At 38.3% G+C, this 144,179-nt stretch overlaps 3 protein-coding genes across 6 annotated transcripts in view; 1 reads left to right on the forward strand and 2 right to left on the reverse strand.

Annotated features, from left to right (window-relative positions):
• Positions 1–5,624: 5,624 nt before the first annotated feature.
• LOC127627142 (lysosomal acid lipase/cholesteryl ester hydrolase-like) lies at positions 5,625–22,829 on the reverse strand. 2 transcript variants are annotated; one of them, XM_052103392.1, is made up of 10 exons: positions 22,719–22,829; positions 21,898–22,012; positions 17,435–17,552; positions 12,798–12,996; positions 9,545–9,654; positions 9,132–9,268; positions 8,877–9,023; positions 7,686–7,757; positions 6,638–6,706; positions 5,625–6,416 (listed from the first exon to the last, which is right to left on the reverse strand). In XM_052103392.1, the coding sequence occupies exons 1-10, from the start codon at positions 22,763–22,765 to the stop codon at positions 6,183–6,185; spliced, it is 1,248 nt and encodes a 415-aa protein (XP_051959352.1). In that variant the 5' UTR covers positions 22,766–22,829; the 3' UTR covers positions 5,625–6,182. The 2 variants fall into 2 exon arrangements, with proteins under 2 accessions (XP_051959352.1, XP_051959353.1); XM_052103393.1 differs by lacking the exon at positions 22,719–22,829 and adding an exon at positions 22,546–22,567.
• A 1,486-nt stretch (positions 22,830–24,315) lies between these two features.
• Positions 24,316–98,540, forward strand: LOC127627077 (renalase-like). Of its 2 annotated transcripts, none has more exons than XM_052103300.1 (7): positions 24,316–24,504; positions 25,230–25,335; positions 25,499–25,644; positions 29,552–29,713; positions 78,186–78,359; positions 89,250–89,425; positions 98,023–98,540. In XM_052103300.1, exons 1-7 carry the CDS (start codon positions 24,387–24,389, stop codon positions 98,173–98,175), a joined length of 1,035 nt encoding a protein of 344 aa, XP_051959260.1. In that variant the 5' UTR covers positions 24,316–24,386; the 3' UTR covers positions 98,176–98,540. The 2 variants fall into 2 exon arrangements, with proteins under 2 accessions (XP_051959260.1, XP_051959261.1); XM_052103301.1 differs by having other exon boundaries at positions 29,555–29,713.
• A 36,963-nt stretch (positions 98,541–135,503) lies between these two features.
• The window catches only part of LOC127627210 (phosphatidylinositol 3,4,5-trisphosphate 3-phosphatase and dual-specificity protein phosphatase PTEN), a 33,776-nt gene continuing 25,100 nt past the window's right edge, over positions 135,504–144,179 (reverse strand). Inside the window, exons 7-10 of one of the 2 annotated variants that reach the window (XM_052103500.1) lie at positions 142,158–142,226; positions 141,616–141,782; positions 140,842–141,063; positions 135,504–139,142 (exon numbers count right to left, since the gene is read on the reverse strand). In XM_052103500.1, coding sequence (XP_051959460.1) covers positions 138,966–139,142; positions 140,842–141,063; positions 141,616–141,782; positions 142,158–142,226 — 635 coding nt within the window. In that variant the 3' untranslated portion in view covers positions 135,504–138,965. The remainder of the gene's footprint in view (positions 139,143–140,841; positions 141,064–141,615; positions 141,783–142,157; positions 142,227–144,179) is intronic. The other variant, XM_052103501.1, reaches the window with a different exon arrangement.

Raw genomic sequence — 144,179 nt, forward strand, 5'->3', positions numbered from 1 at the left:
GAATACATTTTATTGACTGATGAAAAAAAGTATAGTCCCTACCAGATGGGTTCAAAAGTCTCCAAATATCTGTAAGACCAAGATTTTTACACATCCTGTTAAGCATCAATGTTGCTCAAGGGGGCTTGCACACTTTTGCTTCACTATGATTAAGGACTGAGTCCATCAAAAGATTGAAGTCTCCTCCCAATATTATATCATGAGAGGTGCCAGCAGCTTGCAACATCCCTTCAAGATATATAAAAAGTCCTAATCATCAGCGTTAGGTGCGTAAATATTAGCCAAAATCAAACTTTGCCTCCGATTTTCTGCTAAAACAATAATTACTATTCCTAATTTATCATTAATCTGTTTGAGATATTTGAATTGTAGATGTTTTATGTAATGATGTAATGACTCCCCTGCTTGTATTTGAGCCAGCACTAAAGAAAACATGCCCACCCCATATGTTCCCACATTTTTCAGCTTCCTGTGGGGAAAGGTGCGTTTCTTGAAGAAACACAATATCATATTTCTTATGTAAGAACCTTCCTTCTTTTTATGGGTTGACCCAACCTGTTCACATTCCACGTGGAGAGAGACAATCCACTCAAATTAACATTTTACATTTTTACATATACTTTTCTCTTCTTCTATTCTTATCCGTAATGGCATTTCCCCCGTTTCAACTTGTATAGCAACTACTAGAGATGTTTTAAATACTCCACTGCATATTCTTAGTCCTTGTGCCTGCTCCACATCCAGCTTATTAAGGTGAATTTCTGTCACTGACATATAAAATACACCCATAATCTAATGTAGCTCTAATAAGGGCCTGGTATATATATTCAACAATGATGCTTTGGTTGCTCCCCAGTCTTGTTCTGACAGGCACCTTAATAGAATGTTGACCTTTTTACACTTGTCCTTTACTTTATAAATGTGGTGCCTCCAAATCAGCTTTTCATCTAACAATTCTGATCACATTAACAATGTGTTCAAGTGTTTGCCCATTTAATTTCAAGGATACTGCCTTATGGCGTCTAGAAAAATATGTCACTTGTGTCTTTGCTATATAACTTAAAAGCCCATTTATTTCCACCATCTCAGCATGCATGTTCTTCTCTATATGTCTCTATATATTTTAGATTCCGCCCCCTTGTCCATAAAGCCCCGTCATCTGCATACAGCAATTTCCCTATACCTTTATCAGCTTAATCACAAATATAATTAATCATGATGTTAAATAACACCGGACTGCAAACACTGCCCTGTGGGGTTCTATTTTCTACTTGATGTACTTTTGAGTATTCTACACCCCCTATAATTTGAATTCACTAAAACATTTGAGTAAACTGGTGTAAACTAGAAATTAAGCAATGGCATCACACCTGAACAGGCGTGATGACGCCATTGCGTCTGCGTCATGACACCCTAATTTGAAACGTTGCGCCATTTATGTTAGTTTTATATTCTTTGTGTCCAGATTAAGGATTTCAATAATCATTTTGTTTCACTTTAGGAGGAGAGGAAGCCAAATGGTGATATTGTACTCAGAGGTGAGTGATGTGGGCTTTTTCTCTGCCTTCTTTTGCAACTTTGAACTTTATTCTGTTATTTCTGCATTTTGAAGTCAATTGGCTGCATGTGACGATGCCAAACTGTCTCTTCTCGGACAACCGGTTTAAGACCCAGTTCTCTTTTTCAAGGCACTTCATTACACAAGTCCACAGAAGGACACTAATGAAGAGAATCATGTATACTGCTGTGTTGTTTGGCACTAGTGTTGGCATGCTTACAGTATCACACAGTTTGTATAATTCGAGCTGCTTTCACGTTAGAATACCACACAAACCAAAATATACATGAAGATATCATTTAATTATTTGGGAATATATTATAATGCATTCCATATATATTTATGCATTTATACACAAACAAACACAGTCCAATGTTTTCCAATCCGAACCTTCGAGACTCAGCATCAGGGATATAAACAACCCCTTATATAATTGTTTTTATCTTTTCATTGGCTACACAACCCATCAGTCAATGTTGAGGGAGGACTCATTTGATTTGTAAGACCCTCCCAAATATCACGTTTGGGTGTTTTGCTACTGAAACACTACGGCAGTCACTTATTTCCAGGGGTTTCAGTACAGCGTAAAAATGTGACGTGGTAGTATAGGCGTTCTCCTAATTCAAAATTTGCATCAACAAAAACATTTACCGATTTCCCTATTTTGTCTTAGATTCTCCATGGCTGTTCCATCAGTTTGCTGTCGCTGTTATGAAAAGCCCGCGGAAAGAAGGCACTATAATGCGCATTTGTTTTATGTCATGGCCACGCCCCTTGTGCGTCGCTGTACTGAAACCCCTGTACTTTAGTGAATGCCGAAACACTACACCGAGTGCAAGATTGCGCAGAGAATGGACATGAATGATAACGTGTGTTGAATATGTAAAACCTGAACAAAGAGAGATCGATCAATATTTCTTCATATTTATAAATTTTTGGACTAAAATAGCTAATGAATTTTATTTATTGGACTCTTGTAATGTAAAGTGTACCAAAGTTTGGAGGACTGTTTTCATCTGTGTTTGGCTGGAAGACAATAAATGTAAGAACTTCCGGTTTCAATTTCTGTGTTTTGATTTTTACTCTTGACACATTTAATAAAATATTATTGTTACATCTTTGCGATCATTAAAATCGCTTTAAAATATCAAATCTTGAGACCCAGATCTTTCAAATGATATATTGGATGTAAATATTAGCGTGCAATTTCACAGTTAAACATAAATTAAATGTAAATAAATATGCAAGTGGGTCGTTTTTGACTCACCTGTTGTTAAGAGGTTTAGGATATAAATGAAATAAGTGTTGTGAGATATCTCACTGGTCTCTGTGACAGCTCTAGACTCTGTAAACTGCAACAAAAATGTGTCTGCGGTCCATGGACATTCATTTAGCGAATTTTCACATTGTAATTGCGAATTATTGAGGCTTACTGCCATTTTTAAGCCATGATGTTCATAACATTTGTCTGTTGAGGGTGCTATTTTGCTGCTGTTGTTTTAAACAACTGTTTCTTTATGATGCCGGTCTCAATAAAGCAAATTTGTGCAGGGATTTGGAAAGAGGGGGCATGGCTAATTCAACATCTCAGTCTTGTGGAAGTAGAATGGCTGAAATCACTTACAGCACCTTTAATCGTATTACATTAAACCATTCTGCATTTTCTTTCTCAAAAGGAGGAGAAACAAAGAACAAATTTGAAATTGATGGAGCTTGTGTTGGCCAGTTAGGTAGACATAAAGCTGTAGACTATGTAAGTAGAAAAGTAGAATGTTTCAATATTTTATTTTTATTTTTTTTGAGAAGTTGGGGTATTTAGTTTATTTTGTAATCTATGTATCTTTGCATCATTTTAGAAAGGGAACACAGGACTTCACTATGCTTGCCAAAGAAAAAGTCAAAGGATCATTCCATTGTTATTGAAGAAAAATGCAGATGTTTCAGTACAGAACAAAGTTAATTTTAACTTCATGTGATCATTGTACAATTATGATTTTTTTTCTCCATCAAATGATACAGAGAGATTAGTAACCTTATCTCTTATTTGTTGTTTTCAAATTTTGTTAACTAGGAGATCATACAATCGCCGCAATGCATAGAATCCAGTAGCTTATTGCTTTTATAAAATGGCAGTAATATTGATTATAATATAAGACACCAATGTTCATTGAACATGTTAATTTCTCACAATAAATCATTCTTCTGCTAATATACTGTTGTTTAATGATTTGTGTAAAAAAAAAAATCATTTGTTGGGTTGAGAATCACAACTTCAACAAAAATGAACATAATGGAGATCTAATGTTGTTTTGAATAGCACCAAAAAAAAAGTTTCTCCTATTTGCAATCCATGTCAACTGAAAATCTGGTAAGTGCTTGGGCAAATTGCTGTGGTTGAGAGACTCACTGGATTTGAAACTGGTGATAAGTTGATTTGTATTAAAGGGGTCATGACATGGTTTTTTTTATTGTATTATTATGTTCCCTTAGGTGCAATTATAGTATTAATATATTTTTTTTTTAGAAAAACTTTTCAAATCTAGTGATTTATGACCTTTTCCCACCCTGTTTCTCATCCTCTGATTCAAACAGTCTGTTTTGGGGGCGTTTTCCATTTAAGACTTCAGTGTTAACGCCCACTGTTATGATTGGCTAACGTCAGTGCCTATGTATCAATTATTGACGCCCCCAGCCAGAACAATATGCAAGTAAACTAAGTAAAAACACTGTGATTATTCATAATGAATGAAATTGCGCTTTAAAAAGTAGTTTAAAGTTTAAAATAGATTACTTACAGTTTGCGTCGTCGTTGTTCCCAGAATAGTCGGCACGGACTTATCTTTGAGCAACAGTTTTCTGGCAAAGCCAGCATCATATTGAGATTTGTTCTCAAAACAGTCATCCTTAAAATGTACAGAACAAACGCTTAAGTTAACACTGCCGTGACTGGGACGTCCGCAAAAAATAAACTGCATCCATTTTTCCCTGACGTCTGGATCTTTCGGCAGCTTATTCAGAGGTTTTGTTTGACCACAGCCAGGAACAGCACATCTGTGTGGCATCGTAATTTTCCTGTGCACAAGTAGTCTCTGTCAGAGCTCGCTGTCCATCGACTGAACACTTGTGAGGCGCACGGCGATACGAAATGAGCGTAGTTGTCTTGCGCTTATAGCGTAGTTATCTTGTGCTGGAGGCGGTCATATGCAAACGCTGTTACGTCACTTCTAACCGACACATCACTTCTAACCATGAATCCAGAACGAGCTGTATTTTGAGCTTGATTAAATAAATGATTCGTTTAGAATGGGGAGGACGTCTTAAAATATTAAACTTGCAGGACGTTTTAATGATACAAAGACCTCTTATATACCAAAAGATCAAGGCAAATTTGGTTTCTCATGTCATGACCCCTTTAATGTAAATCCAATATTGTACATGTGCTTTTTTTTCCAAGTATACTTTAAAACAAAGTTGTGAATATATATATATATATATATATATATATATATATATATATATATATATATATATATATATATAAGTTCATGATACTTGTTTATGTTAGTTCTGATTTATATTTTCAGTTACAGAAGCATGAAACACCACTAGATATTGCTAAGAGACTACAATTCCACAAAATTGCTGCAATGTTAACAAAATCAAGTGGAAAGTATTAATGGAGGACAAAAGGGGACAAATACTTGTTGCAAAAGTGGGATCCTTTCCAATTAACCTGCCGATATTTAGATTGGGTTTGCACCAACTATCACAAAAACATTTGCACTTTATCACTTCCTTAAAAAAAACAGGATTGCATTTCTCATATTAAAGATATTGCCGATGTTACTATATTGATTTATGTATTCTTTATTAAGGGATTTATTGTGATTCAATGTTTTTGAGAAATAAGTAAATGTTGTTTCTTACGTTTATACATTTGACATTCTCTTTTTGTTTTTTACATATTCACAAATTCATATGATTTGACTCATGCCATGTGTTTGTCACAAATAAAATATCTAAAAAAGGAGGACCCCTGTATTCAGAAAAAATAAAACTATAAAAGTTACTTTCTGTATGCATCTGTTTCATCAATATTTATTGAGTTTCAAGTCATGGTTTACATTACAAACGAGTTCAAATAATTCAAATCTAAGGCATACTTTGGTCAGTGTAATTAACAAGCCTTCTAGGCAAGTCAGTAAAATCAGAGATTAACATAAAACATCCTTTAAAACTTATGATTCATTACGTGACAAGACCATGATGAGACAGGTCATGACATGTTACAGTACAGCAAGATAAACTAGTAGTGGTTAGTAAAAGATTGAACAAGTGACCTGATCATGAGTGTAACAGTTTCTAGGTGACAGCTCAGATTGGTCTCTTATGACATTTGGAAAATTACCAGGGTTACCAGCACCTTAAACATAACTTCATTTGTTTACAGCATGAACAAACAATGATACACTTGTTTTCATGGTTAAAGGTAAAAATCATTACATTCAGGAATGCATATTTCCAATGGTAGAAAACAAGTTTTAGCTCAGAGGACATGCACAAACAAAAAGACATACCAGAATTAATGCTAAAAACTTAAAACCTTACGATGAAAATGTCCTCTTCACACATATTGCCTCATCAATTCAATCATTTTGTTGTACATCTCCTGTGGGGCGTCTAAGCCCCAGATGAAATCCAGGTGCTCCCAGTGGTCGATGTTGCGGTGGTACACCAATTTAGGGATCTGTGTGAGCAGCAGAGCCACATCCTGAGGATCAGCCAGCGTATCCTGCCCACCAGACCACAGAGCTGTGGGTACAAGCATGTCCCGTATGTTGTACAGAGGAGGGCTCGTCTGAAGGGGGCGAAGCAAGAAGACACTTACTTGACGCCTTTACTAGGTATTGTTTTACTAATTACTGACTCTTGTTCTGAACAACAGAGCAACTGAGAGTCATTTCTCCTCACAAGCATCTAAAGTATTTCAAAAATGACCCGGCCATGGTAACAGATATATTAAATGTATAGTTATAGTTAATAAAATAGCTAATAGGAAAATAGCCTCCTCAACATTACCTGATTATAATGTGCCATATTTCCAGCTTTTCCATAATCATATGCCATCAGCTTCCCGTATTTTACAGCCTGGAAAAATAATACAAAATCTGTTCAAGGTCATTCCATTTGAAAAGCAGTATGATATTTGAGCCATAATTATCAAAGCACAGTCTATATGTGTAGTGTATAAGACCTACAGAGTAAGGTGTGGTTTACATCTAAGTATATTGGTTTAGGGAGCTGCTGCTACGGTATGTAGTATTACTAAATAATTTGATCTATTGCAATATCTAGAACAGCAGATGTGTTTAAGCTGGTGTGTTGTCCATTAATTTTAAGCTTCGCAACAAGCAGTATTGAGAATATAGGTAAGCTGCGATGGGAATACATAACTTATAACAAAAAAAATTATTATACAACAATATGTTCCAGTCCTCAAATCTGATTAGACAAGTAGCGTTCAAAGAGTGCTGATATTTCTTGAAACAGCACTAGGACGCTTCACTGTTTGTATCAGTCCGCTTGCCTGTGTTGCTTGGCGATATGCAAAGGTTAATCGTCCTTTGACTTCATTTGGAATGATTTTCATTAACGTAGCAAAAACAACAGGCCATATTGTATCTAAAATATAAAAATGTACGTTACTCAAGATTAACTAGCAACTTTCATAGTCTTATTTGCTTGAGTTAAAAAGAAAAAGCTGTCAGGGTAAAAAAGGATGGGAGAAAAAAATAAAACGAATGCATGAGTGCTTCAGAGAACACATGCTGGGCAATGTGGTCTAACAGGCCCAGGCAAATATCAAACATATATGAATGCACCTGTGAGCCTTACCCAGAATCCACTCTTGTGACACCACAGTGCCTCTCTGCTCTGTTACTTGACACTGATATCTTACACTAAGACAGATGAAAGGAACTGTCACAACCTCTTGATGTTTGTACTTTTAGAAGCATCCCTCATTTTGAGTTTGTCTAATAAAGAAATCATGTGGAAACCTTTGATTTCAAATATATCACAGATGGAAAGGAAGACACAGGAACATGTGACAGAGAGATTATATTACCTGAGCCCACTGAACCATGTTCTGCACTGAGGTTCCTGCTGGGCAGTGTGTCGTGTACACAGGTGTTCTGGTCTGAAAGACAGAGACAAACTCATGAATGAACATTCCCAAATCTATTGACATAAAAAAGCATGTTTTAACTAGAAAAGTTCATCCAGACAAACTTTCTAAGTTCCCTTGACAAATACTTCTCTGAACATTGAAAAAGGCCTTGAAGTCTGAGTCTTTTGTATGTTTTAAAGAGATACTTTGGCAGTTTGAAGGGTATATAGGCCTTGTGTAGATTAATTATTGAGGGCAGTTCGACGAGAGATTTGAAGGTTGAAAGATATGGTGTTGCTAGGCTCACCCTCATGCCATCCCAGATGAGATGGGCATGACTTTCTTTTTTCTACTGAACACAAAAGATTTTTAGAAGAATATTTCAGCTCTGTAGGTCCATACAATGCAAGTGACTGGTGATAAGAACTTTGAAGGTCTAAATAGCACATAAAGGCAGTATAAAAGCAATCCATAAGACTCCCATGGTTAAACCTGTCTTCAGAAGTGATATGATTAGTTTGGGTGAGAAACAGATCAATATTTAAGTACTTTTGTACTATACATGTACTATATATACATATACTTTAATTCACTTTTACATTCTTCTTATGTTTTTGGTGACTTTTTGTGCATATCGCCACCTACTGGGCAGGGAGGAAATATTTGGACTTAAATATTTATGTTTCTGACCCGAATCTATCGTATCACTTCTGAAGATATTGATTTAACCACCAGGATTCTTATGGATTACTTTTATGCTGCCTTTATGTGCTTTTTGGACATTCACATTTCTAGCTACAATTCACCTGCATTGTATGGACCTACAGAGCTGAAATATTCTTCTAAAAATCTGTTATGCAGAAGAAAGAAAGTCATACACATCTGGGATGTCATGAGGGTGAGTAAATGATGAGGAAACTTTCATTTTTGGGTGAACTATCCCTTTAACAATACTTGAAGTCCACCACTTCTTTTAAAACTTAGCCTAATACAGGATTCTCTTGAAGTACTTGTGGAAAATAATTTGAACTATCTTTGATTTACAGGGTGCATCTTTATAACCAAAACATGCTCTAATAAATATGTTTGACATAATTTACTTTAGCTTTAAGTGGCAATTAAAAGAGCACGAAACAGCTAATGTTATACCATGTTCAAGTTCTTCTCATCAAAACCGCAGAGGAGAAAGAAGACATTTCCACACAGCACACTCAAAGGCTTCCTGCTGCAGAACTCGGTAGCAAAAAACTTGATCAGGTCATTTTGAGGGAAGAAGTCTTTTCGTCCAAAGAGATCCTGCAAATTACACAGGCATAGTTAATATGCTGATGTGAACTGAAAAATCACCCTGCCTGTAGTGCTTCAAACCACAAAGAGTTACAGTGTTTTAAAGAAACTACTCACCCAAATGAGAAACTCTGGAATAACAGATAATTTGGTCATGGGGCTTTTTGTCAATGCCACAGTGGCAACAGGAGCCAGGGCAAAGAACATCTTGATTTTGCTGGCCAGCTCTGGCATTGAGGAGAAAGCCATGAAGGCTTAGAAATGAGAGAGGAAAGGTAAGTTACACATCATTACAAAAAGAGGAAATAAACAATTACATGTTCTTGTTAGAGTATCATGCATCTGTGACATGCTTCCACATAATAACAGATTCAGCATTTGCCAACAGTAAACACAAGAGGATGCCATAACATGCACAATATATCCCTGAGCATATTTTGTAGACCGGTGATTTGATGAATAGCAGCTCTGGATAACATTTCCAGAAAAAAGAAAAGTTAATCAATCTGAAATGAGAGAATGCGTGATACCTATAGTTGTTCCCTGGGAATGCCCCACATAAAATATTTGCTCTTGGCCAGTGGTCTTTGTAATGAAGTTTATCACTGCAGGAAGATCCTTCTTAGCCATTTCATCATGACTGCCTCACACACACATACACACAAAAACAAACAGAAAGAGAAATACAATTTTTGAAGTCTGGGCTCTGGTTGATACATTAATAATCCAACTGAGAATTACAGGAACAAGTACAGGATTAATGTATAGTAAGACAGTGATTATTGTAAAATAAACTTCAACAGGGTGATCTTGTATTTTGAGGTAAGGATCAGCTAACTGAACATCATCCCGCTTATTGCACAGCTACTTGCTGTAACTTGCTATACAAATAAATAGACATGAAATGTATTGATCTGAGTTTAAACTGTTTTATTATGTGAGAAGAAAGAGACCACAGAAGCCTACGAGAATCGTGAACATTTAAAAAAAAGGTCTATTTTAACTGTATGACAAATTTTCATCAAACTGAAATGAGTCATCTTTACCAAAATTGACATGCATTATGAATTAAACATCATTTTAAGTACTTAATTAGTATTTAAAATGATTTCTTTTGAATTTGTTAATTCAAAAGAAAAGGGGGGCAAGGAGGCTCAAGTGTTTGGTATCATTTTAAATAAAACTTTATAGATATAGATTATGATTAGAATCTCTTTTAAACTTAAGGAACCGCTAAAAACAAAAAAGAAAACTTTCTTTTTTTTCTGATTTGACAATCATCCAGGGTGTAAATGTGGTAGCTCTGAAAAACGGCTTTTGTTTTGTTCCCAATTATGTCACCTGTAACTGAGTTAGATTTTGTGTTGATATGACAAAACAATCAAAGTTATAGCATTACAAACAGAATTTATTATAGCGCCCAAAGTGTCTAGAACTCTCTCCAAACAAATAAAACATAATAATTGTACATGAGAACTAATTATACATGCAAATACAACAATGACTAAAGGTAAGCTCTCTCTCCAAAGAATGCAGGCATGAGTAATGAGATCTCATTCTGTTCCATTCTGTGTCTTTTGAGCCATCACTGAGTCTGTGTCATGTACTTGGCGCCATCTCCTTGTGACAATATGTAATTAGAGTGAATGATCCTCTCTGCCCATATTTGGATGACTTCCACCTCTGGTTGCAGTGGTCAGAATCATAATAGGATTGGTTTAGCGTTCCATGATGCTGGACAATGTACTACATCATAAGTTATCTGATCCAAGAAAGCTAGCATGTTTTTAGCCTAATAGCACATTATGTGCTATGTGCACATTGTGCTTCGTGTGGATTATCTAATGATCTATGCATCTGATTATGTTGTGTGTTGACTTGTTTTAAAGATAATCACCTCTAAGTAATGGTATGGTAATGATTTGTGTAATGGTTTACAAGTAACATGTATGTCAACAAATAGACTGGATGTATTCTACTCTTTCAGAGCTTTCCAACGACATATGACACATTGCTACTTGATAAGTTTGTTGTTTTAACCGATAAAAATAATATGTGTAGTGCAAAATAATTAATAAATTATCAAAACGAAACACTTCTGATTTGCACATTATGTTTTGGTCATAATGCCTACATGTTCATAATGCCTAAGCTTTAAAATTATACGTACTTTACGTTGGTCAAGACTGTAGCCATTAATGTTTGATAATAATTATTTTCTCTGTGACCTATCCAAGCTTAAAGGGTTAATTTATATTTTTTAATTAGAATTTAAACTAAATACTTCACATTTATGTTTGACTTATGATAATGTATATTATTTAAAGATGAATTAATTCAGTTTGATGGAAATTGTTCACACAATTGAAATGCATTAATCTTAGAAATAGACTGAAATGTATTTTTAAGTATTACTAGCACAGTTTCCAATGGCTGCCATGTTCAAAAGTTAATTATGTATACAGTCATTATTATACAGTGTTGGGTTACTGTAATTAAATTACCTTTACCTAGAAAAAGTAAGGCATTACTCTTCATTTTTTAGTAATTTAATTACAGTTACTTATGATACTTTATATACTTTCATTACACACTGTATAGACAATTCTATATAAAAAAATATTGAACTTCAAATCGAAATTAAACGTCTAATGATAACATTTGTTTTCTAATTCAACATGGCCCCTTTAAATGCATTGGCAACATGCCTGCGCGAGTGAGCTTGCACCACTATGTTGAGAAATCACTCAAGTGAAATATGTTGGAAGATATGAGGCGCTGTTTTACTAAATGGAAATATCCCCATTACTACGGGTTTATGACAAATGTAGATAAGAAGACAAATGCAGATCCGAAGACCAAGTACCTACTGAAGCACTTGACATGGCAACATAGATATACACTTTTTAGAGATTGCAGGAGCTGTTCACACCGAACGTGTTTTTGCGCAAGTCTGTTCTGTGTTTTAATTGTTTTCTGATGTAATCATGTGCTAGTTGGACGTCTTTAACTGCTGAGGCGCATCTTGTTGATTCATTCAAGTCTTGTGCAGTACTGATGGATTTTAGACACTCAATTTAAAATGAGCTTCAATAATTAAAAAATTCACCTCGAGACAGCTGCATTCTGCTTCATTCGTTGCGCTGATTCAATGATTAAAGATTCGATGGTCTGAAGAGGTTCAGGTGTCAAAGAGGACTCAATGTGACTGTTGCACCGTTACACATGATTCCAAATGATAAAGTTTCAGTCCAAGTTTCAGCATGTGATAAACGGTAAGCCGATATTTTTCCCCTTCTGCTCTGGCTTGCTAAGGGGCCACTGTGCCTTGTTAAACTGTTTACTGTTACTATACTGTAACGAATGTTGCCTACGATGCTTACCTGAAATAAAACCATTTGCAACAAATGTACTTGCTTGGAGAAGAAATTATTAAGAGAGTGATCGATTTTGAGTAACAGATTTTATTAGCCATTTAGGAACTGTTTAATTCAAGAATAATTTATTTGATGTTATAGGATTTATTTGAAAGAATTCAAATAATAATTTGATTTCTTTCCATTTATTGTCCATCTGATCAAAGTTAATATGGGTTTTATAAAAAAGTAATTAGTAATAAGTAATTAATTACTTTTTGGAGTAACTTACCCAATACTGTTATTATACATATTTAAACATGGCTCAGTACCACGATTCCAATGCTTCAAAACAGATTAAAATGTAATGACTGAATACAAAGTACCATTAAATATCACATGCACTTGCATAAATCTTTTTTAATACCTGAACTTCCAGTATTCTTTCTCTTTTGGGTCAAGGCTGACATGTTTCCTGGACCATGTGTTCCCACGACTGTTGCCAATCCACACATCAAATCCAGCTTCGGCTAGGATGAAGCCCAGGCTTGTGTTGGGAAGGTTTGTCACCCAGTTACTTCCAGCAGCAAGGAGACCATGTTGGAGGAACACAACAGGTTTGGGTTCTGTGATAAACATGAATCAAGCGAACAGATTAATGGATTACTGAAATTATAAAGGATTTAAGATTTGATGTGAATTTAATGATGCAATTTTATTGTCTTCCTTTTCTTAATGCTGATAAGTTTAAAAGTTTGGCCAGCAGAGGGAGCATGTGCATTAGCTTTAGACTCATCATGCCATCTCTTTATTTTTTTGGGACCTTTATCACAAATATCTGTCAGAAACTGGATGTGAGCTGGTCCTCTTAGTAGCACAAAAAGACCTTTGGCTGAGAGTATTGTTTTACTTCATACCAGCCATTCCTTCTACCCTGCAACTCACACAGCAAGATTTTGGCAAAGGCAATGAGACATTTTATCCTGCAGTCACATTTTACATAACTGCAGGATAATCCCCATGAGAAAGTTGTGCAATAAGTCATGATAGGGTTTATGGGAAATAAAGGATTGAAATCACTGCATTACACCTACTATATTAAAGGGATGAACATTGTGTGCAGTGAATGAGCAGATTTAATGCATTGCAAAGAATTTTTTTTGCCTTGTTATATTAACATGTACTTTCACAGGTGTGACTCAACATCCTCTGTGGCCAACTGTCTTTGTGAAAGCTCACTTGGTGCTAAAAAAATATGGATGTTTCTTTGAGTCATGCAGCATAGTGTCCCGGGTGACTTGAAGAAATGGGACAGCAGGAAATGAAATGCATCTCTCGTGTGCCACCTCAGAGCTCCGGAACACATCATGAGGAATACACCAAACGTCAAACCACTCAGCACCAGCCATTCACTGAAACCAAACAGCTTGATGGCTCTTAACTTATTTATCACATATCAGAATTCCTTATAAACCTATACCAGCTCCCAGCTGCACAAACAAACACATGCAGCCTTATAATCTTCTTGTAAATGGGGCAGCTGTGGCTCAGGTGGTAGAGCGGGTTGGCCACTAATCGCAGGGTTTGATGGTTCGATTCCCAGCCCCCATGACTCTACATGCCGAAGTGTCCTTGGGCAAGACACTGAACCCCAAGTTGCTTCCAATGGCAGGCTAGCGCATGCATGGCACGGTGAATGAGTCGCAGTGTAAAGTGCTTTGAAAACTGCTAAGGTTTAAAAAAGTGCTATGTAAGTGCAGACCATTTACCATAAATGTTGACTACAAAATACCCTGGCTTCCTGATTAAAATACAAATCTGTTATATACAGATGCAAGGGAATGTATGGCAGAAGAGGTATAATATGTTGGATAAATAAACAGACTAAGCTGTGTAAGTTTTAACTGTTCATAAGGTGAATGGCCTAAGAGAAAAAAACTGCTCCTCTGCCTGATTGTTCTGGTGCTCTGTAGCACCGTCCAGAAGGTAACTGTTCAAAAAGGAAGTGTGCTGGCTGAGTGGGTTCCAGAGTGATTTTTCCAGCCCTTTTTCTCACTATGGATGTGAACTCTGAACTGTCATTTGCAGTCTTCTGATGTCCAATTTCGTAGCTGAACCAAACCAGACAGTTATTGAAGTGCAGAGGACAGACTCAATGACTGCTGAGTAGAACTGTTTCAGCAGCACCTGTAGAAGGTTGAACTTCCTCAGCTGGTGAAGGAAGTACAACCTCTGCTGGGCCTTTTTCACAATGGAGTCACTGTGTGTCTCCCACTTCAGGTCCGGTGACATGGTAGTGCCCAGGAACCTGAATGACTCCACTGCTGCAGCAGTGCTCTTCAGGATGGTGAGCGGGGTCAATGTTGGGATGTTCTGAATGTCAACTCAAGAACAGCCAACAATGCCCTTAATCTAATACAATGAGTAAAATGCAAAAATGCACGAGTCCAAAGTTTCTCAAAGGCCCTTAATCCTCCAGCAGAGGGATTTGTGTCAGGGAAATGTATTCTCATTTAAAATAACATGAGACATTGTGTTAGCACATTGAGGGAGAGTGAAAGCTGATGTATGGCTGTTGAATTGGTTTTCCGCTCCAGTTGCGTCCCTGGTGGGATTAGTGTGAGAGCATGAGCTTTAGAGATCTCTTTGCTCATTAATGAAACATGGGAAGCACTAAATTTCAAAACGACTGATTCCAGAAGCACTATTATAACAGGACTGAAAACATAAAACCAAAATATTCAAGATTGGAGTGGGAAAATTTTTTTACATTTTGAGAACAGGCAATTGAAAACCCCATATTGATCGGCCCCTATTCTAAATATTGGGGGGCATGTGTCTATGTTGGTTCAGCCTTGATTTAACCACACTAAAACAATAAGTAGGTCTGTCATGATTATACTTTTTTTTTTATTGTGATTATTAGATTGATTATGTGATCTAATTTACATGTGTAATAAATGTGTAATAAATTGGACAAATATATTACTATTGCAATATATTCATATTTTTGATAACAACAATTATAACAATAATACTTTTTTCTAATATATGCTCAATAAGCACTTTTTTAGCAACACCTGTACACCTACTTATTAATGTGATTATCTTATCATCTCATTGTGTGGCAGCAGTGCAATGGATAAAATCGGGTCAGGAGCTTCAGTTAATGTTCACATCAACCATCAGAATGAGGAAAAATGTGATCTCAGTTATTTCGCCTGTGGGATGATTGTTGGTGCCAAAAGGTCTGGTTTGACTATTTTTGTAACTGCTGATCTCCTGGGATTTTCACACACAACAGTTTCTAGTGTTTACTCTATGTGAAAATGGTGAAGAAGAAAAAAACCATCCAGTGAGCGGCAGTTCTGTGAATGGAAGTGCCTTGTTGATGAGACAGGTTAACGGAGAATGGCCAGACTGGTTTGAGCTGACAGAAAGGCTATGGTAACTCAAGATAACCACTCTGTACAATTCTAGTGAGCAGAATAGCATCTCAGAATGCACAACATGTCGATCCTTGAGGCGGATGGGCTACAACAGCAGAAGACAACATTGGGAACTTTATTAGGACCATAGTGTTCTTAATAAATTGCTTAAAGAGTTTTAGACAAACGAAGATTTTTAGAAGAATATTTCAGCTCTGTAGGTCCATACAATACATGTGAATGGTGGCCAGACCTTTCAAACTCCAAAAATCACATAAAGGCTGCATAAAAATAATCCATACGACTACAGTGGTTTAATCCATGTCTTTAGAAGTGATATGATAGATGTGTTTCTCACCCAAACCGACTGCATCGCTTTGGAAGACATTTATTAAACCACTGGAGTCATATGGATTACTTTTATGCTGCCTTTATGTGATTTTTTTAGAGTATCAAAGTTCTGGCCACCATTCACTTGCATTGTATGGACCTACAGGGCTGAGATATTCTTCTAAAAATCTTTGATTGTGTTCTGCAGAAGAGTCATACACATCTGGGGTAACATGAAGGTGAGTAAATGATGAGCGAAGTTTCATTTTTGGGTGAACCATTACTTAAAATATTTTATGTTTTTAAGTTGTTAATCTTAAGGTATATGTGTAATAAGTGTAAATCAACTGACATGAACAAAAGGGACAATTAATTGGTTAATCACAATTATTTGTATGACAATTAACCAACAGCCAAAATTGCATATTCTTGACAGCCCTATTAACATGCATCCAGTTACATTCTAACTGAAGTATCATTACACAAGTTCCTTTGCTTCTAAACTGACCTTGTCATATCTGAGGACAGAGCAGGTGATATAGCAATATGCCTGTTTGTAATTAGCTAAAAGCCATTGATTTATTTCATATCTATATGTTGCAATCTATTTTTCAACATTGCTAAAACAGTATCTTCCCCATGTGCAGGAAAAGATAAAAACAACAAACTAATCAACTGAAGAAACAGGATCCTCTAATAAACCCCCATCCTCACAAGAGGTCATGAGATCAGGTTATTCATGAAAAGAAAATCATGTGTGGGTTGCTTTTTTCAACAGCTGTTATAAGAGAGTGTTAAGGAGATCCTCCTCTGTACAATCCAGAATGACTCATCTACAACCACTTCTTTCCCCTTATTTTGTACATGACTATTTAAAAACATGGCATGCTAAAGGGAAGCAGAATGTTAGAATGTCCTCAGTCACCATTCACTTTCATTAGACCTTTGTTCCATACAATGAAAGTGAATGGTGACTGAGGCAAACGTTCTGCCTAACATCTCCTTTTGTGTTCCACATAAGAAATAAAGTCAGATTTGGAAAAAAATTAGGGTGAGAAAATGATGATAGGGGTGAACTACCAATTTAACATTAAGATGTAAAAGTCTCAACCAGAGTGTTTTTTTATGTATTGGGTGCAGAGTTTGATTTAGTGACTGTCAGAGATTCATATTGTTAAAGAGATTTCTGTGTCAGATGGCCACGAAAGTGTAGACAGCAAGCTCCCATCTTTAATAATTTATAAAAAAGCAAGTCAGACAGCAGCATGAATAGGCTCATTCAAATCCGTCTTACTCAAAGTCTTACCTCGCCAGGCCTTGCTTTTGACCCCATTTGGGATTCTGTTGACACTCAGGATATAGCCATCCTCAGTGACAACTTCAAATTCTTCAGCTGGGTATCCCCAGTGTCTTATGATCTCACTCTACAAGAAACAAACACAAAGGTGAACATGGGTAAAGTTCAAGGCAAGGCATAGCTAGACAAGCATTGAGAAGTCAATGCAAACAAACCTCCTTGTTAAGGAAAAGTTTTTATATAGAACAGCAAACACATTCAGTGAGTCATATTTTTTTTTTAATGCATTAGGCTTTTATAGGTTGGAGACCCAAATAATTTAGCAAAAGCACTGTTCTGTGCTGATAAAAACGTATTTCAAAAAATATACATTTTTGAACAAGAAATATAAGCATTTTTAAGAACAACTACATTTATTTTATTCTAACCTCTACATAACACAATTACTTGTCAACATAAAAGTATTGCTTGTCAGTATTTTTTAAATGTAATGAAAAATGAAAATAGAAAGCAGTTAAGTAATTTGTCTTTTTAAGGACACAATTATTTCAGTGTGTAGAGTCACACCGCTCCTCCTCCTCCTCCAGATATGAGATAAATTACAGGCCTAATCAGAGACTTCAAAGAAGTTGTGTGAGCTTGTTAGTTCCAGGCCTGCCATCCAATCTCCCCACGCATAATTAAAAGCAGTGCAATTTCGCACTCCCCCCAGGACTTCTGTCTTCTCATTCTACTTCAGGCCAAACTCACTGCTGGCTCAACACACATTATGGGGCGGGTAAGCAATAGGGGATGCACTTCTCTCTTTCTTTCACTGAAATGGGGTATTGGTCCTGTCTTCATGAAGAAATAGCTTGTGCTGAACTGAAGAAATGTTTCAAGCACTTCTGCAACAAGAGGAAATAACTAAACAACACATTTCTGATTAAATGCAGAATGTCACAAACTACAAAAAAAGTTATTGTAACGCGCACACAAAAAGAGACAGTCACAATGTTGAGTGAAAACTGCTTTATAAAACAATAAAGCAGGCAATAGTACAAAAAGGGGCAAGTCCAGTGAAGAATGGTCAAGGGGGAGCGTAAGGTCAAAAGCCGGGGATTCAAAGATATAAAGGGGGCAAATCCGGGAGAGTAGTCGAGGGGAACGAGGGTCAATGTCGGGGTAAACAGGATGAAACAAACACGTAGCAAGAGGGGACTAGAGGGAGCAAAAGACAGGGGAACAAGAGGAGCTGGCAAGCTAAGAGGTAACAAGTAGGAAGGTCAAAACTAGACGAGACTAGCGGGGGCAAAACTAGATGAGACTAGCGGGGGCCAAAACACGGGAATCTAAACATACAATAACCAACACCCGTGAAACGGAAGTGCTGGGTATTTATAGGGGAAGGTGCAGGTGTGAACAATGAAGGTGACGAGACGAGTGCAGGTGAAACTAATGTGTGGGGATAGGAAGCGCGTGAGTGCAGGTGGTCATAATGTTCAGGCTGATGCACGTGAGAAGCGAGCATGAGTCAGAGGGGAGATAGTTTGAGCAAGAGATCGTAATGGCAAAACCGGGCGTGGAAGCCCGAGGGAGGAAACAGAGCGTACAAGCTCAAGGGGGCGGAGCGAGGAAGCGGGAAGCGAGCACGCTCGCGGAGTGCATGTGTGCGTGCTCGTGGACGCGGAGATGGGGCAGAGGAGCGGGGTTCGTGACAGTTATAGAGACTCAACCAATAGCATGTGCTTAAGATGGGACTATCTGATTGTCCAAGCAATGGAAGATGGGAGTGTTTGGATGCCTGTTTAAACAGTCAATGTTTCCATTTGTTGCTGCTAATGATGCAAAATTTAAAGGTGAAGTTTGTCATTACCAACATGATCACACAAATCGACATGCTCTTTCCGAAAGTTCATGTACCCTAAAATCGACCCCAAATCACTGAATTACTGGCAAGCACCATCAGACATTTTTGCTTCAATTCAAACGTGATTACCTTTCCCTGTGTTACTACTAATAGCATGCACAATCTCCCAGACACGGGTTCTGGTCCCATTGAAACCAGGAAATAATCACATGCACATAAACACCAGTGAGATACATTTTGGAGATTTTTTTATCTAAAATGATATTTTTACTCCATTGTCGGTTATGTTTAAAGTTGGGGTTTGGGTTAGGTGTAGAATTTAAAAATATACATTCACGTTGACTGTATTATGTCATTTACACTTCAAAATACAACTCACTTTTGGCACCAATCTGTGGACATTTTACCTCAACAACACTTCCAACTTCGGCCAGTGGTGACAGTGGTGTCAAATTTCGGTAAGCACAGACCGATTCCAGCAGCAGAACTTTCAACCTCCTCCAGAGATTATTTAGCAGAGATGGGTCACTTCTATTAAAATGAATGGAAGAAATTGGAATGCCCCATGGTCAACGGATGTACTGTAGACAGAAAGTCCCGCCTAAAAGAGCCAATTATCGCTTGTCAATCAACACGAGAGTGTATGCGCATTAGCTATACAAGCAGGACAATTTAGTTTTTTAGCGTAATCTGAGGTAAAAAAAGAACAATTGATAATACCAGCATTGTCTGATTTTAATGCTGATTTGAAATATGTTCTTTGATCATAATTTTGACCAACCGTTTTGGAGATTTTGTACTGTTGGACCCCATTCAAGTAGAAATTAGCTGCACTTTCATGACTGGAAATAGCTTCCCGAGAGCGTTTCAGAGATGGCCGCCAGTGGACTAACTTGCTAGAAAACATTTCCACATCTCACTTGGCTCGACCAAATAGGTATTCCTGCCCTAACCTCATGGCATTGGTTAAGGCAATGTTGTTCATCCCAGTAAGGTTGCTCAAACAAACAGATTGTAGTTCTGTTTGGTGCTGCTAGTGGTGCAAAAATGACACACTTCACTTTTAAGTATAGCCAAAGTGCCATTTTTTAAGGTTACATGGTCTACATGTGAAATTGAGTATGATAAGGTAAATGTGAAAGTACAAGAAACAGTCTATACAACTCAGTGTTGCAATACTATTAAATCTTCTTGTATGGCAACTAACAAATTACTTTCTTATCTACGTTTCTTCAAACAAATTTCTAACCTGTGAAAATCATCAAACAACAATTATGAGATATCATTGTGTGACGAGGAGGGTGTACGGCCAAGAGATAAAGGGGAGCCGGAGATGCCAGTTAGAGAGAGAGAGAGAGAGAGAGAGAGAGAGCACACACACACACACACACACACACACACGGCCGCTGTGTGTGTGCTCGCGCGTGTCTGTGTTTTATGTTATATTTCAGTTCTTTTATGTCATTAAAGTTATGTTGACTGTTCTGCCAGTTCCCGTCTCCTTCCTGCATATCTAATCCCACCTGAAAGTGGATAAATGTCACTCAGAATTCAATTCACTTTAGTCTGTGTTACATAAAGCCTCAAATCTCATTTATAAAAAAATATTGCCGTAATGCAAAATAGTTTCTCACCTAAAAAAAAGATTTCTTTGAACAACAAAGAGTTCAAATGAACTGTAACAAGTGATACAAGTGCTTATGACAATGTGTTCTGTATTCAGCAACCTTGAGCTACATGGAATCATGGGATACGAAGAGGACAAGGTTCAAAATGTGGTGTATTTTAAAAAGGGGAAGCTTGTGAATCCACCTTTTCTAGACCACATGTTAAAATGAGGAATTGGAAATAATATTACAGAGCATGCGCAAAGTTCACTACACACGTAACATGAGGTTCAAGACTTGAGCTGACAAATATTTTGTTCAGCCAGGAGTAGTTTACATGTAGTATATATGAAGTAATATATAAATATAACAAATTATTAATTATTATTACTTAAACAAAGCTGTTAAAATGATGAGAGCTGAAGAGTTTTGTATTTTTTTCATTCAAGAGCAGTTTGATTGGGATGCAAATAAAAAAATGAACAAAATGTCTATACAAAATACACACACGTCCTTCCCACAAAAGAAAGTAGGTTAAACTTTTGTATAAAAATATAATGTATTTTATATAAAAATATAATGTCTTCATTTTTAAAAAGGTGGTTTAAGCAATGTTTAAAAACTTTGTTCCTCTTTTTTAACTTTACAACCCTACATTTTCACAAAGCACTGATCTGATTTGAATGACTTCATGTGATAGAAAAAGGACAAAGTTCAAATGCGGTTTATTATAGAGAGGATCAACTTATAAATTACCCTCTCAAGAGCACATGTTAAAATGAGGATCTCTGGAGAAATATTTTCATGCTGTTATGGACCACAAAAGAAGACACTTTACACTGATAAAACCTAAAATATAAAAAGAAAACTTTTATTAACTAATATGAATTCTAGAAAGTGGCCCAATTTACCTCAATTCACTATACTCATGATGTTTTAGCACTCATGTACAACTTGCTGTACAGTAAAGAAACCTCCCTTGCTGTAACATGTAATTACATGTTATATTTACTCACAATGTTCATATTGACTTCCGGGTCCAGTTCTGTGTCCTCCTCAACAGACAGTGTGCATTGAGTCAGTCCAGATGTAAAAAGTGCCAAAGACAATATGACCCACACCATCTTCTCTCTGTGAAGCATTCACAAATAGTGAATTAACATTTATGGTCTTGATCTAACACACGGTTCTAACCAATATCAAGATGCTATGCTTATCCCACCTTCAGCAGACATTCATAAATAGTTTGGTACTGCTCTACAAGTATTTTGTGACTCAAAGGCAATATTTACAACATAAATACACAAGTAGGTCAATGCAAATCCTACAGGTTGTTCAGCCAAAACAATGCAGCCAAAATTAGCAGTTGGCAAACAAGAGAAGTTTGATTTGGTAAACAAATGTACACATGATCAATATTAACACTACCCTTGCCACCGAAGACGTATGATTTTAAATAAAATGGCATATGTCTTCACTTTAGGCATACACATTAAAAAGTCGATTAAGTAAGTTTGTTTCACTCTTCAACCACGCTTTTTACAAGGAGAAAGGTATTGTTTACGTAGCTAATCTGTTGGTTTTCATGACAGTGCTTCTAAAATAATTCCTATTTGTTGTGCACCAGGCTGAGATGATAACAGTCTATTGCGAACAACACGTACAAAACACTGTAATTTTACGTAGATTGCTGATTAATCGAAGTTACTATTCTTCGCGTTTCATTGTAGTACATAAATGCGTTAAGTTGATGCGTGCACGATACATCTTTTTAAAATAGATTGTATTGTCCTAAACTGTTTATAACGAAGAAACATGCGCTGTTTGCGTAACTCACCCAACGTCAGTAGGCTCCATAGCAGCGAGTGAACTGAAATCAGGCATGAGGCGTCAGTGTGACAATACTGATGCTGCTGAAAATGCTTAGACATCAGCTGACCATACCATCGTGAACTGATTATTGCTGTTTTTTTTTAAGACATTAAATCAATCAGACTTTAACAATAACACGTCTCCCTGTACAAGATTATTGTATTGTTGGCTGGCTGCTTTCTTGAACCTTATTTAAGTAGCTACTGCTCAATTATTAGTGTCAATCTTTCGACTGACCTTGTTAACTATTTAATCTAATAATTACATTGCTTAAACGTTTATTATTATTATTATTTTTATATAAAATAAGAATATATGATGAACTGTCATTACAGTTGTCATATGAGTCAAGGACACTTTGTGCCCTTCTATCAAGTGTGCCTACAATGTAAGCGTAGCAATCCATGATGCATTTTTTGAATGTACGTCTATGGAGGTAATGCTTCAGTCTGCTTAATAAATTGCTTTTGAGAGGAAACAGCTCATCACTTAATTAATTGATAATCTATCCGCTAATCTTCAACATGTTTTGCACAAAACTGTCCTTTTGGAATGAAATAGGTGTGGAGTTTACTACGATAAAATTGCTGTTTTATAAGAGAAAACGTTGACATTTTTGCGACAGCTAGGTGTCAGTTTAAGGCTCTACCCATTCATTTGTATGATATCCGCAAACGATGACTTACTGTCGTAACCGTTGACCGTTACGCTCCATACTTTAGAAGATCTCTGAGACGCTTTGTTAAGATTGAAAGGTTAAAGAGCGAAAACAAATTGCTGTTGATCTAATTAATAAATTAAGCAAAAACATATATACTGAGTGCACACTCTCTCTTTAATGTTGCTGTAAAACTGACACATGATTTTTATTGTTATTTTTTTGAAGTTGATAACACTTTCACAACCCATGTATACTGGTTAAAGGAATATTTTGGGTTCAGGTCAATCGACAGCATTTGTTGCATAATGTTGATTACCACAAAAAAAATTTTTTGGACTCGCCCCTCCTTTTCTTTGAAAAAAAGCAAAAATCTGGGTTAAGTGAGGTACTTAAAATGGAGTCAATATTTGGAGGGTTTAAAGCCAGAAATGTGAAGATAACAATTTTTTAAAAGTGCTTACATTACTTCTTATATTAAAATGCTATATAGTTGTTTGAATCGTTGTTTTTACTGTCGTTTTAGGGTTTGAAGACATAACATTGTCATTGCATCAAAGTTGTAAAACTGGCTATAACTTTTGACAGAAAATGTTAGCAAGTGATTTATTTACACTAAAATCGTGTTAACACACATATTATTTACGTCTTGTGGCTATATTTTTGAAATAGTTAGCATTTTAACGTTTACAGATTGGCCCCCATTCACTTCCATTTTAAGTGCCTCAGATTTTTATTTAATTTTTTTATTTTTTTGGTAATCAGTATTATGTCTCAAATTTGGTCGCTTGTGTTTAACTTGTGTTGATCCCGGAATATTCCCTTAACCAAGAGAATATTTTGGTTGGCCAACAAAAAAGCTTTAGCGTTTCATAATTCTTAAAGGGACCGAGCGACTTTTAACCATGTGAGATCTTCCAGCAAGCAAGATAAACTTGCTATTGTTCTGCAGCTGTTTGTTTGACTTTTCTAACCATGTCTCGAGTTTTAATTGTTGGCGCTGGACTTACAGGCAGCATATGTGCTTGTCTGCTGCGGAGGGAGCTACCAAACAAAGTTAATATAGTCGTCTGGGATAAATCTCGGGGTTCAGGTTAGCATCTGTTTGAATGACACACAGAATGTTTATTGCACTAATATAAAAAACTTTATTGAGTGGTGGATGGCTCATGCGTTAGCACTGAATTAGTGGTATTGGCAGCAAATGATCATGCATTAAGTTTGACAAGTCAAAATGTTTCTAAAAACTGGTGACCTGCTGCTCTTTATGGACGGAGGTCAGTCAGCTGGAAAGCATACAGTATGTATGTATGTATGTATGTATGTATGTATGTTGACTTCAGCTGTGACTTTAGATTCGTCCAAACTTATTATCGACTAGACTGAGCCAGACAGAGTATTCTATTATTCAATGGACTTTTATAACTGGATGATCCACCTAGAGACAACTCTTGAACTTTTGTCCTGTGATTTACAGGACACGCCCACCTCAAATATAATCAAGTTATACAGTGTTTAGGATGTGGATGATAAGATCAATAGGCAACATAATATATTATATTATATTACACTACTGTATACATTGCATTTTACATTAGTTGTTAAAGTAAATGTATTAGTAATGTTATGGTAATATGCTGGCAAAATGCATGCTTTAAAGTACAAATATCCTTGCATCTGTGGTGAATGTGTTTTCATTAAGATGTTTTATTTATCTCTAAAGATTCATCAAATTCACATTGATTGGACCTACTGATATTTTGAAGAGATGATGATGTTTTGTTCTAAACAGAGAATGCTTTAATGTTGATATTGTAGGGGGAAGAATGTCCACAAGCAGAAGTCCAAATAATCCGTCATGCACGCTTGATCTTGGTGCTCAGTACATAAGTGCCACACCGTACTACTCTCGTATTCACAGCAGGTAGGTTTAATTTCTGAATTATGTTTGATTGGTATGCTGTGGTATTATTTTGCTGAGGTTAAAAGGGAAACTGGTTTCTTTCGTTGTGAGAAGATGAAGTGCAACAGAGTATTCTTGTCACAAAGCACCTTTGCCATTCTCATGATTTACTTGTATTTTCTAGTTTTTATGAAGAGCTCTTAGCACATGGCATTTTAAAACCTCTCATTGCACCTGTGGAAGGCATGATGTTTAAGGAAGAGGAGACTGTAAACTATGTGACTCCCAGCGGAGTCTCCTCCATCGTCAAACACTACCTGAAAGAGTCAGGTAGGTCATTACACATTCAGCTGCTTTCTTAACAATAAGTGATTTCTTCTTGTTTTGCTTTAGTTTTTAATTGTGTTTATATATAGGCTGCTTTCCTGTTTCATTTATAGTTTTGAGTCGGACAAAACAAACATTACATTTCTCTTTTAAAGATGAAGTGTGTCACTTCTATGCCACTAGTGTCACCTAATGGAATTACTAAATAAATTCAAAGTTTTCAAACAGGTTTCCTCAACACAAAAACATAGTCCTGCCCCAAACTCATGCCATTGATTTATCTGATGTTGCTGTGAGTTTTGTTGGGATACTTAGACAAACAGACAAATGTGTTGATAATGCCACATAGTGTTTACACTGTTAAAGGGATACCCAAACATGTAAATTCTCTCATCATTTACTCACCCTCATGCCATCCCAGATGTGTATGACTTTCTTTCATCTGCTGAACACAAACAAAGCTTTTTAGAAGAATATTTCAGCTCTGTAGGTCCTTACAATGCAAGTGAATGGTGACCAGAACTTTCAAGTTCCAAAAATCACATAAAGGCAGCATAAAAGTAATCCATGTGACTCCAGTGATTTAATATATGTCTTTTGATGCGATGCAATCTTTGGGTGAGAAACAGATCAATGTTTAATTCCTTTTTTACTATAAATCTCCACTTTCACATTCTAAAAGTGCCTACTTTTATGCTGCCTTGGACTGGCATGAAAACAATCGTAGGCATAGAGCAAAGCAAGAATAGAACCAACATTACTATTGATGGCTTTAAGTCAAATAGAGAATTTGCCAACGCTCCTAATAAATTCTACCTGAGATTTGATCAGTTTGACTTTAGGGATGAAGTTGAGGGACTTAGATGACTTAAAGAACCACCACTTCGTCCTGGAGCAGAGAGAAGTTGAAAAGTCCTACCTTTCTCTAAAGATATATAAGAGCCCTGGTCCCGACAATATCAGTGGCAAATTACTGAAATCTTGTTCAAGGCAATTATGTTCTATCTTCTATGATATTTTTAATATGTCTCTAAACCTACAACATGTACCTAACCTGTGAAAGCAGGCTGTCATTACCCTGGTTCCTTAAGGCAGTAGTCCTAAAGCTTTTAATGACCTCAGATCGGTCACCCTCACTTCTCTTGTAATGAAAAGCTTGTGAAGACAGCTTGCAAGGGAAACTGAGTATGCGCTCGACCCTATGCAATTTGCCTATAGGGCACACAGAGGAGTTGTGGATGCTACAATCACTCTACTTAACCTTTTGTTTAAACATCTAGAGGGGAATAAAACACATGATAGATTGTTATTTATTGACTTTTCCTCAGCCTTTAACACCATACAACCCCACATTTTAGCCATGAGGCTGACCGAGCATTTTTAGTTGAGTCACAATCTTGTGGGTTGGTTATTGGATTTTCTGACAAGCAGAACACAAAGAGAGAAAGTAAATGGCATTTTATTAGATTCATCATGTTCAACTACTGGCTCACCCCAGGGCTGTGTTCTCTCACTCTTACTTTATATTCTGTACACAAACATGTGCCAAAGCAAGCATGACAATAGGACCATATTGAAATTTGCAGATGATACACTCATTGTGAGTCTGCTTCACGACAATGAGTCCAGCCATGGCCCAGTCATTGATGAGTTTGTCACTTGGTGTGACGAATATTTCTTGGATCTAAACATCACCAAAACAAAGGATATGATCATAGATTTTAGAACTCATGCTTCAATCTATGATACTACGATCATTAAAGACCAGGCTGTTGACTGTGTAGAAAGCTACAAGTATTTTGGGACAGTCATAAACTCCAAATTGACCTTTGAGAAGAATTGTAAGGCAGTATGTAAAAAGGGGACATCAGCATCTGTTTTGTCTCAGAAACAGTCCCGATTTCACATTGATAAAACCACGATGACCCTCTTTTATCTGGCTTTTATTGAATCAATCTTGTCCTTGTGTCATGGTTTGGTAACCTGTCTCTGGAAAACAAAAATTATCTGAACCATATTGTCAAGTGGGCTAGTAAGCTATCATCTATCAGTTCTTTACTCTACACAGCTGCATTGTAAGACAAGCTCTGTATTTAAAGACAGTTCCCATCCTTTACATAGGGAATTCCAGCTCCTTCACTCCTGCTGTCGGTTTGTGGCCCCTAGGTGGAGAACAAAACAATACTTTTGTACGTGCAGCCACTGCACTATTAAACAAAACTAGTATGAGATGATGCACTTCGCCATGCATGGCACCGTAAGCTTTTGAGGGGGTGGGTGAGTGTGTGTGTGTAGAAGTATTTTGTCATGACCTTCTTAGGAGTCCTTTTATTTTAATACCCTTTTGATACTGTAATGATTCTTGTTTTAAAGTATGTTTTGATGTCTTATGAATTTGTATCGCTGTGATGTCTTAACTATGGATTGCCGAATCTTCTATCTGCACAAAAAATTTACCCTTGGTACTAATAAAGAGACCTTGATATTCTTACAAAAATCTTTGTTTGTGCTCGGCAGAAGAAAGTCATACACATCTTGGATTGCATTTGGGAAGTAAATGATGAGAGAATTTAATTTTTTGGGTGGACTGTCCTTTTAAATGAAATCAATATCCGAATGGCTTGCCTACATTTGTCTCTAAACTAAGAGAGGAGAAAGTATTTTAACATTGAAAAAAAATGACACACTTCACCTTTACTTTAAAATGCTGGCAAATATTGGAATGCAAAAGTCTACATTTTTATATTTAAATTGTAAAAACAGCATTAGATGTAATCTAAAAGTACTTTTTTTGGCTTTTTGCATTGGTCAGTTTTACACAGAATGGCTTTTATGTATTTAATCACAGTCAGAGAAGCAAGGCAGTTTTCATAACCAATTTTATAGTTGTTCATAAAGCAGCTGTTTTTCCATCAGCTGTTTAATGACAGAAATGTGCTGCCAGATAATTATTTTTGGGTCAGCGAGACCAGAGTCATCCAGCTGTTGCTTCTTCCAAATGTTACCTTTTTAGAAATATGTCAAATTTCTTAGAGAGGGAGAGTGCAGAAGAGTTTGACTAGACTATGCAATCTGATTTAGGCACTTTGTCAATAATCTGGCCCTTTAGTTGTTATTTTGCATGTGCTGGAACAAAGAATAAAATGGCAACTGTCAGATGGAAGTGCATTAATATGTAGTTACATTAGGGAAACTTCACAAATGCTATTCAAAGATCAGCAACACTTTACGCATGGGATTTTAATGGAAAGTTAATTGTGCTTATTTGCACTCTATTTATCTCAGCCCATTGCCCTGACCTGATTTCAGATTTTGATTTGTTTAACATTTCTTCAACATCACTTTAAAGGAATAGTTCACCAAAAAATAAAAATCATCCTTTAAGTACCCTCGTTTTATTCCAAACCCATACTGTATTGTTTGGTAGAATGACAGTCTCTGTCACCATTTACTTTCATTTAATCTTTGTTTCATATGATGAAAGTGAATGGAAATTGAGTGTAATTTTGCCTAGCATCTCTTTTTGTGTTCCACTTAAGAAATAGAGGCATACGGGTTTGGAACAATATGAGGGGGAGTAAATGATGACAGAGTTTTCATTTTGGGTGAACTATCCATTCAGCCTGTTTTTTTAAAAACGATGTGCAATTATTTTATATATAATTGTGGAAGTTTCTGTGCAAGTTTCTTTCCACTGTATCTTTGTATCTAAGCTAAGGGATCACATAGAACTATTTGCATGTGCCAATAAACAAAATTTTGACTGATTTTTTTAATGGCATAAAATCCAAACTTTTTCTTCTGTTTGACCTTTTTGGGAATGTCTCCTTTCCTGATTCTCCATTTCTTCTTCTCTCGTTTTTCTATTTGCTATGTGCAACATTGCCAACTGTGCTCCTCCACACTCAAGCAGGAGCAGAGGTGCTCTACGACCATCACGTCACTCACATTTACCAGAAAGATGCTGGCTGGGAAGTGTGTCGCAAAGGCGGAACGCCAGAGCATTTTGACATAGTGGTTTTGACCATGCCAGTACCCCAAATACTTCAGCTCCAAGGAGACGTGGGATCTTGTGAGTACATTACAACACCACCACAAAAACACACACTTCTAAAGCTGAAAATAAAATCTGATTTTATTCTCCTGTCTCCCATTGTGGCTGATGTGTTTAAATTGAGGAAAGTTCATTTTACCTCCCAACATGTTTGTTTTCGTAAATAACATACTTAAAATGATAGTTTACCCAAAAAGGAAAAATCTGTAATTATTTATGTTGTTCTAAAATTGTAGGACTATCTCTGTGTAATACAAAAGGAGAACATTTTGAATATACTGGTCGCTATGTTCTATGTGATAATAATTAATGTGCACAGGTGCTTCAAGCTTCAAAACAATGCAGAAAGCAACATAAAATTATCATAAAAGTAGCCTTTATGTGAGAAATGGGCCAGAATTTAAGATGTAGTGATGGTTAAGTCATTGGCATGACATTAGGGTGAGTGAATTACAGAATTAAAAATGTTCTGTGACCTATTGCTTTGGCTCACTTATATTTAAAATAAAAAATAGTCAGACTGCATTAGTCTCAGATGCACAGGTCCACCTCTCCGTTTCAGGCCAGTATCTAAGGTTAGCTAGTAGAGAGAGGAATTGACCTTGGCTGATGTTCTTTAGAGACCCCATATCTTCATCTTAAACTACTCCCCAGCTGTCTCACTGGAGTTGGGTCCAAATTTATATTATCAGTATGCTTTTTTTTTTAAATGGTACAGCATGAGTACTTAAGTGTACGAATGGAAATGTAAGAGTCAGGTCTGGGTCTTCTGGGTGTTGGAGATTCTGAGTAACTGTGAATAATGCAGGGTGCGAGGAGAAAGTCACAGCCTCAGAAAAAGAGCTGCATCGCATATTAAAGGATGAATGAAAAATGGAATGAGACAGCTGAAAATGGAAAAGAGGAGTTGCTATTTGAAAAAAATAAGGCAGTCTAAATATTTGTGGTGTCACGCACAGAGCTGTAGAAGTAGGGCAGAGCTTGATGGTTCTCTACACTGTTTATATGCTATGAAGTGGCTGCACTGGAGCAGCTGAAAAATAAATCTGAAGTGGTCTGGATGGAAATGGAGGCCATGTGATTAATGTCACAGGACTTTTAAAAGCTGAATGCATTTAGAAGAGGAGCAAAACCATAAGGGGCCACTTCCTTTTATTGCATGCTTAACCCTATAAGCTCTGAGGGTGTTTTTAAAGATTTCCTACCAACAAAATTTACCCCCCCCCCCAAAAAAAAGAAAAGAAGTCAAAAATAAAAAAATATCTTTTTTTTTTCTGATTTTACATTATATACAGTACTGTGCAAAAGTCATAGGCACTTAAGATGTTTCAAAAAAACATTTATCTCAAGATGTTTATTTATATATTCAGCTTTAGTGTGTCAATAGGAAATGTAAATGTTAGACTGGACTTTTTGACATTTTGAAAACTATTTATGGCATTATTTTTGAAGACATCCTCACTATGCAACATTTTTCACAAGTGCCTAAAACGTTTGCACAGCACTGTGTATCTTGGTGTAAACAAGGTAGCTCCGAAAAACTGTTTTTGTTTTGTTCCCAATCATGTCAACTCTAACTAAGTAAATGTTTGTGTTGATATGGACAAAGCAATCAAAAGTTAAAGCATTACAAAATAATTTATCCTAGTGTACAAAGCATTTCAACTGTCCAATAGATTCTCCAAACAAATAAAACATAATAATTGTACATAAGAACTAATAACACATGCAAACACAACAATGACTAAATAGCATGCAGACATGATTTTAATAATGAGACCGAATGAGTTTCATCATTGAGTCTATGTCATATACTTGGTGCAATCTCCTGGTGGCCATATGTAACCGTCACCAATCACATGTCTCTCTGCCCAAATAGGGATGACTTTTTGTATAGATCTGGACCCAATCCGATTGGTTTAGTGTTCCGTGATGCTACATAATTTCCGATGACGTCATTTGATCCAGAAAGCTAACAGGTTTTCAGACAGATTGCAAGATACCAGATAGTCCAATGCTGTGTGCTTCTTGTGCACATTGTGCTACTTGTCAATTATCTAATGATGTTTACATCCAATTACCTTGTGTGTGGGCTTGTTTTTCAAAGATATTCACCTCGAATAACACCTTGGGGGTGGCTGTGGCTCAGTTGGTAGAGCTGGTTGGCCACTAATCGCAGGGTTGGTTGTTCGAATCCCGGCCCACACGACTCCACATGCCGAAGTGTCCTTGGGCAAGACACTGAACCCCAAGTTGCTCCCAATGGCATGCTAGCTCCTTGCATGGCAGCTCTGCCACCATTGGTGTATGAATGTGTGTGTGAATGGGTGAATGAGTCACAGGGTAAAGCGCTTTGAATACCGTTAAGGTTAAAAAGGCGCTATATAAGTGCAGACCATTTACCTCCTTTAAGTTATGGTATGTGATATTGTATGTTTTGTTTATTTTTCGTAAAGTTATAAGCGTTATATATACTTTGCTATTACTCACTATATTTTTGTCTGTGAGTAAAACAAATAGGCTAGTTGAATTCTACTCTTTGAGAGCCTTCCAACGACATATGACACATTTTTGATTAGGTTGCAATAATATGTACAGTGCAGAATTTTTAATAAATTATCCCCTGGCGACCGACCTCACCCTCTGGGCCACGAAGGTCACAGCGCAAGCACTCGGACAGGGGATGGCCACCTTGTGGTCCAGGAAAACCATCTTTGACTGAATCTGGTAAAGATGTGGGACACCAACAAGGCTCACTTTCTCAGTGCACCCGTCTCCCAGATCGGCCTATTCGGTGACACTATAGAGGTGCCTCAGTCTGGCAGGTGGTGACGAGTCTAGAGGTCGTTGCTACAGAACCTCCTCCTCAGTCGTCTACCCGCCCCAGGCAGGGTAAGCGGAGCAAGGTAAGTGCTTCGAGCCTCTCCTCAGCACAACCACTTCGGGACAAAGCAACGCTCCCCGACGTGACGTCGCCTGCTCCCCCAGCCTTCGAGGCCCCACCTTCAGGTACATCACACGTGATCCTCCCCTTAGTGCGCCCCCATGGAGCTTGGACGCGTGGCTAACGCGTGTCATCCTGAGACCCCAACCGGGCTACGTGCCCAAGGTTCCTACGACCTGGGAGGAGGCAGACCCAGCCTTAGCGTTGCTGTGTCCTGTGCGTGCTTTGCGCAACTATTTGGATCGCATGCAGAGCTTTAGACACTCTGAGCAGCTCTTTGTCTGCTTTGGTGGACAGCGGAAAGGGAACGCTGTCTCCAAACAGAGGCTTGCCCACTGGATCGTGGATGCTATTGCGTTGGCCTACCAGACCCAGTCTGTGCCCGCCCCCTTTGGGTTCGAGAACACTCTACTATGAGTGTGGCATCCTCGTGAGCACTACAGTGAGTGTGGCATCTTCGTGAGCACTGGCCAATGGCACCAAGTCTAGCAGATATCTGTAGAGCGGCGGGCTGGCAAGACCCAATACCTTCGAGATTTTACAATCTCCGGGTTGAGTCTGTCTCGTCCCGTGTTTTGACAGGTCCGAACACATAGAATTCAGTAATACGTTGATAACAGCTGGCCGGGTGTATCATTTGTGCATGGTGCCTTTCCCCTCCCCTGAGGTAAAGATGCACGCTCTACTCCCCCAGTCGAGACCCTGGGTGTCCTTCCTCCCTAACCCTCTGGCTCCGAACTCCGCGGAGGAAGTTTGCAGCCAGACCCACCGCAAGCACCAACTTTCCTGCGCTGGAATATGTGCTCCACGGGTTCTGATTATTCCAATATCCCCTGTGATGTAGTGTCTGCGGTACGGTCACGACCCGCATCTCCATTGGGCAGAGCTCCCTCTGCCCCCCCAGTCGCTGTGTTTGTAGAGCTCCTCCCCTTCGTGGCAGGACCTACCACCGTGTCAATTCCATGTGTGGCTGTTAAGACCAAGTGACTTATTTGGGCAGGATGTGGTCTCCATAGGGCCTTTTCCCCCTGAAAGAATAAGATTGGAAAAGAATGACTTCCCCGATGCATGTTATAGCGTTCGATGGCCCCAGCCGCATCTAACACTCTATGGAGAGAAAACACAGAGAGAGACAAAAGACCGCTGCTGGCGCGGCTTACTGCCAGGCTAGTTACGTCGCTTCCCTCCCTCAGGGATATGAGGAACTATATGACGTCTCTTTGGGCGTTGGGGAAGGTTACGTGCAGTCCGATGCACCTGCTATTTTTGCACGCAACAGCTTGCTTGCACCTGCAACAGCCATCCACATAACAAGTTCAGTGTTGTGGCGTTTTTAAATAGGGACCCCTAGTGTCATTACATCTACAAAACTTCGAGTGAGTCACAGAAGGGGAATGTCTCGGTGACCTGATGGAGGGAACGAGACATTGTGTCCCTCTTGCCAGAACACTGTACTAAGCTGCTGAAAGGGCCGGGACCTTACTCTCGGCTCCTCAGCTCAAAACCTGTCTGAATAGACGCACGCTTCCATTCTTTTATACACGTATGTCATGGGGAGGGGCATGCAAATTCTGTTCGCCAATTCTCATTGGCCTTTTCTCAAAGATAAGAGGTAACCAAGGCTTCTCTGCATTTTTCGAGGTCGGAAAACACTGCATCTTTTTTGTTATTCTGACCAGTTGTTATTTTCTGCAAATAAATGCACTAAATGACAATATTTGTATTTGGGAGAAATGTTGTCAGTACTTTATAGACATTTATTTTACTCACACACATACCTATAAATAGTAAATCCAGAGAAACTGCTAATTTTGCAGTGGTCTCTTAATTTTTTCCAGAGCAAAAGTGGAGATGAGCATTTGTTCCACAGAGATTAAGTTGATTTATTGTCTGGCAAGCTCCAGTCAATTTAGGTTCTCATTTCCAACTGGTTCTCTGACGAGTAATAGTTATTTTAAAGCCACTTCAACAAGACATTGCTTTTTGGACTCTTTGAAGTGTTATGCTAGTTTGTATCAAGTCTGGTTTTACTTTGAGAAAATCCATGTGTTCAGAGAAACACTGCTCCTGGGAGACACATTAGAGCCATTTCTTTAAATTCCATAAACCCTTTAGATCTTTAGGTCTATTTTTTTCATTTGTAAATTTTTTCTTTTTTCTTTTTTGTGTACAGCTTTGTTTTCATGGAACATATGACCATATGCAGTTTTTATGACCTAACTGAATCTTGTTTGCAATGCTTCTGCGTTAAATAATTTCAAACAATCTAGCAGAGGTCCAGCTGTTTTTATGGTTCTCTTGATAATTTATACATGTAGAGATGATGAATATTTTTTTAGGAATATAACTGAGCTTATTCATTCCAGGATTGTCCAGGGAAATTTGTTTAAAATGTTCACATTACTTAGTGCTTTAACCACATACCAGGCTAACATTATAGTGAATTCAGTGTGCAAATTATGGTACTATTCTTAAAAATCATGTTGTACTAACACATAGTTTTGATAAAATTTGTGTTGGATTTTTTTGTCCGTATAGTGCATGGGCAGGCCACAGATTTCGTTTGTTATGATTACATTTGTAGTATTATGTAGTAAATGTATGATTACATTTGTAGTGGCAGCTGCTGGACAGTTGGTGGCAGCAGGCAGGTATGATCCACTACCACTTGCAGAGATGCAATCTGGAAATAATTTTCACAGATTCCAACTGCACACTGAAAAAATAATGCATCACACTTGCTGCTTCATTGCAGCGTACCATTCAACAGAAGTCTATGTCATTCCAAACCTGTATGACTTTTCTTTCTCCTTGGAACACAAAAAGAGTTATGGTGCATTCAGATCAGAGGCGTCAAATCGACCGGAAGTCATACATTTTCTATGACAGCCAACGTCTCTCGGCGGCGAGAAGAGGCGCGGCAAGTCTTTGGCGGTGTGGGCGTCAGAGGAAATTTCAAGTGCAGCCAACATTATGGTATTGGAATATAGAAGTGCTTCGCTCTAGAGAGCACAACAGTGTAAGCTTTGGTTCCCACCAAATATTAGTTCAGAAGACAAAATGGAGGAGAAACTGATTATTGCCATGGCGGGTTTTCCCGTAATATTTGATCTGTCCCTGTTTGCTTACAGGGATATAACTCAAATTAAAAAACGATGAGTGGACAAATGTGTCTGAAATTGTTGGTGTGCCAGGTGAGTTGATGAAGTGGATATTATGGTTTATATAATATTATATAATAATATATAAAAATATGTCATGAGGATATTCGCTACTTGTGATTTGTTGTCAAAAAGATACCGGTCGACATGTCTGGATGTTTTGTAGCCCCTTTAAATATAGTTCACAAAACCAAGCATTCTCAACGAACGTTGCCGCCTATTTCAAATACGTCAGAGCATCCATGAATTTTCGATACCGTTGTTGGCAGGGCAGCCAGAGCAAATTGTTACGCTCTCGCCGCCTCTGGTCTGAACGCATGGTTAGGCAGATTGTGAAGTCTCACTCACTATTCAATTTCATTGCATGGAGAAAAGTTGCAGTGTAAGTGAATGGTGACTGAGGCTATCAGTCTGTAACATTTTATGTGTGTAAAAACAAACAAAAGCAGATTTTACCCTAAGTTAGGAGAATTGTATTTTTTCATGTTTCACTCCAAACTGCCAAATGTCACACAATTTAGTTGATCCATATCATCACAAGAAAGTAGAACCTCAGAACTGACCAGAATCTGCAGTGATCAGACCATTTGAAATTGAACATTGACTGTCAATGAAATAAATTTACAGTACTATACTGTTTTGTACTGTTTTCTATAGACCTACAGTATACAGCATTCTTAACACAACATACAGACATATAAAGATGTTTTTCAAGCTCTTATTTCAAGATGATCTTCCAGACATCCAATTTCCACATTATGTGGCACAAACAACCAGATTAGGGGTGTGGTCCTGGTCAAGACAATCTCCTGAACTCCAAACTGAATGTCAGAATGGGAAAGAAAGGTGATTTAAGACATTTTGAGCGTGGCATGGTTGTTGGTGCCAGACGGGCCGGTCTGAGTATTTCACAATCTGCTCAGTTACTGGGATTTTCATGCACAACCATTTCTAGGGTTTACAAAGAATGGTGTGAAAAGGGAAAAACATCCAGTATGCGGCAGTCCTGTGGGCGAAAATGCCTTGTTGATGCTAGAGGTCAGAGGAGAATGGGCCGACTGATTCAAGCTGATAGAAGAGCAACTTTGCCTGAAATAACCACTCGTTACAACCGAGGTATGCAGCAAAGCATTTGTGAAGCCACAACACGCACAACCTTGAGGCGGATGGGCTACAACAGCAGAAGACCCCACCGGGTACCACTCATCTCCACTACAAATAGGAAAAAGAGGCTACAATTTGCAAGAGCTCACCAAAATTGCACAGTTGAAGACTGGAAAAATGTTGCGTGGTCTGATGAGTCTCGATTTCTGTTGAGACATTCAGATGGTAGAGTCAGAATTTGGCGTAAACAGAATGAGAACATGGATCCATCATGCCTTGTTACCACTGTGCAGGCTAGTGGTGGTGGTGTAATGGTGTGGGGGATGTTTTCTTGGCACACTTTAGGCCCCTTAGTGCCAATTGGCATCGTTTAAATGCCACGGCCTACCTGAGCATTGTTTCTGACCATGTCCATCCCTTTATGGCCACCATGTACCCACCCTCTGATGGCTACTTCCAGCAGGATAATGCACCATGTCACAAAGCTCGAATCATTTCAAATTGGTTTCTTGAACATGACAATGAGTTCACTGTACTAAAATGGCCCCCACAGTCACCAGATCTCAACCCAATAGAGCATCTTTGGGATGTGGTGGAACGGGAGCTTCGTGCCCTGGATGTGCATCCCACAAATCTCCATCAACTGCAAGATGCTATCCTATCAATATGGGCCAACATTTCTAAAGAATGCTTTCAGCACCTTGTTGAATCAATGCCACGTAGAATTAAGGCAGTTCTGAAGGCGAAAGGGGGTCAAACACAGTATTAGTATGGTGTTCCTAATAATCCTTTAGGTGAGTGTATAATGTGTGTATGTATATGTAGATGTGTATATATCTCTCCAAGCCATACAACTTTTACGCTGACAGTCATAAGCTCCGCCCAGCATTAAGTCGGCCATTTTGGATTGTTTGAAAAATGCATGCTTCTCCTAGGGGATTCATGTTACAGGTACCAAATGTGGATGACATCATGCCAAGACATTGACAATGCTAAATTATGAACAGATTTTTGATATATCGAACAGTGTTGCCATGGCGATAACAAATGGGAAACAGGAAGTGTCTCATAACTTCTGTGTGCATCGTGTGATTTACATCAAAATTGAGCCATATGTTTTGCCTTGCAGACTGAACACATTGATGTTTATATTGTGGGTCACGTTCGTAGTGCCACCAACTGGTGGGAGGAAGTGTGGAACTTTAACAGACTTTGAAATATCCCTCTTACATTTACCTGAATTCCTTAAAAAAATTATAATGTCAAGACAGTGCAGGTTTAAAATTCTGAAGGGATTCTTGATATCTTAAATAGTGTTGCCATGGTAATGCATTAAATGCTATTCCTTTTCATGTATATTCACATGTTTTTGAGGTACTTGGCATACTTAAATTTACATTATATTTTGCACACACATCAGAGTTGTTGGCCATTAGTCTTGGGCGTGGCCTGGGAGCTCTTTAGCGCCACCTTTTGACAAAAGTGGTGGGGTCAGTTTCTTCTACGGTCACAAAACTTTCTACATGTATAGTTCTCGTCAAGCCGGACAACTTTCAAAATTCTAGTCATTAGCTCTGCCCAACAGGAAGTCAGCCATTTTGGATTGAATGTGCATTTTTTTTTTTATTGCATGCCCTGAACTTTTGAATAATCCTCCTAGAGGATTCAAGTGATTGTCACCAAATTTAGGAAATATTATGCCAAGACATTGAAGATGCTCAAAAACGTTGTTGCCAAAATGAGGGAATAAATTTAGGGCAAAATGTGAAACAGGAAGTTCCTTATATCTTCTGTGTGCATTGTATGATTTTTATGAAAATTCAGCTGTATGTTTGGTAATGGGGGCTGATTACATTTATGTGGCTATTATGGTCACGGTCATGACACCACCAACTGGCAGCAGGGAGTAAGGCAATTTGAACAGACTCTGAAATAGCCCTCTTGTGTTTAAATGAATTGCTTCAAAATTATTTAGAAAAATGCCAAGACACTGCTGGTATAAAATTGTAAAGGGATATTTGATATCACAAATGGTGTTGAACTTATTAATGGCAACACATGAACTGTTATTATTCCTTTCTTCCTATATTTGGGTGTAAACTTAAACAGTAGTAACTCATGAATGCTAGGGAATACAGACCTAAACCTGGTCTCTTTTTAAAGAAGACAGTTGACTGTTCATTGTGCAAGTTAAAGCAGTTTTTAAAGTTAAATAAAATATTTATAAAAGTTTAAGTTTATTGTGATGAAAATGTACTGCACAATCGTTTTATTTTTATATAAATAATATATACAAAAGATATCAACAGAAAATTGGGTTCAGCCATATGCTCGAGGCAACATTTCAATAAATGTCTGAATTAAACACACTGGACACTTTTGTCCATACCGAATGCAAATGTGAGAACAGGTGTAACTTCTCTGATTAGTTTGATAGGCTTTGCAATGGCAAAATAGGGTCAAGGACTTCCCATTCAATACAAAACCAGGGAGGGGCTCTCTCAGGTGGAAGCAACCAATGAGCCGAATGTCTGAGACTGAATGCATAATAATAAAACAAAATCTTGTGTAGCCCTTGCCTACCTTTTGTCAATTTGCCTATGTAACTTATTTAAATGTAATATGGGACACTTACCATTCCAAATGAAGGACTTCACTATGCTAACAAATAGCTAGAAATAAGAGAGGGGACAACTACATGGAGAGATTGTAGTTGAATTTTAGAATACAATAAAATTAACCTTCCCAATAATAGATAAATGTAATGTTGTCCACCTGCCCACATCGCTCAAACCTTTTATTAAGGGGTCAAAATTAACTGTAACTAAATCAGACAAATATGCTGTGAATAAAATACCCAAATACTTAATGCAATGTTTGGGCCACTGGAAGGCACCCGGCTGAAAAGCCGTTACTGGGCAGTACACTGTCAGAGACAAAGCTTCGAATTTAGACCAATTGAGTCTCTACCTTAGAATTTATAAAAGGAATTAATTCTGTGGAGGAAAGGCATAGATCCAGTGGGGTCAGAGACGAATAATAAAATATAATCTGCGTAAAGCAAAAGCTTATGCACCATACCTCCCGCCACCACCCCTGGAAAATCATCTTCCTTTCTTATCGTGGCTGATAATGGTTCCAGGGCAAGACAGAACTATAACAGGGAAAGATTTTTTACATCATGCTGATAATTGCAGGGGTTGATTCTTTTAAGCACTGCATTGATCAAAATGAACAGCATGTAAGATGGCCTGGAACATATAGTTCTTTATGCCAATTACATCAGCTCATATTTTTATTAGTGGTAGTAATATTATTTCAGTATAGGACTGAACCATGCAAACAGCAATATTTATTTTAACCTGAATGCAGTGACAGTCATGTCCTTACAGCCTTACCCTTCCATTCAATGGACTTTGGCTTTCCTATTGGCTTTCCTTGTGCAGGGGAAATGAGGAGGAAATATGAGTGTGTATCATTTGCAAAAGATGAATGAGCTCCATGCGTGCTGCTGGGCTGTGGCATGTCTGATGTGGATCAAAGCACTCTCTGGACTGATTTGTTCCCTCTAATAGATTACTGAACATTTAGGGTTAGCAGTTTGACTGGGGTTACATAAGTTTAGGGCAGAGGTGTCCTTTCACATGAACAAGCCTTGCCAACTCTGGTGCCAAAACCTTCATTAATTTCCTTGCAGCCAATTGCCAACAGATTCTGCTTGGTTCTTGGACAGAAATTCTCCTCAATGTTTGGATGTTTTACATTTATTTATTGCACTACTTTCCTCCTTTATTCATTAATTTAGTTCTGTCTGTTGTCACTGACACGCTTCACCAGCTGCCAGAAATGAACAGACAGAGTGGAATGCATCTTTTGCGAGCACTGGCACAGTCGGTATTGGAGAGACATAAGATGTTCAAGTGTTCTCAAGCTTCTGATTTTCCTTTTGTAGTAACTCCACAATCACAAGAGAGCAATGCAAAGAATAATTTTGCTAGTCAAAATGTCTAAACCTCCTTTAAAACAAGATACTATAGCACTTTACAATAAGGTTTCACTGGTTAACATTAGTTAACATGTACTAACAATGAACAATCATTTACAGCATTTATTAATCTTAATGTTAATTTCAACACACATTAATACATTTTTAAAATCAAAAGTTGTATTAGTTAGCATTAGTTAATACACTATGAACTAACATGAACTAAAAATTGATGATTGTATTTATATGAAATAACATTAACAAATGTTCATAAATGCTGTAAAAAATATATATTTTTATTTTGTTTGTTCATGATAATTAATGCATTAACTAATGTTAACAAATGGAACCTATTGTAAAGTGTTAACCAATATACATTTGAAGCGAAATTGCATGAGATAATACATTTTCAGAGATTGTGTGAATAAATCTTATGCTTTTGGCAAAAAAAAAAAAAATTCTTGTTTCAAGCATAAATCTGACAAAAATGTTGTGTGTTGAAGTATTATTGGACTATGTATTAGTGATACATAAATGTTTGTCATTATTCATTAACCCCTCACGTCATTCCAAACCCATATAATCTTTCTTTCATTCAAGGAACACAAAAGGAAAATTGTTTAAATATCATCATGTCTTTTTGCCATATAATGAAAGTGAATTGTGACTCTAAATGCCAGTTTATACTTCTGCATCAAACCTACTGCATTTGCTCAGCGTAGTGGCCAATGCTTTGGTTTGCATTTATAGTCCTACATTGTTGTGTCTGCATCGTTTTGTGAGTACACAGCCAAAATGCTTTTGTATTGAGACAAAAATGCCTTAATTTAAAAAATAACTGTACATTTTATAAATAAATGAGGGCAATGCAATGGTAAATGTGTATTCAAATTATATATTCAATTATTAAAACATTAAAAACAAGTTAATGTTGTATTTATAGTGAGGGGAAAAAAGTATTTGATCCCCTGCTGATTTTGTAAGTTTGCTCACTGACAAAGAAATGATCAGTCTATAATTTTAATGGTTGGTTAATTTGAACAGTGAGAGACAGAATAACAACAAAAACAATCCAGAAAAACGCATGTCAAAATGTTATAAATTGAATTGCATTTTAATGAGTGAAATAAGTATTCGACCCCCTCTCAATCAGTGATTTCTAGCTCCCAGGTGTCTTTTTTATACAGGTAACGAGCTGAGATTAGGAGCACACTCTTAAAGGGATTACTCCTAATCTCAGTTTGTTACCTGTATAAAAGACACTTGTTCACAGAAGCAATCAATCAATCAGATTCCAAATTCTCCACCATGGCTAAGACCAAAGAGCTGTCCAAGGATGTCAGGGACAAGATTGTGGATCTACACAAGGCTGGAACGGGCTACAAGACCATCGCCAAACAGCTTGGTGAGAAGGTTACAACAGTTGGTGCAATTATTCGCAAATGGAAGAAACACAAAAGAACTGTCAATCTCCCTCGGTCTGGGGCTCCATGCAAGATCTCACAATGTGGAGTTGCAGTGATCATGAGAACAGTGAGGAATCAGCCCAGAACTACACGGGAGGATCTTGTCAATTTTCTCAAGGCAGCTGGGACTATAGTCACCAAGAAAACAATTGATAACACACTACGCCGTGAAGGACCGAAAACCTGCAGCGCCCGCAAGGTCCCCCTGCTCAAGACAGCACATGTACAGGCCCGTCTGAAGTTTGCCAATGAACATCTGAATGATTCAGAGGAGAACTGGGTGAAAGTGTTGTCAACTCAACTCGCTGCGTTTGGAGGAGGAGGAGTGCTGCCTATGACCCCAAGAACACCATCTCCACTGTCAAACATGGAGATGGAAACATTATGCTTTGGGGGTGTTTTTCTGCTAAGGGGACAGGACAACTTCACCGCATCAAAGGGACGATGGACGGGGCTATATACCGTCAAATCTTGGGTGAGAACCTCCTTCCCTCAGTCAGGGCATTGAAAATGGGTTGTGGATGGGTAATCCAGCATGACAATGACCCAAAACAAATGGCCAAGGCAACAAAGGAGTGGCTCAAGAGGAAGCACATTAAGGTCCTGGAGTGGCCTAGCCAGTCTCCAGACCTTAATCCCATTGAAAATCTGTGGAGGGAGCTGAAGGTTCGAGTTGCCAAACGTCAGCCTCGAAACCTTAATGACTTGGACAAGATCAGCAAAGACGAGTGGTCAAAATCCATCATGAGTTGTGTGCAAACCTGGTGGCCAACTACAAGAAACGTCTGACCTCTGTGATTGCCAACAAGGGTTTTGCCACCAAGCACTAAGTCATGTTTTGCAGAGGGGTCGAATACTTATTTCCCTCATTAAAATGCAATTCAGTGTATACAATTTTTAACATGCATTTTTTTATTCTGTCTCTCACTGTTCAAATTAACCTACCATTCACATTTATAGACTGATAATTTCTTTGTCAGTGGGCAAACGTAAAAAATCAGCAGGGGATCAAATACATTTTTCCCTCACTGTAGGTACATATTATAATTTTTCTTATACATGTTGCCTGCCATGCAGGGAGACAATAAATCAGGCCTAGACTGTATGCTTGCTTTTGACTCTTACTATACATACTTTTCATACTTTGACACTCTGTGCTGAAAAAAATGAATCGAATGAATCAATAACTGCTTGCTTGATCAACACACAATGGGTGTCGTTTTAAGGCTGAAACACTTTACTATGCATTTAGGCAAATTAACCAACTTTTAACAGGTGCTTCTTAAATCTGCTGACAAATTAGAAGTGTTCCGTTTTATAACTTATGAAATATATTTTTATAACTTATAGAATATGACAAATGTTGTTTCACTCATATACCTGATATATAGAAAGTAAAAGACCATAGAAAAAAAGCATGTTTATTAGGTGTAAACAGATCTGTCTTTTGTCACATTTTCACTTGACTTGTTCATATAAAAACAGCAGATGCTCAAAAAAATTTAATGGGTCCAAACACAATGTGACACGATCACTGATCAGTGGATATAGATGCATAGATAAAATAATCTTGGAGAAAATGCTACCACAGATAAATTCTTGTCATGCAGCATGAGGGTGGTCTCTGGTAACACAGCGGACCAATCACAGCTGTTGTCGTCTTGACCTTCAGTTAAATGTGTGAAAAGGTGCACGTCTACGGTGTAGGTTTGACGCAGAAGTGTCAATCAGCCTTAAATACTTGGGAAATAGAGTCGTTACTTTTACGTTTTCTTTTTTTCTTCTTTTTTTTTTTTTCACCATTCACATTTTTTCATTTCCTAATTTTTATTTATTTATTTTTTGTCAGGGACAATAAACATTAATCAAACATCTCACTTATGTAAATGTGTCAGATTTAGCCAATGGCTAATTTTCATCTGCTGTCCCTGGGCAGGTGATGTCAAAGGACAAAATTACACTCAGAACACATGCAGTAATTTTAATATAAGCCATGTGCAAAAAGCCATGTGAAGATTTAAAGAAACATGTTTCCTTTTGTGTTCCATGGGAGAAAGACAGTCAGATGGGTTTGGATATGACATTAATGCATGTAAATAATGACAACTTGCATTTTTGGGAGAACTGTTCTTTTAAAACCTTAATCAATTTAGCTTCTTAAGTACTTTCTATAAAATTAGTTTGCTATAGTTAACACGAATGAACAATGAACAACAATTTTACAGCATTTATTAATCTTGGTTAATATTAATTTCAACATATGCAAATCTATTTTTTTTTAATTAATAGTTGTATACATTAATATTAATGCATTATGAACTAACAGTGAACAATTTTATTTTTATAAACGAACATTTTTCAACTGCTGTAAAAATTTATTGTTTATTGTTTGTTCATAAAAACGAATGTAACTTTACTGTAAAGTGTTACTTGTATATTGTTTTAAGCACGTTAAGATGCTTTTAATGAAAAATAAGGCAAAAGAAACCGATATATACAGAATTGCTTTGCACATGCAGGCATGCACACACAAGGGGACTACCTTTTTTTTTATCCTCCAACATCTTGAAAAACACTGTGTATACTGAGCGCAAGCCAGGAGTGCAGCACTGGCTCTTTCTGTGCATCATAGGATGTGATCTGTAACAGGTGTTCTCTAACAATGCAGTGAGAGGCTGAAAAAGTTCATTTCAAAATTTGAATCTGATCAAAATTCACTTCCACTTTGACAAGCTTGCCTAACCTCCTGACGAACCATTTCTGCTTTTTGTGGTTAAAGACAGAGAAGACCCAAAAGAGGAAGCTGACTCGATGCCAATGAAAACTGTTTAGATTTTCTATGCTGAATAAGTATTCTTGCATAAAACAAGAATCGTTATTTCCCAAACTATATTATTTTTCATGATGTACTTCTATGTGCTCAGTCCCTGCTGTGATAGTGGAAATTCAATATTAATTTTTAGATATTTTTTTTTCCCCTGGCTTCAATGAAATCTAAATTCTTTTAAGACAATTATTTCTCATGTTTCAGCATTTGGATATTTTGGTTGTTTCCTCTTGATCCCAGGCACTCTAGTTTTACAGTCTCAGAAAATAAAAAGAATGAGCTTCAAATCTAGGAAGTTCAAAATGTACTCTCTCCTTCTAAGCACAAGATGACCACGTCTAATCTCTTTATATGAGACTAAAGCCTCCAACAAATCATAACCCCTGATTCACACAGCTGCACTTTATGGGCTACTTACAGAAGCATTTATGCATATCTCCAGCTGCAGCTTGATAGTTGAGTATGAAAAAGGAATATTTCTGTCATTGTAAACGGCATCTGCATATAATAGTTTGAGCCATAGACTCAGTTGCCAGTTCCACTACTCTCAATGAGTGATGTTGTGCCCGCACCCTTTCCTATTGTAAAGTCTCTGCTTTTACTTCCTGTCCATCAGGGTGCACTAAACTTAGTGAGCCTTTGTGCCCATAAGTGATTACATCATTGTGCTGAAATGGGGCATTTTTGCTGCTAACCTCCATGTGGCCACCAGTTACACTCGTGTGGATCTTTTCCATGACCCCGATCATCTGATGGCCTTGAAACTTTGCTGATGTTGAAAAACATGATTAATTTCTAATTAAATTAAAGCTCTTTTTTTGACAGACTCGCTCTCTCGTGTGGTAATCAGTCCCTGGCTGTGTTATTTGATTTGGGGTCTGGCTGCATATGATGGGTTGCATGCTGATTATTTCCTTTTTTTTCTTTGTTGCCTTTTAAGAGCAGTTGATGATAAAAGGTATGACACGATGCATCATTAAACTTAAAACGGAGCTCCTTTTGTTCCCCAACACCAAACATAAATATCCTAGCTTATCATTTTGCTAGCAATTACCTCGAGCTGCATCCCGTGCCCGGAATACAATAAAAGTATTGAGTTACATCATCCTGCTCTCGGTTAGAGATTCTCTTTTTGTCTCCCATCGAGTGGCTGTCTGGGTTTGCTGCTTTCAAGTCTGGTGTGATGTAATCCCTCATTCTGAGTCCTGACAGAAACGCATGCTTATTTCCCCTGCACTGTCTGGGTGCTGTGTGCTAAATGGATACTTAGTCCTCTCTCTCCACGGCTATCTCAAAAGCACTCAGGAGACCAAACAATGGGAGGATATATATTTTTTTTTTAATCTCGTCACTCTCTCTCTTTATAATTGGGTTGTTTAACCCTGTGAAATTAGTGCTTAGTTTGTTGTTGACACATGGTGCAGTACCTTTGTTCTCCTAGAGAGGGTTGCACCAGCTGTGCGTAAGGTCTCATGTAAGTTAGGATGTAAAGTTCATACTAAGGGCTTAGTAACTACTAGTTTTAGTTTTGTAAGTCAGTCACCTGTTCTTAAGGCAAGATCGCATAATATGACGTTTACCTCTATTATCCAATAAGCAGCCTTCAAATTTGTACACAGAAGTATTAAAAAGCTGTGAGTTTTATCTAGTTACAGTTGATGTTCAAACCTTGTTTACTCACGTAACTCTTAGCTGTAATAAATTAAATCCCCATTAAAATACAATACGTAATAAAAGTAGATTTGATATTTGCCCTGTGTTAATAACAATATATAGGAACTTTATCTAAAATAAATGAGGGGTGATAAATACTAATACAACTGGGAAAAAATAGACATTTATTCATTTTAATATCCTATATATATTTTGAATGTGTTGAAAATTTACACCGAGTGACTCATCCTGAAAACTGCACCGTTAGATCGGTTTCATGCTGAAGTGCCACTTAATACGTTTTTTTCCTGTCTCGAAAATGTAAATGAGTGTAAATGTCAACATCATACTGTATGTGAAAGGACTGAAGCTTGTCATGCAAAACATGAGCTCATTGATGTCATAAAATATCAGCCTGCTTTTTATTCCATCCATTACTCCTGGTCGGAGGCTTCTGTAAATATTTAGTTTATATGTAGGGTTACGTTATTTTATGTTTGGGGTTCCAGAGGCCTCAATGCAGCATGTTCGCATCCAGGATTTGATCTGAGGGTATGCACAGAAATCGTACTAAAGTATAGTTACCCTTATTTGTAGGGGGGTCCGGGGGTATGCTCCCCCAGGAGATTTGTTTTCTTTTATTATTTTTGCAAAAACAACACCAAAGGGTTCAATTCTGGTGACTTTGAGAGAAGCATTTATTCATTTTCTCAAGTATGTGTAGCACTGGCTAAAACTGACAGAAACTGCACAAAAGCAAGATGCAGCGCAATGACGAGCAGAACGCAGGTGTCTCGAGACATGTTTTTAACAGTTGAAGTTATTTGTAACTTGACACGGCGTCTTAACATGCAGAGATGCCAAAACGTATTAAAAGTGACGTAGTGGTCAAAAACATCGATCTAGCTTATGTTTATGGGAATAAAAATGGTTGAAAAACAGCAAGAGTGGATGCAAAAACTTGTTCTCATGACACAGCACTAGCTTAAGTTTCTCAAATTTATCTCTCAAAAAGTCAGCATTTTGTTTTTAGTTAATTGTAGGTAAATATCCACTTTATCCAGAGCGGTTTGTTCTGTGTTCGTAAATATAACAATACTGTTTTACTTTGTGAGAAACTGCTCCAAATGTACAAATTGACTTAGGCTGTTTTAAAAGCCCGTTTGGCCAATACACTGAAAAGAATTGACACAAAAGAATGATTCATTCACGAACCGTGCATGATGGCTGAAATATTCTCAGAAATAATGCTTCTGCAGGCCAGTTGGAGCTCTCATGGCACACACGGTGCCTACAGCCATACAGCTGCAGGTGCCACTGCAAAGCAGTATGTGTAAAAGTAATTATAGAGATAATTTATAGGGGTGTACCGATTCGCGATTTGGTTCACGATACTGAATTCACGGTTCGGTTAGTTTAACGATACTTTAAGCCTGAATCAAGTTACAAAAAGGTACGATTGAAAGTATAAAAAAAATATATTATTACTTTTTAGACATGCAATGCAGTTAATTTCCTTAAAAATGTATCTGCCCAGAACATGGTAATGGTGACACCAAATGGAAAGCCATGATTACTTTAATCAATGAGTGAAAGTGTCAAATAAAAGGATGTTACTGAGATTAAGTAGTAATCGACTGGTCATGTGATTCTAACATGGCAGCCCCCATGTGTGGATCCTCTCAATGTAGAATAAAACAGCTTTTTATAAGATTACTGACATGACTGAAGTCTTTATTTTAATGTGATTGGTCATGATTTTCTACATATATTGCAAAATTACAATTCATGTCTTTAGGAGTTAAACTTTTTTAATGTGGAAAAAATTATTGAGTACACATTTAAACCTCTGTAAACTTAATTTATTTGCAGTGTCAGAGCAGATCATTCTTGCACTTCAAATGGACATTCGATCCCTCAGTGCAGAAAAGGCACTGCTAGTTTCAGTTTCAGTTTTTGCAGTTTCAGCCAAACTCATTGTGGCTACTAGTGTGCAGTCGTATTTTATAGCTCCTTGTGTGCAATGAAACGATTTCCATTTGTATGCCTGTGTTACGTAGGTGTAGGACGACGCACATATTGGATAGAACAGATGCTAAAATAAAAATTTAAAAGTTTCATCTCCACAATACACCAGTTATTTTCCCTTCAAATAATTTTTATGTTTTCTGACCTAATCAAAAACCAGTAAACGGATATAATTTAAGCTTTACCCCTCTGTTTGACCACAAGCATGCAAATTTTTATTCAGTATAGTAATATTGCTTCTGTTTGTTGTCAGTTTGACCCCAGCAAAAACTATCCTGATCTCATGAAAATTATGTGTTTATGAACTGATAATCTGCTGTTTAACTCTTGAATAAAAGTCTTTAACGTTGTAGCGCCTCTGGTGTTTTTTACTAGGAAACTGCCACGATATGTACAGTAACCCACGTTAAAACCATTTAGCAAAAATATATGTATAGCCAGGGGTTCAATTTTGAGTTTTGAGGTCTCTATAACATGCCTCGCTTACAGTACATTTGTTTCAGTGTTTGGCTAGATTGTATCATCTCGATAAAAAAAGCTACTGAAATTAGAATTGCACCCAGAGAAGAAGATACCAAAGCAAAGCATGTGAGAAATTCAAGCCTCAGTGTTGTGAGTTAAAACCTCGACCGCCTCAAGAAAGCTTGCTAGGAGTTCAAAGGCTCGAGATAATCTCACCCCTGCTGTGCCAAGAGCGTATGCCATTTTTGGGTAGTGCCATGATCTGTATTTGGATTAGAACAGAAGATGAATGAGCTGTAAATTGCCCTCTAAATTAAGAGGAATTTGTGATTCATGTCTCTGACTTGGAGAGAAAGAGGCTCTTTTGACAAGGCCAGGAAAGGCTTGGGCGAAGTCGTGCTCCTAGTAGTAGTTCCCTTGCTGAGCCATCTCAAAACTGAAATGATCTTTTATGAGTAATAGCGGCTCTCGCACATTTGCGTGTAAGTTCGCTGCTTCATCTGTTTCGTCATGCACTCCTTTTTTTTTTTACTTCAGCCACACTGCATGAAAAATAAGAAACGTCTGCCTCAAACTATGATCTTATAAAACACAGAGCCTGTCCTGTGAGATACAAATGTTTTTTCTCTGAAATACAGGAACAATGAGTGTTTTTCACTAATTTAGTAATACATTTGAGGAAGCACATATTACCACACACTGGCCCAACCTCTAAAATTATTTTTATATATTTCATAAAGAAATATATTTATATTTTTAATTGAAAGTTTACACAAAAAAATACTATATGTTATTAGGTGTTTATGCAATAATAAATTATAGGCTATAATGTAACTCCATATCAGTTCTATGAATTTACACACACTTTTGCTGGATAAACTGGAATGCAGTGATTTGTTTACTTTACTTTCGAGCCCTTTCTAAGAGATGCGTCCAAAATTATGATAAATCATTATTGCTATTTTGACAAAACCTCATCTGTGTTAGCCAGCTAGATAACTTTACCTTGGCGACTGTTACATATCAATGGAATGAGGAAGCGGGAGACGGCAATTCCAACCCAGGAATGTCAGTTTTTATTAATGCACAAAAAATAAAACACTTAAAACGCATAAAGCGTAACGGAGAAGCTTCAATCTATCATGGAGTGGCAGCGGCCAACACACATGCAGCTTCAGGTGACTGTCTCGCTCTCTCTTCCCTCACATTCTGAGGACTGGCACTTTTTATTTCCCACATCTCTCACTGTAAACATAGAAACAAGCAATTACCAGCAATTCATCTCAGCTGAGAACACTTACCGCTTACTCTCTTTCCAGACGAATGCTCGATCATGCCTTTGCCTCCACATATCCCCAACCCTCCAGACTGCCAACTCCCCCTCCACCACCAGTACAGCACCCAGCACCCTGTCTGATGCATCCGTCTGCAATATTAAAGGGAGAGAGAAGTCAGGGGAATGCAGAAGCGACCTGCCACAAAGTGCAGCTTTTACCTGCGTGAATGCTTGTTGGCATGGCTCCGTCCACTGGACTGGACTGGGTCTGAAGCTCCCATTCTAGTGAGATCAGTCGGTGGGCTGGTGAAATCCGAATAAGATATTACAGATACCGTACCTCCACCCGCCCAGTTGCGTACTACTTCGGTTTTACAGTGAGCTCCGTTAGTCGCAGCTCCCTTAGAACAGCCAAGAGGCATTTTCCGCTGTCAATCATTACTGTAAATAATGATGTCATCAAATAGGCAGCGGCATACGCAGCATGCGGTCTGAGGACCCTGTCCATAAGACGCTGGAACGTAGCCAGTGCCCCAAACAAACCGAAAGGAAGAGTCACAAATTGGTATAAACCAAACGGTGTGGAGAAGGCAATTTTTTTCACTGGACATCACCGTTAAGAAAATCTGCCAATAACCCTTTGTTAAATCCAGTGTTGAATAAAAGCAAGCCCCGCTCAAACAATCGAGCAGTTAATACAAGGCATCAGATACACATCAAATGTCCACACCACGTTGACTTACCTAAAATCCACACAGAACCAGACCGAGCCATCACTCTTAGGCACCAGAACAACTGGGCTTGCTCAATCACTGCTTGCTCAATCCTTCTATTACCCCATTTCGAGCATGGCCTTTAATTCTTTCCGTACTACCTGTTTCTTGTGTTCGGGTAGGCGGTAGGGACGACTACGTACAACTACCCCGGGGGTTGTCTCGATATGCTGTTTATGAGATTAACCAGGGAGAGGCGAGAACACATCCGAAAAATCCTTTTGCAACCTCTGTATGTTGTGACAGCGAGAGTTGGTCTCCACAAGGGACCGGACTGTACTCATTGGCTTTTAGATTCACTTCCAGTCCGAGCTCCTCCCTCTCTGGAACTACCTTCACCAAGGATATGGGAACCGCCTCTCTCCATCCTTTTAGGAGGTTGAGGTGGTAAATATGATGTGCCCCGCCCCTGTCTGTATGCACTACCTTGTAGTCGACTTCCCCAACTCGCCATGTGACCTCAAAGGGCCATTGCCACTTCGAGTAATTTCGAGGTCGATGTGGGCAGCAATATAAGTACTTTATCTCCCTTACAGCTGACAGGATTGAAGTTCTTGCACCTGTAGCAAATTCTCCTGTGATAGTCCCCCAGTGTGTGGAGTTTTGCTCTTAGGTCAAGAATGTATTGAATTAAATTTTTGCTATATGAAGGTCCCTCCTTCATGACAACTAACACACCACGGGGCTTATGCCCATATAACAATTAAAATGAGGAAAACCATGTGGAGGCTTGTGGGACCTATCACACTGCAAATAACAGGGGTTTGAGCCACTTATCCCAGTTCTGAGCATCTTTGTGCTTGAACTTAAAATCATAATCTTTAAGGTCTGATTAAATCGTTCGACCAAGCTATCCATTTGTGGATGTTACATGCTTGTCCGAATCAATTTAATGCTCAATAATTTGTACAGCTTGCATAGTGTATGTTACATAAAAGCTGTGTAGCGTACTGAAGACTCCCTCCAGTTGCAACAACTCCATGGCAGTGTATCCTTCTTCCTCATTTCCCATGTTTCGGCACCAGTGTAACAGATCAATGTAATGAGGAAGTGTGAGATGGCGATTCCAACTCAGGAAAGTCACATTATATTAATGCACAAAAAATAAAACATGTTTGCCTAAGGCGTAATTGAGAAGCTTCAATCTATTGTGGCATGGCAGCGGCCAACACCCAGATTTAGTTGACTGTCTCACTCTCTTCCCTCACACTCTGAGAACCGGACCTTTTTTTATTTCCCCCATCTCTCACTGTGATCACAGAAACAAGCAATTACCAGCAGAACCCTTACTGTACCATCCAAGGCGAACGCTCAACCATGCCTTCACCTCCACAGTGACATATTTAACCCTTATGTTGTGTTCCGGTAATTTTGACCTGGACGACTTTTTCTTTTTCTTAAGAATATTTTTTAATCCTTAATCCTATTGGAATCAAATTCCTTGACTTAGTTCACATAATTCACAAAATTGCTCATTGCATTCTACAAATTGAGACCTTCCCAACAATGTATAGCACATGGCTATCTCATCTTTTTTTATGGTTTACCAACTCTGAATATCTTTGGGATAACAAATTGCAAATGATGAGAACTAAACAGTTCTTATTTCTCAGCAAATTAAAAAGCATTATTTAAGAATTGGTAGGATCAGCTTCATGCATTGTAAATTCCAGTTTCTTAGCTTTAAAATGACACCTATTTTGTACAGATCATGGAAGTGTTTAATAATATATTATGTGATTTATTATTTATTTAAAAAAATTCCGCAGGGAATGCCCCTCACTAGCCCGGTATGAGATCAGTTCAGTTAATCCTTCTATAAACAAAAATATATATTTTTTTAATTAAGTAAATAAATAAATAATAATAAAAGAATACAAAACCTGCCATATTTACTAAAAAAAGAAGTTGCTAAAAAGATCTATGGTAAGATCTTGTTATAATAAACATGTGTAAATATTTGTATGAACATAAAAAGATTCTATAAGACTGAACAAGTTTCACAGACATGTGACTAACAAAAATGGAATAATGTGTCCCTGAACAAAGGGGGGTCAGCGTCACCCTGTGACTGGCGACCGTACCCGTGGGGGAATGCCTGGCGGAGGTGGTCCCATTGAGGTCCCCAAATCACCCCCAGTGCTAGCCACGCTGGCCTCATACACGTAGGTAGAAGGACCGAGGCGTGGAGCCGCTACCGCAACGTTGCCATGGTCATGTTCTTGCAGTGAGAACATGACCCATCCACGAACGATGTCTCCGCGTGGGCAGCGCCCAGACACGAAAGACAGTGATCATGGCCATAAGAAGGCGAGAGATAACGACCGCAACCAGGAATAACACACAAACAGAAAGGCATCTTTAAAAAGACGTTTCCGTGTATGCCGTTCTTTTGGAATATACTCTTTCAAGATTATACTCTTTTAGAATATACTCTCTTAGGGTTCTGTCAAAGTGCCCAGGGGCGATCTCTGCTGTGCACCAGTGCAGAGGGGGGAGAAGCCGCTGAAATGCGCTGTCAGATCCAGCAGAGGTGAATGGAAAGCCGTGGAAATTCAGCTCAGTGAACATCGACCGCTCGGCTCCAAAGAGAAAATCTGAATGAGGGGTTTGCACGCCAGCTCCTATGTGTGGGGGAGTGGCATTTAAATACCACACGCCAGTTGCCATTGACCATTTAGCAAAGATCAGAGGATCACATCGACACAGTGTCGAGTAAGTGACAGATAGGGAACATTGTTTAAACCCTTTACAATAAAGATATTAGTGGGCCGGTCATATTTGGCCGAGAACACAAAATGTGTTTGCACAAAACTAACACAGCACAAGGGTTAAATCAGCAATAATGTTTAATAAACCACAAAGTTAATGTTTTCAAGGCATAAAAACACATACTGTATACATTTTTAACCAAAGTAAGATGTAGTGACAGTTCTGTCAACTGTTCCAAAACTCTCTCATACTGGCCCTGGGACATCATTATTGCCAAATCCTGCTGTGGATTGGTAAATTAATCATCAAATATGTTATAGATGTAATCATGAATCCAGATAGTTTGATAAAAGTTGCATTACATCAAGAATGCTGAGTAATTGCACTCCTCATGTAATTTACTATAATTTATATAACAAAATGTATTGCATTGCCACACTAAAGCCGCTTTTATTTGCTCTCTGAATGAGTCTGGAGATAGAAATGGGACATATTGATTTCCTATACCACATCCCTGCAATACCAGTTAGCCCACACATTATACAAGAATATAATGAAAGGTTTTCACATTGCCCATTAGTCAAAAACAGAGCTTTATGCCCTAACATACTGTAGGTTTGGATGTACAACTCATTGTGTTGGGGCAAAATATTCTGTAAAAGAAATAGGCCACCTTTGACTCACTGCTTAAAATAACCTCTGTGGCTTGACGTCATTGCTGAAGCCCTCAGGTGGCTGCCCTAAATGTCTGTGTTTTGTCCCAAATTACACTCATGCTATCTGTGAAACAAACCGTGCAGTCGTGCTGACAGTGACTTTGTTTATCCACCAGATATTTTAGCTGACATCAGAGCAACTTCCTCTTCGTTTACCTAGCTACACAAAAGTGTTCATTATAGCCCTATTTGCAGAGAAACCGAAAAATGTCCCTTTAGTGAAGATATGAATATACATCCCTGAAAACTCCGGGTATAAAGAGCTGAGAAGGTTTCATTTATAGCATTGGCCAAAGCATGTGGTTTATATATGATCTGTAGTTGGCCCACAGAATTCTCTGTGTTCTGGACCAGTGATTTAAAAGAAAATGTGGATCCATGTTATAGTGTAGCCCCATTATCACTAATATTTAAGCTTTTTTAATACATTGAGAAAATTCTCAAGAGCATTTTGTTTTAGAGAAATTATGGCGTGCATTTCACCCGCTCTTTGCGCATTTAATTTCACAGGCTAAGTGCAGTTTCTGGTACTATGTGGTGTGTGTGTGCATGGCTTAACGCTTGTCTGAGACAACCACAAACAAAATTCAGACAACTGAAACATTGAATGAGGTCAACCTGGTACCATAGGAACATGTTGCTAGACCTAGATTTTTTCAAAATGATTTTTACATGGCTCATTGTACATTTTACATTTTAAAACATTGTTTATGTGTAATAAAAATAAACTCTGAATTCATATGTTCACATGTATGTCTGTTTGCATTTCTGTGACAGCTGAAGGGTGTGCCACAATGAACAAGGAGAAAATAGACATTTATTTTGTTGAGCGGAAAAACCAAAACAATGTTTGTGTGAAAGTGTTTTAGAAAGTAACTTAATAGTAAAAGTAATTAGTAATGTGATTTCTTTTCAATGAAGTAATCGGTAAAGTAATCTGATTATAATTTGAGAGAATTAGTTAGTAATTTGTAGTAGATTGCGGTTTTTTTTTCGTAACTTGCACAACACTGCATCTAAAAACACTTTTACTATAGTGCTGTTGGTGATACTTTTTAATGTTTGCATTACATATCAACTTATCAACTACACTGACAAGCTTCTTTTAGTGCAATCAATTTGCACTGTAGCTCAACTGATAAAGCATTTCAATTGCTATTGCAAAGGACTGGGGAGTAATTCCTGAAGTGCACAAGTCAACATGTGTGCCGAAATTCTTATGAAGCAACACAAAAGTACATGGTTGCTTTAGCAATTGCATTTTTCATCTTACATTTTATTGTTTTGACACCAAGTTTAGGTTGAAGGATTAAGGTTTAACAAAAATGTTGCCACCGTGCAGGGCCGCCGCCATCAGGATTTATGGACAGGGGGACAACATTTTCCAAATCGGGACAGACTTTGACTGTGCGGAGTGCTTGTACGCTGCTTGTACATGCTCATTGCCAACCTGAATATGAAAAGCGAATATTGACAAATCTAAAATGTCAATAAAATAATTGTATCCAATGGCTGTGAAGAAAGCAGGGAAGGCTGACATCAAGGGGCTGTGTTTGATGTCAATCAAACTGCACACATGTGGGTCAAGTGCAGGTGGACCCGTCATCGTCTTTGCTGCCTACATAGCGCCGGGGAAAATTGAGATGTTTATTTTTTAATTTAGATAGACGTCATATAAAAATGTTAGACTTGTCAGCATTGGTAACGTGTCCCATATTAACATAGCTACTCTTTGTGTGTGTGTGTGTTTGTTTGTGTGTGTGTGGAGCGCAGCTCCGAAACAGAATAGAGAGGCTGCAGCAGCGTTATTATAAATTACACCAAAAGTTTAAAAAGAACCGTAATGTTGGAGCTTATCAATACTACGTTCATTAATAATTTAGCACCAGGGCCCGTTTAATATCAGGTTTTGGTACCCATCCCTACTTATAAGGTAATTTATATCTATTATGTTGATATCTGGTTAAGTGAACGTGCTAGCCTTATTTCAAGGTTAAGCTAGCTAGCTGCAGTTTTATTTGCTAGTCTACACTAGCTCCTCGCTTTTGCCACGTTCAACTTCGCCTGTCATACCTTGTGCTTGGTAAGAAATTTGGCCTCTCTGCTTTAACTCTCATTACCTCTCTGCTTCTTTCGTTCACTTTTGCTCTGTTTGCTCTTTTCTTTTTTGTACCCCTGATTTTAGCCTTTGAGGCATTTTGACTCTCTAGTCAGTCCCTCTTTGAACAATGTACATAGTTTGTTCCGCTCATCTGATTGGCCTGGTGTTTTGACTGAACCATTTTCACAATAACAGTGGGGTAATGTGGAATCGGATGATAAATTGAAATGTGTTTTAATGATAAAAATGTATGTATTTATCATGTAAATACATATGCATTCTATTTTCGGTGATATAAGTCAGTAAGTAATTGTTGTGCTTGATCCCATTAAGGGTCAACTATAGACCTTTGCATCGGCTCCCTTGGGCCCGGGGTCATCTGTACCCTTTGACCCCCCCCCTGATGGCGGGCCTGCCACAGTGACGTATTTTTCATGAGATCAGCCTCAATGAGGTTGTCCGATCGCAACGCAGCATACATGTTTTTATGCTGTAATTACAGTAAACAATGTAACGCTTAAATGCTGATTGTTGATTCTTCAAATAAGCATTTTAAATAAAAAATTGCTGCTCTTCGTGCTTTTTCTGTCATGAGTAAACAGCAGAGAGTACTGAAAGAATCGCTCATTTGCAAATTTAAACACTAACTTTCTCCGTGCAGCTTTCTATGCTAAACTTCTCTCACCTCTGCCCTCTCCCACCACTGCTGCAGTCCTGAGAAAAAAAGTCTCCTCACCTGCAATAAGCCAGAATCAAAGAGGATTGGTTAATTTTAATAGTGCACATTACAGGCAAAGTTATCAAATTGCAAAAATTAAATGTGCCACTTCCTAATTCCTAATACAGCTCTGCTGACATACGCTCCAAAATTTCAACTCAACACTTTGTCCCTCATTATAGAATTCACACTCCCTTAAACGAGCAAACTGAGGTCAATCACATTTTCGTAGTTATGTAATTGTTGCATGCATAATGTCTTACCTTAATTCTTTAATAATTTTAATTTGTAGCTGATTATTTATTCAGTTTATTCTAGCCAATATATGTACACAGGATTAGTTTTACTTTTCCAATAGACAAGTACCTGGAAAAGGTTTGATGTCGAGCCCCGATTTGTAATTGTATACTTTTGTTGACAATTTTGCCAGACCTATGAAATGATTGAGCATGTGTTAAAGGTTTTGGCACATTTAAAAGCAGAATTACCATCAGTTGAGACTGGGTTTTTCGTTAAGGGTAAAGCTTGAAGGGCAAAGCATAAAAAGCATTGAAGTGAATCCAGCCTGCATGGAAGCTCTAACAAACTATTTGTGAGTCACCTTTAATGAAGTCACATGGCAAATAAGAGTGGTGATTTATTGCCGTTTGGATTCATCAGTTGCCTGGTAAATGTTTTCAGACAACTTGGAGGCATCTATAATGCTGCTGGCGTTCACTGCTTTAATTGCATACATGAGATAAAGTGCTTTCACGTCCAGGTGGTTTGGCAGTGGTGGATTCGGCTTGCTTTGGCAGAGTGCGCACAAATCTCATCGGCTATATGGGAGCATTTTATTTTTCCAAGTGACTTGAATATAACCTGGCTCTCGGTGAGCAGTTGGAAAAGCAATTCAGGTTTCTTCCCTCCCAACATGTTGTATATCACCACCATCACATGTCATCTCAGCAAATGCTTGTTGAAACAGGGTTCATTAGGAGCAATGGCTAATGATGGACCTTGTGCTCCTGTGCAAAGCCCCTTAAAAGATGAATGGTGTTGGGCCCCCTCCCAACTCACTACAACACTTCATCCGGACTAATAAATACTTATTATTGTTGGACACAGTTCACCAACAAGTGCATTAAAGGTTAGCTTAACAACACTTGACTCCCTTTTTTTGTGTGGGGTTTTTTTTTTTTTTTTGGTAGCTTTCCAGAACCTTTCAGGCAAATATTAAATCAACCTTTAAAGGGCTAAGAGATCATAAATTGGGAAATGTTTCAGCTCTCTATATAGTCTTCCAGTATGCTACACTGCTGTGCGGAGTCCCAAAGGGTAACAGCGAAGGCCAGACCTTCCAGGGAACAATGATGAATGCATGGGAGTTGGTGTGCTAGCAACAAACAATCAAACAATGCCAACCCCAAAAAGTTATCCACCCACATTCAAAAATAAACTTGTTTTGAATTCATGCACATGTTAGTTATGGTTTTTCATTCAGTTTTTCAACTGTATTCAAATCAGCCCAGTAGGCCTTCTAACATATACTACTATATGATAAATTAATCATTTAAGGTTCCATTCATTAACATTAATGCATTAGGCATCATGTGACAATGAACAATATATTTTTCACAGCATATATTAATCTTTGTTAATGTTAGGCTTACTGTGCTTCCTGCTTTGCTAATGTTCAGATGTGTCTGCTTACTGCTACATGCTTCGCTCCCTTGCTTTTGCATTTTAATCTCTTAATTTTCATATCAGAATTTCACCACAGTGCTCAAAACTACCTAATTTGGCACCCACACTACAACCAGAGACATTTGGGACTGAAATATTACTACAAAAAGGGGATTTCCGGCAGTTTACATTCTTGAAAAAGGACAAGCTGCCTTCACACAGACAGACGAGAAAGAAAATGCCTCCTTTCAGATCAAACTCCACTTGCTGCACAAACTGCCATAGACTTCTACAAAAAAAATCACAGTTCTTGAAACAAAACTACTTGCAGTACTGCCACCCTTGAAGGAATACACAGGAGTCACCGTGGACCCCCTCAGCCTACAGCCAGTGAGTTCTGTGAATCAAACGTTCCTCGACAGGCTATAATGATCTTGGAAAACCCAATAGAACAGGTGGCAAAAGTGACTGATGAAAGTGAGAGCAAAAATGAATGGCATAAATGGGGAGCTAGACCCAAAGGTACTCGACATATCAGACAATCACAAGCAACGCATATTGCAATATTGGCATCTTCCACTCCAGTTATGACTCTACTAACCAATACTGGTATTCTTCCACCTCCAATACATCTTGAAAATAGATTTGAACCATTAATGAATGTGGAGGAAGAAAGCCCAAACGTGATCAGGCATAGATCTCATCAGCCAGCAGCTAACATTGCAGCTGGCAGGTGCTCAAGTTCGAGCAGGCAGCGGCATTTGGCTGAGATCACAGCCGAGTCCAATACTGATAGAGGACTCATTACCAGAAACATTGTTAGTTGGGCTACTATAACTTATTGCCTTCCTCGAGCAATGATTTCTGAGGTAAATAATAAACTTTAGGACATTCTGATGAACTAGAAGACTGTGAATCATGTTATTATACATGTGAGGTAAAATTATATTCAGAAAGAGCAGTCAGAACACCTTAAGAGGTATTTCGTCTTTGAACCACTTGGGAGATTGAAAGTTTAGTCGTTCATCAAATATGTTTTCTCGTTTGCCAAGTCTAAACACTTGGCTGCACAAAACCTGCAACATGAGAGGACTGAACTGCATTGCTAACTTAATTATTTTCAGGAGGCAAATAGAACTGTTTAAATCAGATGACCTCCACCCAAACAAACTTGGTGCAAAAATCATGCGCAAATCCACACAACCTGGATGGCACACAAACACAACTGCAGTGTCAGGATGACCATAGGATCGCACTTCAGCACCTGGATGGACATTTGATCAACAAATCCCTCAATAACACAGTGAAGACACAACATCCACTGCTCAGGGACAAAATCCAGGCTGAGCCCCACACACAGAGCATACTACAGTCAGACTGTGATGACTTAGAACTGCTCCATGATACAGGACCCAAGGATGATTTCCTGGAAGAAAGCCAAAGGAGCTAAGATAACATACATCAGATAACACAGTCAGTCACCACACACTTTCTCCCGCTCATCAACATCCCAACTTCTGACCTTCTCAGAGAAAAGGGAGGAACTAATGTATGCTGGAAAAAACCTCTCCCACTCCATTGCTGCGAGCCCCCAGATACCAACCAAAAAAACGGCAGGCCTCTCTATCACCAAAGTCTGCAGGCCCATATCACCCTTGCTCTGAGAGAGCTTTCCAGCAACTGCCACAACGCAAGGGTACACATTGTCCCCCGTCTCTCGGTGAACAACAAACAACTGATAACAACTCTCAGTGATATGTGTTGGGTCCCCGCTATGGTAGCAGCAACACTCACAAATGTTTACAGAACAAGCGGGACCAGCTGTGCCAGTAGCTTTTTCAATATCTGTTATGTTGTAATAGGAAGTCTAAGGCCTTCTCAAGATGTATGGAAAACCGATCTAATCTGTTGCTTATTAGATGTCAATACGATATTGCTGTGAGGCCAAAAACAGATACTGTCAAGTTAGCACTTTTAAACAGTAAAGAACAAGTCATTTTTAGTCAGTGAACTCATCACCACAAACAACCTGGACTTAATGTTTCTAAATCAGACTTGGTTAGATAACAGCTGCAGTGCAACAGTCCTCAAAGAATCAGCCCCTCCAAATGTTACTTTTATGAGTGTCTGTGGAGCTGTTAGGAGAGGTGGAAGATTAGCTGCATTGTCTTTCAATGCAAGCAAGTGTCACTTAGTGATTACTTGACCTTTTCCTTTTCTAAGTATTGTACTAAAAGGTGCTCCAAGCCTTCTATTTATAATTATTTATAGGCCTCCAAAATACTCTCCTGGCTTTGCTGATGATTTTAAAGACCTGTTATCAACAACTTCCTATGAATTTGACTGTTTTGTTATTGCTGGGGATTTCAACACTCATATAGATAATCCTGAACACAACCGTGCAAAAGAATGCATAACAGTTTTTAACGCTTTTGATCTGACTCTGCATGTAGATGGACCACACACAATCGCAGACACGCTCTTGATCTGCTCATTAGTCCACTATTTTATGTATGTCTTGCTATCTGACAATTTCTGTATTTTCTTTAAAATATTGATTTTCCTGTCACTGAAATTAGATCTGTCAAAAAGTGGTACATACATGAGAACATTAGTGTGCAATTTATCAAGGCTATATTTTTTAAACCGGGTATGTCTGCAGACTGTGTTGATGTTCTTCTCAATAACTTTAACTCAAAAGTTAAAAATGCTGTTGATGGCATTGCTCCTGTAAAGGTCAGGATGATCACAGGTAGGCATAAAGCTTTCAATTTGGAACAAGGCACATTAGACACACAGCTAGGCAGACTTTCTTCTCAAACATTATTAACCGCAATATAAACGACACCCGCACTCTTTTTGCTACTGTAGAGGGACTAACAAACCCCTAACACAGGTTACCTGTGAAATGCTCTCTGACAGAAAATGCAATTTTTTTCATGGAGAAGATCAATGATTTCATGTTGCACAACACCCACCACAAAAACTTCAGACATTAGTTACTATATATGATTTTGAGGCAATTGATGGCAAAACCCTGGAAGAAATAGTACAGCATCTAAAAACGTCTTGATACACTCTAAAAATGTGTTTAACTGTCTGGAAAAAGATCAGTTAGAAATAGTAAATCTGTCACTCCTATCAGGCATGCTTCCAAAGTCCCTGAAAACTGCAGTTGTCAAGCCCCTTCTTAAACAGAGCAATCTGGATAACTCTCTATTAAACAACTACAGACCCATCTCAAATCTTCCTTTCATTGGCAAAATCATTGAAAAGGTTGTTTTCAATAAGCAGAACAAATTTGTAATCTCAAAATAGATGACACTCATAAAGATCCTTAATGATGTTCAGTTAAATACTGATTCAGGCAAATATCAGTGCTGGTATTATTAGTGCTGCTTTTGACACTGTTGATCACAACATTCTCCTAGACAGATTGGAAAACTGGGTAGTGCTCTATGGGACCGTCTTCTGCTGGTTCAGGTCTTATCTAGAAAGGAGGGATTTCTATGTGAACAAGTTGAATACATACCTTGAATCCAAGGGTCTAAAGACAAAAAAATCAAGCAAGGAATCTTGGTGTCATATTGGAGTCACATGAAAGCAATAACGAAATCAGCCTACTATCATCCAGTCAAGACTTGAAGAAACTTGGGAGTCACGTGATGCCATGCGAGGAGCGGAAGTGTGAACGGAGAGCTCTGCGCACTTTGCTAGTTTTAATCATATTTGTATCATAAACCGTTGAGATTCGTTACACCCTGATTCTTAACTATTCGAAGAAGACAATATGTCATTCAATAAAGATCTCGTATAATATGAGGCGAGGAGTAAAGGAAAGCTCTCTTGGAAGAACCACAGCATGTTCTTGCTCCCAGACATTGCGAATATGACAAGAGAGAAACGTAAACCATTCAGGGAATGCAAGAATCTCTTACATCAATGGAAGGTTGCTTTTGCTCTGAAGTTTCCGGCCAAACTGAGAATAGATACTAAGGATGGCCGTAAAATATTTCCATGCCCATAGCAAGCATTGGCCTACATAAAGTCGATGGAGTGAGGAAGCCACTTGGTGATTTTCATGTTGCCGCCTAGTGGACCTGTCTCACTGAACATGCACTCGACTTTCCGAGGAAACTGAGTGCCTTTTTCGTTTTGTGCTGGTTCCACCTAGCGGCTGGAGTTTGTTTAGTGTAGAATAATTTCTTCGGGACAGCTTGTGGATGAATCTGCTAGTTTTGGGTGCTTATTCCTCATGTTGGCTGGAGTTGGTTTTGTGCAATATTTCTTGCAGGAGATTGGAGTGAGTTTGACTACCTGAAGAACTTCGTATTTGTTTTTTTTTGTGTGTTTTTTTTTTTTTGCTGGTTCCGCTAGTGGCTGGAGCTTGTTTTGTGGAGGCACACAACTTTGAGACAATTAAGTAGATTAATCTACATGTTTTTTGTGTTTATTCCACTTATGGGCTGGAGTTTGTTTATAGATTATCTTCTCTTGTGTAATTCTGTTTTACACATTTTTGTGAAGAAGCACCAGACTTGAGCAATTCAATGGCAAAGTTGTTGCGGGGGCTCTAGTAAGCGTACATGGACTCTTTGAGTTTAGTGGGATGGACGGCGGTTGGCACTGACGTGCATGGGGAAAATGCGCACTTTTCTTTTTTCAGTTTTTTTCCCGTTCTGCGGAAAGTTTGGGGGATATTTGTTGCACTAATGTGGAATTTGGTCTTTTATAATTACATTTTTTACACAATCTATTTTCTCTAATATGTCAATGTCAAATGTTAAAATGAGTGGATTGCCTCTCCACTTGGAATGTGAATTGGTTTGGGCATTCGATTAAAAAGTGGGAAGGTTATTTCTTTTCTTAAACTTTATAATCTTTCTTAAGTGTCTCTTTAAGAAATCTTTCCCCACAGGAATCTGAAATGTTTGGGAAGATATGGGGTGGACATTTTTTCTTTAGTGCTGGCTTAAATAAGAGGAGGGGAGCAACTGAATTGGGCCAGTTGCTAGGGAGGGTAGAGTCACATGGGGTAACTTCCTCTTGGTTGCTATAATGTTGTTCGCTCTCAGAGGGGCGCATGGTGAGTTTTGCGTGGATGCCGTGATCAATCAAATTGATCTTGTTTTAAGGATTTTCTATATTTTTAAAGGAAAACAATAAAAAAATAATTGTAAAAATTATGACTTAAAATATAAACTTAACTTCTCCGAATAGTTTGATAGAAAGGCGCATTACCGCGGAGACATAGCATGTGTGGAGGCTCATGCTATTCTCTGCAGCATCCACGCCCAACTCGCCACATGCCCCACCGAGAATGAACCACATTATAGTGACCACGAGGAGGTTACCGCATGTGTACACTTACTAGAAACTGGGCCATTTTGCACTGTACAGTGTTTCCCCTATATGCATTCAGCAGCGGCGCACCACTAATTTATGAGCGCCACTGCTGAGATTTCACATGATTCATTAACATTCTTTACGCAATAACTCTTGCTTGGTCCAATCCGCTGTGCGCTTTTTACACTGCACGCTGTTGAATGGGGCTGGTACTATGAAATGAAAGGGATCCAACCACACAAATACAAGCACGTAATCACATTGACGTAACTGTATAGCAGTCCAACGTGAGCGTGTCCTGCAATGGAGAAGCAGGATACCCGCAGGGTCTGAATATCAGCACGGGATTGCATGTATTGCACACAAATTGTATAATTCCTGCATGTTCCACATTCAGAATGCCGCAAACTTTAATTCACTTTAACATGTAGCTGTGAATTGGTAAACCAAGCCATACAGATAAACAAATCAAGAATTTTGTGTTTGTATCAAACTATAATTTCAGAATCCGTGTGAGTAAATCAGCATCCCTCTCTCGTGCACCACCAATTGCTTGAGTTTCGTGTAAGAGTGAGCACAGAGAGAGTCACAAATAAGTTTATCTCATATTTACTGAACTTTATATTCGACGTGCAAATGGCATTATACCACGTCACTATAAGCGAGCTATGTGAGAATTATCCTGTTTATAATCAACAAAGCAAAGCTGTCGACATTGCAAACATGCAACGTCATGGTGCCTTTCATATTGCCGCGTTTTCATATCGCTCACTCATATCATATTACAGAACTTTTGACAAGAAATGCAGACACAGCAAATATGCTTTGTGTAAACAGCTAACAGAACTACTCTTGAGTGAAGAGAACCTACTGCAGGGAGACGAGAAACAATTAAACACCTGTTACATCTGTCATCTTGATCTATCTGAAGCTCCATCTGACCTGTAGAGGTATTTTCTCTGCCATGAGAATCAGTCGATTTTAAATAGTATGTAAATATATGCATAAATAATAATAATATACTAATATAAACACTATAATATTAATAATATACATAATATGAACAAACATTTTAATGTAACTTGTGAGAATTAACTTGTACTCTTAAAGTGATAGTAATTCTGTCATCTCTTGCTAATTTTTATGATTTTCTTTCTACAGTGAATCTAAAAAGGAGATGTTAGGGAGAATGTATGGGAGGAAAATATAGTGACAGTGCATGGTGACTGCAACTAAAATTCTTCCTAACATCTCCTTTTGTGTTCCATAGAAGAGAGAAATTCTTACAAGCTTGGGGGTGAGTAATGACAGAAATGTAATTATTGGGTGAACTGCCCATCAACTAACTGTTAAAGGTATCTGCCAAGAACAAAACCATAAATTTAAGTCGGCACATGATTGCATCACATCTTGTTGAGAAACAACTGAAGCAGAGGACCATAATTAGGCTATATACTTTAAAAATCATTCTATCTGAATAAAACGAAGTAAGAATTGTAACACAAGGTGAAAATGAATAACCCATCTACAATGATTATAAGGTTGTTTTATGCTATTTCTCCACTGACTTGTGTAAATACGGGTCTGGCGTTACACCCTCATGGATGCACATACAACAGCACCGCTGCTGAAAACATTCCTAGAGGGAAAAACTGCTGTACATATTATTGTAATCTGTAAAAATATAAAACTGATCAAATAGCAATGTGTCATACGTTGTTCAAAAGCTCTCAAAAAGTAGAACCTATTTGTTTTACTCACAAAAATATAGCGATTAATAGTTAAGTATATGTCTTTGACATACGTGATGCATGTAAACAGGTATTACTTATAAGCCGCGTTTTCGCTTAATGAAAAATGTACGGAACTTAAAATATCACATACCGTTACTTGGAGGAGTTGATTATCTTTAAAACTATACATACGAACATAATGTGCTATCTGGCTAAAAGCACATTAGCTTTCCTGGATCAGATAACTTAATTAGAAATGATATAGTATATTGTCCAGCATCATGGAATGCTAAACCAAACATATTAGTATTCAAAATGTTGCAATCAGAGGTAAAAGTCATCCAAATATGGGAAGAGAGCATCTAAATATATATGGCCACCAGGAGATGGCACCAAGTATATGACACAGTCTCAATGATGGCTCAAATGACACAGAATGGAACTGAATGAGATCTCGTTACTCATGCCTGCATGCTTTGGGTGGAGAACATACCCTTAGTGATTGTTGTATTTGCATGTGAAAGTAGATATTATGTACAATTTTAATGTTTTATTTGTTAGAGATGCTTTTGAAAACTTGGAGACATTTCTGTACGTTAGGATAAATCCTTTTTGTAATGCTATAACTTTTGATTGCTTTTTCATATCAACACAACATTTTACTCCCAGTTGACATGATTGGGAACAAAACAAAAGCTTTAGTTTTTCAGAGATACCTTATTTACACCTATGTTCTAATGTCAAATTAAGAAAATAAGGGGGGGAAGTTATATCCCTTTATTTGGGGCATGCCACTGAAACAGGAAATCTGTAAAAACACATTCAGAGCTTAAAGGGTTAACTTGGTCTTTATTTGTCACATTTCTGAAAGTTTGGACAAATGACCACTGGTTATGGTTAAGAGATTTTGACTGAGGGATGATATTGCTGTGCTCTTACAATCCCCTCAGACTCAAGCACAGCAGAGATTCTCATTTGGAAACAAGGGTCCCAGATATCAGGTTCTTTTGATTAACTTATTCTGCGCTAAACACCAGCAAGTCCTAATAAGTCTACTTGACAATGGGACAGTCACACCTCCTAAAACTGAAGAATTCTTACATCACATTGCCCCGACACCCTCCACTGATATCTACAATTAGGCCAAGTCCCTAAGACCCATTCCTGGGAATATGCTCACATCCATAGCCATTGTTGGAACAATGCTGGCTAACTTGAGAAAATGTCCTTGTATCGTAATTCATCACCTTCTCCCTTATACCCTTCATTGGTGCATGTGAACCCAAGATCCTGTTGCACAATAGTACTGGATTTTATTTAATAAGCCAAGTAGCATTTATGTATAATTTGTTTGTGCGTGTAACCAGTCCAGCAAATTACATGCAACTCTGCTATATCACTGCCCATACATTTACAAAATGCAAACGGCACCTTTTTTTGAACTTGTTGTGTTAATTATATCAAAACAATATCATTTGAAAATTTAGCATTTCCTTTTAAAAAAATAAAAGCTTGATGTTAGCAAGAGGTGTTTTTTTTAACTATGCTCTGATCCAAAACCTAGTGAGCTGCCTTGCTATCTATTGCCTATATAGACAGGTACCTTCTAAAGATTAGAATATTCTTCGTTTTTCTGCGTATTTTTACATCTTGCACACGGTTAAGTGCCCAAGCATTTCAAAATATAGACTTTTGAACTCAAGCCTGGAAGGACGAGTTCCCCACATACACACTGTGACTGCTTTGTGATACTCTTTTGTAAAGTCAATGGCAGGGACATGTGCAGATGTCGCACGTAAAAGCAGACTGTCCTCATGCAGCCTAGTATTTCTTGAAATGCAAACAGTCAATGTACGTGCATACTGTGATGAAATTTGTCACACGTAATGTGTGTAAGAAATAGTGGCACATTGGAAAACCAAAATATACTTTGGCCTTTAGGCAGTATCCTAACTGAAAACCTCTTAAGTGACTGATTTGGAATGATCTAAATATGCTGCAACTCTTGAGTCATATATATGGCTTTCCACATGCAAAACTCACAAGAGATTTGACTCGCCATAGTTTCCAATAGTATGGTGTTAGCATGTTGCTAAGCTAACAAAATAATACTCTTAAGTATAAAAAATAGTGCATAGCTTGCTGCAATGCACTCTGCGATTGCCTTCTTCATGAAGGATACATGCATTGCCACTTCAGAATTTGCCCAAAAGGCAGGATGATCATTCTGCATACCTTTTGGAACAGCCTTAACATCGAGAGTTTGACTATGATGCCTTAAAATGCTGCTCCTCAACTATGATTTACCTTAGGCAGCTATCTAGGTTTTGGAATATAGCCAATATCTGTGCTAATAGGAAGTTTGTATATATTTATTCATTTAAAATATGTTCTCATTGATTTATAATGGAAAAACAAACAAATTTTGGTGTATATACTGAACGTGTGTGTGTGTGTGTGTGTGTGTTTTTGTGATATACCAGGACAATTTTGTAAGTTATAAACTGGTAATCACAAGGTTATTATGCTATAAATGTGCTTTATGAGGACATAGACTAGTGTCCCCATATTTCAAATCGCTTAAAAATCATACTAAACAATGTTTTATTGAAAATGTAAAAATGCAGAAAGTTTCCTGTGATGATTAGGGTTAGGGGTTATGTTAGGTTTAGGGGATAGAATCTATAGTTTGCACGGTATAAAAATCATTATGTCTATGGAAAGTCCTCATAAGGATAGGAAAACAAACGTGTGTGTGTGTGTGTGTGTGTGTGTGTGTGTGTGTGTGTGTGTGTGTGTGTGTGTGTGTGTGTGTGTGTGTGTGTGTGTCAGATGTGCATAAGTAACTGAGCTTGAGCCAGACTCACTCCTACAGGCTCCCCTAAGTCCTTACTTTTCTAATCACCCTGTAGCTCAGTAATTCTCCGCCCCCTGATTTGAACACACATGTTTGTGAGAGGAAGCTCAAGAAGGAAGTCATATATCTCATGCTTTAACATGAGACCACCTGACCTCATGCTTTGGTATTCACACAACTTCTGCATTATAGTTCTAGATTTTGTGTCTAAAGTTTCTTTTGATATATATCACGTTGTGTAAAAAAGTAGAGCCTTATTTTGATAAAAGATTGAAACCTTTACATTCACAGTTTTCACATGCCCTTCTATAATTAAAAAAACTCAAGTTTTTGCATAGTAATGACATGTCATTGCTTTTGGTTAAAGGAATAATTCACCCAAAATAAAAATAATATTTTAAAGCATTATCATAAATTTGAGTGAGGAAAAAACAGACATTTAAGTTGTTATTCACTCAAAATCTTCCCTTGCATAGCTCTCAAATCAAAAGTGGTTTGAAAGCAATGAAAATGAGAACCAGTGAAATATATGCTGCGTTCCATTTCAAAGTTGGATTCATACTTTCTATGCTCTGAAAATGATGTACAAGGAAACAAAACGGCAATACTTCGTTTATGTTAGTATGTGTTTGACTGTCAGCGGAGATGACCAAATTGCAGAGAATAAACAATTCTATGCATTGCTAGCATTAGTTCTACTTGTGTACGATTATCAAAAGAGAGTATAATGTTCTGAATTTTACTCACCTGTCTCTGCAAAAGTTTGCTTAACAAGTTTTATCATCATCAAATGGAACTTTAATATATCAATGTTTTCTGTTTGCTTAAATGTGAATGTTTATCAATAACCATGTAAATCTCTCTGGGTCCCGAAATGTTTGCATTTCTACTAAATCATAGTTGAGGACTTCCGCCCAAGTTTCCAAGTTGGAAGTCTGACTTTATGTGGTATTTCATTGCACTGTTCCAAGTAGGAAATTGGAAATTCCAACTTTCTGAGTTGTATGGAAAACAGCATTAGCAGCAATTCTGTCAGCGTGCCATATGTGTTTTGTAGTCCATTTCGGAGGGGAAGATTATCAATAAAAACATTTATTACATTTCCGTCTGTTCCTCGCATGAAGAGAATCTGGGTTACAGTAAAGGCACTTACAATGGAAGTGAATGGGGGCCAGTTTTTGAATGTTAAAATACTCACTTTTTCCAAAGTATAACCACAAGTCCTAAACAATAAGTATGTTAACACTAACCTTTTCTGTGTAAAGTTATAGCCAATTTTACAACTTTGTTGCAAAGATGATGTAATGTCAACAAACCCTAAAAAGACCTTAAAAACAATGATTTTAAGAACTTTACAGCTCAAATAATACACAAGTTTTAAAAGAATTAATGTAAGTGCTTTTATAAAATTACAAACTCTACATTTCTTCCTTTTAAACCCTCCAAATTGGTCCCATTCAATTCCATTGTAAGAGCCTCATTGTAACCACGATTTTTGAAAAAGAAAAGGATGGACGAGTCTAAATACATTTTTTGTGGCAATCAACATTATGCCACAAATGCTGTCAATTAAGCTTAACTTGTATTGAATCTGGAATATTCCTTTTAGTGCAGTCATTGAAGACAGGGTGCTGTAGGAGTCATTGTCTGCTGTGGCCTGCATTGATTAAGCATTGCTTTGTCTACATGCTGAGTTAGAGTGAACGTTTCACCCACTCCCAAATCAAGGGCCATGAGCACAGAGTTTAACACATGTCCCCGAGCGGCCAATTGGAAAAAGTTAACCTTCTCGTCCCAGAGCTGCAAGCACGCACACACACTCACAGATACTAATGTAGTCAATCTCACAGCCAAAAACGTGTCAATGTCTAGCCTCCGGTTCCTGCCATAGAGCTGCAGATGGTTGGATTTTTCAGGTTAGACGAGTGAAATGCTCACAGTCAGGTGATGGCTAATTTGCTGGCAGTTTATGCAGCTTTTTACTGGAAGTAACTTGAAATCCAGGCGTATGTCTCTTATAGTGGAATTTACTAAAAATTAATTGTGCCTGCTGATAGTGTTTTTTAGCGTTGTTTTAGCATTTGATTCAGTAAAGAAACTTTGCAAATATGTGCAAAACGGTCATTTTGAATGCAATTAGCATGGCATAATTCCTGAAATTGTGAGTAGGTTCAAGTTCTAGGTTGTAGAGAATGTGGCAAAATTTACTGGGATTGTACAACATCACTTCACTGCTGTAATCCAGGCACCTGAATCAGCTCTTTAAAATGCCAAAAGCATGCTCGACTGCACCATAGGTCTGGATATTTGCCTGTTTTTAATGCTCTTCTCCATCATCTGTAAAAAACACTCAGTTTTGGTCCTGCTTCTCCTTTAAGACTTGACCGTAAACGGCCTCTGTTATGATTGACTGACCTGCTCTCTCCTTGCCAGCTCACTGTTACTGGGATACAGAAGTGTTTAAAGGTAAAGAAGGCATTCCCTGATGTGTTGTTTTGGAGGCGGTCAGATGCAAATGTCCACCACAGTGTGACATCAAATTGTTGAGGAAGTAGAGAAAGAGTCGTTTTGGCAGCTTGGTTTTAACAAATGCTCTTTTTGCAGTGAGGAGGAAGTTTTGAGTTCTGAAACTTACAGTATGTTTTTAAAGTACAATGACCTCTTATATGTCAAAAGATCAAGGAATATTTAAATGCTAATGTGATGACCCATTTAAAAGTTTTATATTTTTCCATAGTTTTTAAATAGATTATTTCATTCACAACGCATAATTTAAATTAATTTAAACCAACTGATCTCAGTTTAGGAGAATCTGTGTTGTCAGTAAATGTAAAATGTTTGACAAACGTTACAAAGTGTGAGTTATGTGACAAAAGAACATGGTGCTGTCCACAGCAGAGTTTTCTTAGGGAGAAATGCCAACAAAACTACATCTGGTAGTTTGTTCATTGAAACCTGTTTGAGTTAAAAGATTCGAGTCTCTAGTTTCATCCAGTATGCCATTTTTGTATTTTATTTGAGCAATATATCACGAAACGCCACCCTGCTAAACACAAGTGCATGTAATACTAAAATCTGATAAAAAGTTAAATTTCAGGCTGCAGATGATGTTTGGACCACTCAACATGTTTGGCAGACATGGGTCAATGGAAATCAGCACATAGATTCAGAATATATAATGTAAACTTTTATTTTATCATAGTTGGTAGTGATTGGATGATGCTGGCTATTACTTTGAATCAGAATTAATTATGAATATTTCTGATGTAATGTCTGAAATGTCTCAAAAACATGAATAACCAACACTCCTGGAAACATAAGAAACAATTTGGTAAAAAAAAAACTAACTTTATATAGCTTGGTATTATTAAAATTTCACAACTTAATCACGCTGTCCACATATGTTGCCATCAGTGTTTGCATGATTATTAGGTGCTTCTAGTGACAAATCAAAATGGGAAATGGAAAATGCACACAGCAGTCACGCTCGGGTCTCCGCAGGCTAGAAGAGTAACCACAGGTGTAGCTCATCACATTAACTATATACATGTTCCACTTTTGGCAGTGTGAAAGTGTACAAATACTTTTGACCAATATTTCTATTGTTGTATCCACAATATGTCTTGGATCCACTTTACACCATGACTGAGCTTTACTTGGTGTTGCAGCCAGAAAATACATAGCCTATACTTTTTATGTTGAAAGTATAGCTCTAAAAACATCTCAATAGTTGTGGCTAAGCTGAAGTCATTCAGACCACCAAATAGGTGGTCTCGTTTTACTTGAAATGAAAGTCGAAGAGCGTCACATACCTTTTGAAAGAGGATGATTCATTAATGTTGTTTCGTACTGATTGTCCGGCTCTACCAAAAGTGATTTCTGACAACTTAAATGGTTTAATGTGGTAAAAAGTGTTCTCGTATCCATTTCATTAGATAACCCTTCCTGCATCGGGATCTTTTATGCCGATTAACAATGGCGTGTTCTGTAACCAGATTCCATTACCATGAGAAAAAAGAAATCCTTTTTATGGATTCAGCAGACAGGGTTTGTATTATCCTTGGGCCTTCCACGCTCAGATTGTGCACCAGATAGTCTCTGTACCAATGGGCACATTTACATGCTCCTAATCTCCCCCAGATGTTCCGTAATGACATAGAAATTGATAATAGGGACATGTCCAGGCATAGTCATGTGACTGCTTCACCTCTGTTGTCCATCCATACGTATTCTGTCAGTTGCTTTCTAATTGAACTAGCACTGTTCTGATGTGTTCACTGTGACCAAAAAATTACAGCGACCAAGAATGTGAGGGGTTTGCGTGGCATCTCTGTCATTTTGCAAACCACACAGCCACGTATTTTCATATGATCTGTTGATACATTCAAAGAAAAAGAGAAGCGTACGTTTTTGAATGAACAAAAACTAATTTGGGCCAGTTTGAGGCCAGTTTTGTGCAAAACCATGTCCTATCCTATTTATGTAAAAAACTATATACACGATCGTTTTGCTTTTGAAAAAAAAAAAATGTTCAGGTATGTTTTATAATACAAAAAAAATAAAAGTGCCAAAACCGTTATTAATGTTTTATATTTTAATTTATTTTAAAATTAAACTTTTATCTGTGATGGCAAAGCCCCATTTCTTTCTTTTTTTTTTAGCATTCGAGAAACTTTTAATTAAGAAACGTTTCTTATTATTAAGAAACAGTTAAAAACCATTGTGTTATAGAGTATAGATGTATTGAGTGCTCTTGCATTTATTACAAGTCGATTTACACTTAGAAGTAGAATTGAATGGAATTAATTTTCATTTAGAAACTCATCAGTCTATTGTAGTGATGGACAATACCACTTATCTTCTTTTCAATTCGATACCAAGTACTACCAAGGCCAATATCGCCCTTACTGATACCTTTATTAAATGGAATTTTTTGTTTTTGCAAATTCTTTGGAAAAAATGTTTTAATTTGAACTATTATATTTACAACCCATCTTTTTTACATTTATAGGCCTACAATGGAAAATGATTTGACTTCTGTTTTGTTTAAACTTTGGATTAACCAGGGATTTACTTCAGTAACCACTTATCTTTATACTGTATCTGTATTATAGGTCTGTGATAATAACCATAGTTTAACCATGGTATTTGTAGTAAAACATAATAACAACTAAATTAACCATGGTTACTACAGTCATGTTACAGTCACTACAAATAAAACCATAGTTACTAATGGATTCTACATTATTACTATAGTAAAACCGTATTTAATTTTATCAAAAACGTGATTTCTACCAAAAATCATAGTTACTACAGTCATGGTTACTACAATATTACTGTAGTAAAAGCATAGTTTTGGCCAAATAAATAAATACATGTCTGCAGTCATGGATAATACAGTCAAGGTTACTACAATCTTACTAAAGTAAAACCATAATTTGCACCACAAAACCATGGTTAATATAGTCATGGTTACTAAAGTAACTATAGTAAACCCATGGTTTATTTTTGTAATGGTATCATTTATTAACAACAATTAGAGAAAATTCTAAATGCTTTAACAAAGTTTAATGTAAATAAACTTGCAAACAAATCTAATAAATGTCACATTTAGATTTGTCCTTTTTTAGTGTGAATTAACTCCAGCTGCAGTTTGTTGTTCTGTCATTTCCTAAGCTCTAAGCACTGTGTAATGTTTAATGTGTTTGTTCATGTGTTTCACGTCATGTGTTTCACGTCATGTGGTCCCCTGGTCATGTGATTTCATGTTTCCCTCCATGTTCATGTGTCTTGCATTCATTGGTTTATTGTCTTGTTATCAGTTCTGTTTTGTCATTGGTTTTTATTGTCACGTTTCTCCCTTGTCCATGTATTTAAGCCTCATGCTTGTTCATGTAGGTATTGTAAGTGTAACATTGTTGGATTGTTTATGTCAAGTCAAGTTATAGTCAATTTCATGTTTTGTATTTTGTTCACGTTGGGAGTTACGGCTTTGGAATTTCACGCTTGAGCATAAAACTGTACTTGGGTTGATCACATCATCGTCTTTGTCATTGCCAGCGACAGTGTTACAGAATACCTGACCATCGCAAGATGAACTCGGCACTTCATCTCCTGCGTCTTTACCAGGTGAATCGATCCCTGGAAAATGATGTGGTGGACTTCTGCACTCTGGCCTGCTGGGTGGACTTTAATGAAGTCGCCTTCAAGGACATTTTCCGGGTGGGATTGAGTGAGCCGGTTTCCTCCTTTATGCCTGGTGGTCGCAGTCCCCTCAATCTGGCTCAGTAAATCGACCTTGCCCTGCAGATAAGTGGTTGTACATTCACTGTGGGGGAGGCGGATGCCGAGCCCGAGTCCCACGTCATGGCCGCCAAGCCCGAGTCCCACGTCATGGCCGCCAAGCCCGAGTCCCACGTCATGGCAGCCAAGCCCGAGTCCCACGTCATGGCCTGCTCCATGCCACAGCCACGCCTGAGCCTGCTCCATGCCATGTCATAGCAACGCCTCGGCATTCTCACACATTTGAGAATAAAACTGCACTTGGGTTCATCACACGTCATCGTCTTTGTCATTACCAGCGACAGCATTACATACTGCTCCCTCTGTTTGAATGAGAACTGAGCAGATACGTCATTCGTGACTGTGTGTGTCTTTCAGCAGTTCTCGTGCTAAGATGAGCTGAAGAAAAAATTGTAAATAAATAATATCACTAGATTATAAAAACTTGTTTAATTAAAATGTTTTTATGTGAGGCTCAAAATTCTCTATATATCATCACTATCAGAAGTGTTGATACATTGGGATTTATCCACCCATCCTTTTTAAGAGATAAAGGTTAATCCATTCTTTGCTCTCTTAAAAAACAAAGCATACTGGATCTAACCATGACAGAGAGGGAAGCAGATGTCCCAGATGCACAAAATCAAGAGGACAAGTACATCAGAGTATATAGTGTAGAGAAACAGACTCGTCAAATGTCCTAAACTATCCACTTTGATGAATAGTACATGCCAAACACCAATTTCATCTGTAAAAGTGTGGTCTTTTACACAGGGGGCCCCATTTTAAGAGCGCTACGTCTTAAGCTGCTCTGTGACTGTATTGTCAGCTTTACTACTCTGGTCCACGATGTATGTGTTGTATGTGTTCTCTAGTGATTGATTGCTCTTTGATATCATCTGATGGTGAAATCCCAGCAAATGCAGGAACTGAGTTTAGACTTTGTGGCGAGAGTAGACGCGGTCAGATGTCTTTGCACCATGACATATTTCTCAGGAAAATAGCAAATTATGCTTTGCGTGCATACTCCCACATGTAGTGCAGGCATTCCCACCCATGCCCACTTGCGCTTTGCCCTGGCATGAAAAATTTGCTTACAATTACTGCTCTCATTAAAATTTGATACGTCGCTGTGCATAGTGTTGAGCGTTTGAACATTTAAAGAGAGAAGTGCAGAATGAGCAATGAGCTTAATGATTGGATGGTAATTATTAGAATTTATTATCATGGATGGAAGAATCTAAGCTTGAGGTGTTGAGCTGTTGATAGAAATGTTTAATCCTAAGGTCCATGAGAAGTGACATACTGGCAAATTACATCTTTGTTAAGTGCTGCAGAAAGCATAAGATGAAACTACCTGAAGATATAGAATAAACTGACTGCTAAAATGCCTGAAGTATCGTTGTAAGTGGAGGAATCCTGGATGAACAGAGTTTGAAGAAGACAGGATTTATTTAAATAGAAATAGTAAGTTGATATATTTAAAGCATCCTTTGTAAATAAAATTATTCTTTCAAAAACATAAAAGTTCATAGTGATTCCAAACCTTTGAATGATAGCGTATGTATATGTAAAACTATAAATAAAATGTCTTGCAATGAACAAGACAACAAAAATGACTGATCAAGACCAATACAAAAAAACACACAACAAACACGTAAATAATTTTTTTTTTTTTTTTTTTTTTTTTTTTAGAACTGAAGCACATAATTACAGGAGCTCTCAAGTCCAAGCACTGGCCCCTTAGAACCGCTCCTGGATAGCAGATGTGTAAAGGGAAAATGATGGGTTACCGTTTTATTAATCTCTTTTGACCAAACATCTTTTTGTTGCTTTAGGGGAAGATACTGCTTATTGGAATGATGTTGCTTTTCTCTGAACATCCTTTTTTCTCACAGCAAACAGGGGTATCTTGGCGTAGAAATAGACATTTAATTCCACAGGGGTGACCTTTAACCTTTACTATACTCAGTACCTGTGGGCCCTAAATACCTAAAGCAGGCCATAGTGTGACTGCTTATTTCCAATAAATAACAGGTGTTCCAGACTGGAAACAAGGGCAGAATAAAAATAATAAAAAAGACTGAGTTATATTAACAAAAGCTCAAGAGGCATTAATTCACTGTTTTCTCATTTCAGCATCACTCACTGTCTGTTTAAACCTCATCTGCAAAAAGGACTTGCCACCCCCCTCCAAATACAAATGTAATAATTTACGTTTGTTCATTTTGTCCCAAACCCAATTGACTATCTTACTACTGTGGAACACAAATGGAGATGTTAGCCTCAGAAGAAAGTCACATGGGTTTAGAACAACAGGAAGGTGAGCAAACGATGACAGAATTTTCATTTTTGGTTGATCTCTTTAACTAAATTAATCTCGCAAGGCCAGGATTTTTTTACTGGTGAACAGCATGGCTGTTGTGGTTCACACACTGGTTCAAGCATCCAACTTGCTGCTCTTGTTAGCAGGGAAGTATGTTGTCAGACCTGGTGCTGTGGAAGCTCTGTGAGTTAGTGGCACAGCATTTCTCTCATTTGATCTGTGCGATCTGAAGGCTAGTTCTTCAAAAACACTGTTGCTGGTGGCTGTCTGAATTGAACAGAGAGAAGTGTAGATGAGATGAGCTAACTGGGGCCCAGAGGCTTTATTCTGTGCTGCTGTGTTTGTGTCTGTTCAGTGATGGGGGAGAATCAGCGGAGGAAGCTGGAGGCTGTCAGTTATTCTTCCCGCTATGCACTTGGACTCTTCTACAAAGCTGGCGTGCGGATCGATGTCCCTTGGGCAGCCCAGTATGTCTTCAATAATCCCTGCATTCGTTTCATCGCCATAGATGATAAAAAGCGCAATTTAGGTCAGTGCCTTCATATTTCCCCCCTCTCATCTCTATCTCCTGCTTTGACTCACATCTTTTGGTTTTTCTGTCTTTTTGGTTTCTTTTTGCTTTCATGTTTCTTTCATTCACCAGCCACATACACACTGCAGATAAACATGGTTGTCACTCCTCTTTTGAGTTCTTAATCCCATTCTGTACATGCGTAGTTTGGTTATTAACTGGAGTGACAAAAGCATTCTATAACCAAATTCACTCTTGAAACTTTCAGCAAGTGACAACCACGTTCTATAACAGAAGTCACTCCCGCATAATTCAAGTAATGGCAACTGCATTATACAACCAAATTCACTCCTGAAAAATACAGGTAGTAAATTTAAATCAAATTTACACCCAAAAATTTAGGTAATGACATCTGCTTTCTACAACCGAATTCACTCCTGATAAATTCAGGTAGTAAATTTACAACCAAATTCACTCCCGAAAATTCAGGTAGTGACAAACGTTCTACACCGAATTCACACCAAAAAAAACTAATGTAATGACAACTGCATTCTACAACCAAATTCACTCCTGAAAAATTCAGGTAGTGACAACTGCATTATATGGCTGAATTAAAGCTGATGAAACTTTTTGAGAGATAAAATACTTCTTTCCCTGCTTATGTAATATGCAGAGACGAATATAAGTAAGCCGTTGATAAATAAATGATCTCGAAAGCTGTAAACACCATTTCTATTTGTTTTGAGTGACACACTTAGACCCCACCCAACAACGTTACTCAACCAATGTGGTGAGTTGGGGGTGGGACTATCTGACTGTTTGATCTGAAGGATGTATTTGGAAAGCTGTTTTGAAAAATTCAGGTAAAATAAAAACTACCTTCTACAGCTAAATTCACTCCCCAAAAAAACCCTGCATTCTAAGACCGAATTAACTCCTAAAAAATGTAGGCACTATTTTCTGGACACTGATTTCTTATTGTACTTTAAAATCACAGAAACACAGAGGTATGTGATTTTCATTTGCAAATTTTGATTCGATCTCTCTCCTCCATAGTTGCTCCCACCATCCCTGCTCTCTAGGGCTATCATACAGCTGCCTGGATTGTGTGTGGACATGCGTGTTATGTAAGGAATAATTTATGAGAGACTATTAAATTATTATTTTTTTTTTTACATGTGCTAAAGAAATTTTTCAGGTTTTCCACCTCAAAACGCTCCTGTGTGCATTTTCCTATTTCCTTATGCCCTCTGATTAAGAATCTCGTTTATAAAGCTGCCATTACACATTCAGAATTGTCAGTTGTCACACACTTGGAACGTGCATCAGCCAATGAGAATAAATCATTTTATGAAAGTTAATGTTAGAGTGATAGTAGTGGTTTTATGTGTTTTATGTCTACATGGATGTTCATTGTCTTATTTTCTTTTCAATCATATCCAAAGCACTATCAAGGACAATATTGCAGATAATTAATGTAATTTTTTGTCATTTCTAAGGATACATTGATTAATTATAACCATTTATCAGTCTATTTAAAATCCATTGTAATTAACAATAAATAAACAACACATTAGTAAAGATGCTACAAAAGAAGGTAGCTGTTTATGTGGACAGTAAGAATTGAGGCAGCTCACTAGGTTATGGAACAAAGCTCATGTGTTCTAAACATACATTTGTCTTGTGTGTGTTTGCTGTATGAGCTTTGTGCATGTGTCCTACAAAAGTTTGTGTATGTGGTTTTGTTAGCAAATATTTTTCGTTTCAGTTCACGACCATTTATCTGCAAGAGCCCACTGGAATTGGTCTCATGAAAACAGCCTCCCCACTTGTCACCTTCCATTCACTCCAGTGTTTTCAGTGTTTCTGAGGGCAACATCATAATTAGGAGAGCTGGTAAATTTAGCATTCTGCTGTGCTGTTCTTATAGGCCAGAAAACCTTCCACTCCTCAGCCTGCACACGGCCATACTTTAATCTTCATTTTCATTTCTGTATTGTGTTTACCTTGTAGTTCCAGTAAAGTAGGTCTGCGCCTGATCTCACAGAGCACCCCAAGCTCTTTTTGAAAACTTTTTGGCTGTCTGCAACATAAGCTATTATTGTGTTCCTTAGTGTCTGGCAAGGAGCACGTTAGTGCGGTTCGGTAAATCGAGAGGGAGTTAGATCAGGGCTAGATGATGGTTTGCCAAAATCAGAATTGGTTCATTAATGATGCAAGGTTGATTACATAAAGAAGCCTGAAACTTCTTAGAAAAGTGTAATACTTACCAAAATACTAAAATGACCATGAAAATGTATTCCATCTGTTCATATGGAATTTGTTACAAAACAACTTTTTAAGTTACAGTCAACATAGGGGTGTCTGATATTTCATGTACTGATACGAATGGAATTGGGAGTATTATGTAGTTATTACCGCAGTATTTGTTAATCTGGATGTGGGCATTGCTGAGGAAGGTCATGTCCTCTGGATGTGTGCACATATATTATTAAGTATAAATTCTCTATATACGAAAGGTGCACCAGGCAGTCAAAAGAATTGCTTTACATATGGTGTTCAACAAAGGTCACAGACAGTCCTATCTAGACAGCATTAGAAGTTGGACGAAATTTTTTTAATTTTACAGTATGTTTACAATTTCTTCAGTATTTTTTTACAGAAGTTTTCGATTCAGGCGGGATTGAAATCACAGTATGGCTGGAAAACAAGAATAGTCAGAATAGGGCTATATAATATTAATTTATTCGTTAATTTGTATGTAATAATTAGGTTTTGTGGTTGTAACTAGAATTGTGAAAATTTAATTTGAGTATATTTAAAGGAATATTCCAGGTTCAATACAAGTTAAACTCAATCGACAGCATTTGTGGAATAATATTTATTACCCCATAAATTATTTTGGACTTGAAAACCTGACCTTTTCTTTAAGAAAAGAAAATATCTGGGTTACAATGAGGCACTTACAATGGAAGTCCATGGGGCCAATCTGTAAATGTTAAAATACTGTTTAAAAAATATAGCCACAATACAACAATAAACAAAATGCATGTAAGCATGTTTTTAGTGTGATAAAATTGCTTACTAACCTTTTCTGTGTAAAGTTATAGCCAAATTTACAACTTCTTTGCCATGACGATGTATTGTCAACAAACCATAAAACGACTGTTAAAATTCATATTTAAACAACTTTACAGCTCAAATAATGCATGGGTTTTTAACAGAAGAATTAAAGTGCTTTTATGCATTTTATAAAAAAGGTTCACATTTCTACCTTTTAAACCCTCTCTATTCACTTTTATTTTAAGTACCTCACTGTAAGCTAGATTTTTTTGAGAAAAGGAGGTACAAATCAGAAGATATTTGTATGGTAAATGCTGTTGATTTGAGCTTAACATGTTTTGAACCCAGAATATTCCTTTAAGGTACCAGAACGTCTGTGAAACATTAATTTACCAAACCTCCAGGAAAACTCATCCATTCCAAATGGGGCTATAAAATATAAATTTGTTTGTAAAGTGGAATTAATTCAAATGTAATTAGGTGTTAATTCTAGAAATGTAAGTTATTTCTGTCAGATTATATATGCAGTGTCCTATTTACCCTGTGAACTTTGCGACAAGCTCTGCGCCCACTAAGAAATAAGTGACTCAACCAGCGGGCACAATGTCAGCCCTCTGCCCACGCTCCATGGCTTCTTTCTCTTGCATGCACATGGTTACATTCTGGCACATGCACACTTACATATACATAAACACAGTTTTTTTTTTATTTTTATTTTAGAATGCCACCCCCCCCGGCCCAAATATAGTCTGAATGTTCTGCTAATGGAAAATGACCATGCCTTATTTTGGCCTTTCCCATTTTGGCCCTATGCTGGTATATGTAAAACTATTGAGTTGGTCAGCTAAAGTCAACCTAATACTTACAGGTTAGCACTTTCATTTGAGTTATTTTCAACAGCAATCAACACTAAACCTTTATGACATGTCCATATTTGTAAAGATAATCCTTTCATTAAATTTTGCTTGTGTAATTTGAAGTGAAATCAAAAATCTTTCAGATTTTGAAACAAGATGTCCACCACATACTGTAGTTTTCAGAGAACTTTGTATATTTGGCACCATCTTAAAGCTTGTTGAGTATTCTGGGGGGGAAAAAAAGTTTTCTTCCACCATCGTCCAAAATGAGAGATCATTTACATGATATATAAAAATGTAACCCCATGTTGACTGGTTAGAACAATAATTTTACCTTCAGAAATAATACTTTTTTGGGCCATGTCAATTATTCCTTCCCTCGTTAACTTTTGCTGATTATGACTGATTGTTAGTAAGTAAAATCAGAAAGTTAGGTAGTGCTCGCTTTCATTTCACTGAAATGCTAGTAAACTCTTATATAATCAAGTTGAATACAACTGACAAAATTACTTCCTCTTTCCTTCACTAGAACCATGCCAGCTTCGCAGCTAATATTTGGAAGCTTTTCCTACAATCATACATCCTCAAACACCATGTTCTCTTGCTGCACGCCAGTAGTCTTGATTTAAATGGCTCATTGTTCCCCGTTGATCCACAAAATGTTACTGAATAGAATAGATATTTTTTAACTGACTGTTAAAGCCCCTCCTTATAAGTAAAAATAAAGCTGATGTGTTAACCATGTGAATCTGCCAGTGGCTTTAATATTATGATTTATCCAGTCTCTTTGGTCTTATTTAGACCCAGCCCTTGGTTCTCAGGTTTTGGTCCACGATGAGATACAACATCATTGACCCATTTTCAATCATTGGCCCAAGTCACTCCATCTCCAGCTGCTTAATCACAGCCCATTTTTATTGAACCCAATAAAGCATTATTTCCCCCAATCTTGTTAAATATGTGTTTTAAAGTAGTGTCTTTAGAGGGATGACTACACTATGTGCAAGTGTAATATATCAGGCCTGGTCTCATTCATGGGTCATGGCTCTGCTGATCAGCTTCGCCTGTAAGGTATTAGATCATGGGATTTGGTGTGCCCTTAGATGATATCACGAGAAACCGTGGTCTGGAGAAGAGATGGCTGTAAATTGTTTGGAACCTTTATATGCCTTTTCTTTACCCAAACTTAAATTAGCTTTACTAATCAGCTAAATAACATTTTCAGAATTTTCTGCACTTTTTTTCAAGACTAGAAACAATCAGAACTATTTTTCCAATGCTGAGATCACTTTCGGAAAACGAGCTTTTGAACATTTTAAAACATTTAAATACTTTAAATATAACCATCTTTACCTCTGATCGCATTTACTGCTTCTTCAGAAAATGTACATTTGCATTATGAAGCTAAAATTAATTTGAGATGACAATCAAGTTGAGTTGGTCGTTAAAAGTTGCTGGACAAATATGCGGGACATAATGCAGTTGTGATGGCGATGCTTTTGATTAGATGATTGTTCAAAATATTGAATATCAGGAATGTATCATATGTAAACCTTGATATAACACTGCATATTTTTTTTTTCTTTAATAGCTGTGCACACCGCATACACACATCGATTGATGATCCTTATACGGAGACAGAAAGTTTCCCCCACTACTTTTGCTGGCAGGTTGCCAGCTTGAAATGAGGACAAATGTTGCAAAACATACGAAAGTACACTGATGCAGAAGCTGGGCAGAATAATGTTGAAAAGTTCAAACTGTCAGATGACGAACTAAAAGCATTTATTGGTCACGTTTATGTGAGAGGTGTTACGGGAGGCAAAAGCATGAGATTGGGTGACTTTTGGTCTAATGAATTTGAACACTCTTTTTTTCAAAGAGACAATGTTGCGACAGAAATTCCGAGATATCATGCGCTCTCTGCGCTTTGATGACAATAACACGAGAGCTTCCCGCCTTGTGACAGATAGATTTGCCATGTTATCTGAGATTTTGACAAATTTGTGAAAAAAAACATTGCTTCATACATGCCAGGTGAGAACATAACAGTTGATGAACAACTGTTCCCTACCAAGGCGTGCAGTTGTTTCACACAGTACATGGCCAATAAACCAATAATAAATCAAATTCTGGGTGGCCGCTGATTTTGAAACAAAATACATGCTGAACGCACATCCCTATCTTGGGAAAGATGACAGTAGGCTGACTGGCCAGCGGTTATTGGACAATGTTGTAAAGCATCTGGTCGAGCCTTTCCTGGGAAAGGGAAGAAATGTAACGACAGACAATTTCTTCACCTCGTTGCAACTGGCAAACAATCTTTTGGTGAACAAAACCACCATTGTTGGCACAATGAATAAAATCAGATGAGAGATGCTTACACATACAAAGAATTTTTTCTTCGTGAAAGGAGCTTCCAGTGCATAACAATACAAAAAACTATACAAAAACAGCAGCAAGACATAGATAATTATAATAAAATAAATAATAATAATTATACATATACGTTCATCCACACGCAGTCACACACCTACATACATACACACATACCCAGTGCAAATCTAGTACAAATCTGTTATATAATTACAACAAAATAAAAAGTACAGCTGCAGTAGCAGCAGATCAAGGCCATTAGCCAAAACAAAATCTTTGGACTGCCCACATTAGCATTCTATTGTGTGTGTGTGTGTCGGAGAGGGGGTCGGGATGTTGGAAATGTATATGGTGGAGTTACAAACATCCCAACATTCACAGTTCAAAGTACTGATTCAATAGCTTAGTTGGCAGTAAAATATAAAACAAATGTAAAAATCACTATTTTAATAAAACAAACGTGGGTATGTGTGTCCGTATATAACAAATGTGATTGTATCATAGAGTGGTAGTGGCATAGTGGGCTAAAGCACCTAACTGTTAATCAGAAGGTTGCTGGTTTGATCCCCACTGCCACCACCATTGTGACCTTGAGCAAGGCACTTTAAGTCCATGTTGCTCCGGGGGAATTGTCCCTGTAATAAGTGTACCGTAATTCGTTTTGTATAAAAGTGTCTGCCAAATGCATAAATGTAAATGTAAAAGTATTATGGTAGGTTGGATCACACATTACAAAAATGTCTCCTATCCACTCGTTGATATTTAGACCTCTTGGCGTAGAAACACGGAAGTGGACTCTTCCAGCTACAGGCCTTCGATCACAATGTAATTTATGCCAAACGAGAACGAAATTATACAAACTAAATATGCAACCATATCCTAAGATAAATGTAAGACAGTGTTACCAGGACAAATGGATCTGGATCAACTGTATACAGAATGTTGATAATTTCAGTCTATAAGCATTTATAGGCCAACTTTTTTTTTTTTTATAAACATGAAATCTGTTCAAGAATAAACTGGACTTAATTGCGCACACACAAAAAAATAATTATCATTGTTCTTATATCATAATAATAATTATAATAATAAGATAAAAATAATGACTCCTTAAATATTCTGAAACGGTAAGGCAAACAGAATAAATCTGGTCTTAAAGAATTACATTTATTCAATGAAAATAGTTTTTTAAAGACTGAAAATACATGAATGGTATTTTAATATTAATTACAGTCAAGGTAATGACAGATTACACGCACATGTACGTGTAAACACATGCACAGAAAAGAAAGCTTTTATTTCAGCTTATTTCCATGTAAATACATGTTAAGATGTCGAGAATTCAACGATTTAATCACAAATAACAGCACTAAAATTATTATTATTATTAATATTATTTATACTATATACACTACAATTATGATCAATTATATTATAATAATTTGTATTGCAAGACAAAGCACGCCTTGGCTAAAATTAATATAGATAATTCATTAATAATTCAAACAGATAACAGATAGATTCAATTCTTAGTTAACGCAAATAAATGAGCAGAAATCATGAAAGAACTGGCTGTGACATACCAATCCATTGACTACACGTAAGAAGCGCTATCTAGCGATCATTATGTGTCTGTCTTCTGACCCATTAAGCATAGGTTACAGTGGCTCGGCCCTTCTAGTGTTAACAGTCCTTACTACTGGCTTTGTTGATTTCCATTTCTGCCTGTAGGTCGGAAAAAGATGAACCAGACAATGATCAGAGAGTCCCAAAGCTGCACGTGGGACAGAGCGATATGCATCCTTTATTGTTGTGTAGCAGTGATCCAGTATATTCCTGTCCCTGGTGGGGCATGTAATGTGCTGTTTGTATTTGGGAAGTTCACGGGTGAGATTTGCTTTGTTAAAATCCCCAAGAATAATAATAACTGAGTCTGGGTATTGTTGTTCTCGGTCTGTGATTTGATCAGCCAGCTGTTGCAGTGCTATGTTCCCACAAGCATTTGGGACAATGTGCACACACCAGAATAAACTAAGAAAACTCTTACGGCTTACGTTAAATAAAGAGCACTTCCAAATTAGGAGAGCACATCCTCTTTAACGTTGTTAGATCTGTACACCAACTTTCATTGATGTAAAATCATGTTTCACCGCCTCTCGTTTTCCCGTTAACTCAGCGATGCGATCTGCTCTGAACAGCTAAAAGCCCCGCAGATGTAACGCGCTGTCTGGAATGGCTTCACTCAGCCAAGTTTCTGTGAAGCACAGTGCAGCAGAGTTTGAAAAGTCCTTATTTGTACGTGTGAGGAGATTTAGTTCATCCGTTTTGTTGGGAATAGAGCGGAGATTTGCTAGAATGCTCGGCAGTGCTGTTCGAACGCTGTGCTTACTGAGTTTAACCAGCGCACCGGCTCGTTTCCCTCGCCTGTCTCTCGTAGCGCTTTTAAACAAGACAGCTGCGCCTCCAACATTTTAGTTGGCAGTTAGTTTAGTTTTAGTCCAGAAAAATGTTATAATAAAAAGATTATCTGGTATGTGCTGCCGAATGTTCAGCAGTTCGTTCCTGGTAAAACTGACTGGAAAAAGATTACTAAACACAGGACAAATTAACAAAAACAACAAAAGAATTGGAGAGCTCCACACCGAGGTGGCCAACTGCAGCACCATGTTGATGTTCCATCAACTCATCAATTCATGTCACTTCTTGTATGCTCCCGTTTATGTTTCATTCATTTCACTCATTCCGTCTCCGTTTAGTGATTGGACTTGCTAAAAAATCCTTTTGAGTACATTATTGAGCTTCACTCTAGTCATTTGCGGACGCTGGTAATGGCAGCTTATTCGCGAGTGGCATCGTTGTAAATATTGTCATGTTTAAATGTTTTTTTTTTTCATGTCTTTTATTTGGAAAATTTAGTTCATGTGATATCCTGTTTCCCTCCATGTTCATGTGTCTTGTTTTCATTGGATTATTGCAGTGTTAACTCGTTATCATTCTTGTCATGTCATTGGTTCACGTTTTAGTAATCTTGTTAATCATGTTCATTAGTTTAGCCTTGTCATTGATTGTCTGTCATGTGGTTTCCCATGTCCATGTATTTAAGCCCTCACGTTTGCCATTATCTGTTGTCAAGTATTGTGTTGGTGTAATGTTGTGCTAGTCTTCATGCTGTTAGTCAAGTCGTTTATGTTTGTTTTTACTTTGGATTCATGCTTTTGGATACCAGCACTTTGTAAATAAAACTGCACTTGAGTTCTCACATCATCATTGTCCTCATCCGTTCCTCTGTTCATCCTGCCTGAACGTTACAGAACCCAGCAGTTGCTCTCTTGCGTCTCCGCCCAAGAACCGTTCCATAGAGGAATATGTGGCGTAATTGAGACTTTATATACCATGCTACTGGGAGGTGGAATTTCTTGGATTCTGGAACAGTACATTGATTTTGCCCTGTGTCTTAGTGGTTCACCATTTACTGTGGGATTGGCTGATGAGGGACTCCACAATCCCACAAAGGCTGCCACATCTGAGTTGTATGTCACTGTCCACGAACCAGCGTCCACGAACCAGCGTCCACGCCTGCTACATCATCCCATGTTCCCATGTCTGCCACATCATCCCATGTTCCCATGTCTGCCACATCATGCCATGTTGCCATGTCTGCCACATCATGCCATGTTGCCACGCCTGCCATTCCTGCCACATCATGCCATGTTGCCATGCCTAGTCAAGAGGCCCTGCCTTGCCTTGCTGCTACATTAACTATGTCATGCCATGTAGCCACATCTGCCTCGTCATGCCATGCTGTCCCACCTGCCATGTCAAGCCAAGCTGCTATGCCTGCCATGGCTAGTCAAGCAGCTCCACCTTGCCATGTCACCACATCTGCCCCACCTTGTCGAGCCGGCATGCCTATCCCATCATGCGAAGTCACCATGACCCCTGAGTCTGCCACGGCTCCGTCCCCTGTGTTCTTTTCATCGAGCCTCCCACGGCTCTGCCTTCCTTCATCGAGCCTCCCATGGCTCCGCCTTTCGATTCTCCCACAGCTGTGCTCACGGCCTGGAAGTGGAAGAGGAGAAGAAGGACTTCTACTTCCCAGGCACTGCTCATGTCCATGTATATAAGCCCTCTTGTTTTCCATTGTCTGTTGTCAAGTATTGTGTTTGTGTAATGTCGTGCTAGACTTCATGTTGTTAGTCAAGTCATTTATATTTGTTTTCACTTTGGATTCACGTTTTTGGATACCAGCACTTTGTAAATAAAACTGCTCTTGTGTTCTCACATCGTCCTCGTCCGTTCCTGTGTTCAGCCTGTCCTGCCTTATAAAATATAAAAATTTTGTTAATTTATAAAAAGTAAATATGTTTTTTGGGTATGTGTGTGGGTACATGTTTTTTTGTGTGTGTCTGAAATACTAATTAAACTCCTCTTATAGCTGACTCATCAAAAAATTTGAAATTTCTTTACTTTTAATTTTCTCCTCCTTGGCTCATCCACTCCCACTGTAGCCTGCGATCTGGAGCCTGTGATCTGTGAATCGTGTATGTTTGTGAATGATTTCATGAGCAGCCCCAACACATCTGGTTGATAACGTGCCTGTATCTCTCTGCAGAGATGAAGGACTGTGGACCTTCCATCGTGGTCCACACCACTGTGCCCTTTGGCATCCAGCACCTGGAGGAGGAGAAGGATGCAGTGCAGCCCATCATCCTTGAAGAGCTAGAGAAGGTGATGCCAGGACTACCACAACCAGACAGCATCAAGTGTCAGAAGTGGAGGTACTCCCAGGTGAGACGACATAGTGTGTTTGTGAACTGAGAAACTCAGATGTTAGTAGAAATCCGAAGAATGCAAGCAATTCTTTGAAGGCAATTTATTCAGAGGCAAGCAGCCATGAGAGATGCATTTGTGACAGGGCGGAAGGCGGGCCAGGTCCTGATTATTCACACCCGGTCCCTTATCAGGCTAATTAAGCCTCCGAGAGGGATAAAGGCTGACTGCGGAAGGTGGTACGATGAGAGAGAGAGAGAGAGAGAGAGAGAGATCGTTTCTGGTCAGCTGACGTCATGTGTGTGTTTGTGTCTTTTGTTTCAGTTTTACATTAAACTATTATTTATATTGTCAAGCCGGTTCTCGCCTCCTCCTTGCCCGTCTATATCCCTTCACAGCATAATTTTATAATAAATGTTACAGAGAGCATGAAAATATGCTAATTATATCTCCCATCCCATTAATTTTCTCCATAGGTGAATTGATTTTTAACAAAAACTTATATTCCTTTAAAGACAGACCTACTGTGAGCTCCGAGTTTGTTAACTGATAGTACTGTATATGCTTCTCTTGAAGCCATCAGTCTGTTATTTTAACTTATTTAAACAAATTATTGTGTTATATAATATAATGCCTGGTGAAGAACTATCCATGAATCCTGAAGGGAAACAATCCACTAATCATAGAATCATGGCCAACAAAGTGCACCAAAAAAGCCCAGCAACAATATCCTTCTCCCATGACGCACTGCGAATGAACAATAGAGTTGGTCGTCCTACACTCTCAAACTACTTATGCACTCACTCAGCACTTTATTAGGGACACCTGTACACCTACTTATTCATGTGATTATCTTATCAGCCAATTGTGTTGCAGCAGACAAATGCACAAAATCATGCAGATAAGGAGCTTTAGTTTATGTTCACATCAACCATCAGTATGGGGAACAAAATTTGGTCTTATACTTATAATCAAAGATTTTAAATCAACAGTTTTATATATTTCCATTGCTTTTAATTCAGTTGTTTGATTCACAATGCTTCATGGGATTGAAGTTCATTTAATTAGTACACTTCCTAATACCTTTTTAATTTTTGTCCAATTTTCAAATGCTTTTTGCTTCAAAGTTTGTAATGTTGACACTTCACCTCAGAGTTGGTTGGTTTGGTTCATGGCTTAGAACTCTTTTATGAAGGATTTTATGAAATCACTATCAAAAAAGAATGGGAAAAATACTTCTGGAAAACGAGAGGGGCTGAAAAAGTGGGTGGGCACTGTTGCAGTCTTCAGCTGTTCACTTTCGCAAATAAGGACGGATTACCTTGTGAGTAGGGACAGATTACTTTCATACCAATTGCAAATCATACCAGAGTAACCATAACCCAGACCACATTTTTTCAAGTAGACTCAGGTGTGGTTCACTGGTGCACAGCCAAGTTTGTAAAATATGCAGTCACACCAACCAAATGAAGCAACTGTGATATCAAAAAAGGATTCTGGTTCACATAATATATGATTATATTTACAGTGGGGCTTAAAAGTCAATTTTTGATTAAAACTCTGAATATATACTATGGTGTGTGTGTGTGATATATATATATATATATATATATATATATATATATATATATATATATATATATATATATATATATATATACCAGCCACGGCTCGTTCATTTTAAGTCTAGTCCTTCAGTGCGATTCGTGCCATTAAGAAAACACAGTTTCACAATGAATAAAACACTGTATGCAGTCAACTAATAATACCAATTGAAATTTTAAAAAAAACGTCCACGCATGAAAGCAGAACCAAGGAGGTCTTATACCAAGAAAAAGCTCTCTAATAATATTTGCGTTTTAAATTGTGCTTGTAATTAATTGTTTCGTCAGAGTTAACAGTTACTTTTCAAACTTGATCTGACACTGAATGCTCAAGCAGCCAAATTTACTCTTAGAAAACTCCTGATGTTGCTATAAAATGCAAAAAGCACTTACCAATTTACTTGGTGAAAATCAATCCTCCTTTCCTGTTTAATTAATTAATCGCATGATCATGCAGAACATCTCAGGTTTTTAAATCAGGATAAGGATTTCATTCTCATCGACAATAACAGCATCAGCAAGATCTTGACTCATCAGCAAGATCTCGCGCACTTCGCATTCAAATTGCGTTCATCACTTAAAATGTAATTGCGTCACTCGAGGCCAGCTATAAGGCCTGGATTGGGACATATCCTAAAGACCACACCCACACAAACAAATAAATCAATCTGATTGGCCGATGAATCTGACAATCTGTCTTGAGATGCCTGTTAACTTACCATCATGTTTCATTAATGTCCTGACTATACATTGTGAACAGTTGAATAACACTTTGGTGAATAAAAGTACCAATTTTATTTTTCTCAATAAGAGCAAAATCTGTACATTATTTCAACATTTTGGCCGCCAATGTATATATATATAGATGTGTGTGTGTGTGTGTTTATTTTTGTTGTTGTTTTTTACTAAATTAAAACACTGAAAAGTTAGTATAAGTCTAGATCAATAATCAAATGTAATTTGTGACATTACTCTATGTTGACTTTGTGCAAAAGATTAGATTTTCTTTTATTCCAATGAAGCACACATTGAGCTCATTGAAACATTTTCAAATCATGCTGGATAACATGGATCATCAGGTTTTGCAAAAACTTGTGGAGTCTATTCAAGCTTGAGAGCATACTGTCATTAAAGCAAAAGAAGTATATACCAAATATTAAGAAATTATACATTCTATAATATTTAATAGGGGGAAAAACATAATATTAGAAATATTCAAAGGAGAAGCATTTTCGAAGACTTTCAAATTGCACTCTATATTTCAGTTAAATTTCATTCCGTTTCCTTCTACTACATTTTGAATTAGGAGCTGGATTATTGTTCATTTATCTTGAAGGTCAACAGTAATCAATGTGATCATGTATAACAAGAGTGAAAAGAAACGTTATTAGGCCTTGGCTTATTCAAGCAAGTGCCACTAATAAAAAGCCTCCCTGCTATACAGCAAAAGACATGCCTTTTTTTAATCAAGTGGACTAATGCAGGTCTTCAGACTGCAATGGAGAATAGAGAAATGTTCTAGAAGAAAAATGTGTCTAACTTTATCAGAGCTTACACACACACATTCATGCTCTTCCCCCACTCACTTGGCTCATACACACACACTAACAGGAGTACTTTATGCATTCACACACACTGTGTGGGACTGCGCCCTTTCTCGCACAGTTGCATTCTCACACACACATAGACAGAGACGTTCTCTTTCGAAGCCCCCCACACACTCAGCTGCTCTGTGACATGCAGTGCTGGGCCTCAGTTTAAGGTCAGAGGACATAGAACATCTGTGTGGGAGCACGGAGATCGCTAGAGAGTGGGCCAAGGCCCGTTTAGACTACACAGGCAGGAACCGAATGCTCACTCTCACACACGTACACACACCTGTGCATGTGCCAGCTCCTGGTCAAACACACACAGAGGGCACAGAGCAGGAGTCAGTGTTACTCAGATCTCTGAGGCTGATTCCAGTCATTTGCCACACCACAGTTTGCTGAGCAGAAATCAGCACACGCACACCACATGTCAAAGTCATTGACTTCTCTGCTCTCAAATGGCTGGAAAGACTCTTCATGAGTCATGACTTTCAATCTACTGCGAATATACACTGCTTTTTTCAACAGGCAGTACATTGTTTGAGTTCCCTCATTCATGTTTAAAGGAATAGTTCAACAAAAAACTGTGAAACCCAAAAGGAGAAATTTTGAAGAATCTTCACACTGCTCTTTTCCACACAACATAGCAGGGATGTACAGATACAAAATGTGCATGCCGATACCAATCGGGGTGCCAGGGTGGAGGGTTACCTGGACAGACGGGGCCCAGCAGAACCCCCAACTCTTTTCCTGCATGATTTTGTGATAAATGGGCACTTTGCATTGGTAAGCTAGAATGAAGCCTGCTCTTACTTGATAATAAAAGATGATCAAGTGTGCTGGCTCCTCAAGATGTTCAGTTTTTTATTCCAATAATTTTTTTTTATATTAATTCTTCCCATTTGTGCGCTGGAACTTGCGTGGACATGTCATATATCAAGCTTGACTGGATCATGCAGAACGGATTAAACTAAATAGCGTGGTGCAGACCACAAAACCTATGAGACTCATTTGAATTAAACCAAGAATTTTCTACTTTGAAGCACTTTGGAGAATATCAAACATCTTATAAGGCCATACAGCCCAGACGTTCTAAACAGTGCTGACGAGGTAATAGATGAGAAAACTCAAAGCGTGCCATTACTGTAGAAACACCAGCTGTATTTTTAATATCTCTAATACTCTGTATGCTCTAATTCTAATAACTGGTATTTTGAAAGAAATCTTATAGATTCATATAATATGGAGTACATTTACATTTTTACATTTGGCAGATGCTTTAATCCAAAGCGACATACAGTGCACTTATTACAGGGACTTTCCCTCCGGAGCAACCTTGCTGAAGGACACAATGGTGGTGGCTGTGGGGATCGAACCGGCAACCTTCTGCTTACCAGTTATGTGCTTTAGCCCACTACGCCACCACCATTCTACAGTAGTAGATGGAATGGACAAAAGGAAGGAGATGTCTACTCCATTGGTATTATAATGAAGGCAGTTTTAGAAATATATTCTAAATGTGTGTTGACTCTGATTTGTTTTTTGTTTTTTTCATAACAAAATGCTATGGTTTATTTTATGGAATAGTTACATTGACTTATTCAATGGTGAGCCATTCTTTCAAATTAAAATAATAAATAAAATAAAATCAAGGGCTTTAAACCTGGACTATTCATCTGTTCTATTCTAATGCTCTCTGATTACAGGGGGAAATCTGGTCTTGTTTGCTATCAGATATTCCAAGGGATTACTCTTAAAACATACAGTATTTAAAACATAAAAAATCTAAATGTGAAAATTTACATTTAGAAGCATAGTTCCAACTCGCTAAACCTGATCAAACATTTGTATGTTTATTTATTATAGCTATATACTGCAGTTATTTTTATTAAATGCATCATTTGATTATTTTATATAAATTGTTCAAATTTAAATAGTTTTTTTTGCGTCTTATTGAATGTGCAGCCATGCTTCTGTTTACGTGTATTAAGATCTATGATGATTAGACTATGAAAAAAATGCTGTTACGTGTTGCAATAAGGTGGGAGCCTAGTGTATAAAGTTGTCAGGGGGCCTAAAAATCCTAACTGCACCCCTGATACCAATATCTATCTGATTATTTAAACAACATCTGCTGTTTTAATAGTTTGGTGTGTCTGCATTTTTTCTGCAACCTTGTTTTAAATCACAGAGGATTAATTACACAACTTCAAAATAAATTGTAATAATAACTTTATTCTTTATGTTATGTTTTGCATGTTTCAGAGGAACTGGCCTCAGATATAAACAAAACACTGAAACAATAAGCACATTATTAACTCCCATTACCAGTGGTGCCTGGAGAAGTGGGTATACTCTTAATTTATGCCCCCCATTTATTTTTTAAAGCGGCCCAGCAAAGTATGAATGCCCTGTGTTATAAACAGTGACATGTAAGACTAGTCTTGCATATTTAGTTCACCCCAAAATGGGCCAATAGTATTTGCACACTGTCACTTAACTTCCGCTTGACTTCACAGAGTAAAGATCATTATGAAATTAATATTAGCCACAAAAGAGGGGCAGATTTTGCGATCAATACTGGCCCAAAGACTATAGGAAGCGACAACTACATAATTATGTATTTTGTGTGAACTATTCCTTATTCCTTAGTCCATCCACACATGAAAATTGGACAGCTATTCTCTAACCTTACAAGTGGTCTATGGCAGTCTTTACTGGGGGTTTTTGTACATTTTAAAGTTAAATACTTTCATCTGGTGCACTTTGAGAGCAAAATAAAGAGGCTAGTGTTGTGCTCTTAAAGCTGTAGTAGGCAACTTTGAAATAAATTGAATTGAGAAACAGCGCCCAATTCTACTCCATATACATGATGCTCTTCACCCCCAACCAGGGTTTAATTGACAACTGTTCACAAACAGAGCCAAGGCCTGCCTCGCAAAAAGCGATTGGCTAAAATTTGCTAGATTGACACTACCCGACTCACAATTTTCACTCAGAGCTAGAGTCTGTGGTGCTAACTAATCTCTCACAGGGCCTCATTTAAGTTAGACACCATGTTTATATAGATTTATTTTTTTCAATGAATAAATACTACCTACTGTAGCTTTAACAATTTCATGATCTAACCATTCTGAAAAGCAGGGTAAAAACTAGGGATGTTAGTTTCAGCTTTTTATCTTTTAGTGTTACTTCAGACTGCTAACGATAGCTTGCTAGTGAAGGCGTAAGCAGTGTAATGTTATGCCACTTAACTTATTAAAGCTAATGTTAATTTATGTTAATCATCATGATTGTAACATTGGCAGTAATACCTCTACGATCATGTTGGAGAAAAAAATCATCATTGGATAGTAAATTGTTGTTTTTACTCGCCAGACGTTTAACCTCATGTAAGCACTATGTAACTAAAAAATATATTAAGCAAACTGAGAAAGGGGGCCTCTTCATATATATTCACACAATATAGTATATTGTAATTTTTATTTTATTTGCTTTATAATTTTAATCTCATTTTAGCTTTTTAAAAATGTACAAATTTCACATTCTATCAATTTTTATGATGTCATGAAATAAAAAAAATTGAAATTTTATTTCAAAACAATTCACAAGGTGGGAACCTAATAATGAAAATTAGGGGCTTACAATTAACTGTCAAACAAATAATTGCGATTATGATGATTAATTACCATACAAACTCACTATGAATGGTGACTGAGCCAAACAATGTCTAAAATCTCCTTTTCTGTTTCATGGAAGTAAGTCATATGGATTTGAAATACATATGAGGGTGAGTAAATGATGACAGAGTTTTGGGTGAACCATCCCTTTAATCTATAAAAAAAAAAAAAGCTAAACAGTTATAACAAATCCAACAGCGGCCGTGTGTGTCTCTCTCACTCTCGAACTGGCGCTCCCGGATTTTCTTTTTCCCCCTCCCAGCTGATTACAACAATTCAGCCATGCCCTCGTCACAGACACATAACAATAACCCTGGACCCTACTCACCTAGCCCACTACCTCTTTGAATGGTTACCTTCTGGCCTACGCTACAGAGCACTGAGCACCAGAACAGCCAGGCACAGAAACAGCTTTTTTCCTCAGGCCATCCATCTCATGAACAGTTAAAACTGCCCCATTGAGCATTAATTTTGTGCAATAACTAGCTTAGTCAATTATATTTAACATATCCTACCTCTTCTGCACATTACATTCCCTTGCACTGTATAAAACATTGTATTTGTATATATGGATATTTTTGTGTCTTATTGTGTATTTTATATAAACTTTATATTTTGTTCACTTATTTTTATTCTTTTTCAATTTTTTTTTATTATTTTTGTCTTGTTGCATTGTTTGTGTACTGGAAGCTTCTGTCACCAAGTCAAATTCCTTGTATGTCTAAGTATACTTGGCAATAAAGCTCATTCTGATACTGATTCTGGAGTCAAGAGACTTCTCCTGATATGTTTGGCAGGACTATTACTGGCTTTGGATTTAATATGCTAGATTAAACAAGAGCATTATAACCTGGGTTACTTACATGTCATACATACCACTTGCTGTCCAGAACTGGCTGAGAGAACGTGTCATCCAAATTCAACCCATTTTACCATCAAGTCTATTCTTGGCCCTGGTTAACCTCAATGAAGGTGACTCCACTGCTATTCAAATATAATATAAGAAACCAAATTAACAGCACCCTCCCTCTCACATCTCATGTGAGAATTTTCTCTTATGAAATGTAGAACTTTCTAGAATGCCTTATCGTCAGGACAACCAAAGCTAGATTTTTTAATCACAATGAAAAAAATCTTATTTAAAGGTGTGGTGTGTAATTTCTGTGCCCATAGCATCACCAAACAGAGTTCAATCTGGACCACTTTCGTCAAATTAATTTTTTTGAATGACACATTTTTTTCACTTCTAGACAATTTAAGCAATCTGTTGGTGTTGGCAGTATAATTCTGTTCTGGCAAAACTTGTTCTGCAGTGATTTGTGAAAACAATCACTGTTTTTAAAATGGTTTCTCAAACACTCCCTCAATAGGCCATTGGTCAGACAAACAGATAGTCCCACTTCAAACTCGGGCCACTGTCGCCAATGTTGCTGTGTTAGGATGCTCAAACAGATAATACTGCTACAGAGCCACAGTGTTAACACTTTTCTGGGGAATAATCCTATGATTGGCTTACTTAGAGTTGTTTCTGCATACCGCTGGGAAAAAAAATGTTACTCTTCAGCTTTAAATGGACACATTTGTATACACACCCACCCGTTGCTCAAATAGGGAACTAGCACTTATTTACTGTATGTGCTCTATTTGGGACTCTGAGGGTTAACAACTCAATATTAATGTAAGAATGAGGTTGCATTAGCTATTGGAAGTCCAATCACTCAATTTTGTTGTTCTCTAATTAGGTGACAAGATCGGTGGCTGATTGCCCGGGGCAGATGACACTGCTCTCCCAGCCTCTGCTGGTGTGTGGGGGTGACGGCTTCACGCACTCCAATTTTGATGGCTGCATCGAGTCTGCTATGAAGGTCTTCGAGGTTCTGAAGTCTTTCCTCTGAAGGGGGTTGGGAAGGAAAACCCTTATTTTTGCTGTTTTTATGGAGGATGCCAACATTGATTTAGATTTAAGCCCCTCCCCACAGGAAGATGGATGTACTGCACAAAGCACAAAAGAACTGTCTCGTCTGTGTCTGTAGACACGCATTTTGTTACCAAAACCAATTATACTGTCTGTGCTGGGTGCTGGGGATTAAAGGAAGCTTTCCAAGTTCAGTTGACAGAGGCTGATGCCTCATACTGGACTTGCAAACAACACAATGCAGTCTTGAACCACAGTTTTCTCAAGAGCAATAAATATTATGTATACATTCAGGTGTTCTCAACATTCTCCTGTGATTTGTATTAGATTAATAAAACAATTAGAACCTGCTTGTAATTGGGTGTCTGTTCGCGTAAGGGGTCATTTGCACAGGACCAATTATTTCATTTAAAAAACTAGAGGATGCTGAATGGATTCAAATACAGGTGTCTCGTGCAGTATTCGGGATACTATTTTGAAACTGCTACAGTACACTCTTAAAAAGTAGTTTACACTTCAAGTTACCAACAAAAAGTAGCTCAGTACATTGAAACTATTTAAAGAAAATTATATTACATATGTAATTGTGACAAAGTCTCTGACTTTGAGTTCTCTCTGAAGAAGGAAGCGGGAGTCGGGTAAACAATCCAATCCAAGTTTTATTTTTAATCACTTTTCAGCATTAACAACTTGCTTGTGTGGAGACAGCCAGTGCCGTGCATCTCTCTCTCCCCACTCTGGCAGTCTTGACATCCTTTTTATCACAATCCAGCTCTCACTGAAACACAGAACAGTTGTTGGAGATCATTTCAATCCTGTCAATCCTTACCGTTCTCCTCCTCCCTGCTTCGCTCTCCACAGACGTTGCTCGGCCACTCCCACATCATCACATAACCCCATCACCTGACTCAGGCCGGGGAGCCATCTGGCCTGTGACCAACACCCCCATTTCTAGAGAGGAAATCCACCACAGCCATATGCTCCCCCGGCCTGTGGACCACATCGAACTTCAGAGGCTGGAGAGCCATATACCAACGGGTGATCCACGCATCCTTCATGCGATGGTGCCATTGGAGCGGAGCATGGCCCTCCCAAGCAGGTAGTACTGGAGGGTGAGGACTGCCCATTTGATGTCCTTAGTCGTGCTGTACTTCATCTCCCACACCTGGGATAATACAGCCCCCAACCCCCTGTCCGACATATCTGTCTGAAAAAAAAAGGGAGAGAAAAGTCAGGGGAATGCAAGAGCGGTACACCGCAAAGTGCAGGTTTTACCCGCGTGAACGCCTGCTGACACGGCTCTGTCCACTGGACTGGATCTGGTGCCCCCTTTTTAGTGAGCTCAGTCAGCGGGCTGGTGACGGTCGAATAATTAGGCATAAACCTACAATAATAGCCAGCTAGCCCCAGGAAATGTCTCACCTCCTTTTTGGTCTTAGGTCTCAGGCAGGCTGCAATCGCTGCGGTTTTATCAATTTGACACCGCACCTGCCCATGACCCAATACCATACTTCCACCCACCAAATTGTGCACTTATTTGGGAGTGCTGTGAGTCCCGCTCATCTTACCGACCTCAGGACAGCCCTTAGATTCTGCATGTGCTGCTGCCAGTCATTACTGTAAATAATGAAATCATCCAGATAGGCAGCGGTGTATGCAGCGTTCGGTCTAAGGATTTGGTCCATGAGCCGCTGAAACATAGCTGCGAACTAACTGAATGGATGCGTCACAAATTGGTGTAATCCAAATGGTGTGGAAAATGCTGTCTTATCACAAGATGTGAGAGTTAAGGGGATCTGCCAATATCCCTTTGTTAAATCCAGTATCAAATAAAAGCAAGATTGAGCAGTTCATCAATCCGAGGTATTGGGTATGCATCACACTTGGGGTGGCCAGCGGATTCACCAGCTGACATTCACAGCATGCTGCGCACCACCTGCGAACATCCCCGCAAATGCCCGACCAAGAGAAATGAGCCATTAGACGGTTTAGTGTTTTTTCTTGCCCTAAGTGGCCCACCATTGGATTATGATAAACCATCTGGAATAGCATTTCCTGACAGCTCTTCAGTATTGACAATTGGGTTGTATCATCCCTTGTCTGAGCATCCTGTGTCACTTGATACAACCGATCCTTAATAATTGAAAAATATGGGTATGCAATGTTTGGCTGAAGGTGCTGACCATCAATCACTTTCACTTGGTCAAAGGCATACCTAAGGGTCTCGTCTCACATCTGCTCCAGGGCAATCCCCTTCAGGGAATCCTCTAAGGATGGGAAAAGCCATAGCTTCCCCCTCCCTTGCGTCATCCTGAGCTGGAGTTGATGTAGATGGCCCTGCCTCCTCAGCCAGTGAATCGATCCCCACACACTGATACACTTTGTTACAGGACCCATCCACACAAATTCCCCTCAATAATGTTGTAAAATACTGCCAATTCATACCCAAAATTAGATGAGAGTGAAAGAGCAAGAGTTTACTCTAATGGATACATTATTCATACTAGTCATCCTACAAGGAATAGAGCTCAGCTGCCTGGGTTGCAAAAGCCTTGCTACAATGTTGCATCAGCCACCTCACTTTCATGAATACACAGAGATGGGGACTCGAGTTAGAGACTCGAGTCGCATTTTAATAGACTCTACTCCTGACTGAAATAAAATTATTTCGACTCGACTTAAAGGAATCATGAATATTTCAGAAATGACTCGAGTCTTATAACCTTAAGTACTAATCTTCTCTTAGTACTTTAAAGAGCCCATATTATGCTAATTTACTGGTTGATAATTTTATTTTGGGGGTCTACTAGAAGAGGTTAACATGCTTTAATGTTAAAAAAAATTATTATTTTTCTCATACTGTACATTTCTTTTCCCCGCTCTTCATACTCTGGCTCAAACGCTCTGATTTATCTCCTGTCTCTTTAAAGCCACCCCCTTTCCGAAAAGCCCTGATTCTGCTCTGATTGGTCAGCTGGCCTAGTCTGTTGTGATTGGTCAACCACGTAAAGCGTGTGTTGGAAATGTAACACCTGTTACAGTTTAAGCTCCAGAGTCTTCCTGGGCAGCTTTGTAAATACTACTGTAACTATGGTAACAGTGGTTTTTGCATACCAGCTCTAGACCAAGTCCGATAATGAATGAAATAATAAAAATTTGGAAGAAAAAGCTGATAGACCTCAACCACATTCACAAGCACGACTTGGGCAGGAGTTTAAAAAGGAGCAAGTTTTAATTTGGTAGCTTTTTTTTACAGGTACACTGTTGATTATTGCGAATCTAACAAAGCTTCAAGTAAAAGTTAGTAATCTTTCATTGGAATGGGTGTAGCCAAACTTTTTTCGCCTGAGATATGAACAGAGAACAGAGGCTTACTCCCACTGGATATTACCGTGGATTTTAGAGAGTTAATGAGCAAGTTAGCCGTGGACTACCGTGGATCATGGCCGTAACATTACAGCTTGTAATTATATCATTATATACAGTGCATCCGGAAAGTATTCACAGCGCTTCACTTTTGCCACATTTTGTTATGTTACAGCCTTTTTCCAAAATGGATTAAATTCTATATTTTCCTCAAAATTCTACAAACAATACCCCATAATGACAACGTGAAAGAAGTTTGTTTGAAATCTTTCCAAATTTATTAAAAATAAAAAACTATGTAAATACGAATTCACAGCCTTTGCCATGACACTCAAAATTGAGCTCAGGTGCACCTGTTTCCACTGATCATCCTTGAGATGTTTCTAAAACTTGATTGGAGTCCACCTGTGGTAAATTCAATTGATTGGACATGATTTGGAAAGGCACACACCTATCTATATAAGGTCCCACATTTAAAAGTGCAACAGACCTCCGAGACAGGATTGTTTCAAGGCACAGGTCTGGGGAAGGGTACAGAAAAGTTTCTGCAGCATTGAAGGTCCCAATGGGCACAGTGGCCTCCATCATCAGTAAATGGAAGAAGTTTGGAACCACCAGGGCTCTTCCTAGAGCTGACCGCCCGGCCAAATTGAGCGATCGGGGGAGAAGGGCCTTAGTTAGGGAGGTGACCAAGAACCTGATGGTCACTCTGACAGAGCTCCAGCATTTCTCTGTGGAGAGAGAACCTTCCAGAAGAACAACCATCTCTGCAGCACTCCACCAATCAGGCCTGTATGGTAGAGTGGCCAGACGGAAGCCACTCTACCATACAGGCACATGACATAAACGACATCTGTTGTTTGCCAAAAGGCACCTGAAGAACTCTCAGACCATGAAAAACAAAATTCTCTGGTCTGATGAAACAAAGATTGAATTATTTGGCCTGAATGGCAAGCATCATATCTGGGGGAAACAAGGCAGCTCTCATCACCTGGCCAATAACATCCCTACAGTGAAGCATGGTGGTGGCAGCATCATGCTGTGGGGATGTTTTTCAGCGGCAGGAACTGGGAGACTAGTCAGGATTGAGGAAAAATGAATGCAGCAATGTACAGAGACATCCTTGTTGAAAACCTGCTCCAGAGCGCTCTGGACCTCAGAGTGGGGCGAAGGTTCATCTTCTAACAAGATAACGACCCTAAGCACACAGCCAAGATAACAAAGGAGTGGCTACGGGACAACTCTGTGAATGTCCTTGAGTGGCCCAGCCAGAGCCCAGACTTGAACCCGATTGAACATCTCTGGAGAGATCTGAAAATGCCTGTGCGCTGACGCTACCTATCCAACCTGATGGAGCTTGAGAGGTCCTGCTAAGAAGAATGGGAGAAACTGCCCAAAAATAGGTGTGCCAAGCTTGTAGCATCATACTCAAAAAGACTTGAGTCTATAATTGGTGCCAAAGGTGCTTCAACAAAGTTTTGAGCAAAGGCTGTGAATACTTATGTACATGTGATTTTGTTGTCATATTTATTTTTAATAAACTTGCAAAGATTTCAAACAAACTTCATTCACGCTGTCATTACGGGGTATTGTTTGTAGAATTTTGAGGAAAATAATGAATTTAATCCATTTTGGAATAAGGCTGTAACTGCGCAGTGAATACTTTCACAGATGCACTGTAGACTCTTGAGATTGACCATTTTGTTACACAGTTTTAGGTAAAAGCCCACAGCTGAATTTGAAACCCTCACCAAAACAATAACATTACATAGCAGGTCAGCTGAGCACCACCATGGATTATTTTGTAAAAATAAATCCATCACACTTGATCACTATTCATGATCGTAAGAATGACAAACAACCTTCGTAATTCTACACAATTGTAGGTATAAGTGGGCCGCAACTGATTAGTAAAACTATTCCACCACAATAACATTAGCTATCAGGTTAGCAGAGGCCTACAGCTGTGCAGTGGGTGTACACCATAGCTACAACACAAAACTCTGCATATGAACTCTCGGTAGCAGATAAATCCACAAATAATCAAGCATACTTACAGGTTGTGAACCTGAAGCACCAGATTGGCCAAACAAATTGGGTACTGCACTGTCTTTCACGAGTAACCATCTTGAAAATCTGGATTTGGTTGTACTGCTGAGGAATAGTGGTAAAAATAAATTTTAACCATTGATGCTTAAATTCGTCTGCCTTTTGGAAGTCCAAACAAAGAGGTTTTGCTTTCGCAGTGAAGAAAACAGCATATTATCGATATGGCGACTACAATAACCCAACTCATCCTGGCCTCTACTACAACTACGTTTGTTTGAGGGCAGGCCAAAGTAGATGGGCTGGTTTGAGTATTTCTGTAACTGCTGATCTCCTGGGATTTTCACACAAAACAGTCTATAGAATTTACTCAGAATGGTATCAAAAACATCCAGTGAGTGGCAGTTCTGTGGATGGAAATGCCTTGTTGATGGGAGAGGTCAACAGAGAATGGCCAGACTGGTTAGAACTAACAAAGTCTACGGTAACTCAGATAACCACTGTGTACAAATGTGGTGCCACTCTTTTGGCGGCACGATGGGGACCTACACAATACTAGGCAAGTAGTTTTAATGTTGTGGCTAATCAGTGAATCAATCAAGTCAGCGATTGCACAATGGTGCTTAAGTTCTAGATAGAGCACATTAATGGGCACGAACCCTTTCTTTTAATGTTGTTTGTTGACATGTTATCACGAATAAACACTCCTGCGCATGAGTTTTTGAAGGAAACTAGGAATTGTAACTTCAGTCGGGGACGAATGGATGTGTATTTGATGCATCTAGTTGTGGTGTGTGTTTGTCTTGAGTTTCACACAATGTTGTGCTATCTTGTGAACAATGCGCTCTGTAGTGCAGAATCAAGAAATCCACAAAAAAAAATGTACGTCCCTATGATACAGTAAATAATCCACAACGTTGGTAATAAAGATCTAATACTTTATAATACTCTTAAATTACTTTATTTCTGAAATGTATTTAAAGTTTTCATAAGGTCTTTTATGAAAGTTGATATATGTCACATGCATAACTGCCGGTGGCACTGCTAATACGTATATTACTTTTTATTATTTTTAGCAATCGATAAAAAGAATGGGCTATGGTTGAACGCTCCAGACTGAAATTGTTGGTGATTTGATTTAGGTTGTTGATGGCCATCTTAAGCACAGTTGACTGATGGACAGGCATCAAGGGGCGATAATGAATGTTGTATCGTATATAATTGTGCCACTCTCGCTGGCTGCTTATGCACTTGGTAGATGCATAGTCAGTCGAGACCTTTGTTTTGCTGCCAAGATTCATTTCAAATGTGCCCCTGACTACTTTCACTTGGTACTTTCATCCCTGTATGAAATCATCTTCCTCTTTTATCCTCCTTTTTTCTATCCCCGGTGAAATTTTGCATGCACACAATCTAAGACTCTCTCTTCACCCCAGACTGCTCGTTTGTCCCATCTTTTCTAGACACGTGCTGTATAAAGATGTGAGGATCAGAGCTCCACTGACCTATTTTTACAGGCTGTTCCGATCCGGCTGCTCTGCATTGTGAGTATCTGATTTGCATTTTTGCTAAGTCACTGGCAGATGGCACCAGAGGTTGATGAGATAGTAGGCTAATCCTTACCCAATAGCACAATCCTTCTCAACATCATACACAATCCCCCACCTTTTTCTCTTTAGGTGGACCCCCTAGAAGTGGATAAACAGCCCTGGCAGCATATGTTAAGTGCTTAGGCCCTCACACTGAGAATGGGGAAGCATTTGTAGCTTAAATCACTAGTAGAGGGAGAGATGTTTTCTGGGAGGAAATTAAAGGAGATTTGGGGATATGAGGATACTGTGTATGTGGGAGAGAGGCAGACAGGAGATTGGGATGTTTAGACTCCTTCTCTCAGACCTCAAGGGAGCTCAGGCTTGTTTAATTAGATGGGTGGTGCCACGGGTAATGGGCGTTGACGTCATCGGCCCCTGTCTTTTTCTCTTCACAGGCTCAACAGCATGGCATTCTCAGCAGTCAGTACCCAAAAGCTCTCCATTGATCAGGGAGGGAAGGCTTTACCCACATGGCAGTAATGTACCCTTAGCTGAAGCACAACTTTAGATGTAGGGCTCAATCTTTTATCCACATACATAAGCTTTATCAAATGACCAGTGTTTGGTAAGTTACGCAAAAAAGAAATCCACTACAAATTACTAATTACTTCTCAATGTTTTAATCAGATTACTTGAGTACTCCTTACTAGAGTACAAATTACTGATTACTTAATTGGGAAGTAATCACATTACTAATGAATTTTAAGATACTTTCTAAACACTTTGCAAGTTAGTTTTTTTTTCATTCAACTAATTAAAAATAATGTCTATATTTTCTTTGATCATTTTCGCAAATGTTTCTCCCTTACAATGTTTTGTTATATGGCCCTTCAGAAATACAAACAGATGTACATATGATCATGTTGTAAATGTATTCTACATACATAATATTATTTTACAAATATGTGTGACAAGTAATGTACTTGAGTAATTAACTTAATTGAAAGTCAGTTACTGAAATCTAATTACAAGAACTTAATGTAATGTTACACTACTTTTAACAAAAGAAATTAGATTGCAACTAATTACTTTATCATATCACACCCAGCACTGCAAATTATGCAATGTACACTTACCCTATGCCATCTAGTCAATTAATTTTCAAAGTCTGAAATGGAAAGTTTATTTAGTGTATTTACTAAAGCTGACAAATGTAAGCTGCAGCCACACAATAATACACACTCCATTATTTTGATTGAATAAGTACACCATTCGTGCACTCATAGTACTCCTCTACTTGTATTTTCAGTGTAAAGACACTTCTCACACTACTTAAAATACAAAATGGCATAGAATAGTGTAGAAGTATGCAAATTTGGACGCAGCTAGACCGACAGCTCTAACTTGCCGAGAAGATTATGGTGTAACTTCACATCATATTACAGTATTTAAAACAACACATTTTTCAAGGTCACTAAAGAAAGTTAGTAGAGGGCATAGCAGCACAGCAGTTGTCAATCTTGTATTAGCAACTGAACATTTAACTGTCACTTGTCATCTGTCCTGCCCACCGACAGGCCCCGAAAGCACTTAGACGTCAAGGTGACTTGAGCGCAACCCATCCAACTAGTGCAACCCTCCTGCCAGGGCTCTTCTCGGGAATTGTTTTGAGAGTGCAGAGTCATTAACAACCCTTATGCTTTGCGCAATGCTAGCAGGATCGGTGCCATCTGTAACTGGTGAAATGGTGCCACATCACAGGCCTTGTCAGAGGCCTTGTCAGAGGTCTTATTTGAGAAAAATCACAAATGAGACCTCCTTAATATATTTATTTTTTCTCTTAGACAGTAATGAGATTAAATGGAGACCAAAATGGGAGTCCTTGGTGAGAAAAGACTCTGGACTTTCATAAGACATTGACATTTATGCATAAGAGATCTCAACAGTGTCTCAAACTGTGCTCAGATTTGCCAAGATACCAAATTCTGCAATCCAAAAGTACAAATTTTCAGTATAAACTCAAATTTCAAATTTCCCCCAAAACAAATTATCTAAGCTATGCTATACACATATATTTTTATAACGCTATATTTTTCTGTACATCAACTGACAAGTTGGGATTTGGAATGGATGCTGGTCTGCTGGTGTTCCCCCCAGGCTTCTTAACTAGCTAAACACGGAGTGGTGGTGGCGTCGTGGGCACCTAACTGTTAATCAGAAGGTCGCTGGTTTGATTCCCACGGCCACCACCATTGTGTCCTTGATAGAGGCACTTAACTCCAGGTTGCTTCAGGGGGATTGTCCCTGTAATAAGTACACTGTAAGTCGCTTTGGAAAAAAGAGTCTGCCAAATGCATAAATGTAATGTAAATGTAAACCTGATATACTTTCTTGGTCATCCAGAGCAATCAGCTAGGTTTTGCCGGTGAACAGGGTGGCAATGCTGGTCCACAACCAAAGCAGAACCAAAACTTGCATAATCCAGCATGGGCCAATTCTTGCTGTTGTAAGCTGGTCTTGTCAGTCGGTCCGTGGTCTTATCCATATCTATTTATATTTCTCATGAAGTGTTTTAGGTGAATCATCTGATACAAAGTTGATACGTTTTTGTAGAAGTTACAAAAATCTACAGATTTGAGTCCTTATAATGATTGTACAACATCTGGAGTTTCATCCGGTTGTGTTGTAATAAGAAAAAGCTCTCAGATCAATGAGCTTGGAGAGCAGATGTGCTTTGAGCACCAAAACATCAAGAATGGACAGACACTGTACACTGCCCCACAGGAAGTGAAGGCTCTCTTGCTTTTAGAGGCCTCTTTTCAATGCTGACGTAAAATCCAAGGAAAGTTTCGGAATGTATCTACTCTAAGGCCATGTCCACACAAATCCATTTTAGTTTGAAAATGCATCTTTTTCTCTAAGTTTTGGCCTTCCATCCACACTGAGATGGTGTTTTTGACAGCGAAAACAGAGGTTTTCAAAAATGCTCTCCCAAGTGGATAAATTTGAAAATGCCGTCTTCACATTTCCTTGTGTACAGGGAAAATGGAGATATCTGAAATCTATTATGTATTTTTTGTCATGTGATGCAGTGATTTGATCCATTCAACCCAAACAATCAAGATGGTGGCCCACGTTGTAGCGATTATTGTTGTGCCAGCTATTCACTTTGATAGCATTGTTAAAGATAAATGTTACTTTGTACAACCTTCACAACGCATTCTTTCTAAGGCGACAGGAATTGACTCAGAATTGCTGTCCGATGATGGAACATGAGGGCAATTGCTTTTCAGACCGTACATGGAGCATAAACTTTTTGCATGTGCTGTTAGGGGATTTAACACGTTTCATACCTTTCAGTGTGGATGAGAAACTTTTGGAAAATGCTTGAAAACAGCAGTGAGGATGGAGGCCATTTGAAAATGAAGAAGAATGAAAATTCATTTTCAAATGTATCCGGATGTGGACAAAGCTTATCTTAGTGGTTATCAACTGATTTTGCTTCAGGACCCAGATTTTACATTGGACATCAAATGACAACACAACACAATAGAAAAGTTGTTTATTGTATACAAGTAAACAAAAATGCCCTTAAAGGAACAGTTGGCCCAAAAATTTGAATTCGTTCACAACTTGCATTGTTTAGCACTAAAACAACATAAGCTCTCATAAACGCATTCATGAATGAGCAACGCCAAGATTTTACTGAAAAATTACTTGCCAAACCTGTGATATGCCTTCAGAAAACTTGGAATATGATGCACAAGTCACATGGACTACTTTAATTTTACTTTTGGGTCCCTTTTTAAGCTTTAAAGTGAGGCACTATCCACTGCCATTGTATTGAAAAGATGGTACAAGATATTCATTATAGCATCTCTTGTGTTCCGCATGAGAAATTTATTCAGGTTTGAAAAGACACGAGAGTAGTAATTTGTGACCAATTGAAAAAAAAAAATTTGTTAAACTGTTCCTTTAAAATCAAACATTAAAATGACCATGAACTGCATTATAAATATGACTGTGCAACCCACAACACCTAACAAATTGAATAAACAAAAACTGGCCTAAAAGTTGTATTAGTATTAGCCATATTACCAATTATTACCAAGGAAAAATACAGTACATGTTGTACTGAGTGTGTGTTATAGGCAGTGTTAGTCAGTAAATGTATGGTATGTACTTTTTGTGCAAATGAATTAGACCCAGACATTATGCAAATTCATATGTGTCTGGTATGAACTCCATGACCGGTTAAGTGTATGGTGAACTTATGGAGAGGGTTGGTTTTTCTGTTCATGTACTGTGATAGTGGCACACCCTAACCCTTAACTTCTAGGAGTCATGTCTCTCACAAGCACACACACATACATTAATGTCTATAAGCCTGAAACGCCACATACCTTCCTTTCAGACTGCAGCCAGACATTTCTATTCATTAAAGGGATAGTTTACCTAAAAAATGGAAATTCAGTTAACAATTAGTTCCAAAACAACATGAATATGTTTTAATTTTGGGTGAATGATGCCTTTAAAGTTGTTTTACTCTTTTTATGGGAGGGGTTCTCAGTCATTTCCTAGGCCATCTCACAACATTAATATAGAGATCAATGCACCATTTTGAGCAGCCCTCATGTAGAAATTTAGTCTGGACCTACTTCAACTTCCTGAAAGCCTAACATGCTGTCTGAGTGCTCATTTGCTCAGCGCTAGACATTTTATAGTCCATCTCTTTCTTTCTCTCATTAATCAGGTTTATAAAGGGCTTGTGTATAGAAGGAGTGCATTCTTTGGAAAGAGCCGTGAGCAGGACAATCTAACGCTTTGCTAAAGCCTTTTCAGCTCAGATTAGAGCAGCGCTCTATATTGTACACAATATCTCTCCCCTAGTTGTAAATCTGTTACAGCTTTGGACTTTAGACTGCAGAAAAGAGGGCAGAAATCTGGGAGAGCTGGCGTGAGCACTTCTGTTCATTTTAGGGTTGAGTGGGGGAAGGAAGGGAGAGAGCGAGTGAGGGAGAGATTGAGAGAGAGAGAGAGCCTGGGAGGCACATCCAATCAGATGTGAGGACACGTCTGTTGCTTTGTTTTGACTGGTCACATACATTTCCTATCATTTCCCTCTGCTCAATGCCACAGAAACACTCAATATTCTCTACCTTTTCTCATGTGCTGTGTATTATTCATTTAGATATTCAATGGTATATTGCCTTCAGTAGAATGGTGCATGTACAGTATATTGCATTTCAGACAGCCTTGAGTATATTAAACAATCAGACGGAGGAGAATTCAGTCATCTCTGTTCAGTCTGCGTCTGCTTATAAAGTTTTCTGAGACAGTCTGAACTGACCTGAACCCCACTAGAGTCCTGATGCACTTATTTGTGGTAGTTTTGAACATTAACTTCAGACTGAAAATGAAATGCATTCTTCAAGTCCACATCTGATTATGCGTGACTATACAGGGCAGTTCTGAATTGTTTTGATAATTAACTTGGATGTGGTGTATAATCACTTATGCAACATTCATATATAAAATCTAGTTTAAACTTGATTGTTGAGTTTGGGTGATATATTCAGTCCTTCTAAAGTTCTCCATTAAATTAGTTTGCTACTAATTTAATGGAGAATTATGTAGCACAAGAAATGTAATGCAAAGGATTATTCTACCCAGAACTCTCTATCTATTTCTCTCGATGGCTTACAGAAGATGCAGTAATAGGAAATATGTTTTGTCATTGTGGAAAGTTCGGTTCTTCGGGCAATGGAGGAGTGCAGGCAAGTCTTTTATTTTCTGCCTTCGGCGACTTCTATTTAACAACACTCAATTCACGTAGGTTCTTCATAACACTCAATAAGACGGCATGAACTTTTAATGCACTCAGTACACGTCAACACCTTGCTCTCGGGTCACTCTCTCTCTCTCCCCAACTGTTGCATTGGTGCGCCTTTTCAAGTCTCCCTCCGCCATCACTATAACAAGAGACAGGTGTTAGAGATAAATACAACCCAGGTGACAAGCCTTACCACTCTCCTTCTCCTGCAGACAGACACATGACCACGCCCCCATCCCCACAGTCATGTTGAAGGTTAGGTGTTAACCTTAATCTCTCTTTTTTTTATATGTGAATGGTGAGTGAACAAATTAAACATATAAAAGCTGGAGCATTTAGCTCACTGTTGGTTGAGTATGAAAAACACTCCTTTTATCCAAATGTTTGCTGTTTGTTAGTTTTTTTTCCCTTTGTTACAGTCATAGGTTGTCATAGTTACAGATGTTTTGGATTCAACAACCAATGAACATCTCATCATGGATTTTTGGTCATCAAGGACTTTCTCTCACTTTGTAATTTGTCATTGTGAACATTGAACCAAGGTTTTTTTTTTTATAGTACACCTGTACTGCTTTGGGGTTATAGGCCTTCAGAGTCAAAGGCTTTATTAAATATCCATCAAAATATTTCAGTCTGCAAGCCTGCATGCTTTTCCGCAGGAGACCGTACTATACAGACTATCTGCATATACCTATTTGTAATTTTATTACAGGGCTTGCAACAGATTTCCAAAAATATGCAGTACAACTCGGTGTTTATGAAAGTCTCAATTTTTGATGGAGTAAACCGCCATTCCAGTAGGGATAAGAGGTGTAAACATAGCAAAATCAATATGTTTTATTTTTACCGAGCACATATTAGTGTGAATGTGGCCTTAGATTAAAGTTTGAACATTTCCCACTTACACTGATAGACTGTACAGCATTCAAAATGTAACCTACCTAGTTAGTTGTGTTTGCCATTACGGCAATTTATCTTCAGTTACACAACTAAGCTTACTATGGCTTTAACTTTTTAACTTGAGTTATTTTGCTGCTTTGCAGGCACTGGTATTTCCGTCAGGAAATGCAGTTCTAGTCAACATCTGCTCATCGTTTTTGTTCCATTCATTTTACTGTGACTGGTGACCATATTCCAAAATTCATGCTGTACAGAAAGACACATTATCTTCATAGAAGGAAAGTAATTAGGACATGTAGGAGTAGTGGAGAAAAGAATGCAACAGCATGATGGATAAAGTCAGAAAGAGCACTGATGTGCACAGAACAGGGGCTACAGTGGCCCTTTCATTCACAAATCTAAAGGTGCCCTTCACAAATGTAAAGCAGTCGTGCCTTTAAGAGCGTGGAGATTTAAGGGGAGGTGTCTTACTACAGCACAACTAACCCCCCCAACTCAACAACTATTGCCGCACCCCCACTTAACAACTATTGTTTCTCTTCACACTCTGTCCATGTCCTTTCGCTCCTGCCCCTGCTAAGGTCTGTGCACGTCACTGAGAAAGAGCAAGAGATTGTATCGTGGTTTAGCCGCTGTAGTGACAGGGCTGTGTCCTACAGACACTGGGGCTTTTATGGCTGTGGGAAAGGCCAGGAGGTCACCCAAATTTCATCAGACATCTTTTTTATTTTTTTTAAAGAAAGTGATTTCAGCATATTGTTTCCCTTCACATGCTGTTTACTTTCATTCACTTCCCACTGTGGCTCAACTGCAGTCCTTGAGTGGGACAGAGTCCCATTAGATTAGAGCATGTACCTGCTGAGCAACAATTTTTTCTAACAACTTGGAAAGGATAGGTAAATTAGAGCTGGGCCGGATATTTTCTGGGTTAATATGATCTGCACCAGGTTTCTTAAGTATAGGGGTAATAGCAGCTACTTTAAGAGATGAAGGAATAGTACCTGAAGTAAGAGAAGAATGTATAATTTGAGTTATTAGTGGTAACAAAGACAGTAAGCAAACCTTGACCAAATGTGTAGGAATAAGATCTAACTGACTAGTAGATTTAAATTTTTGAACACACTTAATTATCTCATCCATAGTAGGCAGATAGAAACTTGAGAGCGTAATTAAAGAAGAATCTAATTGAACAGAATAAAATGCACTACATGCCCCATCATTTTGTGTCATCAGTTGTTAGTGAATATTTTCGTAATCATTTTTGTAATTATTTCGAATATTGTCTAAATAATTTTCTTATTTTATCGTTAAAATGAGCAATAAAAGTATCACATAAAACAGCAGAGTGCAGGTGTGAATGTATAAAATCAGGTGGTCTTAGAATATTATTCACTGTGGACAGAGTTGGGAGGGTTACTTTTTAAATGTATTCCACTACAGATTACAGAATACAAGCTGTAAAATGTAATTTGTAACATATTCCGTTAGATTACTGAAGATCAGTAACGTATTCTAAATACTTTGGGTTACTTCTTCAGCACTGGTAGATTTTTTTCACTTGTTTTGACTATAAAAACTATCAAAACTGCCAGTGCAGTAAGACAAAATACACATGTTAAAAATACATTCTCTGAAAAACCTAAATATCTAATGCAGTGTTGTTTCTAAAACAAGATCAATCAAATTGATCTTGTTTTAAGGATTTTTTTTATATTTTTTACAGGAAAACAATAAGAAAATTATTATCAAGAATATGATTTTTGCCATAATATCAAAGGTCTTACTAGAAAAAAAAAGAAATTGTGATCCAACGTGAATTTCCTTGATAAAAGAAATATGATCGTGTCTGGTAACGTGCATGTAAAATGGCTAGAAATAAAATTTTATCTTGGCTTACAGCTGACAATTTACACAAAGTTTATTTCTATTTCTTCTGCTCCAAACTTAGTTCAAACTTACTTCTCTGTCTGCTCGTATGAATGTAACACATCATAAACATCATAAGAAAGTGTTTCACCGCTTTTCAAATGCACTTTGGATCGCATCATTTATATGTATAATCTGAAAGGACTAAATATTAAATGAAACAAATGACAATAAAAGACAAAGTAATCTCTTCAGTAATCAAAATACTTTTTTAATGCAACATTTTTCTAATTACCAATTATTTAAATTGTAACTGTAGTGGAATTCAGTTACTTATATTTTGTATTTTAAATACGTATTCCTGTTATATGTATTTTGTTACTCCCCAACCCTGACTGTGGACTAATGGTCATTTGTTGTTGATTGAGCGGATGTTGAATAATCCAAATGTGAGAGTATCCTTACCAGTTCTAGTCATAGTTGATCTGCCTAGATCAGATAGCACAGTGGGGTCAACAGTTGGTGCCGATTTCCTAATAGGACGTTACGAAGATGACCGTAAGAATCAAAAAGTGTTTGAATTGTCAAAGTTGCAATTCCGTCTTGACCCACTGTGGATATATTTGCGTTGAGATTTACAAATATCGCTGTAGAGGTGCAAATCCAGAGAAGACTCAGCGAGATGGAATTGCAATTGAAGTAGCTCAACCACTGTATATTGAAATATCAATGTAGCAGGGTGGTAAATGATAGTAAAAATCATCCAGCTAAGGACACTCCATGGAGGTACCTTGTTGATCCTCATTGTTAGCTGACCTCATGACCAAACACCATGGTTGAAACAGTCGTAGAAAACTGCTACAATGTACAAAAGTGGCGAAGACACAGTAATCCACAGATGAGGTAAATGCCCACTTCTTGTAACTCCAAAATTAGACCCCGCTTAAGGGAGCTCCAGCTCCCTTTGTAACTTTTGTGTATGCGTCCTGTGCAAGGAGCTCTAAAATATCCATCCTATGTTGTGATGCCTTTGCCTTGCGACCTACTTCAGGAAATGTTATTATGGCAGCGGGGGCGTGGTCAAGCGCCCGTCCGGGAGAGAAAAGCGGTAAGGGCGCTTACACCTGAGCTAAAATTAAGCCTAACACCTGTGTCTAATTGCAGTAGCGTGAGGAGAGCGGATAAAAAGCCAGCAGCCACAGAGCATCGGGAGAGAGAGCCCGACAAGAAGGCCAAGAATACCTGTCTGTCATAGAGATATCTATATAAATTAAGTGAAATAAAGCTTACCCCTTAAGCTGACGCCTGTTTCCGTCCCTTCCTTGGTCCATTTCACACTGGTGCCGAAACCCGGGAATAGAAGGAACACCTTTTTTCCAAGTTATGGAACAGAGTCGCCCCATAGAGTCCTCCCAGCTGGCGGAAGTCCTCCAGTCCCTCGCTACTCTCCATCAAGGCCACCAGCAATCCCTGCTTGAGCTCCGGCAGGATCAAGATCGACGTTTTTTCGAGATCATGCGGGCTCAGGCAGAGGACCGACTCGCTATCCGGAGCCTCCTCAGCCATGAGATTGCGTCGGCCCCAGCCGCGACCCCGGACACCCACGCTACGCTACCCCCAACACATTACAGAAGATGGGGGTAGCAGATGATCCTGAGGCCTTCCTCGACTTGTTCGAGCGGACGGCAGAAATCTGGGGCTGGCCGCCCGAACAGTGGGCAGCCCGCCTAATTCCTCTCCTGTCCGGGGAAGCCCAACTCGCGGCACAACAACTGCCAGCGACAAACCTCCTGGCTTACTCTGACCTGAAGAGGGCCATTCTGCAACGGGTCGGTCGGAGCCCGGAAGAGAATCGCCAGCTCTTCCGGAGCATGAAGCTAGAGAAGTCCGATCGCCCGTTCGCGTTTGCTCATCGGCTCCGGGACGCCTGTTGGCGGTGGCTGCTCGCGGGGGACCGTGACTTCGAGGAAGTCATAAATCAGGTGGTGCTGGAGCAATTCGCGCAACGGCACCAGTGTGAAACGGACCAAGGAAGGGACGGAAACAGGCGTCAGCTTAAGGGGTAAGCTTTATTTCACTTAATTTATATAGATATCTCTATGACAGACAGGTATTCTTGGCCTTGTTGTCGGGCTCTCTCTCCCGATGCTCTGTGGCTGCTGGCTTTTTATCCACTCTCCTCACGCTACTGCAATTAGACACAGGTGTTAGGCTTAATTTTAGCTCAGGTGTAAGCGCCCTTACCGCTTTTCTCTCCCGGACGGGCGCTTGACCACGCCCCCGCTGCCACAGTTATATCACCCCCTCGTGGTGTCCCAAAGCTATTATGCTAGACATTTAACAGAAGCCCAACTGAGTGAATGGGAAAGCACACAAATTAGGCATCTAATAAAAATGTAGGATAATATTAATACATCAATGACTCGAAAATATCAATAAAATAACGTGCCAATCAATATATAGATATTTTATGACATGCATAATTGTTATAGTATGTAAAAAGATGCAATGAAAGTATTTGGTGACTAGCATTCTGCCTAACATCCCCTTTTTTCTAAGGAAAGAAAGCCATATGTGTTTGGAACAACATGAGGGTAAGATTTTTGGGTGTACTGTCCCTTTAAGTTTCATAAGATGGAACAAGTACAACAAGCTTCAACTTGACTGAAAATCTCATTAGCAAACAACTCAGGAATAACAGGAGAGCATATACTCAGGAGAGAATCAAGGAGACTCTTCTGACTCCACACGTCAGATCCTCTGATCGTAGCGCCAGAGATGAGCTGCGTTTTTAATTCCACATCCCCCTGCGAACATTAATATTAAAACTATTTCCCTTTATAAGAAGTAGCATTAATGACTGGTGAAGTAATTACCCTTAAAACAAACTGCAGTCTCGACTTTCTTGGGTCATGCGAAGAGAAAGATTTGTGGAGGACCCTGTGACACTGGCCCTAAGTTGAAGAACTTAAAAGATACTTAGAAGAAACGTGTACGGCTTTGATCAGTCCCAACTTCCATCAATGATGAATTTCTCATTTGCTCTTGTCCTGTGCCGAGGCCTGGATGGAAGACTTCAGGGGTTTTAGACAAACAGCTGTTTAAGCAGCGATGGGAGTGGTGGAGGCACTGAGCTTGGTCTTGCTTTACGCAGACAATGGAGAGAGAGAACAAGGCTATTTTGATTGCTTACACAGATGTTTTTCATCCCTTAAGAGTGGAAGGTTTTTCCACCTTTGCCCCACTACCACTTGTAGGCTCTCAGCGAGTGTGTATGTGTTTATGAGAAAGTGATAAATTGGGAGAGAGAGGACAGGATTGGCCATCAAGATGTGGCAGATGGCAACATGGGGTAGCAGGGCTAGGTGGTGGACAACCACAGGGAGTCTGGAAAAGTGGGTTAACCCGTATTTGGCCCCACTGTCTCTGCCTGGAATAAAGTGCACAGACCTTAAGTTAATGACAAAATGATTGTATACTTATAAGCATACAGGCACTGGACTGTTACTTCTAATTATGCTGTTGTTAACGTAGACTGTGTTCGATACTGTTATAAATGCTTACAAACGTAACCTGTGGCTGCACACTGTATAGTAATGCACCAAGCTGCTACATTGCTTGCTTTATGTTGTAAACAGCTTTGTCAGTAAAAAGATTAAATATATATATATATATATATATATATATATATATATATATATATCTATATCCTCTTTAAAAGTCCAACTTAAAGTAGCTGATCACCAGCATATGTTGTGCTTTGGATACCAGTGTTCCCACACACTGATCACACTTATAAAAATGGAAACCACTGCCCCCACTGGCCAAAGCTGGAAGTGTTGTTTAACAAGTGGGCACATGTGAATCCAGTTTCTTGATGAGTGGCGCTAAAAGCAAATTGTATTTTTAGTTGTAAATGATGCAATACTGTCAACTGAAATACATATTTTATTAACCCTAACCCAAATCCCAACCCTAAACCTAACCATCAGTGGAGTAAAAATTTCATTTTAGAGTGAAAATGCCACCTTTAAATTGCATTTACCATTGTTTATGTGAATATGTGAATTATTTCCTGGTTGGCATGCGGCCAATGCTATCAGTAGAGCCACAGGGAAAGGTGATTACACTTAAACTAATGCAAAATGTCTGATCAAAGATGGTGCTTGTCAGTTAACACCCCAATATACTTCATATGAAATTGAATAATAATAATAATTCCTTACTTTTCTAGGCACTCACATAGCATAGGGGGAATGTCCTCAACCGCCACCAGTGTGCAGCATCCACCTGGATGATGCGACGGCAGCCATAGTGCGCCAGAACGCCCACCACACACCAGCTATTGGCGGGGAGGAGAGAGTGGAGTGATGTAGCCAATTCAGGGATGGAGATTAATACGAGGCCATGATAGATGGGGGGAATTTGGCCAGGACACCGGGGTTACACCCCTACACTTTACGAGAAGTGTCCTGGGATTTTTAATGACCACAGATTGTCAGGACCTCGGTTTAACATCTCATCCAAAGGACGGTGTCTTTTTACAGTATAGTGTCCCCGTCAATATACTGGGGCATTAGGACCCACACAGACCGTAGGGTGAGCACCCCCTGCTGGCCTCCCTAATACCACTTCCAGCAGCAACCATTGGTTTTCCCCAAGAGGTCTCCCATCCAGGTACTGGCAAGGCTCAACCCTGCTTAGCTTTAGTGGGCAACCAGGCAAGAGGTGTGTGTGTGTGTGTGTGTGTGTGTGTGTGTGTGTGTGTGTGTGTGTGTGTGTGTGTGTGTGTGTGTGTGTGTGTGTGTGTGTGTGTGTGTGTGTGTGTGTGTGTGTGTGTGTGTGTGTGTGTGTGTGTGTGTGTGTGTGTGTGTGTGTGTGTGTGTGTGTGTGTGTGTGTGTGTGTGTGTGTGTGTGTGTGTGTGTGTGTGTGTGTGTGTGTGTGTGTGTGTGTGTGTGTGAGTGAGTGAGAGTGAGACATCATTCAGGGAAAAAAATCTGCCCAAAAATAAGGTGTTTTTTAGATTGTTTCGGTGGTCCGTAATGGCTCGTTTATGCAGACTTTAAGGAAAACGTTACTAAACCCGTTCTTACTGCCATTGGTCCATCTGAAGCTCCATCTACTTTGTTTCCTTTGTTCAGTCAGTCCAGATCAGTCAACATGAACACACCGGAGTTATTAGCGACCTGGTGCAAATTTACCTACATCTGTACTATCATTCGAGAAGAGACATTTTCAAGACCATGTCATCTGATTTTCTTGTTTTTGTTTAAGTCTACAAAAGGAATCAAATCTACTCAAATGCTTTCAAGTGCCCATTCACTTATGTGCTATCTGCAGCGAAAGCCATTCACTCATCTGCCCAATGGCAGATAAGCCTATTAGCATTCTTTTCTCTGTATTCTACACATTAACACTTTTATACACTGATCTTTTCAACAATGTCAGTCATCATAAATTACATTAACAGAGTGTAATCAGTGCATATTATGGCCACATATTGCATGTTATCACATTAGCTTCATGAATTTTGAATGTAAAGACAAATAAAACTGTTTTACTGCATATTTATTACTTTAAATCATTATCGAGTTGTTAAAACAGCTGACCTCTTATGAATTCTCCTCAAAGAATGAGGTATAAATTAATTTTTAATGAAAATTAATAAATTAACATTTTAATGTCACATTAGTTAAGGTTTTAACTGTAGCGTCCTCATATTTAAATGTGCCTCTAAATGTCTCCCACAGTGGTGTGGCGGGTGTCTGAATGTTCGCAAACAGTATAATGTTACTTGGCTGTTTCTAAATTCTTTAGACTTCTGAACAAAGAACGAAGAACATCTCTGAAATTATATGTGGCCTTAATTCAGCAGAATTGGTCGATTTCAGGGTACATGAAAATTTCAAAGCAGCCTGTCGATTTCCTCCTGTGTGATCATGTTGGTTCCCAATAGGCTGCTTAAGTAGGTTAACCAGCTAGATTTCCTTGGTTAACCAGCATCATGTGAAAGATCATGCTAAAAATAATTTCACCTTTAAAAATGTATGTGGCTTTTAAATATCAATACAGTCATGTAAGGTAAATATCATAATACTTTATATATACATTTCCCTCACCTACTACATTTAAGCTTTATTAAAGCACTATATATAAACAAATCACCTTTGTAAAACAGATTGTCCTCTTCTCTTTATTTCCTTCTCTTTATACTCCCCCTCCCTCTCATTCTAAACGACACGTTCTCTGCAGCCAGAGGATCTGGTCAGCAGCCCAACAGATGGCAGTTAATAGGCTGCTTGTAAAGATAATTATTATTTTGTTTCGGGGCTAAAAGGTTCCATCTCGCTGTTTGTTAATGTGGGTTATCTGAACTAAATCTGTTGTATTGTTCTAGAGTCCATTTAATCTGGGGTTGTGCTCCCTGAATAAAACCTCTTTAACCCTTTCACACACCCATATATGTACATTAGACCCACCCTCTTGGCCTTCAGGTTCACTCTAATATTTCTCACAAGGACAAAAGTAGCTTTAGAGACATTGTAGATGGTGAATATTTAGTGGTTGTTGCTATCCTTAAAAAATATGAAAATGTATTTACTGACCCTTATGTTGTTCCAAGCCTGCATGACTCTCTTTCTTCCATGGAACAGAAAAGAAGTGTCCGCCACCATTCACTTTCTTATTTAAAAAAAATACAAATCATTAAGTGAATGTTGACTAAGAGAAACAAACGGCCTAGCAACCTCTTTTGTGTTCAACTTTTCCAAAGTCATACAGATATGGAACAATGTGGTGAGTAAACAAGGACAGAATTAGTATTTTTTGGTGAACTAACCCTTTAAATGCTGTCGTAATCTTTTTAATTGATTTGAATGTGCAATTTATTTGCTGCATTTACTAGTCCTATTCTATTCGCCATAGATATGAAGTGACACAAAGAAACTTCAATTCTAGAAAATTTTAACTAGCATGTCTTATCACTATCCAAATTATAACAGCAGCTTCTATATGAAAGAAACACCAGGAAACCACCAAGAAGTCCAGTTTGTTTTGTTTTTCATATGGTTTATGCTATTAATTGTCAGGGAAGTGCTGGAGTTCACCAAAGACTGGAGTTATTTCGGTTCATTGTGGTTAAAAGGGCACTGAGTCAAACACAGATCCAGCTCTATTCATTTCTAAAACTATTTCGGTGCTCAGTAGAAGTAAAAGACGTAAAACTACGGTTGAAACTATTGACTACATTTGAACTGTCAATTTCAAATGTCAAAGTTTAGTCTCTTATGCACCCATGTGTAGTGCTGTTTGTATTCAAAGGCTGCAGAAGGTATGATTTTGTTTCATACTGTACAGTGCAAATACAGAGGATCTCAACTGGTTTTGCTTCAGGGCTTCATGGCAGATTTTTCATTGGACATCAAGTGGCGACATAACACAGTAACAAAAGTGTTAAAAGAAAAAAAGCTCTTTAAATCAAACTATGAATGGCAAACAGTAGGTCTAAAAGTATGCGACATTATTAACATGACATAAGCTCAATACATTTATAATTGTTTAAATGCATGAACAACAGCAGAATTGTGATTCACCAGCCTAACACCTGGTACAAACACTGAGCCATATTGCCAAGGAAAGGTGATCTTGCACCACTATACAAAGTTGATTGAACCAATGAATTTGTAACACTTTACAATAAGGTTCCATTAGTTAACAACATAAGTTAACATGAACTAACAATGAACAATACATTTACAGCATTTATTAATCTTGGTTAATGTTAATTTCAATTTATGATTCATTTTTATATGTTAACATTAGGATTATGAACTAAAACTATATTTTTATTAATTTGCATTAACAAAGATTGATAAGTGCTGTAAAAATATATTGTTCATTGTTAGTTCATGATTCCCAATGCATTAACTAATGTTAACAAATGGAACCTTATTGGAAATTGTTACCAATAACTTCTGACATCAACAACAAAAGATATAGAAAGTGGTTTCTTCTAATCTTTTAAAGCTGCACTCAGTAAAGTTTGAATATGTTGTTTTAGACTCATTTACATGTTTTCAGTTACAGATGCCATTGTAGAATTTCACAATTCACAGTCAGCCATGATTCGTTTAAGGCAGAGGTTATTTGCGCTAAGTGTAAATGGCAACACCTAATGAAATACTGACATAAAGTATAGTGATATGACTACAGAATGTTTATTGTGTTTTAAAAATCCTACACCAACCCCTACTCCTAAACATTACCCTAAACTTCCCTTACAAAAATTAACCATGGTTTTACTACAGTAACCATAGTGTCGCCATGGTAATTTGTAGGAAAATTATAGTGACCACAAAGTTAAATATGATTACTATATGAAGACCATGTTATTGTAGTAACAACATGGTTAATTTTATCCAGATCTAACCTTTCTCTCAACTCCCCGGCCTTCACCGTGACCTTCACTGAGAGATAAATATGTTTATTTATTATTATAAATTGTATTAAAGGAAATATTAAGTGAGGAGACAGGATAGGTAAAAGTTGGAATCAAACCTGGGTCGTTTGCACAATATAAGCACATCAACGCTATCGCTACCGCTATGTAGCAGGTGCTATTTAATCCTAGTGCAAATAGTCACTTCGAAAATGTGAATGCATGAGTAAAAGTGTCCAATAAAAGGGTTGTTACTCAGATTAAGCAAGTTGTCATGGCGTCCTCCATGATAAGACACTCTCCATTAGAATAAAACAGCTTTTATAAGGTTACATGTCTGTACTGAGTGTTTACCTACACCTATTTATTTCATTATCTTGTACAGGATAACATAGTTATTTGCATTTTATTATTTGCAGTTTGCATTGTTTTATCCCTAAAGTCAATAACCTTATCAGAAAAGACCTGAAATAAATTTTTGGGTCATAACACACCAGTTGAGAACCTCTGAAGAACATAGAAATATGTCTTAATGTAGTTGCCTAAAAGCTCATTAGTCCCTCTAAAGATTGTTGCAGGGAAAGAATATTTACAATATCATCACTATTCAAAATAGAATTGAAAAAGAAAAATCCTGTACATTGCCGTCTATAATGGTTAAACTCTCCTGTGTTCTATGAAGGAGACTACCACAAACGCACACACATACATTTTATATATAACTCTTATGTAGTATTTATCCACCTGGAGAGGCTGTAAAAATATGCTGTGTTGCCGCTACACATTGCCTTAATGTATGACTCATCCCATGACCTCTGCTAACACAGAGGCAGAGAGAACAAGAGAGGCAGTGTTGGCCAACTTCACACTTTAGCAGAGAGAGACACAAGTATGCAGGATTTCTCCAGACTTGTGGGGGGAAAAAAAGATCCTTTTCCTTCAGTGATAGCCAGCCAAAGAAAACACAGCAAATGAATTGAATAAGAGGAACACGCTGCACACGTATTCTTAGGTTGAGCCAGAGGATGTAGAATTATCTTATTAACATCTTATATCATGTCTCCGGTTTGCCTAATCACAAAATGCCTCCTTTTTTGCATCTGATCTGTATCTGATTTGGATTGTTTGGAATAATCTAACCACCCAGCAGTAGAGCTCGGTGAAAGTATTTGATCCATGTTAATATGTAAACATACTGTGACCTTTTTCTTTTTATTCATGAAATCTTTTAAAGTTCTCTTTTTCCAGTCACTTCCAGACGTTTGTGCTTCAGACATGACCGTCTTATTTTTTTCTTATTTTTAGATGCATTTCATACCAGCTGGATGCAGAATGATAGCAAATACATTCTGTATGTATTTCTAGAATCTGCATACAAAATGTTGTTTAAAATACGCCCCCTTTCACGGTCAAGTAGTAGTCTGGCAAAATGACAAACTTTTGTGTTTGTTTCACATAATTAAAAAAGTTAAATTAGGGCATGAGTAAATAATCATATAGTTATATATATATAATTTTTACTGTGCACAAGTTACTTCTTTTTGTTATAAATTCACTTATTGTCCCACCCACTCCATGGGCTGTTGGATACAGGTTTCTTCATCCCTGATAACTTACATGACCAATGTTGTTTTTCCCCCCCTCTGCCCTTGTTTAATTTCCACTTCCTGCTTTATTCTTGGCTTAATCCAAACGAAAGACAGCTGTGTGGCGAAGCAAGGGGGTGGGTTTTCAGAGAGGGAGCAAGAGAGAAAGTGACCTCTTCATCAGTTTTAACAGATTGTGGAAACCTGAGATTGCAATTGTGTGGAGAGCTTTGCTGCAATGGTGATGCATGGCAGCAAGGCATGGCCATGTTTCCAGCCTTCTGTCTGTGATTTCTGGCCAGGTTAAAGCTCTCAGGCCTAGGTAACAGGCTCCAGACCACATTGGTCATATGTGCAGCCTTTTATAATTGGACTGAATAACCAAAATTTTACAAAGTTCATGCTGAATTTAGCATAGTGCCTGTATTTTTGCCATTGCATCTACAACATGAGAGAGACAGGGCTATTGTCGTTAATTATATCATAATCCTACATTAAGAATGCATTTGTTAACTTGTTACTGTTAATTTATCAAAATACTATTGTGCATTTTGTGTTAATTTCAGCATTAACTAATGTTAAAATATACAACTGTATTGTAAAAGAAATTAAAAAAATAATAATTGCTGTAATAATTGTGATAATTGATAGTTCAAGCTAACCATTGTGTTAATGTTGAAGGCATGGTTCACCCAAAATTGAAAGTTCTCTCATAATTTACAGACCCTCGTGCCATTCCAGATGTGTTTGACTTACTTTCTTCTGCTGAACACAAAGATTTTTAGAACAATATCTCAGCTCTCTAAGTCCATATAATGCATGGAACTGGGTACGACAATAGCTGATGCTACGGAGTGTCCTTCTATACGACCTAGTTGAAACCTTTCTATAATAACAGCAATTCTAAAATTGTCTGGTGTTTAAGCCGAGTCCTTTTAGGCGCAAAACTGTCAATAATAAATGCGGGCACGCAAACACCATTCCTCAGAATTTTCTGACAGGGTACAAGAGCGCATCGCTCGCACCTCAAAGAACTCTGAGTCTGTTTGTGTGGCACACTACAGCTTATGCAATGTTTCATTTCCTTCGTCTCAGGGAACCGAGGTTACATACGTAACCGAGACGTTCCCTTACAGCTCAGTACACTTGGCATTGCGTCAGAGAAGAAACGTGGCACCACAGTCCCACGGGACGCCTACCGACATGAGTATGCTGCAAGTGAATGACCCTCATGATGGGCCAGGAAGGGAACACTCAGAATGGAATATGAACTATAGTCATATAGTATGAATTAACCCCTTCACGAACACAGTCGGGAAGAACGTTTATTTGTAATGAAAGTGAAATACAACGGTCTGAATGCAGGCGGTTGTGGGAAAAGTCTCTCATTGCTATGAGAGAGACGTTACGTCTAGGTTATAAAACCTTACGAATGTGTTTTGAGAAGGCCACACGCATTTAACAGTCCAGAGGCTTGAAGGGAGGCCCCACAAGCACTTTTAGGGCCAAAGTAAGGTCCCAAAGAGGGACTGTAGCCAGGCGATGGGGGATTTAGCTGCCCGCCCCCTTAAGGAATTATGATTAAATTATGTTTGCCTATAGAGGTGCTGGCTTCAGGTGCGTGATACGGAGATGTAGTCACCACATAAACTGAGCATTGACGGAGTAAGCCCTGTGTCCAATCGTTCTTAAAGAAATTTAAAAAAATGTAGGTGTAGGACAGTTGACTGGGTCTTTGCAGTGTGAAAAGCACCAATTAGTGAACACATTCCATTTCAGTGCATAAAGCCATCTCGTGGACATCACTCTAGCCTGTAAAATGGTGTTCATAACTGACTGAGCCAATTCTGGCTCATCCTCTGTGCACCATTCAAAGGCCACATATGTAGGCTTCACAGCTCTGACTGGGGATGCCAAATTGTACCTTGTGTTTGAGAGAGAAGGTCTTTCTTCAGTGACTCTTGCGCTGAGGCGGCTGCCTTCTTTTGTGCCACAGCTTGTGTGGCTTTACCGGCGGCAAAATTTGGCTGCGCTGAGGCAGCAGGCCTGGAGTTTTTAGCCAGACACTGGCCCGAGACAGAGCGGAAGCGAGCTGGTTGTGATAAAGTACTGCTCCGATTTGGCATAAAATGTCTCCTCCTGTGAGTGTTGCTGAGTCGTGATGTAGTGCTCCGCAAACCACCAGGTTGCTCATTGACTTGCCAATGGACTATGCAGTGACTTTTCGTGGCTCGCAGCTCTAAGTCTGTAGTGGTGCAGGGTTTTTTTGAACATCTCTGGATTGTAGCCTTGCTCGTTCATTTGCTTGAGGAGCTTAGCTTGGAAAATTTGGAACACTGCCGTGCTGAACCTGCTTGGCCCGCCACGGAGTATGCTTTTCCAGTGAGTAAGGGCGTCAGTCGACATGGCTTGGAAGGATGAACGGGGCATGATTTCAGTGCCCTGCTACTTTCTGGGCAGAGATATGCCACTACCGCCTCTTTCACAGGGGGTAGTTGGGTATAACCTTTGTCTTCCCCGTGGTCCACATTAGTGAGGTGAGTAGAATCAATGTGCATGCGAGCTGAATATGGCATGTGCCAGGATTTTGTCAGTTTGTTATGAACATTCGGGATAAACGGGGTAGATCTGCGGAACACGTTTGCTTGATGGCATCCAGACTGCAAGAACCATACATCAAGGTGAGATTTTTCAGGTTCTTCTGGAGGAGACCACTTGAGACAGAGCTCTTCGACTGCCCTTGAAAGAACACGAAGCATCCCCTTGTCAGTGGCACGTGTGTCCTCCATCAATCACTCGCCAGATGCAGCAAGAGACATAACATAATTCTTAGTATCAGAACCGCCAAATGTGAAGAGACCGTGTTCTCCTGCAGAGGGCCGAAGTTTGTCAGGCACATTAATTAGCATAGTATACGCAGTATATGGAGATTTAGGGGCTCGCAGTGTGTGTGCCGGCATGAGGTCCACCTCAAATTCCTCCTGCTTGACATCATGGCTCCGCTGTGCCTCATGTGATCCGTCGGTTGTCACAGAAGAGGCGGTTGGGAGGCTGCGGGAGGCTGAATCGTCCCTCAGAACGAGGGCAATTCGCCAGCGAAGCATCTTGAGACTCACAGTAAGGGAAGTCTGTCTCTATAAGAGGTGTCTCTGCGTGGGCATGGCCCAGACAGGGAATGCAGCTCTCATGCTGACCTGATGGTGGGATGTGTCCCTCACATAAGGAACACTTACGGAATGACATCTTTAAAAAGATGAGAACATGTGTATATATTAGGGCTATCAATCAATTCAAAATTGTTAGCGATTTAATTACACGGTGTCCCAATTAATGAATCGTATATACAGATATTTGCTGAGAAAGCCCCTCATATAACAGTAATTAAATAATTATACATAGTTATTTTTAAATATTTAAAAATATATATATATATATATATATATATATATATATATATATATATATATATATAAAAATATTCAGATAATTAAAATGTATTAGAAGAGCAGAAGAGTTAATCATTGATAAGACAATACAAAAAGCGGCTTTTAGAATACAATGTATTGTTTACTACCCTATTATTGAACATAAGTCAATCATTGGCACACAGTTCACAGCAATCCATTTCACAAGTGAATTTGTCAATCAGTTTGAGATTTATTATGAGGGCTTGTTTAAGGATCAATGTACACCTGGAGTAAATGTTTGCCGGAACACTGCAGGGGAGCGGAGAGTCTTGTCGTTGTCGTGAAGATCCTGCCCGCTGACTTGTGTGTGTTGACAGCGAAGTTGTAGAAGGCTTCAAGACGAGAGAAAATTCAGAGAAATGGTGTTTGCGTGCCCGTTTTTGCATGCATAAAAAAGCGGGGCTTAAGCACCATAGCCAATTGCCGTTTAGAATTGCCGTTGTAGAAAGGTTTCAACTTGATCATGTAGAAGGACACTCCCTGCAGCGTCAGCTTCCTAATGCAATGTCAAGTGTACTGAGTCATAAGGGAACCAGTGTTTCCACCAGACTATTGGAGTGCAAATTGTCACTTAGTTATCCAATCTCTTAATCCACTAAATGTCTAACCCGTTAACCAGTTTAATGTCTCTGCCCCATTGCGAAAAATTCAAATATGCCTGCCTTCATTTGATCAGAAGCTGACCCCCAAATAAATCTGTCGTGGCTGTCTTGAGTTTGGTCTTAGCAGTGTTGGGCGGAGTTAGTGTAAATAGCCTCTGCCAACAAGATAGGCTATTTGCACTTAGTGTAAATGCACACTCCGTTATTTTTTTAATCCCTTTGAGGGCAATGTTTGTTTAATCAATACGGCACAGGTTATTCAGTAAACCCATACTTCTATTTGTTTACCACTCTTTAAAAATCAAAGACAGTTACTAAACCTTTTAAGGCAAAAGGACCTGAAAGAGTGAAAGTAGCTTTAGCACACAAGCGGTGTGAAGAGATAGGACTTCATAAAGACCAATCTAAACAAAAGTGCCTTTGGCTCAATGGAGAGAAAACAACTGACTCATTGAGAGTTCAGTGAACTACATGTTTGAATATGAATCCTTTGTATCCCTCTTCCCTATCTTCCCTTTCTTTGATCCTTTTCATCCACATACATTTTTGATCAAATGCTCAGCCAAGGTCATTCTTTGATAAACAAAATCATAAAATAGGGAGAATAAAACAAATGTATGTCTCAAAAGTTTATCACTCCTCAGTTCATGTTGTCTACAGGGAGATTGTAGTGTTCTTTTGTCGAAAACTGAAAGGGCTTTGGTGGAACTCCCCTGGGGAAGCTGCGGCTCTGTCTCTGGTCTCTCCGGCCATGTTCTGGCTTTATAAGGAAAGGCAGGGTAAAAATTCTTGTATCATGTCCCCTCACATCTACAGGGTCATAGGGTTCAGGGCAGAGGGTGTAGCCCTAAACGGGCTGATTCAGACAGGACATCGATCTCTCCCAGCAAGGCTCTGTAGACTATAAGGACCCAGATGGCTACAAAAGGAATCCACTCTAACTGCAGATGTTACAATACTGTAGTAGCTGTGGACTTTTTGGTCAACAGATCTAATAAACCTTTTGGCAACAATGAAGAGTTTGTGAAAAAGAGTGGTGAATTTGCGGCAAGTTTGCCAGAACCCTCAGTTATTGTAAGGGAACTCCTATTAGCATCAGGCTGAGACCTTGGTGACCATGCTCTGAATTTTTGATAGGGACATTGGCATATCAAGATTGTTTGTTAGATAAAAATAACACAAAGTAAATTAAACATATATTAGATATTCCATAAAGATGACAAATATCTCCTTACATTTACACCCTCAAACATCACTGAAAATTATCACTGCACTTTCACACTTTTAGGAGTGTAGATGCAGAAATAATATTTTTTTTTACGAGACAATTAACTTAAGAAGGTAACTCTCAATTTTTTTGTAACTTTCCTTAGCTTTCAAAGAGCAGGATGTGTTTTTTCTCTCCCTGTAGCTATTAATAGTGGAGGCAAGAGTATATTCATAGTGTGGGAGGTGGTTATGTAATCCTCCTCTTGGGAAGCTACCGTGCTGCTGCTGTTGCTGTGTGGTAACTTGGGCACAGCCCTGAGCCTCAGCCAACCTGTATGAAAAGGCAAGCAGAACTTCAAATCCATTGGTTATATCCCTGCTGAAATGACCATGTTGGTCCAGGTTCGTTTAGAGTGATCAGTCTTGGTCTGGTGCTAGCTAGCTAGCTGTTGGACCAGCCAAAATTCTAATTAATCAGGCCAACCAAGGAAAATGTTTCTAGTGGGCTGGTTGAGCAAGGAAAGTTCTCCCTCGGGATGTGTAAAGAAACAAAAGACGCGAAAGAGAGAAATAAAAGCGAAAGCACCACAGACTGATTCATCATGAGTTTGTTGAGGTCAAGCCTGGTAGAGGATGTCCATCATGACATGGTCACAATGGTGAATGTGGAAAGGGGGAAGATTTTGAAACAGACTTCTGCTTTTGATTCCTGTCCTGCTCTGATCATCTCTTGGATCACTGCCATCTCACTCTTTCTAAGACAGGGCTGTATTACTATATGCACTCAATGGTGCAGATTTGGTTGAACATTGAAATGAGGGCACAGATAAATAGAAAATTAAAAAATTACATACTCGTAAATATTAATACACTGTGTATCATACCAAATATACAGAAAAAACATGAACCCTTTTAGAAAATTGCAATTCTTACCTTCTCGTTCAAAATGCCTGTCTGCTTTCCTCACGCTGAAAAAAAACAATGATAATTTCTGAGGGTTCCTTTAACATTTTGACTGACTCCACTTATAACTTGTGATATATTTCATGTTTTCTAATTCATATGAAAGTTTTGTGTGGGTAATAGATCTACAGACCAAAACTGTACATGTTGTCAGCCACTGACTGTGTCTTATGAGACACAAAGTTATATTCCTGTAGGGGGTGCGCTTGATGGGCTTAAAACCGAATCCTCCATTTAAATCTCAGAATGTTTTATATCTTATTGGAGACATTTTGGAAAATTGCTATTTGCAAGGATTCATACCTGTGATTGGAAATCTGCCTCAGCATTATCTATAATGCACACTCTGTGACACGCTGGTGTCAGGAGCACAACTTCTCCCTCAATGAGCAATATCAAGGAGCTTGTAGTGGACTTCAGGAGAAAAGACAGAGAACACAGCCCCATCACCATCAATGGAGCACCGGTGGAGAGAGTCAGCAGCTTCAAGTTCCTTGATGTCCACATTACTGAGGAACTCACATGGTCCATCCATACGGAGTCCGTTGTGAAGAAGGCTCACCAGCACCTCTTCTTCCTGAGATGGCTGAAGAAGTTTGGATTGAACCACCACATCCTCACACGGTTCTACACCAGCACTGTAGAGAGCATCTTGACTGGCTGCATCACCACCTGGTATGGCAACAGCACCTCCATCAACCGCAAAGCCCTGCAAAGTGTGGTGCAAACAGCCAGACACATCATCGGAGGTGAGCTTCCCTCCCTCCAGGACATACAGTGCATCTGGAAAGTATTCACAGCGCTTCACTTTTTCCACATTTTGTTATGTTACAGCCTTATTCCAAAATGTATTAAATTCATTATTTTCCTCAAAATTCTACAAACAATACCCCATAATGACAATGTGAAAGAAGTTTGTTTTAAATTTTTGCAAATTTATAAAAAATAAAAAATGAAAGAAATCACATGTAGTGTAGTATTCACAGCCTTTTCTCAATACTTTGTTGAAGCACCTTTGGCACCAATTACAGCCTCAAGTCTTTTTGAGTATGATGGTACAAGCTTGGCACACCTATTTTTGGGCAGTTTCTCCCATTCTTCTTAGCAGGACCTCTCAAGCTCCATCAGAATGAATTGGGAGCGTCGGTGCACAGACATTTTCAGATCTCTCCAGAGATGTTCAATCGGGTTCAAGTCTGACTGGGCCACTCAAGGACATTCACAGAGTTGTCCCGTAGCCACTCCTTTGTTATCTTTGCTGTGTGCTTAGGGTCCTTGTCCTGTTGGAAGATGAACCTTCGCCCCACTCTGAGGTCCAGAGCGCTCTGGAGCAGGTTTTCATCAAGGATGTCTCTGTACATTGCTGCATTCATTTTTCCCTCGATTCTGACTGGTCTCCCAGATCCTGCCACTGAAAAACATCCCCACAGCATGATGCTGCCACCACCATGCTTCACTGTAGGGATGGTATTGGCCAGGTGATGAGCTGTGCCTGGTTTCCTCCAGATATGATGCTTGCCATTCAGGCCAAAGAGTTCAATCTTTGTTTCATCAGACCAGAGAATTTTGTTTCTCATGGTCTGAGAGTCCTTCAGGTGCCTTTTGGCAAACTCCAGACGGGCTGTCATGTGTCTTTTACTGAGGAGTGGTTTCCGTCTGGCCACTCTACCATACAGGCCTGATTGGTGGAGTGCTGCAGAGATGGTTGTTCTTCTGGAAGGTTCTCTCTCTACAGAGAAACGCTGGAGCTCTGTCAGAGTGACCATCAGGTTCTTGGTCACCTCCCTAACTAAGGCCCTTCTCCCCCGATCGCTCAGTTTGGCCGGGCGGTCAGCTCTAGGAAGAGCCCTGGTGGTTCCAAACTTCCATTTACGGATGATGGAGGCCACTGTGCTCATTGGTACCTTCAATGCTAAACTTTTCTGTACCCTTCCCCAGATCTGTGCCTCGATACAATCCTATCTTGGAGGTCTACAGACAATTCCTTGGACTTTATGGCTTGGTTTGTGCTCTGACATGCACTGTTAACTGTAGGACCTTACAAGTGTGTGCCTTTCCAAATCATGTCCAATCAACTGAATTTACCACAGGTGGACTCCAATCAAGTTGTAGAAACATCTCAAGGATGATCAGTGGAAACAGGATTCACCTGAACTCAATTTTGATTGTCATGGCAAAGTCTGTGAATACTTACGTAGATGTCGTTTTTTATTTGTAATAAATTTGCAAAGATTTCAAACAAACTTCTTTCACGTTGTCATTATGGGGTATTGTTTGTAGAATTTTGAGGAAAATAATTTATTTAATCAATTTTGGAATATGTCTGTAACATAACAAAATGTGGAAAAAGTGAAGCGCTGTGAATACTTTCCGGATGCACTGTATATACCAGGCGGTGTGAAAAAACTCAGAAGATCATCAGTCTCCAGCCACCGCTCTGTTCAGACTTCTGAACTCTTGATCTCTCACAATCAATATACATCAGCACTGCACTTTATTAATCTTACACTGGACTGTCATAAATTAAATTCCCTCTTAACAACACACTGGCAACTGACTATCAACTGACAGCCTGAATGTCAATACAGCACAATACAACATATTGTATATTTTATATATACCATTTTTATTGTATACTGTGGATTCCATATTGTGTGTGTGTTTTCTATATTGTGTGTATTGTATACTGTACACTGTATATTATTATTATTTGTATCTTGTGTTGTGTGTAATTATGTGTATATTAGATATGTAAATTGTGTTGTGTAAATCTGATGTTTATTGTAAATTGGTAAATGTCTCATCACATATGAGACAACAGTACAATGAAACATCTGTCCTATTTTGTCTGAGTATGACTGATGTAGGTATCTCTTACGAAATTATTTTCAGTATTGATAAAAACTATATAAACACTTAACTTGCATTGAACTTGGAATATTCCTTTACAAGGGGTAACCGTAACCCTAACCCTAAAGCCGAATGAGACATCTGCATGACAACATATCCATGTCGTCAGCTTATTAAGTATAATCTCTGTAAGATGTGCATGTAAATGCACTCACCATTCCTGGTTGTTCTAGTTGACAGCAGCTATATTTCTCTATATCCACATGTCCTTAAACAGGGTTCTTCTAATTGCATTGGTATAATGTAATACATTTCAGTGTACCAGCTTTTTTTAGTTGTCTCCATCCCAGACTGTGTATATCCAACTCATTAACCAATTTTAAAATGGATTCTCTATTAAAGTATTTTATTCAATTAACTTTGGGCGTCACTCAATCTAGGCCCAAAGATCAGACCTTTACCTTGAATAACAAGATCCTGAACTCAAGTTATCATCACGGTTTGTCATTCCAAATTAATTTCTAATAGCAGGCACAACGATAACAAAATCAGTGTTGAAGATGAGTGAGCTCATCAGTTTGTGAATTAAACTAATTTTACTTGGGAATTAGTGGGATACATGCATGCAGATTATGTAAGCAGTGTCTCTATGGCTCCTCTAGGTCCGACAGCGATGCCATTATTAATAGTTAACATGGCAGAAGGGGTAATTCGGAGGTTATTAACATTAACAGCTCTCCAGTCAGTCTCCAGAAACAAAGTGTGGTTTGGGGTTTTTACTTCGAGCTCTTTTTAAACCTAAAGGAGATATATTTAAAATCTCAGTTTATTTTCTGGGCACAAAGATGTATCCCATAGGTCAGTTTATTTACAGAAGGTTATAAATATTTCTTCGTTCTGTTGAGAAAATCTAAATAGTCCCTGACAGTAGTTTTTGAGAAGTTGGAAAAAAAAAAAAAAAACAGAACTATATTCATGTTCTTTATTTTTTACTCAGCTGGCTTAAAAAGTACCTTCATCATGACCTAAAATCATGATTTCAGCCAGTATTAGAGCTGTAATATTTAGCTGGCAAGAAAAACTGTGAGGCCTACTGACGTAAAACAGAGATCAGACTGAAGCATTTGGACAACACTCCAAAAGTATGACTAGTAAAACCAGTCATGTACTTTTGAATTACCTAACAGTGGACCAGCATTTGAATAATTTACCTATTTAATTTCAAAAGTATTTAATTATATTTAGTTGAAACTTGCCCATGCTCCTTAAAGGAATAATCTTGTTTCAGCACAAAATTAAGCTCAATCGACAACATTTACATTAAATTTAGTAATTTAGCAGATGCTTTTATCCAACGCAACTTACAAATGAGACACATTGCAAGCAATTATTCATCCTAAGTTTAACAACATCTGCAGTATAGGACAGTGGCTAGAGTAGTAAAGATGCTAGGACAAAAGAGATCGACAAGGACTTTTTTCATTAAGTACAGTGGTAAGTGCAATTAGTGTGGGTTGGTTAAGTGCTTGCGGAACAGAAATGTATGAAGCCAATTGTTGGAGGGTTTAAGTGCAGAAATGGGAAGCTTGTAATTTTAGAAATACACTTACATTAATTCTTCTGTTAAAACATGTATTATTTGAGCTGGAAATTTTTAAAGTTTGTTGACATTACATTGAAACATGTTTTGAAACAGTGAGTATTTTAATGTTTAGGAATTGGCCCCATTGACTTCCATTGTAAGTAACTCAATGTAACCAGAGAGTATTTAGAAGAGACTGGCCACTTCTATTTAAATGAATGTGAGAAATTGGAACGGATGTAGAAAGGAAGTCCCGTCTTACAGGTAAAAGAGCCAATCACCTTTTATATACAGACATCACCTGTCAATCAACTCGAGAATGTACATGCACATTAGCTATACAAGCTGGGATTCATTTTTTTTTTTTTTTTGCGTAATAAGCAGCACAAATTGTGATTCCAGTTCAGTGGTGTCAGATTTTACTGCTGGTTCTTTGATCATAACGTTAACCAGCTGTTTTGGCAATTTCTGTCTTTCCCCATTCAAGTAGATATAGGAGCTGCACTTTCATGACTGGAAATAGCTTCCCGAGAGCGTTCCAAAGATGGCTGCCAGTTGACTTGCTCTAATGATTTTTCTTTAAAAACAAAAATCTGGGTTACTGCAAAGGAGGGGCAAGACAAAATACATTTGTGGTACTCAATAGTATGCCACAAATGCTATCAATTGAGCTCAACTTGTATTAAACTTGGAATATGCCTTTAAAGGGCTCACCCAAGTGTTAAACATTTCAAAAGTCAACATTTACTCACCCTTGTGTTGTTCAAACCTGGTCATCATTTACTGTCTTCCATGGAATAAAAAAGACATTTTGAATTGTTCAATCTGCTCTTTTAGTATATCATGAAAATGAATGGTGAATGAAGCTAACATACATCCTAACATCGTTTGTGTTCCACAAGAGAATGTCATAGATTTAAAATGATAGAATTTCCACTGTTAGGTAAACTATCCCTTTATTATACAATACTCCTGATGTTTTTCTTAAAGTTAACTTTCAAACCAGTGCTATATGCAACTTCATCGGTGATTCAAATGCATTAACATCAAAAGCACTCGGTCAATAAAAACAACAAACAAACAAGAATGACTATTGGATTTATGTGAAGTTTATAACACTAAGATAAAGGGCAGTTTACACATACAATTACAAACAAACATGTGATTTGTATGAGCAACATGATTACCTGTACAATATTTCATACATGGTTGGATTGTGTATTCTCAGTGCATAGGCATTACACACAGAGCAACTGTTGCACAGCACAATAGTATCTGAACAGACTGAAACGGAGTAAGGCTGTTTTCTTAAAGACTGAAAATATACAGAGTTTACATGAATATGTAAAACAAAAAATAAAACACTGAGGGGGATGGCAAGGAGAATGCTTTCAAATGGAGCATGGCCAAAGTCCAAAGGGCCCTCTGCTGCAGGTGTAGCTGGACGATTTAGTGCACAGTACCACCCCATCCATCCATCCATCCACATACGTAACAATGTTCAGTTTTTAAAGCAAGCACTTTTCAACTGTAAACAAGAGGCACTTTGTGGCAACCACAGGCATCAAAACAACATATTGCACAAATCAGCAATGAGTGATATGAAATATATACACTGGCACCTTCGAAGACCTTTATTTTTCATTAAAACTGAACATTTATTTTTGTTGCTGCCTGTGAGCTCCACACACACATGCCACGTAAAGGATGTCTAAGGTTTTGCATGTTAGGGTACTGTGCCTTATTGTAGAAATGAAGTTTGGGGGGGGGGAGCTTGTGTGACAGAGATAGCCTGAGGATTAAAGGGATAGTTTCTCCAATAAACTATGACTTTCTTCCGTGGAACACAAAAGTAGATGTTAGCCTCGTCACAATTTAATTTAATAAAAGTAAATGGTAACTGAGGGTAACATTCTGCCTAACATCTATTTTTGTGGTCCCCGGAAAAGAGAAAGTAATATGGGTTGGAACAACATGTGGCGAGTAGTTGTTGTCAGAATTTTCATATTAAGGTCAACTATCCCTTTAATGCATATTTGTCCCATGATGCCCTTGGGTGTAGACAATAAACTGCTAAACATTCAAAAGATGTCAACACGATTGTAGGAGGACTATAGGATAAAAATACCTGCAGAGGGTCTTTTCCAGAATATGAATGAATACTTTCATAAATAGATGCTTAAAAAAAACACATTTTCAGTCAATAATAACAGATTTGATTATATGGGGATGCACAGTGATAATGTATACGGAGCCTTTTCGTTCCATCTCCATTTTCCTATATTTGATTGCTGCAAAGCATTTCCAGAGAAAATCTGACAAAAAAAAATAAAATACTGTGGACCACTGACTGAAACCCTGCAAAGACCTGTAACAGTGCAAATGTCTAGACTCTAGTACAATATGTTGTTGTGTAATAGTAGCTTTAAATAAGCCAGTGCTTGGGCAGAATGGTAGGTATCAAAGCAGTAGAAGAGTAAGCATTGTCAACTTCAAGTAAGGCAAAGAATACCTCCCGTGGACCCCGCCGCTACCTCTCAAAACAAATAAAATAATCAAGCTTAATTTTTGGCAGGTTTTCAGTGATGTGATAAAATGTAAACAAAAAGAGAATCCTTGATATTTAATTTTTTTTCCTGGATTGGTTAGTGTACAATCACATGAAGGAAGGCCAAATTTCCTCCTCATGTCTGGGAAACGTATTCTTTCTCTAAGGAAGGTGAGATGTACGGCATGTGCATTGGGCTGGTGTGAAGAATGAAGCCTGAACATTAACAGTACAAGAAAGGCAGCTTACTCACTACCATTAGTGAAGATTCTTGCCCAAGATACTGAGAAAGTTTTTTTTTTTTTTGGTCTGGCCTCATCGGCCAGGTGTTAAAAAAGATTTGGCATGCTTGAAAGAAACTTATACACTCAAATATTCTCATATACAGGGCTTTTATATTTTTGAAGCAAGCGCAAGACTTTCTGTAAAATCTGTAGCTGCACTATGCTCATTCCAAAGGAAATGAGGCCTGTTTGAGAAAAAAATAAAAAGACATGAACTCTAGCTAGCTAGTCAGGGACACCAAATCTTTGGAGAATACCGGTTATGCAGTTTGCACCATGAGATTTGCAGATTCTTTGCTCCGAAAATGACTGTGCATTGCAAGTTTGGCAGTTTGTAAGCACCATTGCTGGATAAATAAATGATCCAGATTTCATTAGATCATGCACAATAAGGCTACAAACATGTTACAAAGATCTGATGTCTGACACAGTCAAGGTTGGAAGTGAGAACTGTTGAAAGACAAATCGAAACTTGCATTCAAGGTTGATACATTCAGAGAAGGGCTTCACCATGTTCACATGCCATGGAAGATGTGGTTCACCACTGAACCATTTTGTATGATGTATATTAGAGCTGGCTCATTCATGTCAAGTTGTTTTTGAGATTTGCATGTTTTTAATTGTTTTAGTGAACGGTGGCCACGCAGAGCCCAAACACAAGTTTGATCCATAATCCAACATACTGAAGAACATTCACTTTCTCATTAACCGTTAAGAACCTAACCTCAAGAATTGGAACAAAACAACACTAACAAAAAGATCCTGCTTTTAAGTTTGAAAGAGGAACTTGTGAATTATAAAATGAAGTGCCACTGAAGGAATGTTTGTAGATTAAAATCCAATCTTCATGACTTCCTCCAAAATACAATCAAATCTTAAATGACTTTCGAAACCTCTTTTAGAAAAACATTTTACAACATTTATTTGACAACATGGAAACAAATTCCAATAACATGCACACCTTCCATGAACTATAGTGTTTACATTATTGCAACACTGGGTTCCCTGTTGTTTATGTCTGCATTAAAAAAACTAAAATAAAAAACAGAAAAGTCAAGGATGATACATGGTGGTGCCATTTGTTGTGTTTTCTGCCCTGATGTCATGTAGCTTATAACAATCGTTACCTCTGCAAATGTAGTAGTAGTAGTAGTAATAATAACGATGAAAGCAGACAAAAAAAAATGGTGAGACTCAAGTTTCCATTGCACAACAGAGCCCAGCTGACATGTGGCAGCCTTCCAACAGCACGAGACGTGTTGCACAGTAGGGTGGACAGGAGGTTTGGGGCACAAGAGAAGAACAGATATGGGGGCATGACTGCTGATTAAAGCACTGGCCTTGGTTTTTAACAGGTAATGGAGCAGCAAATTTAGATCTCAGAATTTCTCCCATAAACAATCTCCCATTCCGAGGTTTCCTTTTGTGTTACGGCATAAAAGTGTATTTACAGAAAAGCTAAAGAGGCTTTCTTCCATGGAATATCAGTGTTGATAACTTATGGAGATGGGCAAATGAATAAAAATACAAATATTGGTCAGCAATTTTGGCCCTAAAACCAATGACAAGTGTCCTACTTCTGTTTGGAAAAAAAAATAAAAATAAAAAAAAAAGCTACTTGCTTTCAGTTCATATTCAAGTTTTCTCCTTTATACAACTCTATTATGCATGGATATTTTTTCTTCCCATAAAAATATTTTAAACTTTTGTGATCTGTTCATCGTCGAACTGTTCATTTTCAGGATCTGAGTCTGTTGTATCCGAGTATCTATAATGATCTGGTTCATTATCGCTTACATCCGGGGTTACAGATGTAGAAGTGCTGGCCTCCGAGTTAGATGGTTCCTCTATTGTTTTCGTAAAGTACATCTTTACCTGGAAAAAAGGAACATTTCTATCTATTCAATATTTATCAAACATTTCATTATATTATATGCTCCTTTAAAAGAATAGTTCACCCAAAAAAGAACATTCTGCCATAAATATACTGAACCTCTTGTCATTCAAACCCTTTATGATTTTCTTTCTCATGCAGAACACATAGGCTACATTTACACTGCACAGGTCCAATCTTTAGACCATATCAGACTTTTTTGTCCCACCTATTTACATTCACTTAACACATAACCCACTATGTTAAAATTTTTTACCCGCCAAGATGCACTAAACTGTCCTTCAGGACTATTTAGCATTGTTAGAATTATGAACGACATGAAACTTGCTGACTCCCTCCAACGATTAATGCAAGAATTCAAATGCATGCATTCATTAACATTACCTAATATGAAGTGGACAAAACAACAGATAAAGCTTGTATATCCACATTGCTTCAATGCGTAGGATCAAAAAATGTAATTCAAGAGAAGGCTCGTACGAAAAAAACATTCAGAAATTTATTAAGAGGCTAAAAAGTGCAAAATGTGTGCTTGACATTTCACACCTCCAGAACAACCTTATGTATGCATAGCTATAAATGAAAATAATTTTTCAGTGGATATTAATGATGGAAATATGAGAATCAGAATTTTTATTGTTCTCCCTTTTTCTCCCCAATTTGGAATGCCCAGTTCCCAATGTGCTCTAACTCCTCGTGGTGGTGCAGTGACTTGCCTCAATCCGGGTGGCGGTGAACAAATCTCAGTTGCCTTCGTGTCGGAGACGTCAATCCGCGCATCTTATCAGGTGGCTTGTTGAGCGCGTTACCACGGAGACATAGGACGTGTGGAGGCCCACGCTATTCTGTGCAGCATCCACGCACAACTTACCACGCGCCCCCACCGAGAGTGAACCACATTATTGCTACCTAGTGACTCTACCCTCCCTAGCAACTGGGCCAATTTGGTTGCTTAGGAGACCTGGCTGGAGTCACACAGCACACACTGGATTCGAACTCACGACCCAGGGGTGGTAGTCAGTGTCTTTAATCTCTGAGCTGCCCAGGACACCGAGAATCAGATTATTAGATGTCCTGATATCGAATATGTATCTGATTTAGAACCACATTAGGAAGTTGCAAATCAAATGCCAAAAAACCCAATCTCATAAGTGTTTTTGCAGTTTACGATTAAAAAAAATACTACTACTAATAATAATAATAGTACCAATAATTTGGAATTGGTTGACAGTGTAAATGCAGCCAAAAGGAAAACTTCAAACATCAAGACTTTGACTGAAAAATTACTTACATTTTGGGATGTTTTTTTTTAACAAAACCTATTGTATGCCTCTAGAATATTTAAATATGATATACAAGCCACATAGACTAATTTTATAACACTTTTGGGTGCATTTTTTAGTTAGTTTTGAAGTCTCTATGAATTACTAATTACACCGAAAACAAACCGTCATATTCATGAAACATTCTCCTTTTGTGTTCGGCACAAAGAAAGTCATACGGTTTGGAAAATCATGAGGTTGAGTTAACAATGAGAATTTTCATTTTTTGGTGAGCCATCTCTTTAATTGCATTTTATTACACTTCATTATTCAAACTTTTGATGAGGACACCAGTACCATTTTGCAAAAATACTTGAATAGCATCTGGAAGGCTGTGCAGGACCAGTGCTTAACGCACCTTGAAATTTGGAGAGAAGTATCTGTTGGCTTTGTCTTTATTGGCTTTATCCAAGTCGTTCTTGGTTAAAGTGAGGATTAGATAATCCTTGTCATTCTCTCCCCGTTCTGTTGTTTTGATGCCATCCAGTTCCTTCACTAAACCTCCATTTTCCACCTTCTCTGAGCTCTCCTCTGGTCCAGGGATGAAGAAGGTGTTCACCCAAAAGTGAAACATCTTATCCTGTTTCATGCAAAAAAAAAGAAAAGAAAAAAAAAAAGAAAATAGCTTAATTTTATCTACCATTGCAATTTAACATTATGGCATTAAGATACACATGCGATTTAAATTGTATTTTAACCTGGAAAAAACTGAAAGCTTTAGGATTTGTATGTTATTATGTGAAATTAAGAAATGTTAAAATTTCTGCACTATTTCTAGGTCACTAATCAGATTGTTGACATCAACCCTGTTAACACATTTGCTGGGATAACATGAATCATAGGTTTTGCACTTGTCCAGTCCACGCCAGAGCGCATCCTCTCATTAAATCAAGAGGACAAATCAAATACTAAGAATGTTTATTTTTCAAGTCTACATTTCACTTAAATTGTTCTGCCTGTAAATCTGTGCAATTTGTTATAAAAAATAAATAATTAAATATATAAATATTGAAATTCATAAAATGTCAAATTGAAGAATTTTCACAACTGGATACACAGTGTTCTCTTAAAGAAATGCAATTTCACAAACATCTGTAGTAGTGCCTTGAGCTATTTGGGAACTACCACATACCTTCTTCAACATCTTGTTCTGCTTGTGGAAAAACTCCACCTTGATGTCTCCACACACAGGCAGCGGTTGTGGAAACTCAAAGTACATGTACTTCTCCTCTCGCCTTGTGTGTGCTGGGTTGGAGGTGTGGATTTTCACCTTCAGCTGGTACACCACAAACTGAGGATCTGTAAAGTGAAAACATGCCATTTTTATTCCAACTCTGTGTGTACATTTTCATTTTACAGAAATGTTGAGCTTATGCATATTTGTAAACATAAAATAGAAGAGAAGCATAGAGGAAAACAACAGGACAGAAACAGCACCACTGCCAGAAATATTTCTACAGATAAGACAAAATAACATTGGCATGCTAACGGCCCTATTCTGAGAACACCTGCCCTAGACCATGCTTCCTATCTGCATCAGATACAGGGGCATTTTAAAATACCACCCAAGTTTGGGGGTTTTGCTTGTAATGTAACAAAAACATTGTAAACAGCAACACTGCCTAGGCTAACAGAGCTGAAAATGACAAACATATTAGAAAAATCTGTTGTTACCCCAATGCCAATTGGTTTTTCTGAACCCATGTGGAATCTGCTCACTCTTGCTTTTTACAGTAGTATCCCCTTGGAGAGAAAGAAGGAGATTAAAAACTGCCCAATGGCCTGGTCAGTGCAAGAGAGAGAGGGCACTATGGGAGGGGGAGAAATGTTTAAACAGATCTAAAACACTATGCACATGCATGCAGAACCTTCTGCAATTCAAGAGACTGCATGACTGAAATATTAATGTCCAGCAAAGACTCTATGGAGAAAACAGTAACTCAAAGTGCAACACCATTTGCAAAGCCCTTTAGCCATGAGGTATGCTCTATTATAAAAACAAAAAGAAAAACAGAATAAACATTACAAAGAGATACATGTACAAATATCTAAAACCTAATGGACACTTAAGTTCAGATTTCTCTGGAGAGATAATTCCGTTTAGAGTCACGTTCAAGAACCATTAACGAAAAACAAAGTCATGCAAATTATACAATAATGATATATAAAAAACAAACAAAAAAAAAAAAAACACATTGACTAAACTAAAAATATGTGGAACACAAAAAGAGATGTTAGGCAGAATGAAAATCGCTATTCACTATTCACTTTCATTGTATGAAAAAAGGTTGCAAATGAAAGTGAATTGTGACTGACTTCAGTGTTGTAGTCAAGACGCCTAAACGGAGTGTATCGAGACCAAGACAAGACCAAGACTTTGAGACAAAGTCAAGACCGAGAACAAGACCAGACCAGTGCGAGTCCCACACTGCATGACACACTTCCGATAAATATGTAGAAAATGCAAACCATAGGCACTCCTCAAATTGATCTGAAAGATCCTCATTCCCATAAAAACACCCACAGAAAACAAATGAAGATTCCTCTTCATTCACCTCTTTTATTACCGTGTGTGTGTGTGTGTGTGTGTGTGTGTGTGTGTGTATCAGGGTACCACGAGAAATGTCTTCATAAAATAATCAAAAGTCATTGCAGAGGTGAATTTTGTGTGTGTGAATTGCCCTTGTTTTCTATGAGTAAACAAATACAAACACTAAGGAGCCGAAATCAACTTAACTATCTTTAGTCAACACTCCTTTTCCAAGTTTTACCATCCACCTAAAACAATAAAAATGTTGTGCAAGCATCGCATCAGGTTTTCTGGAAAACTCTTTCTCTATAAACCATCATTAAGTACAGAATAGATCAAACATTTATTCAATCCTTAAGTCTTCACATTTCTCTGTCATTTCTTCAACAATACAGTAACTTTAAGAGTTGAACGGAAAGCAGCAAGAGGCAGATTGCTAACATTAGCTAGCTAGCTTTGCTAGCATCACTTACACTTAGCTTATCTTTCTAAAAGTTTACTTTATAGGTCCCAGCCGTCTCGGTAAGCATTGCATTGCATAATTTACATACTGCAGTGTCTTCTTTTGGATACTTTTTGCAGATGAACTCTGTGGTTTAGGTCAGTGTTTCCCAACCTTTTTTCTGCCACAGCACACTTTTTATGATTAAAAAAATGCCATGGCATACCAATATCCCTCTTAACCATCGTCGACAGTTTTTCTTTTCAAGAACGTGTCCATTTCTGTCTTAGTAGTGTACACTTGTAATGTTTAAAATTTGGCTATGCAAAAAACATAAGTAACATACACACTATATAATGAGGTCACAGATCCCCAGAGCGCTAATTGGATAATGAAAAACCAACAAATTTGTCTCTTTTCCAATTTGTAGATTTGTTCTTGCAAATTAATTATTGCAAAGGCACAGCAAATAAATTTTTTATAATTTATTTACAGTATTTTCCAGAAATAAAGTTACATCTGACTATAAGTCGCATAGGGTCAAAATCGTGATGTTGATAGAGAGAAAAAAATTTTTTGTACATTCACTTGAATCGTTTAAAGGAGGAGGTCTGAAATGAAATCCTTAAATTCTGTTTGGATGAAGAAAGAAACTGAGGGTAAATTATCAGAATTTTCATTTTTGGGTGAAATATTCCTTTAAAAGTGTCAAATTAGAAATGAG

Source organism: Xyrauchen texanus, chromosome 33 (genome assembly GCF_025860055.1).
Source record: "Xyrauchen texanus isolate HMW12.3.18 chromosome 33, RBS_HiC_50CHRs, whole genome shotgun sequence".
Classification (NCBI taxonomy): domain Eukaryota; kingdom Metazoa; phylum Chordata; class Actinopteri; order Cypriniformes; family Catostomidae; genus Xyrauchen; species Xyrauchen texanus.

Coding starts and splice junctions, on each gene's coding strand:
- LOC127627142 (XM_052103392.1), bottom strand. CDS start 22,765: ATGCCTGATTTCAGTTCACTCGCTGCTATGGAGCCTACTGACGTTGG. Junction 12,997..17,434: donor CAAAAGCAAGGCCTGGCGAG/GTAAGACTTTGA, acceptor TGTTTATCACAG/AACCCAAACCTGTTGTGTTC. Junction 9,024..9,131: donor TTCCAGAGTTTCTCATTTGG/GTGAGTAGTTTC, acceptor TGTAATTTGCAG/GATCTCTTTGGACGAAAAGA.
- LOC127627077 (XM_052103300.1), top strand. CDS start 24,387: ATGTCTCGAGTTTTAATTGTTGGCGCTGGACTTACAGGCAGCATATGT. Junction 29,714..78,185: donor CCAAGGAGACGTGGGATCTT/GTGAGTACATTA, acceptor GTGTCTGTTCAG/TGATGGGGGAGAATCAGCGG. Junction 78,360..89,249: donor TGATAAAAAGCGCAATTTAG/GTCAGTGCCTTC, acceptor ATCTCTCTGCAG/AGATGAAGGACTGTGGACCT.